This window comes from Lucilia sericata, unplaced genomic scaffold (assembly GCF_015586225.1).
Source record: "Lucilia sericata isolate MDLA Ls3-8-SP2 unplaced genomic scaffold, ASM1558622v1 Contig000110F_arrow, whole genome shotgun sequence".
In the NCBI taxonomy this organism is placed as follows: domain Eukaryota; kingdom Metazoa; phylum Arthropoda; class Insecta; order Diptera; family Calliphoridae; genus Lucilia; species Lucilia sericata.
Window position 1 is genome coordinate 95378 of NW_023994142.1, and position 126619 is coordinate 221996.

Genomic DNA, 126619 nt, shown 5'->3' on the forward strand with positions numbered 1-126619 from the left:
GTCGACTTTTCGACTTTTTCCGACTTTTCGAATTTTTTTCGACTTTTCGAATTTTTTCGACTTTTCGACTTTTTCCGACTTGTCGATTTTGTCGTCTTTTTGACTATTTTCGACTTCTTTCGACTTTTTTTCGACTATTTTTTTACTTTTTTCGAGTTTTTCCGACTATATTAGAGTTTTTTTTTACTTTTTTCTACTTTTTTAAAATTTTCGACTATTTTTGACTTTTTTCTACAATTTTCGAGTTTTCGACTTTTTCCGACTTTTCGACTTTTTACGACTTTTCGACTTTCTTCGACTTTATTCGACTTATCGACTTTTTACGACTTTTCGACTTTTATTAACAAAGTCGACTTTTCGACTTTTTTCACAGACGATAGTCGTGTTATCGACTTTTTTGGAACAAAATAGTCGACTTCGACTTTTTTCGACAAAAAGTCGATTGTTTGATTATTCGAAAGTCGATTTATAGAACCCTAGTACAGACTAGACTATACACTTGACTATACTAGACTAGGCTAGACTATAGACTTGATTTACAGTTTTTTTAGCTTCAGTGGTTGGCTGGATATTATATTATTTGGTTTTTTTATTCGGCAAATAAATATGTGAAATTCTAACATAACTGATCAATCAAAATTATTTGTTGTTTTTTTTTTTTTTCATTAAATGTTAAAATTATTCTTAAAACTCAGTTAATAAAAATGTAACAGAGTATTTTTTAATAAATAAATAAATAAATATAAATAATTATTAAAAAAGTTGATAAAAATTTATTATTTACAAATTAACAAATTAAAAATAAAAATGTTTAGACAAAACCATTAATTAAACAAAATTAATATGTATATACATTTTTGAAACAAAATAAAATTTTTAAAATATATTTACAATATAAAAAACACATCTTTAGTTTTATTAGTACGATAAAAAACAACCATGAAACGATTGAGCAGTTGTTTTCTTTGGTATTGAATACCGGAATAAATAGACAGTATTTAGTAACCATATACTCAGTAGTCAATATTTGTTCTGCAGTCAGTGAAAATTTTTTGTCCGTGTTTAATTTGTGTATTTTTTACTTATTAGAAATTTCCTGTAATTTTTCTTTTCTCTTAAAAAAGTAACTTATTGAAAGCAGGAATTGTAAGTAATGGAGTCAACAATAAAATAACTTATTAAGAAGTTTAAATAAAAATCTTTGAAAACGGTGCAAAAAAGAAAGTGCAAATTTTTTCAATATTTATTTTACAAGTAGTTTGCCGACGTTTTTTCTTTTGATTGCAACGAACAATGGCGGTGAAGGCTGCGCTGTTAAATTTGCTGCTGTCGCAACCTATGCCGCTAACTAAATATGAATGCAAAAAATAGAAAAACCATTGTGTGAAGATTTATTAAATTGAAAATGATTTTTTTATTTATAAGGGAAAAGGAAAAAATTGTGATGACGTTTTGTAGCCTTATGACTATTCATTTTAAAAATATGGTTGGGAAGACCAGCAACTACTACTTTGCGTACGTCGCCCTTTTCACGATGTGTATATATGTACACATATTTATATATATACATTTGCACATAAGTATTATATACATGTTGTATATACTTTTGAGTGCGTATGGTTGGATGTTGCTTTATTAACCCTTTAAATCTTAAGAAAAACAATTCGTAACGACAAGTTTCAAATAAAATTAAATAGTTATTTGTTTTGTCTGAATTTGAAAAAAGTTCAAGGATGTTGATTTTAAGTCAAAACTATAAATTTCAAGCATTTGTTTCTTTTTTATTTATTAGTTTTTTTTACTAAAGCATTTCTATGCCTAAAATTAAACTCATTATACTTATTTGTTGAAGAATAAACATTGTATTATAGTTATGTATCATGTACACTAGCAGCATACACTAGTTGTTTGTTCGACGACTATACTATGGGACGACATATCAACGTGGCAGACTCTTGCAAAAAGTATTTTCTTGTGTAAGTGCTACATAGTACACCATAAAAATATGATAAGTAAGTTTGTTGATGTCAGTCATTTTTCTTATAAGAAAATGAAAACAGAAAATAAAGGGAACAAAGGTACACACTACAAATAAAACATACTAAATGTATGTATGTATGTATGTACATATCGATCATTTACTTAAAAAGGGTCATAACTTCAAATTTGGAACTTTTTCTGTTATGCTAAAATCTTTCATGTAGATAGTTTTATGCTTGACTGTATAAAATTTAAAGACTACATTAATACAAAATTTTAATATTTTTTAAACAATAATTTAATGAAGCTACTTCGTAAGTACATTCATAAATATACATATATACTGAATATTTATCAATGACAAAATTAGTCATCAATTATTGAAAAAAAAAAAACAAATAGGTATGACACAATTGCAAAAATGCTGTCGGAAATGTATACATAATTAAGAAAAATTTAAGCAAACGTTTAATAAAGTTATCTTAAATTTTTCTTAATCATAATATTTGCTTTTTTATTAAAAGTACCTATAAAAAACTGTTTCCTAACAATTTATATTATGTACATAAATACATGTTAACAAAATTTTAAGTTGCCAAAAATAAAAAACCTGTATTCTTTAAACAAAGTAAGTGCAGATGACGAATGTATCTAAAAACAAGTTTCGAATGATATTTGCAGCTACTTTCTTTGTTTGGTTTTAAACAAACCACAAAAAATAAGAAAAATAGAATTCCAAATTTCCATTGTTTCTTCTTTTTTAGCACTAATACCATTTAAAAAATCACTTCTCTCTAAGCAAAATTAACAAATATTGTTTATATACAATTTTATTATTCATGGAGCAGGAGTTTGTATATACAAAATAGTTAATTTAATTGTAATTATTAATGCCGGCCGGCGTTTATTGCGCTCTCTTGAATATAAAATGAATTATATGCTGGTGGTGGTGTTATATTAAAATTCATTTATTTTTGTTGATAGCAAAAGGTTTATCATAAACAAATCATTATAGTATTAATTGTTTAGCAGTTGGATCATTGACAACAAAAATACTCGTACCACTGATTTGAATCTTTAAAACAAGAATAGGAGAGAGAGAGAGCGAGAGTAAAATAATATAGAATCTTAACACGTCATCACAATTGTGTATCGTATTATAACACGTATAATACTATAAAGTAACAAAAATTGTAAGTTTATACAATGCTTTTAATAATTCAATAAATTACAATAACTGTTTAAACGACATTTCAGTATTATAAAGAAAACAAGTTCGAATTGTGTGGGATAGATATTTGTAATTTAAAACTTAGATTAATCGTATTGTTTAAATTTTTGGTAACAAGTATATCGGCTTGGTATTATACTATATCGAATAAATATAATATATAAAACTTAGAGAGACAAACGCATTTTTATAAACGCTTAATAAAGTTGTTGATAGTTTATTGTAGGAATTTTGCATGGAAAATGTTCGTAATAAAGCTAAATTAAACGATTAATATATTTATGAGTACGGGGATAAATACATAATTATTTTCTTATGTATCGATTAGCTATAGACTATTTGTGTTTTTGAAATACTTATTTAAAATATTTTATTGTGATTTAATATTTATTATTATTGACTCCTATAGTCTTAAGGCTTTAATCACTGATATATAGAATGGATATATAGCATTTTTCCAAAGTTTATTATTAATTTTATATGCAAATTGAATCTACACAGCGACACTTTTTATACTTCATCGTAATAACTCAAATATAAAATATAGATTTAACACGTAATTTCTTAATTCGATAAGAAATTTAATTTTTGTGAATTTGTTGATAAGAAGTGCATTTCAAGTGAATTTATTACTTCTGCTAAAATGTAATTTATTATTTTGTTTCATACAATCAAACAATTTTATTATAGGTACATATTTAAAATTTTATATTAAATTTTATTTTTGGAATCTCTTCATATTACTTATCTATTGTGCTGTGTTTTGCAAGAAAATAATATAACATTGCTTTATCACTCTTTTAATTAAATTTCAATAAATTTCTTTCGCAAACCTCAGTATTAACCGAATTTAAAAGTATAATATATTGTTTTATTCATTTCAGATCACATTTGTTGAATTCTTATTAAAAAAAATTATGCAATAATGGATTTACACATTTTAATAGTAATTGCTTGTGTATTTTTGGCTTCTCTCGGCTCACTTCTGTTTATCAATAAGTTCTTACGTCGTAAAACTTTTGAAGAAATTGTGGCTGAAAAGAAGGCTATGACAGAAAAAATCTATGGCAAAGATAAGGCTTCATTTAAAAAACCAAAAAAGCAAGCATTGAAGAAGGAACTGAAGCGTGAGAAGAAGCAACGACAACGCGAACAAGTCACAACAACTGAACAGGAGGATTCGGATGTACATTCTGAACAAGCCTCGGTTGATGATGAGCCACATGGTTTGTCAAAAACTCATGTTGAGTTCGAACCTGATCCAGAAGTTGTAACCTATAACAATCAAACGACTTCGAGACGCTCTAGCAATGCTGAAAAGGAGAACATTAATAAACAGAATAAGGGCAAAAAGGATAAAAAAATCGCAGCAAAGTCCGGCATTTTAATTCATAAAAATGACCAGAATATTGTAAAAGAGACTGCTGCTGCTGAAGTAACTACTGCTCAACCATCTAATCACTTTGATGTGAAAGTTCCCAAGGATGCCGTGGAATTGAAGAAGGTTGAGAAAAAGGAAGAGAAGTCCCAGCAACAAAATAAGAAAGATAAAAATGGCAAAAAATCTGATAATCGCCAAGCAACCAACGTTGAAAACAATGCACAAGCTCCAACTGAAGTGGTTGCAGCTCCTGTTGTTATTAAAGAAGTGAAACAGTTGGATGAGAAGGTGCGTCAAAGTTCTCCAAAGAACACACAACAAAAGAACAAGCAGCAAAATAAAAACAAAAGGATTTAAAGGATGCTGTAGTTGGCCTTGAAAAACTATCGGAGTCGGACACTGTAGGTGTTTCACTTTTAATGAATTTGTTCCGTCGTGCTGAATTGAATCGCTCTGAAATTCAAATTCTGATCGATTACTTATTGAATCGCCAACAAGACATGCCATCTACACATTCTGAGTGGTCCGATGATATTTGCCAAAAGCTAAAACGTCAGCTAGAAGAAAAGGAAAAGGCATTGGCCGAAGAACAAGAAGCTTCCATAGGTATTCAGGCTAAGCTACGCGAGTTACGCAGTGAAATTAATACCGAGAGGGCAACCATGAATAGCACCATTAAGTCATATGTGGAAAAAATTCAGACTAAAGATCAAGACATCGCCCTGTTGGAACAGAAAATCAAAACTCTCAATGACAATTTGTCCCTAGAACGCCAACAATTCCAAGCTAAACTCATGCATGAGAAGCAATCAGGATCGCAGGAACTCTTGGCCAAGATACAAATGATGCAAAACGATAATGCCCTCAAAGAGAAATGTATTGCTGATCTCACTTGTATGGTGAATGCTTCTAGACAAGCTGTCGAAGAATCCCAACAGAAGAGCGAAATCATTCAAAATCAAGCTCAACAGATCCGTACTTTGGAACAACAGCGTGATGAATTGGAACAAGTCTCAAATAATCGTATTTTCGAGTTAGAGAAGGCCAAACAGTTAGAAAACGAACTTAACGATGCTCAGGTTGAAATTCGTAATTTGCAAAATGCTCTCGAATCGGTTAGATCAGATTTTAATCAAAAAAATATAGAATTTGAAACCATGAAAAATGAGTTGACTATGGTTCGTAACAAGGGTTTGATGGAAAAACAACAAGAAATTTCTGCTTTACAAGCTAAGAACGCCGAATTAACACAGCAACTTTTAAACATTGCAAACCAAACACAGGAGCAAAGTAAGGAGCACTCTGGCTTACAAACAACTATTGAGACACTAAAAAAACAATTGGCCGAAAAGGAGCAACAATTGCTCGAATCACAAACCACTAATTCTCAAATTCAACAACAGTTATCTTCGGTTGAGACTGCTTCTAAACAACAGGCTGCTGAACACGCTGAACTTCAAAAGATGGTCGAAATTCTCAAAAATGACGTTTCATCGAAAACTCAACAATTGCAAAGCACTGAAAAACAAGCCGAAACACAACAAGAACTTCAGAAATTGGTCGATTCTCTAAAAGCTGACGTACAGAAAAAAGAACAACAATTGCAGGAGAGTGTAAAACAAATGCAAAAACATGAAGACTTACAAAAACTCATAGACACTCTAAAGGCTGATGTTTCCAACAAAAATCAAAAACTCCAAGATGTTGAAAAAGAAACAGAGAAGTTAAACAATCGTGAAAAGGAATTATTACAACAATTGCAAGAACAAAAAGAAAAAATAATGTAAGTGCACATACTATTGACATGTATAAAAATAAGACAAATAACTAAGGTTCGACCAAAATATACTACCACCAATGTTCTAGTCTTTTGTTAACATTATTCGAAAATAAGTATTAAACCAAACTCTTCAGTTTTCATTGCTACACATTTTCTACACCTTTTTTTCCTCTTCTTTAACTACAACTAACTGAAATCTACTACTTCTCTACTATTTATTAACTTTTTCTGTTTGCTTTGAAACTAATATCTTGTTGTGTTTAATTTAGGATTTGCGCACTAAAAACTGGAAGTTGGTTGAGGCTTTGCAAAATGCAGAAGCTAAAGTTAGCAAACAAAGCCCTAATGCAATTTTAGTTGTAAGTGCATGATAATCAATTTACCTATAGTACTTAAGCTAAACAACACAAATATTTCAACTGTTTATTCTAAACAGAACGAGAAGTAAGCGAAATAACTAAGAATGCAGTGTTGACTATCCAACGATTAGACAGAGGAATTTAACAAAATGTAGTTCTCTTCTTAAATGCTTAATTATTTCGCTTTTTACACATTTACACTTCATAGTAGATCAAATTTCTAGTTGATTATGTATAAAACATTGCGTAAAATTATCTACTCTTTTAGCAACAGGAAAAGCTGTTGGCTGCATCCAGCAAACCTGCATTAAGTGGTGGTATTGCTGAAACGGGCAAGGATCAGAAACATATGCGGGATTTGTTACAACGATTGTGTCCAGAGGCAGTTAAAGCTTGTGCTGGCACAGCTCTATCAGTATCGTTTAACCAGTGGGTAGAAACAGGTTTTAACCACACACGTTAAACAACAACAGCAACAAATCAGTAGTAGTCACAAATCTACACAGTCCAACAGCTTACAAAGCCCTTCCGCTCCACAAAACTCTCACAATAATGCCAACTCGGCTAATGGCAGTCGGAGTAACAGTTCCAGCGTCAGTACTAGCCCAGGCGGAGAGAACACTGTGTCTAATAACACTGAGAAAAATGATTTACTCAAAGAAAATTCTATCCTGCGTATTCGTATCGACGAGCTCACCAAACTCGCTAGAAAAACTGTAAGTTTACCACTAACTATTACCAACAAATTTATTTATTTATTCTCATACATAATTTTTCAGGAAAATACACTGTCCGACCTGATGAAACAAGCTGAAGAACAAGATGAGCATTGGCGTAATATTATGCATTCAAAAGATGAACAAATAAGAGCGTTACAGCACTCAAATGGTCAGGGCGTAAGTATAAATACACCCCATTCTCAATTAAATTTGTTTTAATCACTTTTCTTCTGTGTATTTTTAGGATATTTAATGTCTGTCCCAATCTTATAATGCGGAACACATCGTATAAAAATTAAGCGCTAAAGTAGTATGCAATAAAGATACATTAATAATGCAATTATGATTATATTATAAAAATTAAACATAACCATAAAATTACAAAAAATGCGTTTGTTTCCTTTTAAAGTGGTGATATACTATTTTTATTTTCAGTAGGATTTTTTAGTTTTTAGATAACTGGCAGTTAGTTCATTTCTATTCATTATCTTAATACATTAGCCAAAAGAGAAATGTTTTAGAATTTTTGAGCTATACCCCTATATTACAATTATTTTTATTAAACGAAACGGAAAACCAATTAAAATATTATTATTGCTATATCTTAAAATAACATTTTAACAATCTAATTTCATTATATGTATGCAAGAGTATGTAATTTATTTTTATTCTATAACGTAATTAAATGCACTAAATTATATTATAAACTTATTAAAACGCAATTATTTTGTTGGCAATGACAGATTCTGTATCGGTATTATCATATTAAAGGGATATTTTAATAACTCGGCACATGATGGGCGCTGTTTTGGGTTGTGTTGCAAGCAATTTTTTCACCATCTATAAATGAGAAATAGAAAAAAAAATTATTTACTGTATTCTTGCACATAAAATATAGAATGTAATTGATAATGACATGAACCAGCATGGCAGGATAATACGGCGGAAGAGGGCCATATTCAATTGTTTGTGTTGGACTACAAATAGCAGATATTTGGTGTAAAGATTTTTTATATGTCCAAAGGGCGTCTTTTGATATAGAAGCAAATATAATATACAACCCAGTGACCAGACGTCAGACTTTGTAGAGATCTATAAAAATCAATATTAGAATATATTTTATAAAATAAAATGTACATATAAATAGGAATGTATACCTTTATCTTCGGTTGATTACTGCGCATAGGACTGCTGCCCGTGGATGTGTCCGTCAACGCTTCAGGACTTATATAATTAAATGTACCCGCTTGTGAAAATTTATTATGCCTAGTTGAATCAATGGCTATATTGCTGGCAATACCAAAATCGATTAGTTTTAAACGTCCATTGACCATTAAAAAGTTGGCCGGTTTTAGATCCGAATGTATCACACCATTTTGATGAATATAATTAACAGCCTGTAGCATTTGATATAGGAAGTTTGTAAGAACATATAAAGGCAAATTGGTGGTATAACTTTGTAAAATTTTATGCAAGTCGGAGTCTCCTTTTCCATCACTAGAAAAAGTTTTGATTCTTTTTGCAATAATTGACTACAACAAAATTATAAGAATTAAATAATTATTTTTTAGCCAAAATATATGAAAGGACACATACTACTCGTAGAGCGAAACTACGCATACATTTCCTTGAAGTTTAGCTAGCAATTTTGTTTTCGTTCAAATATCCTTCCACAACAGCAGGATCACCTTGTAGATCAACGACCTTTTTATAAAATTTTAGTGATTTTAATTTACAAACAAAAGATTTCAAGTCTTAATGTAGAAGTTACCTTTAATGCGCATTCTTTAGAGGTATCTTTCCTTTTAGCCAGATATACAGAACTGGAACCGCCACAGCCTAATTTTTGTATAATAATATAACTTGCGTTATTAATAGTTACCACAGTGGTTTTGTCTTTCGTTGTAATTGCAAGAGTTTTTAGACGTATCGTTACTCTTCTCATTTGTTCTTTGCTTGCTTCAAGGAAGGCACCTTCTAATGATTTCTTTGATCTATGCCGCTATCTTTAGTTTGTTTTTCATTTGTACACTGGGGAGTTTTTTTCTGCCGTTGATGGCGTTCCGCCTTCATTGATTGTATCACATAGAGAAAGCGATATACTATCGTTTGCATTATTGGAGCCCGTGATATGGCCATTGGCGTTTGAAATAACACTTTTTGTGTACGAAACTCATTGACAATAGCGGATTTATTTTTTGTGATTGCGTCGAACACAAATCACGAGGTCGTCTCTGAACTGAAAACGATCGGATCTGTGGAGTAGCAAATTGACTATCTATTGCGGTGGTATTATTTCTTGGTTTGCGATGCTGGAATATTTTTATCCACTGCTGCGTCTTTTTGGTTAACATTGTTACCATCCATTGAATCTTGTGATTGTTTAACAGGCTGTATCTTATCCTTTAAGGGACTCTTTAAGCCCATGTCATTAAAGCGGGACAATAACGAAATATCATTGCTTGTATTATTGGAATTGCTTTGATGGCAGACGATTCCTTAGAACTAGCATCTTCTCTATCGCTTTTCCCAGGGCTTACTAGAAATGAATCATTAAGTATAGCACAATTAAGATTGTCCTTCTTTGCTAAGTCTTCCTCCTCGGAATCTGATTCTAAAGTGGGAAGCTCGGCTCTTCTTTTGGGTCTGAAACCAATAGAAAATTATAAAATTTTATAAAGTGAAAATATCTGCATATAACCTACAGCATTCGTAAACTGTTGAACGAATTTGTTGACCCAGAATTGGCTTTATCAGCATTTTCTTTATTAGATTCATACGCCCTAAAAAGAAATTGTAAATTAATAGTTTTCCATTTTTTGTGCCCTAAGAATTTTAAGTTTTACTTTTCCTGTGCATCTTCATTGGTAATTTTTTTTTACAAGGTGTGTTGAACTCATCTTCAGAATCTAGTTCTAATTTGGGCAAGTCTTTAACACGTCGCGGAAAATGAAAAGACATTTATTTTCGTTTTAACTCAATATTTTATTGCAGAAAAACTAAATTTTTCGAAAAATTGCTTAAAAATTAAGATTTAAAAACAAAATCAAATTCCTCTGTACATTATAATGTGAAGTTAGATGCAGTTGTCATACTAGTATCAGCGTTGTATTTTAAGGTAATATTTTAATCACCAGTTTAAACTAATCCCATTTTTTAAAAACTTTTGTAGACGCGATTAAAATATTAATTTTTATTAATTGTTTTTTATTTATAAAATCCCTGTAGATAAATAATTTTAATGGCTAAAGCAATTTATTTCTATTTAATTATAGTTTTATTAGCCGGGATTTTAAATAACCGAAAAACGACTAAGGCAAATAAGGAAGGATTCGAATTTAAACCACAACCATACTATGTATGTCAAGACTGAAAAAATACATAATTAATCGATAAAAACTTTATTAATTAAATGTTTTTATATAAATTTCAAAATTGTGTTCGGTGTCATTTCTGAGAATCATATTCCTGATAAATAAAAACCCTTACTTATAACATCATGATAAAAACCATTGCCGTCATTTAGGCGCAAATGAAAAATTACAAAATCAAGCATTTGTTTCTATATTAGTATAAACAAAACAAACTACCACCACCCCATTAAGGAAGATACAAAATAAAACTATAATAATTTTTCCCTGAAAGAAAAGAACATTTTTATTTATATATCGAATACTTTTTATACAATAGCATACAATCAATATAATAAATCATTTTTATATTTGTAATATGTATAGTAATATAAACTTTTAAAAATAATACACAAAGGTTAACAATGTAATCCAAAAAGGAAGATTAACTAAAAAAAAACAAATTACAATTAGATAGTTATATGTTAAGTGCTGGCATTCAAATCTTATAGAAAACTGGGGCTGCATATTGATGCTGATTTTTTGCAATCCTAGTTTTACAAAAGATTTAACAAATAGGAGTTATAAAAAGAACGATATAAATTAGGCCAATAATGTGATTATTTTCATTTCATTTGTAGCAAAGAGAATTTCTCTACGGATCTATTTCCGTGTACCCATACACACACTCATCTGTATCTGAAGATATTTCACTGTTACGAGAATAGTTTTCGTTATTAAGTATATTTATCATTTACTTTATTTGGTATTTCCAATGTAATTCTTATTAGATGGAATGGTTAAAGAATTTGTGATCTTGTCTAATATTGCAAAAATCGTGCTGAAAACAAATACATTTTTATTAGAAATTTACGAATTCACGTGAATGTTCACATGATTGTTGTTTATACTTACATTTTCGCTTACGGCTAATAATTATAAGATGGGAGCATTTACTCCTTGTCACCCATTTTGACTTTAGAGGTCATATAGATGCCCACGATCAAGCCGAAGAGACCAATGGCTGATCCGAAAATCTCAACAATAAGAATTTTCACAAATAAGGCAGAATTGGCAGCATCAGCTAAAGCAGCACCAGAGCCCACTACACCAACCGCAATACCGCAGAACAAGTTGACTAAACCAACAGCTAAACCAGCACCGAACATAACATAACCGGCGGTCCAATTATTATTCATCACGGTTTGACTAGAAGTGCTGTCTCCATTTTGAAAGACTCTCAACAAACCGGAGAGGACGATAGCAGTGATAAGACCATAAATGGCGACGGCTTCGCAGAAAATAACAGAAATCAAGTTCTTAGTCTTGATACGGGGAGCCTTAACACCACCACCCACAATACTGGTTCCAGTAGTAGTGAATACCGAGGGCAGCACCTACGACGGACAAGGCCACGGCCAAAACCGATACCCAGACATGCCCACATGTAAGGCGAAGAAGCCGAGAGGAACCACCAACGCCTCACTCGTTCACCCTTTCCTGTGAAGACATGATAGAAGATGAGTACGGTGCTTACGGCAACAAAGAGCCAACCGAACGTTTTTCCAACAACGGTACGTAATTGGGTGGCCATTGTTTCAGCTCAGTTCGTGTGTGTGTAAAAGTTTTTCGAAGAAAATCTGCAAAATCGAGAATAACTACAATCAAAAATCACATTTCAACAAAAATCAACACAATGCAATAGATACAAGTATATATTTTTATTTTTTTTTCGGAAAATATTTATAAATTACGTTTGTAAAAATTAATAACTCACAAAAACTTTTCAGATTATTTTCAGTGACAGGTGACTGTTTTACGAAAAACTTTCTGCCCAATCACATGATCAAGTGCTGCACTCTAGCGTATGAAAATAATAATATTACTTTTTTCTCTACACAAAGAAATTCAGGGTTGTAATGAAAAGCAGTAAAACACTTGAAACATAGGGTTTACTAATGTTGTCAAAAAATACATTATTGAGTTCAATATCGACTTTTCAGATTTTGTTGACTTTTTCATTTCTTTTTCAATTGAATTTTCAATAATTTTTTAATATCGGCTTCGATTTTTTCGACAATTTTGTAAATAGAAGTCGAAATAAGTTGGACAAAGTCGATATAACAAATGTTGTTTTTTGGTCGACCCGTAAAAAATGCTAAAAGTCGGAAAGTCGACTTTTTGAATTTCATTATATGTAGAAATTAATAAAATTCACTAAAAAAAATTATATTATTCAGTTTTGGTATGAAAATCAGCCAAATTGGCCCACTATGTGACTTTACATGAATCATAATTTGAACAAAAAATCCGAAAAAAACTATTTTTTCTGCACTATTACAAAACTATTGCAAATGTGGTTTTCATATTTATTATTACATACATACATACAGTGTCTCTCATAAGTATTCGAATTTAATGTATTATGAAAACAGACATAATTTTATAATAGATTTTGTGGGAATAATAAATAAATAAATTTATTATGTTGTCCAGACAGTCCTTAAATTTTATATCACATTTTAAAAATTTAAAAAAAATAATTAACCTTAAACTAATTTAACTTTTTTAAAAAAAGTGCAAAAAATAGCTTCACAAAAATATTCGAATTTTTGTATATACTTACATAATCAATGGTTTGTGTAAAAGTCATTGAAGCGTCAAATATCGTTAAAGAATATAAAACCTGGCCTGTTCGGAAATACATCACTTCGCTGCATCTGATCGTTCGGAAATGCAGGGAGTAATAAATTTCGATATCATAATTAAGTGTAATGTTACTGCTTTGTACATACATGTACATACATACATACATACATACATACCATACATACATACATACATACATACAATACATACATACATACATACATACATACATACATACATACATACATACATACTACATACATACATACATACATACATACATACTACATACATACATACATACATACATACATACATACATACATACACCACACACACATTCGTAAAAATTCATGAATGTATTCAGATAAAACCAAAATAGCGTTGAAGTCTAAAGACTAAATATGTGAAAAAGGATATGTACTTCTTGAGGCAGACAGTTCCAATGCCGAGCATCCGTAGTCTGAAAATTCTAAAATAATTACCTCGCGGATACACTTCTGATCAAATTAAAAAAAACAAGTTAGAGTGCTATATTCGGCTGAGCCGAATCTTAATACCCTCCACCAGCAACTTTTGTATTAATACATTCTAATTAATAAAATATTTGTAGAAATAAGTTTTCACATGTCTTAAATAGAAAAATCCCAAGATTTAAACAGCTTAAATTCCAAGATTTATTGAACATTAGAAACGCCACTTTTATTTAAATTTTTATAGCGCCCTAAGATATGCTTTAGCGATATCTCGTATTGCATGTATGCATGTGTGTGAAAGATTTAAGGATTTTAAAAATACATACATATATATAATTTTGTTCTACACAAATTGATAGTGCAAATAGTTAAATACGGTTAGAGCGCTTTTAGGGGCAGACCTAGTATGAGAGATATGACCAAATATAGACCGATCGTGAAAATTTTTGAAATAACATTAATTGCTTTTTGCATTACAAAATAGTATTTATGAACAAAAATAGTATTTATTTATATCATTATTTGGTAATGAGTTATGTGCCTTTAATTGTTTTTCTGAAAGGGACCTTGTATGGGAGCTATGATCAATTATGGATCGATAGGAAAACAATTTCACAGTAATATTTCTCTGTATATGAGCAATATTTCTGCCAAACTTTATATGGATATCTTAATTTAGTAATGAGTTATGTGCGTTTAAGTATTTTCGGGAGGGGACCTTGTATGGGAGCTATGACCATTATGGACCGATCGGAAAAAAATTACAGTAATATTTCTGTGCATATGAGTAATATTTGTACCAAACCTTATATGGTATCTTAATTTAGTTATGCGCGTTTAAGTGATTTTCGGGAGGGGACCTTGTATGGGAGCTATGACCAATTATGGACCGATCGGAAAAAAATTTCACAGTAATATTTCTGTGCATATGGCAATACTTGTACCAAATTTTATATGGATATCTTAATTTAGTAATGAGTTATGCGCGTTTAAGTGATTTTCGGGAGGGGACCTTGTATGGGAGCTATGACCAATTATGGACCGATCGGAAAAAAATTTCACAGTAATATTTCTGTGCATATGAGTAATACTTGTACCAAATTTTATATGGATATCTTAATTTAGTATGAGTTAGCGCGTTTAAGTGATTTTCGGGAGGGGACCTTGTATGGGAGCTATGACCAATTATGGACCGATCGGAAAAAAATTTCACAGTATATTTCTATGCATATGGGCAATACTTGTACCAAATTTTATGGATATCTGAATTTAGTATGAGTTATGCGCGTTTAAGTGATTTTCGGGAGGGGACCTTGTATGGGAGCTATGACCAATTATGGACCGATCGGAAAAAACTTTCACAGTAATATTTCTATGCATATGGGCAATACTTATACCAAATTTTATATGGATATCTTAATTTAGTATGAGTTATGCGCGTTTAAGTGATTTTCGGGAGGGGACCTTGTATGGGAGCTATGTCCAATTATGGTCCGATCCATAAAATTTTCCTCTGAAAGAATTCTATTGACATAAGATTTTAATTTGTAAAATTTTGTGAAGATATCGACATTGTGGCAGAAGTTATTAACAAAAAACCCATTTTCCGGGAATATGTACTTTTGTATGGGAGGTATATGAAATTGTGGACCGATTCTGGCAATTTTCAGCAGGGATCAAGATCTTGTGCAGAAACGAAGGTATGGTGATTTCCATGGAATTATCTTGCATAGTTTTCGAGAAAATTACATCAGAATGTGTAAAAATGCTTATTTTTTTCCGAGGTGTTTTAAATTTTGATTCATAACTTTTCCCGGTGTGAACCGATTTGCCCATTTGCAATACCAAAACAACTTAGGAAAATGAAGAACATTTTGGGTGAATTTGGTTAAGCTCTATTGCTTCGTTTTATCGTGAGCGTGTTTTACACAGACAGACGGACAGACGGACATAGCTAAATCGACTCAGAATTTGATAAGGACCCAGAATATATATACTTTGTTGGGTCTCAGATGAATATTTCTTGGTGTTACACACGGAATGACAAAGTTATATATACCCTCTATCACCACTGATGGTGGTGGAGGGTATAAAAATTGGATTGCGATATTTCACAAAGTCACCGAAAATAAGCACAAGAAATTGATGAACATATGAGGATATCGTGACCCTATATTCAAAAGTGCGAACTCAATTTTGGGCAAAGTGAGTTTTTGATGCAAAGGATCACTCAATGCATGATCCACGTCTGGTATAAATTTGAAACCAAAAAAGTAATTTTTGCACTTTTAACAACAATTTTTGTTAATATGCTATCTCAAAGTTAAATTTTTATTGAAGAAAATAAGTGCTAACTTCCATACAAATTTTACAACATTTTTTAAAACTTCAAATTTATTTAAAATTTATTTTGTATATTAACAAGATGAACATGCTGAACACAAAACAATGTGTGAATGTATAGTTTTAAGATATGATCATTTATATATTTGTATATAAAGCCAGTTTTATACTTTAAATAATGTTTTTCCGAAAATTGTAAAGTTATTTCATTCTATGGTTCCAATTTAGAATTTTGATTATAAAAAAGTATTTAAATGTGCAAATTATGGAGTATTATTCAAAAATATTGGTACTTTTTATATTCAAAAACTTTTCATAATTTAAAATATTTGTACTGAGAATAAGGAATAGTAAACAAGCAGATATGCCATGAGTTTTTCTACTTAAATGGTGTAAATGCATCTTATTGGACTTACTGGTTTGACTTATATCCCTTTAAAAAAAAAAAAAAACATTTCATAAAATTATAAAATAACGCATATTATTAGAAGAAATTTTTGTTCTATTCTTTGAACAAAACATGCTAACTTAGAATAAATATTTGTTTTTTGTCGACCAAAAAGTGCTATCTTAATTAAGTCGCTAAAATGTGCAAAATATTAAAATTTTTTCATAGGTAAGAATTAGTAAGGATGTTAAAAACGTATTATGGAAGAAATATTTTCTTTTAGTGCAATATTTCACGAATTAAATAGTTTTTTTGCTTTCCTGAAAACTAGACATTATTGATTTAGCACTTTTTGAATATAGGGTATCGATATATAATCCCGACACTTTTTACCACAGAAGAACCAGACACAACCTCAAGATAGTAAATGATAATAAATAATCATGATCAACTTTTATTCTAATACAGAGAGTTAGATATGTATATGATCGTCAAAAGAAAGATGATCATTAAGAACTATACCCAAACTCCTGTGTCAAATAATATTTTCAATCTAAACATTTCTAATATCATTAGAATGGTATGAGTACCAAAAATAATTGCTTTATTTTTAGTAGGATTATAGCAAGATATTATTAACAACTGTTGACATCAATTGTAAAAGATTCAGATCAAGTAAGATCATCCTTAAATGGTAAAATAACATACACAAATCTTTCACAGGATGCAGAATAAAGTTTATTCACCTATAAATATATAAATAATACAAGGGACTAAATCGTAACCCAGGGGAACACCAGAATACAATTGATCAAATCATGTTATATAAAATATGTGATAAAATTAGTTTGAAATATCGGACCGGATTACAGTCAGGACCAATTAAACCAAACTTTACCTTACTCAAAACCTTATGAAAAACCAATTTATCCAAACAATGAAATGAAAAGGAATTGCCAAAATTATCAACAATATCAAGTTTAAATTCAACATTATTATTTGAATCGTAACCTCCTGCAAAAAATGCATTCAAACTATCAACATCTACACCTCATGTCATATTATCACCATTTCCAGCACAACCCTAATTTCGTTGAACCCTCCATAAGACAGGCGTATCTAGTCCACCAAAAAGTCGTGAAGATCTAGCAACAGATATATTGTGAAAATTCATCCAAGAGTCACAATTATTTCAGATACGCTTCTTTACGATCGAAACATAAGCAAAAGGATCACTAACAATATTGTAATAATAATAATAATAATAATAACACTTAACATTAACACATTAGAGTTAAGTAAAGAATAATAATTAAATTTTAATATCATAAAAATATTCCATTCCAATCTATGTTGTTATAGTCTCTATATATTTAAAATATTTTCTATGTGATGTATTAAAATTGATGGAAGTTTAGGGGACGAACCGATATCGATGAGCCCTGAACCTAGTGAGAAATGAGAACATCTAAAAGAATTCATTCCCTAATTAACAAATGAATTAATTCCTATAGGATGTTAAATTCCTTCTTAACGAATTAATTTTATTTGCAATCAATCTGTAACAAATTGAAGTAAAATAAATTTCAACAGTTCCTATTGTTCGAATATTACAAATTGAAATTTAAAAACTTTTCAAACACTCAACTTGAAATAGATTGAATGAAAGTTTTGTTTTATAGGTATATTTCAAAAGCATTCTGTAAAATTGTTTCTTTCATTCAATTTGTAATAGAAGGAATTAAAGAATATAAGGGAATTAAGTCCATATAGAATTAATTTTTTCCAAGCGTTGCTTTCGAAAATCTAGTTTAATTACTAACAATAGCTTTGCATAAAGAATTCATTAATAACCGGTTATATGAATCAAAATTTTTTCAAGCGATATTTTAATTAAAAAAAGACTACAACGGTATCGTAGTTAATAAAAGGTAACGATTGAAAGAGAAAATTCTTCAAACACGAACCTTAAGATTTAAATTCAACAAATAAATCTTTATATAGTTTAAATAATTCACTGATGAAGAATAATCATTTCCTACAAAAAACGAATCTTCTTGGGAATTAATTTTAAACCAAAGAAATAAAATTCTGAAATAAAAACTAAGGTGAATTCATTCCTTTTAAGCTCTGATAATGGGTGGTAGCTATAATCCGAGTATACAAATTATTTTAAATAGCAAGAATCGACAACTAGCATTTCTTAATTTATAAATAAATTTATCAATTTAAAATTTAACAAACGCAATCACCATAAATACACAATTTAAACTCATGTCAACAAATGAAGACGGCGATTATAAAAAAAATATAATAATAAGTTCTTTGAACACAATGATTTCTGTTTTTTAGCATCAAGTATCTACTCCAATATAGTTAAATAAAAACACATTAGGTTGTTTACCCTTAAATCACTTTAATACAAAAAAGTCTTGTAATTAACATGTCCATGTTAAAGGTAAAAAAGGAAATTTACGCATCATCACCCTTAGTGGCACGTGTGTAGATTACTTGTGAGGCATGTTGAACGACTTGTTTAATCAAACCTAAAAATAAACAAAAATTCAAATTAATAATTTAAAAAAGATAAATTATAAGTCTTTCTTACCCTTTTCGCGCAATTCAATCAAAGCACGCTTGGCCAAAGAGCCACGGATCTTCAAACGTTCGGAAACAACGGAAGGAGTGATCAATTTGTACTGAGGGACTTCTTTGTACAATTTTTCGTAGGTGGCTTTGTCGAAAAGCACTTGGTTGTTCAACTTGTCCCTAACTTTTCCTTTGGACCACTTCTTCTTCTTGGCTTTGCCGCCACCGCTACCTTCCTTCTTCTTTTGTGTTTTTTGGGGCTGTTTAGCCGAGGATTTTGAGTCCTTCTTGGGCGGCTAAAATAATAAATAAAAAAGTTATTGGTATATTTCTAGGTTATGTTTTTCACGATTTTTGTTTATTTTTTCACTAAATTCGGCAAATATTTATGGTTCACTTACTTTTTGCACTCTTGCATTGTTATCGTGGTATTTTCAATTGTTTATTATTTTTTTTTGTTAATTTTTCACTGATTTTTATGAAAAAACATTGGGCCACACAACTTACCATCTTGAAAACCTCAATGCAAAAAGATGGAGGACGGAAATTGTCAGTGCTACCAAACGATAAATGTTAAAAATTGACATGTTTTTAGGAAGTGTTTGTAAGAAAAAATGTAAGTGGAGACACAAACCAACAGAGTTGTATCTTTGTAACACACGAGAATTCTGTGGCAACGTTGGAAATTTGCTGAGCCTAATTTTTTTTAATATTTGTTGTTATCTCTAGAGCTATAGAGACATCGTGTACAACGTAGAAAGTCTATGTACGTACCCCCAAGACTATAGCCAATATTTGGACAATTTGTCAAAACTACTATTGAATTCTGCAAATAATACTATTGTCCAAAATATTGACAAGCCAGACAAGACTATAGACTAGGCTATATGCAAAACTATAGACTATAGTGAAGACTTTAGACAAGACTATAGTGAAGACATTAGACAAGACTATAGATTAGATTATAGTAAGGACTTTAGACAATACTATAGGCAAGACTATAGTGAAGACTTTAGGATAGACCATGATGTAATAAGTGCATCTTGGACTAGACTATAGTGAAGACATTATTTTTGTCAAAATTTGTCATTTAATAATTAATATTTGTTATGTTAGCAATAACACATTTATGTTAACTCCAGAGTGAAAATAATCTACAGTCTAAAAATAATTAAGACCGGGGTTTTGAGTTGGCAATCAAATGCCAATTAATAATCAGATTAGTTAATCTAAAAATAAATTTAATCCGATGTTAATCCCATTTGATGTTTTTGAGTACAAGATTAAACTTCCCAGTGTTGCCATACAAACAAAAGAAAACGTCACTGTTTGTTATCAAAACAATGCATGTTTTTTTTTAAGAAAGAAGACAATTTAAATTTAATATGAAAATTAATGAAAACTTAAATTCATAACAAAAAAATGTATTTTGAAGTGTCCGTAATTTATACTAATCAATAAATAGAAAATTTTAATGTTTTAAATTGTATTATTTTTTTTGTATTAGCTGTTTACACTTTTCCATTTCATGCTTAAGATTAAACCACCTCCATTGGGCGCTTAAACTTGCAAACAAAATTAACTAATTGAGTACTCAAAAACAACATTCGAGGTTTAATTTTAATTTAATCGCTAATCTTTCACCTAAAGATTGGCTCTAAATCTTTCTAATATCAAAAATATTAAGTATAAACAGTAAATAGAGATAAAGTTAAAAAACGTTGATATTTTGTAATTTTTTTTATTTATTTATTCAAATGTAATACATGTAGCCACTTGGCCAATAAAAATTATATTACAAGTATTCTTATTATCTATGAGAACATCCATTCCTCCTAACGACCCCTACAAATACATACTTATATAAAATATTAAAATAAGATAAACAATGTAATTATATCAGCCAAAATTGTTGGATTGAAACAGATCAAGAATTCTTAGCTTGAAGGTCATTACTGATAATGTAAAAGAACGTAAATTCCTGGGTAATAAATTCCAAATTTAAAGGTTATTAATTTAATGTAACTATTTGTAAATTGAGGGGAAGAAGGTGCATTCAATTTTCAAGTTCAATCAGCTGTTTTAATTTGTTTTTGTCTCAAAAAATGATATAACACGGGATTGTTTTGTTTATAATTAACAAAAATATTTAATTGTAATAAGTATTTAATTAGTGTTTATGTAGAATGTTTACAACGCAGCGATATAATTTAATAATACGTAAGATTTTGTCCACAAGAGCTGCTCAAAATTCAAACATATCTACGGGAAGTGCAACCTACAACGCTAATTATTATGAAGCCCTGGGTATTTCAAAGAACTCGACTCAGGGAGAAATAAAAGCAGCCTACTACAGGTTGTCCATGTTATATCATCCAGACAAAAATCAGGGTAGCGAGAGTGCAGCCATAAAGTTTCGTGAAATAACTCAGGCGTATGAAGTTCTAGGAAACTTTCGATTGCGCAGATTGTATGATAAAGGTATGTTGTTAGATTCGATTTTATAACTTAGACTACATATAATATATTTGTAGGTATAATACATACAGCGGGTTCACAATATGCTCAGGCAACTGAAGAAACCGTAAGAGAAGAACCAGAAGTCGAAGATGACCCATCAACAAAATTTTATAAATCTCGCTTTACGAAATCAAAGGTCTCCGATACTGAGGGCCGCACGCCTATTTACAATTTCGATGAGTGGTCAAAAGCTCACTATGGAAAATCATTTGAACGACGGAAAGCAGCTAAAGCAAAATACGAACGTACCGAGGCTCAAGCAAAGGAACATGCTTTAATAGCACAGAATGAAATTTTACTATTTGGCATTGCCTTCGTTTGTGTACTTGTATACCTCAAGTTTATGGTGGAATCATCCTATGATACTCCTAAGGCAAGAGCAATAAAGGCTGCTGAAGATAAACGAAAGGAAAAAGGAGAATCAGTTTAGCTTATGTATTAGTTTTACGTAGAAAATTGTAAATAATTTATTATTATTATTTGTTGTTGTAGAAGGAGAACCTGCTAATGATGTGCTATGTATTTTATTAACGTAAAGAACTAAATTTATTATAACAATAATAATAATATTGGTTATTAATTCAAAAGCGTCCACTACGCTTACGCCCCGTGTACTTGGTGTCTGGTCTGGTATCCAAACCTTGACGCCTTCTCCGTTCCTTTTTAGCCAAAATCCAATCACGAGATTTCTTCATGGGTTTACCGCGAGCTTCCTTGCACATTTCTCTCTTTTTAATATAACTTATACGCCTTTCGTCTTCCTCGTTGCCTAAAAAAAGTAACAGATTAATAATAGAAGACGTAAGAATTGTTATAATTTGTTTACCTAAAGCCTTTGGCATTGTAGCGGCACCGCCAGTCATTAATACAAGGAAGTACTTTTTCGCTTTGGTTGAGTTAGGATAATCGACGACGATACCCCCATAGAAACCTGCTTTCATGGCCTGTGAAGTTACCATTTCAATTTGGTCGGCATTTTCTGGATAAAACTGGAAAACAGCGCGGGCCGTTCTGGTAAGACAAGAAAACAGTGTGGAGAAAAATTTGTATAAACGTTTGTGTGGATTATGTGAGGTTTTATCTGCATTACACAGCCATTGCAGGGCTGATATCGAAATAGCACCATCGAAAGTACCCGGCTTGAAGGGCATACCTTGTCCCATATCGCCCAATATAACATCACCTGCTACTTCCCTTTCCACCGCAATATCCAGCATGGCTTTCGAAATATCAATACCCACCCAGATGTGATCGTTATCTTCCAACACACTTCCAGAGAGACCAGAACCGCAACCAATATCAAGTATCAAACACGGTTCATCCTCATTTAGTGTCAACAATTCCAGAGCTCGCTCTGCCATTTCCACTTGAATTTCTATAATTCTTGTGCTGAAATAACCGATAAAAATAGAGGTTACTTTGTAAAATATAAAATGTAATTATTACATACTTGTTGGAATATTTCTTGGCCTCATCATCGTTATAAAACTGGAAAATATTAAAACAATTAAAACTCGTCAAAAACTTAATAATTTTTAAATCCTTACAATTTCTGGTGGGGCTGAATGTTCTGGTCTTCTCGCCATGATTTATATTTGTTATTATTTTAGAAAATATAAAAAATAATTAAAATCCAAAATGTTTATGTTGCACGTGTGTTTTTTCGATTCTATTGTTTATATTTTTCTCTTTTGTGTTGCCAACTGTTATTAAAATAATGTAAGAATTTTAAATTCCATAAAGGCGAATTGTAGACACACTTCATGCGGAATTTTTTAAAACATTGAAATGTGATAAAAAGTGATTTTATATAATATTAATCTTATTTCTTTATTCAATACAGTAAAACATTTAAGCCCAAAATATATAAATGGGTATTACTTAAGCCCACTTCATACGAGCACACAAGTAATATGATCTGTCAGAATTTTGTGTAGAAGAGATCGGATGGGATCGTCTAAACGTAATATGTAATAAAACCATCACACATTGAGAGAAAAAACGGATGGAAAATTTGACAGTCGTATGACTCTGTTCATTTTTTGAAATGATTCAAAAAACAAGCAAGTCGCATTAGATCAGGGATGTATTTTTATGTAAACACACACAAAAAAAGTGAAACAACTGTTTCCATCTTACTTTGTTATAAATCATACGACTTTTATTCTCTTTTTTGTCATACGAATGGAATTTCATTTTACTTTTTCATTAGACTTGTCGTACGTAAAGTGTGATCGTTTGAAGGGCCCTTTAGTGATAGTTCTTATGAATGTGGTGTAGGGTATAACGAGTTGCCAATCACAGAAAAAAATTAACAAAACAAAAAACATATGTTTTCTACTTTTATTTTGATTCTCAATTCCAAATAAACTTGCAACTGATAATTGCGTAAAATAAAAAAATTGTGAAATTGTAGAAATTACAAGAAAAAGTTTATTAATTTAAAAAATGTCTTTTTTACGAAATATTCTCAGACCTTCTCGTCAGTGGTAATATTAGATACACATATGTAAATAAATAAAAATAACTTATCAATTCTTTTAGTTTTAGAATATTATCTCCGCAAAGAACTTTAATTACTTCAAGTTCTTTGAGATCTGAAAGCGTCGCAACTTCTAAAACGGAAAATAAACTATTAGTTAGTGATTCTTGCCTCAAAAGATTAAGAGAAATATGCCAGGATGGAAGTTTTTTGCGGATTACTGTAGAAGGTGGTGGCTGTTCGGGATTTCAATATAAATTCGATTTAGACAATAAAATGAATCCGGATGATTTGCAATTTGGTGAAGACAAAGCCAAAGTTGTTATAGATAATGTTTCCTTAGAATATTGCACCGGATCCACTGTCGACTATCACACAGAACTCATACGGTCAGGATTTCGAATGTTAGCTAATCCTTTGGCAGAACAGGGCTGTTCCTGTGGAGCTTCATTTGCTATTAAGTTAGACTAATTCATATACAGATGCATAAATATATTCGTATGTATATAAAAATTCCTGTTATGTAAATTATAGTTAAAAATTAATTTAAATTTGTTTTCATTATATAATTTATTTATGTTATATACAATTGAGGATTTTCTTTAAATAATTACATGTCGGTAACTATTAGGCTAAGCATAAAAGTAAGAATTCTTAAATAATAGAAACAAACATTTGAGTAGGCAATCCAGGCGAACTTTATTATTTTATTTGCTGGCAGCCAATTGTTCACTAAGACTAATGACCTGTTCGGTCAAAACACTAATTTGTTCATCATAATTAACGCGAGTTGTTGTCTATCGTTTGAAATGAGATGTTTATTTAGTATTGATGTAAAAATACGTTGAAAAATTTTTCTTACCAAGTCCTCTTCCAGTAAATGCAAAGCCTGATTAATGCTATCCAATTGTTCATCTTTACCCTTAAGTTCTTGCGTAGCATTTTCGAGACAATTTTGTAAATGGTCAACTTCTGTTACAAAACTAGCAAGTCGAGATTCTGCTAAAAGCTTTTCCTTCAATAGATCTTCGAACTTTTTCCCCAAATTATTAAATAGTAACAATTCTTTGGTGGTTGGTATAGTTTGCTCAGTTTTCGAATCGCGTGAGCTGTAATATTAAAAACCTGTAGCAATAGCTTTGTGAAAGCAAATATTAAGATTTTACCTTTTACCATCTGCAACTGACGGTATAGAAGTGAGGCCTGCAGCCGATGTTGTCGAACTGCAGTTGAATATATTTCCTGGTGATGTACTTGCATTCAATGGAACATTTGGCTCAATAATAGGTTTTGTGTGTAGAGTATCAGTATATAGTTTGGACAGTTCGAACTGTGAACGCCAATGTGCCACCTCTTTTTCCAAATTTGTTATGCGACACTCAGATGACATCATCTGTTGTGAACTATGTGGTATTTGGTTATTATTATGGTAGGGTGTGTAGTCACTGCCTGATGCACTCAATGCATCTTCACTACCCAACTAAAATGGTTTCAAATGTTAATTGATTATGTTATGATAAATAATATTGTCTAACGAACCATACTAGCGGCCTCCACGAGTTTGGTTTCCAATTCTTGATTACGACTTTGTAAGGTTTCCATTTCTTTGCGGAGTCGTTTTTCTACATCAGCATGTTCCAGGTTGTGTTTTTCTATCATTTGTTCCATACTTTTAATATGCTCCGAATGCATTTGCAAACTTCTCTCCTTATCATCAATCTGTTTTTATTAAAAAACGAAAAGGAAACAGTCAACAAAACAGTTTTATTATAATATATAAATAAAAAATACCAGTGAAGTTAATTCAGCATTTTCCATAATCTTCTTCTGCAGTTCTTCAAATATCAAAGAGTCTTGGGAAATGTCATCCTTATGTCCACTCATTAAATTAACTTGTTGCGCTTCAATTTTATCGTTGTTCCCTTTCTTTTTGGATTCTTTTTCTTTTTTTCTAGCTTCACTTGTAGCCAAATCATCTTGCAAAGAGGCCACGCGATGTTCCAGTTGTTTGTTTCGAAATCCCAAAGAATCGATCTCCTGTTCGGCTCGCCTTAGAGTAGTCTCCTTTTGTTTTAGTTGGTCTCTTAACGTTGAACTTTTGGCCTGCTCTTCTAATAAAGCTTTCCTTAGAACTGAAGCCTGTGCTCTAAGCTGTTGTATGGTTATTATTTTGACAAATTTTGCAAGATTTGTTGATTAATCATGGGCGTTTATAGTATTTATGCTATACAATTAAATTTTCGCTGCTTCAAAAAACCTACCTTGGCATATTCACTTGCTAATTTTTGATATTTGTCTTCGGGTACAAAACCGTCCATGATTTTGTTGAAATATTTAATTACAATAGGATTATTTGCATTTTATCACAGTATCACTTAAAATAAATAAAATAAATGGTAACAAAAATTTATTTATTCTTTTATGTGTGCAATAGAAACCCTACAAGAAATGTATGACCGAAACTAACACATACAAAATGATTTTACTAACACACTTACAACATTTTTCTTTAAAAATTGCTAAAAAAAATAGTTAATGGATAATTCCATCAATAATGACGGTCAAATGACCGATAAAATGACTGTGATGTACTCAATGTGTGATAAAGGGTTTCATTTGCATATGAAAGAGTGAAACAACTACATTTGACTGTTACTGTGTTTTCGTCGCATAAATTAATTATTTCAGTGAAAGCCAAAGATCAAAAAGCAAAAAATTAAAAAATTTAAGACTAAAATTATTAAAAATAAAGAGATTTATTGTAATTTAAAAACGGTGCAGGAAGTGGAGCTGAGAATATACACTTTGGAGTTTAATCTATCTGTGGTAATATGAATACATATTTACTTTTAATTTTTATATTTCAATATTTATATGCATTTCTTTACAGACAATTTATTTCCACAAATTAAAAGGAACATAGGAGGATTTTACATTCTGTGAGGTATGTAAAATGGTGAAGTGATAGTTAATTTATATATATGCTTACTATGTATATTAATAAAATTAAAAATATATATCTTAAAATGTTAATAAATTGTGTTTTATTATAAATTGGCATAGCCGTCAGATTTGACGGATAAATTCATCAAGTGTGATTGGTCAACTGTGATGGATATATCCATAAAGAATGATTAGTCAATCGTGACTAACATTTCCATCATCCTTGATTGGTAAAAAGCAAAGGAGTGACCAGCTCAAATATATGTTTTAAAATCGGTAGAATTCATAAGTGAAAGGGAGATGCAAGATCACATGTACACAAAAGTTTCCATCAAATTTTTCATATTGCCCTTAAGAACTTGATAGAAACTTTGTTCTACGCAGTGATCGATATTTCCTTCACTAGTGTCAGTCAAATGACCGGTCAAATGACTGTCACTGTTCTTGTAGGGAAATACAACAAAATTTTCTTCTCTTCTTCCTTTTGATTTTCTTTGAGTTTTGACAGTTGGGCCGCATTGCCAACCCATAAAGAAAAATCGAAGTGTCATTGAAAAGTGACAACAACAAATTATTTTTTGACAACTGTTGGAGAAAAAGCGGCGTTTTGTGATTTTTCTAGTAGTAAACAAAAATTTTATAAAAATTTTATTTATTAAACGAAATCATAATTAAATAATGTCAAGTAGTTCAGTAGATTTAAGTTCATACCGCGACCAGCATTTTAAGGTATTTTCCAATTGTTTTACACGAAATAGAAGAAAACTCATTCATGTTTTCTTTTAGGGGTCCCGGTCTGAACAAGAGCGCTCACTGCGAGACTCCAGCACATTGTATGTGGGAAACTTATCTTTTTATACAACCGAAGAACAGATTCATGAATTATTTTCAAGATGTGGTGAGGTTAGAAGAATAATCATGGGATTGGATAAATATAAGAAAACTCCCTGTGGTTTCTGTTTTGTAGAGTATTACCAGAGAAATGAGGCTGAAATAGCAATGAGGTTTGGTTTCATGTTAAGACAACATGCTTATATCTGAATATGATATTAATAATATTTGTATTGTTTATGCCAGGTACGTTAATGGAACACGTTTAGACGACCGTCTTATTCGTGTAGATTGGGATGCTGGCTTTATTGAGGGACGGCAATATGGACGTGGCAAAACAGGAGGACAAGTACGTGATGAATATCGTACAGATTATGATGCCGGCCGAGGTGGATATGGCAAATTATTATCTCAAAAATTAGCTCCAAATACCGATAATCGATGACTTAGTTGTAAATAAATTTATTTTTCTACATAATACATGCGTTAATATTATTCCGAGATTTGAATATTGTTTTTATTATTTTCGAATACTTCCAATTAAAACACTAAATAAGACATACATATGTATATTAACAGTTATTTACTACGTTTTTATTTTGTTCTTGTCTTATACATATGTGACAATTAAATACATTTATTTGCTGTTATATACCCAAATTACTTCTTGCCAATATTATTAGCCAAGGAGCAGCTTAGGCCAGTGCCATCTGGTTCAACATTCAATTCTTTAACTTCACCATTTTCTACTACCATAGAGAAACGCTTAGCACGTACTCCACCCAAGGGTGGCAAGTCAATGGTCAAATCTAAAGCTTTAGCAAAAGCTGCTGCTGGATCTGCCAACATACGAACTTTGCCACCAGCATTATGTTCCTTTCCCCAGGCAGACATTACAAATGGATCATTAACTGAGACGCATACAATGTCATCCACTTTTTGTTCGGATTTCAAGCTGTCAGCTGATGAAACATAACCAGGCAAATGAGTCTAGAAGTAATTTTTTTTATTAATTTCTTATAAAACAAATAATTTACATAAATGCGTGTATAATTGTACTTGCCTTTGAACAACCTGGAGTAAAAGCACCAGGAACACCGAAAATTATGACTTTTTTATTAGATGTCAAATCCCCAGTATTGATTTTGTTAGCTGGAGAATCTTCAAACAAATCTACAGAGGGAATTTTATCACCGACCTTAAATAAGAAACATATAAATTTATAAAAAAGCTAAATACTTTTTGCCAGCAATTAATATGTAATTTACAAAAATCATTTTCTTCAACTTGTTACTGCAATAAAATATTTTACTTATTCGGTCAAATAACTGCTTGCAATTGCAAAACAATATTGTTAAGTTGTATTGATTAAGCAATTTATTGCTAATACATTTGACGGCAAGTTTGCATAATTAATATGGGAACTAACAAAGTGTAATGTAAGTTAATTTTAGATACAATATTGACTTTGCAACAAAATACTATATTCGCATATTCTATAATTACACGTTATAGTTGAGTTTTTTGCATAACTTTAACGGTTATATCTTTTACAAATTTATTGGCCATTACATCGTCATGGACAACGTGCATTGTGGCATTATTTTCTAAATCGTATTTTTTAGTTTGTAATCAGATACTGTATTATAATATGGTTAAAATAAGTGGCAAAGAACTTGTTCAGGTTATTTATAGTTTTTGAATCTTTTTAATACTACGTAGTATCCCTGACCTTTTCTATGAATATGTTAATAATCAAGATAATAGGAAGTAAAATTACATAATTTCATAAAATTTCTATAAATTAAATGATTGACTATAATGGCAGAAACATTAAATTCTTAAACATACCTTTACAGGAGCCATGGCACTTATAGACGAGGATAATTGACGAATCGAATAGTTCTTCAATAAGGAATTTCCGAAAATGCTGCGGGTTATTTTTTGCATTTTTACACTTCTTCTGCTCACACTTTCAATTATCGTTGTTCGCAAAAAAAAACGTAAAAAGTAAACATCAAAAAATACGCGAATGAAAAATCAAAGGAAACACCTCGACAACGTCGTTTAAGTGTTGCCAAACACATTAATGCATCATCTTTACTAAATGCTTTTATATATTGTTTTTATTAAAAAAGGAACGAATTGGAAACATAATCTACACATTAAACTTTTAAATGCTATAGTATATTGTGAAAAATTCAAAGTACATTTTCTGCTAAGCGCTCGATGTCGTCCAGACTAAGATTTTTTAGTTTCTCCTCAAAATCAACCATAAATCTTCTGGTGAAAACTTCCGCTTGATTTTCACTGTAGTATTTGCGAAAAGAACGATAAATTACGTCCCTTAGTCCTTCCTGTTTCATTACAATTAGATTTAGTTTTGTGCCATCTTTAATGTTGGAATAGGCCGACAACATTTGTTCATCGTTTAAAGTGCGCCCAAAAAGTAAAAGTTTTTGCGACGCCTGTGGTATATTTAGAATTTGCTCAATTTCTTGTTTAATTTGGGAAATTGTCGTTGTAGGTGTAACCTGTGTTGGATTAAACAATAAACCATATTACTTCTTGGATATACGTGGATTATTCATATACTTGCATCTAAAGTACAATCCTGTCCTTTTAAAACTTTGATAATTATTTGCATTTTATATTGTTTATTTCTCAAAATTTCTTAACTGAATAAATAAATCACTTTCTTGGCAAAAAGAAATAGAAAAAGAATAAAAAAGAAGAAAACAGAAAAGAACATATGATTACAGATTGCCAAGTTAAATTTTAGTGGCAAGTCCTATTAGTTGATGGCAACGCATTACAGTATAAAAAATAAAAATTGTTGAGTAAAAATTTGAATTTTTTGTAAAATTTTGTGTTTTTAATAAAAATTTGAATTTTTATTAAAAATTATAATTTAAAAATTTACTATTATAGTAAAAATATTAATTTTAGTAATAATTAAAAAAATATTAGTTTTTAGTTAAGATTCTAAATTTTGTTGAAAATTTCAATTTTCGACAAAATTCACAATGCTAGCAACAATTTTGTTTTTTATCCATCCCTTTCTCGTTTATAGTTCCACAGATATTTTTCTTTCATTTTTAGTACAAAAATGTAACTAAAGTTCTGTGAAAAAGTTGAACATACTTGAACTTCAGTTTAACTTTGTATGAAAAATTTGTTGACGTTTATTTTATATTAATTTTAAAATCAAAAATTTTCAATGGAAATTTGTACAAATTATTTAAAAGACTATTGGAAAATTAATAAAAATGTATACAAGATCAAATCAAATAGTGTTATCGTGGCCGCAAGATAATCTCGAGTTTTGAAAATAATTGGTTGCTAGCATTGTGAACACCCTCTGAAAATGTTACATTGACCGACCATTTCATTAAAAATGCAACCCTAAATGATGGATTAGTTACTTTATATTCGATACTCGATAACCACTAAGTAATATTTTGTAAATAAACCTAGCCGCTAATAAATTTTAAATCTAATCGCCGACGAAAAAATTTAGATTAAGTTGGTTTGAAATTTTATGCAAGTTTTTGTACAATTATCTTAGTAATTTTTTTAAAATATTAAATTTATACAATATTAAGTTATATTTTTTGGAATTGTGCAACTTTTCTTTTGTTGAGAAACAAATGATATAGAACCGGCGTTAATATTCAGAAGACTCAACCGGCGGTATCGAGAATATTTGTCGGCGAAGGTCTCTATTTGGCTCGTTGCAACGTTGCGGTAGTTGTGCAAAAGAAAAACGAAAAAAGGAAATTTTCGCAAATTATTTTCTATAAAATTACCTAATTGCTTTAACTTTTATCAAAAAGTGTATTTAATATGTATATTTAAAAGGTGACACAATTTTACAATACATTATAGTAAAAATAATAAAGTTGAAAGATTTTTATTAGTTTTGCTTTGTCTTTCATTACACTTTCTAGGGTGATCGAAAAGTGTAAAAGAAAATAAAAATATTCGCAACAACCCGTCATTTTTTACTAATTATATTATAAAAAAATAAAAAAGTAAAAAGAGAATCTTTAAAAGCAAACTAAAATACATAAGTGTTAAAAAAGAAAGAAATAAGAGAAAACTTAAAAGGTTGACAAACGCGTTTATAAGTGCGTGTGTGTTTTTGAAACGCTGCGCGATCCCCCACCCTTGCAATTACAATTTTTGTTCTACTACACCTAGTCTTACAACTAGAATAATTTTCTGGTGCTGGTACATTAACTGCAGCTATTTGAGCTACATAATTACGAACAAAAAAACTATATTTTAATGTTTTCAAATTTAAATCGGGGCAAAGAAAAATTTAGTAAAATATTTCATCGTTTAGGGGTGCGTATAAAAATTTAATGTTCTTTTAGTATTAGTAATTATTTATATATGTACTATTTTATTTGGATAATTGTTTTTAGAAACGCAGTGTTTGTAAGCCTCTTAATTATACAAATGAATATACATATACCTACAAACATGTATCCACACATATAATTTTTTTTATAAAAACATCATCACAATTGTGATGATTTCTTCACATACATTGTATATATACAAACAAACATACCAATACATTCATATTTATACTTGTTGCCTACTTTACGTCCGCCATTTGTTTTGATGAAAATAACTCTACTCTCTCCTAATATTTTTACAGTGTTTTGAAGATATTAAAAAGCAAAGAAATACAAAGTATCTAGATCCTAGAAATTATATGTAAAATAAATACCTATATGATGTATATAACTAAAGGAAGAATAATAAACATTTATTTTTTTACATTAATAGCTCAAAATAGATACATATCAGTAGTATATCCATTGTGACAACGTAACGTTACATATTTTAATGGCGATTATTTGTTTTTATTTGTGTTAGGCAATTTTCTTTTTTTCTATTTTTTTGGTGAAAGAGCATTTAATTATCAAGTGAATTTCTTCTCTCTATAAATTTCAAGTGTGAAGGGTTACCATGTATTATTGCCTATACTACAGTGTGGGGTATATACATACATATGTATATATTGCGTTTGTGATGATGTTTGTAACATACAATAATATTGGTTCTGTACCCATTCTATATCAATCGGATTAGATTACTTTCTGTCCATGTAAACCTTGTAATCAAACTACCGGTCGCAATTTTTAAAATAATTCAATGAATTTTTTTTAATGATCTTTCTACTGTACCAGAGAAGAAACCTATTGAAAATGATTAAAATTGGTCCATTGTTACACCTATCTCTCATACAGCTGAACCCACCGAATAGGGCTTTTTGAGCTTATAATTAGCAGGCCTGTCACACATTTCGATCGGAATGGTTTCAACTCCGCATTATTATACCGATGGATTTTGTTTTAGCTCTTTCAAATTCCGAACTATGTATGTAGTTAGTTCACAAAAACATTAAAATTATATTCATTTTATTTAAAATTGATTCTGTTTAGCTTATCAAAACCAGAATTGTATTTTAGTAAAGGTTCTTGTTTTGAAACTTTAAGAAAAAAACAACATTATTTTATACTTGTAATGATCGGGCATCATTTGAACTTTATAAATGTAATCTGTAGACAATTACTTAAATGTCCAAATTCGCTTAAAAAGAAAATGTCATAATAAAATTTATCATAAATACGTTTTATGTAAACGTAAATCGGTCCACATTTCCGCCAGCCTCATATAATACCATTTTCAGAAAATTAGTTTTTCACCAATAAGTTGCTTAAATATGTAGTATATCGGAAGGCACGGTACAATTCACCTTGTAATCAAACTTCTGGTCCCATTATTTAAAAATATAATATTTTGAAATCGGTGTTTTATTTTCATAGCTCGGCGGAAACTAGTCATTTTAGCTTATAAATGTTGGGTAAATAAATTTTATCCCGAAACAATACTTTAAATTCTTTTTAAATCGGTCAATACCTATTTTCAAATATTTCCCATCTACAAGTATGTTATCACTTAAAATGTTGATATCCAGATACATTTTACAAAAGTGACTTTCTTATGTATAGAATATTGTGATAGTTCGACGATCATCGGAAAAATATTTAAGTAGTTATCAATAAGACAATACAAACAAGATTATTTAAAAAATAGTCTTTTATGAAAAGCTTTTAAGTATTATATAATTTTTTAACTTTTTCAGTTTTTTCTTAGTTTAAAAATTCAAATAAATTTGATTTTTCAATTTGCTTTGAAATTTTAATATCCGACAATTCTATTTTCTCAAATTCACAAACCACTTTTCAATTCAAAAACAGGGTGTTTATATTTAAAAATTATTTTTGTTAATATAATTTTAAAAATTCGAAAGAAATTTTGAAAATTTAAACATTATACGTATGTATATTCCAAGTTTCAGCATATTTGAGCTACAGGAAGTGGTTTAAAATTCAGTAAAAATTTTCGACAACATACCAAAATAGCTCCGAATTTTCGAACATAACATTGCATAGTCATTAGATGTCTTTACGTGTACCAAGTTTCAACCAAATCGTGCTAGGGGACCTCGGAAATTCAGTTACAAAATTTGTACAATTACAAACCAACAAACTAACCAAGCAAGTTAAATTAAAGCTTTTTTTGTTGGCGGTGTGTTTAAAACACTCAAAATGCCAGGTTATCCCACGTTGGTTCGGAGAGAGCCCTGCAATCGACCTATACCTTTATATAGGAAGTTGGAGCCCCGAACAATTAATTAATCAAAAGTATTATTTGGTCTCCACCAATTAAATCAAACAAACCTCAAAACGAGTAATACACTCAATTGGTGCGAGTGAGACGTAACTCTGTCAAAAGCTTGGCAACAAACACAAGCCTGATCGTCCTTAAGAAATAATGGCGATGACGCGAGAGTTGTTCCCCAACTCAGACTTGAATTGTGACTGAAAATAAAGCTTTTAATAAAAATATAATAATTTAAATTAGAATCCCTTAGTATTGTCTAAATAACTCTAGGCTAAGTGACACTATTACAACTGTACATTGCTACCACCGATCAAAAGAGTATTATGTAAATTTTTAACTCGTGCAATTTTTAGTAATATGTGACATGTTGATACTTTTTGACAAATGTTTTTCCGTTTTTTATTATTTTTGTTAATATGTATATGTTAATACATACATTTGACATGTAAACAAAATTACAAAACATTTTCGATACACTAAGACTAAAAGTAAATCCTACATTTTCATTTCTCATTGATTTTCTAGTTGGTTGATTTGTTTGCTTTATTGTTAAAGTCATCGAAAACTGTGTGTTGACTGACATTCGTTCGTTCTATGTTTTCAATCGATAACGATAAAATCAAGAACAACATACATATGTACTGTAAGTTTTAATATATTGTACGCAAAGAATATACGCGTAGAAATAAACTAAAAGAAAAAGAAAAGCAGAAATTAAGAAAAACGAGCAGTAAGCATCAGCATAGACAGCAGTAGAGGCTCCTTAACCCGTTATGGATAATAAGGCAGCATCAACGTTACAAACAGCACCAGCTTCTAAAACAGCAGAAGCAGTGTCCATTGTCAACAATAATAACAACAATAACATCAACACGAAAATAGCAACAACTAACGGCATAAAGGAGAATAATAGTAACAATATAACAACGGCTCAAACAACATCAACATCAATTGTGGTTACGAATACATCAACCGGCTTCGATAGCAGTGGTATACCATCATCTACACCATTATTAGGTGCAAATAAAAATTCGGAGGTAAGTTGAAGTTATCGTTTATTGTTTCATTTCATATAATATTTTTTTCAATGTTAATGTTTACTACAATCAATGTACTTCTTACACTAATTTAATGCCAACTCTAAATCAACACAAAACACACACTCTTAACTTAGAACAAAATGTCCAACATTTGCAGAAAAGACAAATAGAATAAAATTAATACTGCTACGATCAGCAGCCAAGTAATAAGTTCTAGAAAATAACAACAAGACCGACAAATACTATCTATGCAATCTAATCTTAAATAAACTAAACGCGATATTTTAAGTATTTACTATTTTACTATGGTCATTGATAAGTAGCTTGTTATAGAGTTATAATTCTCTTCTTAGAACCAATTGCTATAATACTTTAGCATTCATGTATGCTTACATAGTCATAACTTTGATATGACTAAGTAACAAAGTACTGATGTTAAATCTTAGATTTAAGTTTAAACACTTTGCAACCTTAATTTAATCCTTTTCATGCGGATAATTTAGGGGTTAAATTGACGGTCAAAAACAATTTATATAGACTTTGTTAGGTAGTCAAAATAAATACATACTACAAAGTACTAATTGATTTTTTTTTTTTTTTTTTTTCATATATTCACAGGCCAACAAGGAAAACAAAAGAACTCCCCCTCCTGTGTCTCCAATAACCAAAGGCTTAGACATAACTACAACACCTCTTGTGAAAAAAGAAAAACGTCAAAGCAGCTCACGTTACAATGTCTCAAAAAATTGTGAACTTACACCATTGCCTCCATTAAATGAGAGTAAGTAAATTATAAACAAATACATTTTATTTTCTAAGATATGTAACAACGCAATGAATAAATATGAAATTATTTGACTGGCTTATAATTTATTCTAATAACCAAATATTTTACAAATATTAGTAATTACATTAGATTTGTTGGTCCAAAACAGAACAAAAAACTTTCAGACTGATTAAAACTAAATTTGATGTTATAAGATTTCGTCTTTCGATGTTGAAAATGTTGCCTTCATGTGATAGTCGTATATTTGAATTATACGTCGAACAGCAGTCAAACTAGATTGGTTCATGAGAGATTGTAAATAATGTTTTAGTAATGTATTATTGTAAGGTGCCGAACCTGCAAAGTTATTAATTTTGTATAAATTTGAAATACATATATTTCCGGGATTTACTAGTTCATAAAGTACCAGACAACATTAATTTTGTTTGCAAATCTGGATTTTTTTACCCTTTCAATATAACACATTTTAAATCGAGTTTATTCGCTAAAACTGATTATTATAGAAATTTGTAAATAATCTTAATCTAAATATTGTATTTACAAATACCTTTGCCTAATAAATCCTATCAGCTGATTCGTTAATTATACTTGACATTAGATGGTTTCTTTCTTAAGGAAGACTGAAAGAGTGTTTTAAAATATTAACAAGAAAAACTTGTAATGTCAACCAACAAATGTCAAAATATATTCTTATTTCATGAAAACCATTTATTATTTAAAAATTTTATTATTAAAATATACATACATATGTATATTATTAAATTTGTTTAACTATAATTGTTTGTTGTTAAAATCATCTGTCTGCCATTATTTATTTACAATTATTAAAAAATGCAACTGCGCACTTACCAAAAAATTATCATCTCTTTTCCTAAACAACCAAGCACTTCTCTGTATATGAAAACTTAATCTCTTCAAAAAGAAACTCGGTTAAATTGTCAAACAGATATTGATTTTTCTATAATGACATATCTATACCTACGGTTGTATTCATTTCAAGTAATATTTTAGTATATAGCAAAGAAAAAAGTAGTATTAACTTTAAGATTCATAAATAATAGTTTTCTATTAGTAAAATAGATACTTTTTGTGTATAAATAAATATAACAATAAAAACCTGTAAAATGTAAATAAAATGTTAAAAAGAGTAAAGAAATACTATAAATATGTAGATGTTTATAAGTATTTTCATCCTTAAGGTAAGAAATAAAAGGACAAACCCACAATAAAACACCGGCTGAGATAAAAATCAATATATTTTTTATTAGTTAAACTAATATAAATAGAATTATTTTGTTTTTATTTATTTATATTCATTATTATCGTTTTGTTTTTTTTTGAGGCAATTTTAGTGTAAAATATTTTTCTTATAGTTAAAATTATATTTGTATACAATAATGCATGAAAAATATTTTAGGTGAAAATTTTTTTTGGTCTGTCTGCTATTGCGAACTAATTTTAGATACATATATGTATGTATATACATACATATATGTATTAATGCATGTACTTACATACATATATACAGACTTATGTACATGTAAACATCTTGAAATTTAATTTAAATTTGTTATTTATTGCAATAGTTGTTTTTTTTCATAATTTTTTTCCTTTATCCTTGTAATATAGTTGATTTTTTTATAAATTTATAGAAAATGTTCTTTAAAAATGAGAAATATACGTATATAGTTATGTATCGAATTTAGTTTAGATCTGGGATGAATTATTACAACAATGTTTTTAAATTTATTTTATAAAAAATATTTTTCTTATTTTTTTCATGTACAGTAATATAACAATACATCGTTAATGACTTTTGTTATTTAAACTTAGTTTACTTTATAAAAGTAGTACAACATTTGGCAAAATACCGGAAAATATTGTTTAAAATAATCTATACATTTTTTATTTCAAAATTATGAAAAATTCACTTGTATTTTTTATCAAATTAAAAAAATTAAATATACCACATTGTAAACAAAAGGGAATTATATCTGCCCTTTTACTATGTGGAATTGTATTTTAAGTTCAACGCAAAATTAACTCGAATTTGATAGAATTGTATAATAATAATAATATTTTAAAAATATTTAAATTATTTTAAAATTTCGCGTGTAGTTCACTAAGATCTTGAGAAATTTCTGCGGTTAAGTTTCGTGCCTGGAAAGGTTACTTTTAACTTATCGCTTTAACTTATTTATGCAATTCGATTTTGGAAAAGTTCATATTTTGCACTTCAATATCTTTAATATTAAATTTGAAATTGAAAATAAGAAAAATATAGATTAAATAATTTTTATAATTATTTTTGATTTAAACGTTTAGTTAATTATGTGTATTCATTGTTAAGTAATAATTTGGTTGTTGTTTTTTGTCTACGTAATTCTTTCTCCAATTATAACTAATTATTACACAAAATTAAATATTTTATAAATATTGCTTTGTTTTACAGATTTTTGCTTGCTTAAATTTAATTTACTTATAATAGTTAAGGTATAATTACAAAAATAAAAACAAAACAAAAAACAAGCACGTTTTAGAGACAGTAGATAATAAAAAAATGAAATACAAGAGCAGATAAAAAAGGTTATTTAAAAAATGTTTTAGTGAATTTGAAATCGGTTTGATTGAATAAATGTGACATGTAATGAAATGGTATTTAATGATATGTTATTTGAAAAGAGTACCAATGTTAACAATAATCCTGAACAAATTAATAAAAATACAAATACAAAAACGCAAGAAAATAAAAGTGAACATAGTAAACTAACTTCTTCATCCATTAGTTATTCGTCAACTTATTCCATTAATAGAGATTCAAACAATAGTTATAATAAAAAAGTAATAAGTGCCGCCAGTACTAAAGCTAATCTCCTCAATAACGAACCAATAAAAATTTTACCTAGCCATCAACCATCCGTGGGGAGTGGTTACTTTGGTTTAGGTATACCAAAATCCCCATCATTTCATAGCGGTCTTGATCTTTTGGCGGATGACTATGATGATCATGGTCACGATGTTGATAATGATAAAATTCTAATACAAACGACAGCGACGACTGAAGCGACTCAATCTGAGAATATTAGTTGTGGTGGAGGTGGCAGTGGTAGTGGCATTGGCAGTATTGGCTGTAAATTTAAATTTACAAATATTGAAGAAATTAAAGCAAAATTATCCAATAGTTCCTTTTCAACAATAAGTGCAGTTAAAAAAGTCTATAACAATAAAATGCCAGCATTACAACCACAACCTCAACCTAAAGAAGTTAATAATATCTCAAGCAATCATCAATCACTATCATCAAATTCATCAGCAATATCAGTAACATCATCTTCTTCATCCTTATCACAGCAGCAGCAAGTGACATCTTTATCTGTAGTTAATACTAGCAACAATAGTATATCATTAAATGCGACAACAGCATCCATGTCAATGGCGGCCTCTTCTTCGAATACCGGAGGAGTGGGATCTTCTTCCTCGGCAACAACAAATCCCATTTCAGCAACCACATCATCCATTGTCTCAACACTGGCTCAACATTTTAATGCAGCTACATCAGCTACACAACTTTTAACAACTGCCTCATCAACGCTTGGTTCAAATAACAAGGTTTGATTTAATCTTCTAATCCACTCATCAATTATAAATTAGAAAATCATAGAATGTAAATTTGTATAATTTAAATCGAGAAAAAAATATAATTTTATGTAAAGTACATACCAAAGTATACTTTGGTACATACTATGATGGAGTTTTATACTTCTTCCTAAGGGAAGAGATTATACTGAGCTATAAAATTGGCCCTATTAATTCGGCCGAGCTGAATTTTATCCCACAAAATTTCGATTAAACAAAAATTATATTTATTTTATCGATTTTAATTTATGCAACATATTAGCTTTTTATTAGTTGTATTATAAGCAAAACTTAGAAAATTCATTTAAACGTATTCTTCATTATTGTGTCCAATTTCTTTTATTCCATTTTTTTAATTTTACAAATTATATATAACAATTTTGACCATACTCAAATACGAATGGCTTAACGTTAATAATGCAGTCTCCAGTGAGCGCAGCTACAGCAATTAAAAATATACTTAATGCTACAAAAAATGTGGGCAGTGGTGGTGCTGCTTCTAATAATACGGCCTCAAATAGCAGCTATAACACAAATAATGTCAGTGGTACTGGACAAGGACAGTATAATGCAGTGTTGTCTACAACAACGACGACACAAGCATCAACTTCTGCCCCATTGGCGTCACAGTCGGCAGCAGCAACTGCATCAACTAATTCAAGTTCCGTTACCCAATCCATTGTCAGTGGCATTAGCATTTCCTTGGGTATAGGAAATGCTGCAAACAATACTAATAAAATAACACGAAACAATGGTTCCAGCACTGCACAAATAAAATTGCAAAATAATGCCAGTCTTGTAGGCGGACCAGCTACTAACGTACAGTATCAAAATGGAAATGAAAGTAACGATGATAATCCAGACAATTCAGATTGCCAGAATATAAATAATCCGGATGGAAGTGGTTCAAATGGTTCGGGGGGACCCTTTGTAACTCAAACAACTTTGCAGCAAATTTCTGGCAGTCCTGGACGAGCAAGGGACAGAAATGTTTTTCATACACCTACATCATCAGCAACAGCAGTACAGTTACCGCTACTACGAGGTTTTTCAAAATCAATTCATTTTTCATAATTTCTCGTTATATAATTAATTATGTGTTTTCATTATATATATTTTTTTAATTTGTAGTCGATTTTTTATACTTTTCTTTTTTGTTTTTTGTTAATTGTTATACATTTATGGTTTTGTTTACACGGTTAAGGTTGTTAGAGAGAAAAATTTAACCATAAATTAACGACATTTTTTAAGATTCTCTAAATTCATTGCAATATAAAACATTTCAAACTTTTTGATGCATGTATAAAATATATATTTTCCATTTCAGATGTTAGAAAAAAGATCAAACTGAAATTTATACATCAAGCTTAAATTCATTTGCATTTTACATATTCGATTAAAAAATACGTTAAATTTATAATGAGACACTTGACCAATATGTTTGGGCACATTTTAGAATAACATAGCGCATTGCATTTAATGGCTAAATATCGAAATTATTCAAAATAATATGCATCTTATATACAAAGAAAAATATTCTAGTGTAAACATTATTATCAACTCTTTTCTTGTTTGCTCTCAATTTCTCACTTTTTTAGAATTGTGAGCAAATTATGATGTTATTTGTTTACAAAATAATCTATGTTTTTATTTATTTGGGAAATTGATAATCTGCCAAGAGTCCCAAGTAGGTGCAAATAATTTGCAAACAAAATCAAAACAAACAAGATATAAAAATACAACAACAACAGCTAAAAATGTTATTTCTGACTTTGACGAAAGAACGAATAGAAAAACCACATACATAAACTTTGTATTGTACAATGTACATACTATTATACTAACGTTCTTCGTGCAGTGATTCACAAGACCATGTTATGATTAGATACATTACATGCTTACATACATACATATATGTACATATAAGTATTATACATATATACTTGCCTAGCAAAGGAGTGGTGAAAATTATTATTGATTTTATAATTATTGATTTCCTATTTTTCTGTATTATTATAGATTAATACGTATGCACTAAAAGTTTAATCTACTGTGTATTATTTGTATAATTCACTGGCTGAAATGATTAACTTATTTTAAAATTTTGTTCAATAGATCGAGATTGGCAATATATTCCATTATTAATACAAATACCTTTAGAGTTAGAAATACCAGACAGTGGTATTATCATTAAATTTAGCTAATGATTAGTACGATATACCGATAAATATTAAAGTATATACATATACCGAATTGATATACATAACTTAGTTGTATGGACGTATTGTTGTTTTTGAATTGTTTTTATCATACAATTCAAAGATTCTATTCAACATGTTTTCAAAAATATTGATAATTGAAATCAGCGAAAACAGTCCATAAACAACGGATTTATGATCAAATCCATATTTTTCCAGAATTTTTACTATATTTTGGATATTCATGTTCATTATGTATAGGTTTAAAATATATGTTTAAAATATACCTACATATATTAAAATAAAAATATTCGAAAGACCTTTAATTGATGTTCAATAGGTCTAGAAAAGAATTATATGTTCAAAATATATCAGATTTAGGATTCTTCTCTTATCTTAACATTTTTTTTTTGGAAAAAAAATTTAAATTTTTCAAAAAAAAAAAAAAAAAATATTTGAAAAGAAATTAAAAATTAAAAAAATATATTTTTTTTTTACTTTAAGAAGAAATATGAAAATATACTATGGTGAAGGTTATAAAAGATTTGACATTGCCGAATTGAGCACTTTTGCTTTATCAAAATGTGGTTTAACGATTTGGCAATTAAGAGTATCCAATTATCTACAAAGATATATTATTTTTTCTTAGTAAGTATACAAGTCCTTCCTTTATTCGAATAAAAATCTTTTAGATATTATTTGAAATAAACGAAAAATATGCTACCTCTAATAGACTTCTCATATTATTATCCCTTTATTTACGCCTTATTTGAATAAGTTTAAACAAAATGAAAAAACGTGAATAAATTTCTATAAAACTAAATATATTGACCAAATTTAATTCTGCATTAAATGATGGGGAAAAATAAATTGCGACAAATATGACTGGTACTTAACTATAGTTACAATTTTATTAAAGATTTATAATTTAAGAGATATTCTATTTTTTTTTTTAATTTTGTTTAATTAATATTTTTTTCATTTCTGTAATTTTAAAGAATAACTAATATGCTGACAACTTAAATATCACAATTTTTTCTACTTCTTAAGAAAAAATTTACACATATTTTGTCGTAAATAGTAAATAAAAATATATTAAAATAAAAGTAAAAATAATTTGGTGTTAATAAATCATCAAATCAGTCAAATAATAAGTATTTTGTCATTGTTGTAATAGAAAAACGTGCTATTTATGTTGTTATTTTATTTTTCTAAATATTTCCAACAACAAAAACCTATAAGTTTTTATAATTCATTTGCAAATTGTTTCACATTTCGCACAGAAACACCAGCCAATGAACGAGAAGAACTGTTTGTTCAGAAAATAAGGCAATGCTGTACACTGTTCGATTTTTCCGAGCCATTAAGCGACCTAAAATGGAAGGAGGTGAAAAGGGCGGCTTTACACGAAATGGTTGAATATTTGTCTAATCAAAATAATGTTATTACAGAAGCCATTTATCCAGAAGCAATAAATATGGTATGAAAACTCGTTTTAACTCTCATGCAAATGTATTGATTATGTTATAATTTTCGTCTGCTTATAAATAGTTTGCTGTAAATTTATTTCGTACTTTGCCTCCTTCTTCAAATCCTAATGGTGCTGAATTTGATCCGGAAGAAGATGAACCGACATTGGAGTCCTCTTGGCCCCACTTGCAGTTTGTTTACGAATTGTTTTTGCGTTTTTTAGAATCGCCCGATTTTCAACCAAACATTGCCAAACGCTACATAGATCATCAGTTTGTTTTGCAATTGTTGGATTTATTTGACTCAGAGGATCCACGTGAACGTGATTTCTTAAAGACTGTTTTACATCGTATATATGGAAAGTTTTTGGGCTTGAGAGCATTTATACGCAAACAAATCAATAATGTCTTTTACAGGTAAGAAGTGCAAAATTAATGTATATTTTAAAATTTTAATTTGATTTAACTCTTAGGTTTATCTATGAAACTGAGCACCACAATGGCATTGCTGAATTGTTGGAAATTTTGGGTAGTATAATAAATGGGTTTGCTCTACCTCTTAAGGAGGAGCATAAACAGTTTTTGCTTAAAGTTTTATTGCCTTTGCATAAAGCGAAAAGTCTTTCTGTTTATCATCCACAATTGACCTATTGTGTGGTGCAATTCTTAGAAAAGGATCCCAGTCTAGCTGAACCGGTTATAAAGTAGGTGAATTTCATAGAATTTAGTGGCGTTTTTTAAACAATATTCTTTTTATATTTATACTTTCAAAGGAGTCTTTTGAAATTCTGGCCAAAAACCCATAGTCCGAAGGAGGTTATGTTTCTTAATGAACTTGAAGAACTGTTAGATGTCATAGAACCAGCCGAGTTTCAAAAAGTAATGGTACCATTGTTCCGGCAAATCGCTAAATGCGTTTCATCACCACATTTTCAAGTGGCCGAACGTGCGCTGTACTATTGGAATAACGAGTATATAATGTCATTGATATCAGACAACTCCCAAGTCATTTTACCAATAATGTTTCCTGCCTTAAATCGTAACTCGAAAACTCACTGGAATAAAACTATACATGGTCTCATATATAATGCATTAAAATTATTTATGGAGATGAATCAACGTTTATTTGATGAATGTAGCAAAAATTACCGGCAGGAGAAGCAGTTGTAAGTTGCAATTTCTTTTACTAACTCATTACAAAAGTTTTAATATTGTTTTTTTTTTTTTTTTCGTTTTTATCAAAGAGAGCGTGAAAAATTTGCCCAGCGTGAAGGTCTTTGGCAACAGGTTGAGAATATGGCCAAAACAAATCCAGATTGGACAAAAATTGTTGGCCAAATGGATAGTTTGAGTATTTCTAGTAGTCAAAATGAATTTGATCAGGACAATGACAATTGCGATTTAACTTATGACAAGTTGGATTATGATGACAGACAACAACAACAGCAGCAGCAACATCAATCATCACAACTACATAGTTCTGTCCAAGAAAATCGCGAGGTATGTTTTTCCAAAAAGAATATACAAATACCTTAAGCATGTAATATAAATGGCGTCATTCATGTTCATGTAATACTCTTTTAGTAAATATTTTACTCAACATATATGTAATATATTGTTGTTGCTTTAACACTTTTAAAACGATTTTGAATTAAAACACAAAATTTTCTTATGCATTCCAAATAAACTATAAATTTTCTTTAACAAATTTTGTATTCAATTTATTCTGTAACAGCTGACAACATACTTTATTCATAAATACTACTTTCTACAAACATACTTTTATTTCGATCTTTTGAAAATTCTTTTGTCATTTGTAGTGTGTTGTGTCTGTAGATTAGCTTATTATTAGCTGGTGTCTTTTCAAAATCAAACGTATGTAATTTAGAAATACCTACATATATTTATAACATTACTAACTCAAACAGGCTTAAAAATATATACTCATACATTGAAAAACTTATGAAATATTATAACACAGATACGATGATTGTGACAATTTTAATTTGGATATTTAATTAAAGTTTTGGTGTCACCATGTCACCTTTAAAATTGTGAAAATATTAACCTACGGGATTATAAATAAATTTTAACAAACATCATTATTAAACACAACCAAAGAAAAACGTATCTGTGTAACTACTTTTATTTAAGTTAACATTAACAAAAAAAAAAAAAAAAAAAACGATTATGTATGTGTATATTTATATATATGTATGTAAATATTAGTATTTTGTATTAATTTACTAATAAAATATATTTGCTATTTGGTGTGTAAATTCTCAATTCTCAGAAATCGCCACGTAACAAGGATAAACCGTTGCTTAGACGAAAATCTGATTTGCCAGCTGACAGCGGCACAGTTCGTGCCCTAATTGAGCACAAAAGACCCGATGAATATTTAAAAACACCACCAGATGCAAACATGTATTAAATAAAAATAAAACAATTAAATAAAATATTAAGAGGGCTGCATAATACAAACAAAATGAATAAACATGCACACTACACAAAAACAAAACAACAACATGTTACTTAAGACCAGCACAACGCGGGCGTTAAATCTATAAAAATATACAAGTAGTTTTTTTTTTCTATTTACATAAAAATATACACAAATAAATAGCAGTATGTACTACATACTACATTTTAGTGGTCAGCCAAGCAGCCAGAGCTACTTGTTGAAAATAATTATAATTACAACAAAATTATTTTTCATACACACACAAAATATTAATAATTTTGAATATTTTTCTAACTATACACAAATCTACTTATCTACTTTATCTATAAATATGTATACATAATAAATTGCATACAAAATATATTTTTTTTTTAAATCAAGACCATCGTTATATGTATGTGAACATCTATTTAAACATCTAATTGGTAATCATTTTATATTTACTACAATTTTTGGAAAAACAAAGTTTGTTATTTGCAAGTTAGCAATTTTTGAATAATTTCTTTTCTTTTTCTAAAAGCCCCCTGTTCTACCCTAACAAAATTGCAAACTTTTCTTTTGTCACACATTTTAAATTTCAGTTGGTTATATAAATTGTATGCAAAAATATCGTATATATTATTTAATTTAAGCTTTATTTCTCTTTTTTAAAACAAGACTAATTCTTTTTTTATAATAAAAAATCTGCACAGTAGCTCAACAAAGAAATTACATAAGAAAAAACATAGTTTCAAATGTTTGTCCATTTAAATCAGGGGCCATATTCGGTTTACGTAGCAGAAACACATTTCCATATCGAAATTAAGTGTCAATTTACTAAATCACGTAGGCGATAATTCGGTCCCAATTTTTATACGTTTGATTCTTTTAAGAATAAAATGGAAGATAATTAACTATTGTTCGATATTTTAAAAATTTTGTTTGTGAAATTTAAAGTATTCGCATAAATATTGAAATTGTTCAACATTTTAGTGGAAAATTGTTTACACATAAGTCTATTTGTTTTTGTTTTTCTTTGTTGAGGTACTGTTTACACAATATTAATACATAATATGCATGTCTGAAACATGTTAAAAATAAAAACTATACTACTTTTATATTTTTGTAATTGGTATAATATTTTAAAAAATAAACAATTATGCAATTCACAACCTATTCTAAGAGTTGTAAGTAAATGATGAATGAGTATTCGTTTAAAAATAAATATTTTACAAAAACGACATACAACTCTCACAATACGTTGGGATTTTAGTAAATATTTCTCTATTTATGTAAGTTGTAAGAAGGACACTCTTTTTGTGTTGATTTTATTTTCATTTCAGTATCAATATTTAAAATAAATGTTAAGGCATGAATTTTTAATATTTCTTTTTGTAAAATTGTTTGCATGAAAACAAAAACCCCCAAAATCCTCAAATATTTGATGTTTTGTACAAGAGCAGTCAGCGCAATTAAAAAGGTTCTAATTGAAAAGAAAACGTATATAAATATTTCAGCTATTCAACGTCCATCACAAAAAGTATTTACGTTAACTGCTTAAAATAATTGTTTTTAAGATAATAAGCAGTTTTTTTTTGTTTGTTGTTTTAATTCGTTTATAATATAGTCGAATAAAAAAAAAAATATTTTGATTACACAGAAACACATATAGTGTGAAAAAAGCTTAAAATGTTAATCTAAAGAAACATTTTTCTCTTTAAAGTTTAAACAGAACTAAATTTCATGGAAATTTTTTAAAATTAAACAATTTGTGTTTGTGGTCGTTGCAGTGGTGCAATATTTAAACATAAAAAGAAATGATAATGTTATTAACATACCATTTTCATAATTATGTATGTACATCCTAGAACATCGATCAAATAATATATTATTTTTTTCTTTCTTCTTTTACAGTGAAACAATAGTAGGAGTACACACATATTTTAATTTAATTATAAGGATTTATAGCTATGAAAATAGTTTATTTATTTGTTAAAGAGTGTAATCCATATTTACTATACATACATAAATACAGACATACACACAAACAAACAAACATACATACATATACATAGAACAAATAAATAATTAAATAATAAAAATACCAACTAAATACACAAAGATTAATAACGGAAATAAATGAAAAGAAGAAACCTTATTATATACTATATACATAAATATACATACATAAATATATATAAAAAACAATATCTACTAAAACTAAGAAATATTTTTATGTATATGTATCTGTAAAAGGACAAACAAAAATATAATAAATAATTTAAAAAACTAAAGAAAGAATGAAACAAATAATTATTAATAATTAAGCTAAAAGCAAATGATTTAAACTAATGCTACAAAAATAAAATATACATAAAAATATATTTTAATAATTACAATAAAAAATCAACCAGTCTTAAGAAAAGTTAAATTTGAGATGAAAAATAAAACAAACACAAATTATATGTCAACATTGTTGTAAATGCTTTTTTATAAAATTGTATTGATAAAAAAATAAATTTATAATAAAATATATATATATATTATTATTATTAAACAAATACATACATACGTATAAAGATATAATTTTCTCTTGTACCTAATTGTCTTTTATTTAAAACTAGCTGAGAACTGTCCTCTTTACTGGACCTAAATTTTGTTATTATGAATCTAAATATTCGTCAAATTAAAAAAAAAAAAAAAACAGTTTAGGTGTAACTGGCTAAATTTAAAAACGGGACACTGCACAGTGAGACATTTGGTACTTTTAGAACGACAAAAATAAAAAATTAAACGCTTTCCAATTGTCTTGCTTGTTATTATAGTTAACAGTAAACATTTCATATACTATAGAAAAATAACTAAAAATATTGCAGAGTTCCTTTAACCCGAAATATAGGTGCTCAAAGTTGCTACTTTAAAAATAAAATAATTTTCTTGTAATATTTCTGAAGCGGCATATTAATTTTGAATGCTTATATCTTGGTAAATATTTCAGATATTTATATAGTTTCTTCAGTGTATTATTATTATTAGTACTTCAAGATTATTCTGCAATGATTTTTTAGACAAAAGCTCAATTTTAAAGGTTTTATTTTTAACTCTAAGAAAAAATAATATTAATAATAAAAAGATATTTAAAAATTATATTTTTAATGGAATAGATCTAATGACTGCAGCCAATTGTAGTTATCTAATTATAACCCTTGCATAGGAAATTTTCTATAGAAACATATATATGAAAATTGGCTGCGATCTTTTGCGATCTTCAGAGATATTCAAAAAAATCAGAGTGTCCTATAGAATTTAATATGTTTTTTTTTTCAATTAAGTGTAAACTCACGTTAGGGGTATACATAAATTTTGGCCTTGGCACCATGTATTAGCCCACAATTAGTGCTCTTAAAAAAAATTACTTAAGCCAATCAGGTGTCATAACTTTAATTAAAAAGTAAAATTTTCTGTTTATTTCCAGGTTTAAATTCATAGATTATAAATTTATTTTGTTCTTTGTAAAAACGGCGGAATTTATATTTTATTTTAAATTTTAATTAGAGTATAAATTGTTTGTTAATGTTGCATTCAATTATTTGCAAATATTTGTACAATTTGATAAAAATGTCTAAGAGTGACAACCCTAATATTCATTAGGGTGGTTATATAAAGCATGTTTTTAAAAATTATAGAAGAGCATGCACTAAACTGTAATGCAGAGCATTTGAGACAAATCGGATAATACTAACCCGTTTAAAACAGTATCTAAACGGTGAAAATGTGTTTAAATAGGAAAATGGGTTTTATTAACTTTTTGCAGAGACTGTGCTACAAATATTTATATTTTGCATTTTCTTATAAATAAATAACAATCTGTATAAAATTGTCTTTCTAAAAATATATAAAAATTCAAAATCGATTGCAAAAGTTTTGTGATATATGCGACCAAAAATTTAATTTTTATTCAATGTATACTTGTAAAAAATGGGCGTGGCAGCAGTCTTATCGTGCTGATTATTATGTGGAGCGTTTGGCCAATTGTTTGCTAACTGTAACTAAAATTAGAACTCAATATCACTAAGATTTGATTAATGTCGTTCTAAAAGTGCCAAATGTCTCACTGTGCACTGGTAATAATAATATTATAATTTTTGTCCCATTAAGTGCAGTTTTACTCTTTAATTAAAAAATAAAATAGAAAGATAGATAGATAGATAGATAGATAGATAGATAGATAGATAGATAGATAGATAGATAGATAGATAGATAGATAGAAAGATAGATATATAGGTAGATAGTTAGGTTTTAAAGTACATACTAAACTAATTTTCAGCTCGAATAGAAAGACAGACTATAGACTGGACAATAGACCACGCAATTCTATAGACTAGACTATAAACGAGACTATAGACCAGACTACATATCGTCACCTGAAACGCAAACGGCCATAACTAACCAAAAATCTAAAATCGATTTTATTGCAGATTCTAATGTATTGCATCAAAACAAATGTCCACAAAATAAATTAGACTCCTCCGACCAAAATTAGCTATTTTATTGACAAAAAACAAAAGGCCCTATCTACAAAAACATTTAAATATTAAAGGTAAAAGATCCAATTTATCCATTTTTATGTACGCCAATGTCGACTGTCATAACAAATAATACGTTTCACCATTAAACAATTTGTTTATTTTATAAAAATAAATCGCGCTGATAGAAACAAACTTTTCAATTTAAATAGTTTTTTGCTTCTCCTGTAAAATTTTAAAAATGTTAGATAGGGCCGTTTGCGTTTTATATATACTATAAGACTAGATTATACACTAGAGTATTTACTATACTACAGACTATGGATTAGACTATAGACTAGACTATTGATTAGACTTTGGACTATAGAATAGACGGGGTAAAGTTAATATTTTCGATTTTTTTGTAAATAATTAACGTGATTGTTACAGAATCGAGTTTTTGTTGAAATCGGTTCTTTTGTGAAAATTAGGAGACAAATACATATGTTATTAACAATTCGCTACTCAATAAAACATTTAATTTAATTTTTTTTTTTTTGACAGAATAAAACATTTAAGTGTTTATTTTGTTGTTGCTTTTGTTTAAATCTTAATATTTGACACATTCATTGATGATGATAATTAGGGGGTCGGGGGTTATAGTGTTTAATGCATTTTAAAATATTTTATATAATTTGACACTTAATTTATACTTTTAATAAATTATAACATACACATAAAATTATTTATCACATTTTTTAGAAGCTACACATATTTAAATAAAAATCGCAGATCATTTTTATACGAGTACATAATTGTTGTTTGTTCTTTGATGTGAAAGTAAATGATTTTTGAAAATTTCGCTTTAAAGTATATATGTATGTGTAATTATATATGTATGTTAGTATATACTCATACATGATTTTATATATATATATATATATATATATATATATATATATATATATATATATATATATATATATATATATATGTGTGTGTGTGTGTACAGCGAATAAGCAAAAATATAAAATTTTGCATCTACATATTTAAATTACAATTACGTTTGTTTGTCATTTATTTATAACCACAAATGGTATAGTAGTGTATAATAATATGGATATTTTTCATAAATAGAAAAAGTGTAGAAGAAATAAACAATAAAAACAGTTCTACTTAATATTAACATAGTAAATAATTGTAGAAATTTCGATTTGATCTTGTTTTCTCATATTATTTATTGAAATTTATCCGTTAGACCTCTGGCTTTTATGGCGAATTCTGTAAGGTGCTGTTGCAGCAAACGCTTGTTAACCTTTTCCCTATAAAATAAATGAGAAACGTTTTCTTAATATTGAAAAGTTTATATATTATACACCGTTAACTTACCTTAGTATTTGTGTTACAAATTTCGATTTTTCCGAGTCGTCTACTAAAGGAGTTGGAAAATTCGTTACGTGTATAATGTTTTTAAGCCATACCGCCATTTCTGCCGGATATTTTTTGTTAATAGCCAGAAAAATATCCGCAAATTTTTCCACTTGTTGTCGTGGAGTAACACATGCTACACAAACAATTGCCGTGCGTAGAATTTCTTCACCAGCTGCCAAGACGGCTTGTGTCATTTGTGCATAGTTACGTGATTGCATGACGAAATGTGATAGGAACTGCACACTGGTGCGTATGGGACCATTCTCGGGTAATGTCATGGCCTTTAAAGCATAAAATATTAAACGATCGTATGCTATGGCCTTGTCATCTAACGATTGAGGTATTTTCTTAATTATTTGCATAAGACAGGCGTAAAACATTTCGATTGTTTCGGCAATATTTGAAAAACCATTTTCAGGAGTTGACTATAAATGAAAATAAATTACATTACAAATATTTAAATTATATTCTAAAATTGAATTTTGTAATTTTCTTAACAGAATAAAAATTATAAATTACCTCAAATAATTTAAAACTATGCATAACGAATTCCACAAGTAGTTGTTGCATTAATGATTTACAATCAGCATCCTTATAAAATATAACAATGGCCTAAAAGAAAAGCAGAATAATATTCAGTTGCCAGTATAACAATTTTAGAATATTTGAATGCTTACGGTTTTGGAAATTTCCAAAGTAGGTGCACAACATCGAGTTTGGAAAATGGCAACAATAAAATAACATAAATCTTGCAGCATTGGCTTAAAACTTGATTTTAGATTTACTATAGCATGTTTAAGTGCTGTACAAGCAGTCTGAAAACAAATGATTTCATTCACTATTGCATGTAAACTTGAAGTTTTAAAGTCTTACCTCCAATACATCTAATTCTTCCACCCATAGTTCAGCTATTTGCCGAAATATGGGCATAGTCTTTTGCATTACAATTAAAACTGGCTGGACATTTTGAAGATCTTCAATAGTCTCGTCATCATCGAGATCAGTGTTGAGCGAAGAGAATAGTGTCGATACCATATTTAAACGGAATATTGTGCGTATACGCGCTTGAGGAGTTTTCTGCGAAAAAGAGTAATAGAAATATTATTGAAATACTTGAAAAGAATACAACTTTCTTACAGCTTCATTTTGACATATATTCGATAATTCTTCGAAACAAGGACTAACTATAATATCCAAATAGTTGGGAATTTTATCCGGTGTCAAGAGACTCATCAGTTTACCAATACTAAACATTAAACGAACGCAGTCCGAGTTTTTCATTTGACCCGAAGTCAAGCTAACTTGGCAGGCATTTAAAAGAGGCTCCGCATAAGGTTTCATTTGCAACTGACAGTCACGACACAGTTCTTTCAGACCCAATGTTGCTTGGGCCGACATGCTAGAGTTGAGACCTCGTACTAACAGTTCTATAGCCGATGGTATATAGGCTGGATTATCCTTAAGCCATTGACAATAGGAACCCACAGTTTCCAAGGCAGTGCCTAATAGTTTTTCGTTCATTTTCTCATAGGGTATTTCGTTAAGCATACGCATTAATTTCGGTATTTGTTTTGTTTCTTCGCCATCAAAGTGTTCGGCCACGGATTGAAAGGAATAAATACAAGCCTCTAGTTTCGTCCACTGGGTAGGATTTGTCTGTAGTTGGGCGATAGTTTCATCTAGCACAGCAGAGAGTATGTCAAGAATGTGATCATGTAAAACATCATAGCAATACATCTATAAAAATAAAAATATTTAAAAATAATTTTTAGATTAAGATCAATGTACCCGAAGAAATTATACTTACAAATGTATCTGATATATCCTGACGATAACAACGAAAACTTTCCAGGTCATCTGAAGTCCATTTATCTATAGACTTTTCATCGGGTTGTTCCGATTTGCGCACCAAAATCCTTGTCAAATGAGCATATAATGGTTTAATATATTCCCAACATTTAAGACGTTCTTCTTCATTATTCATGGCAAAAACTTCATCCTGAAGAAGATACCAAAAACCTAATGCCATACTACTGCAAGATTCTTCAACGGGATAAATGCCAGGTTTATCGGTACACTGAAGTATTTCATGTACCAAACGACTATATAAATTAGACAGTTCTGGGTCTGTTGTCGTTATGCCATTTAGCAAAAGTTGAGAGTGACGTTCAACTGCCGACACAAATAGTGTGTATATATAGGATACAATGTCTTCGTTATTGTTGTCAGGTTTCCATTCCATTTTCGTTATGTCACATAATGAATCAAGAAACATTTTTATAAGAACAAATGCCGTTTTGGGATAAAGATGACAATCGGGTTGAATAATTATGTTCACTAAAGTCTTGAGACACGTTTCGGCTAAATCATTTTCATCAGCTGACATGCAACCATCGCCTTCGGGATCTTGTGTACATGGCCAATAACATTTATTGACCATTTTCAATAGGATACTTGTTATATTTACACAGTTTTCAATCGAAAATCCAATATTTCTAAAAAATATATTTAACACATTTTTAAAATTATATATATATTCAAAACTTTTGATTCTAATAGGTCTACTTATTCTATATAATAGTTATGCATACTGTTAATCCATTGAATTCCTTAAAAAATGTTAAGTTAACAGCTGTACAACTTTTAACATAAGATATTCTTTAACTGTTAGTAAATTTAAATAGAATCATGCTATCATGTTAACAGAACAATTGCATTGTACACTTAACATTTTATGTTTTCCTTAACTATTTATAAAAAATGTAAAATTATACACATTAATTGAATACTGAAAACTTACTTAACCCATGTGCCTACACATTTTACAGCCCTGGTCATATTATTAAATGCTTCAACATCCCATTGTCTATCCAATTGCATTTGTAAGTATTTTTCAGTAGTTTCAATAACTAGTGGCGCCCTTTTAGCCACCTCAGCACGTAGAGTTGTTCTTTTTACGGATGAATAAATAGCCTGCATCTAGAAAATTTTATATAAAAACGATCTAGACCTTATAAGGATTATCTGCTTAATTGAACTACACTTACTTCTTCCGGTATGGCCTGTAGTACTTCTAGCATTATCCATAATTGAGTTTCATTGGTAACATTTGGTATTTGTTGGTTTTGAAATGTGTTGATTACATCTTCGATAGCACTAGGCCATTCTCCCAACATGTGGACAATATAAGCACTTAACTGTAGGTTATTGTTTCAACAAATATACAACATGTTTACAAAAGTTATTTGAGTTATATGAGGGCAACGTACCGCTATACATAGACGATTTAATACCAATTTTGGACCACCAGCAAATTGTATTATTTTCTCCAAAATCTTTTGCTTTAGTTCATCCCGATTTTCCGGTGGCACTTCATGCCAAAATTTCATTAGTTTAGAGTGCAAAGTAACGGCACCGAAAAATTGCACTTCTTGGCTCTGGAAAGTATTATGAATGAATAAGTGTGTTAATAAATCGATTCGGCGTGTCAACTCCATAAAACTCATTATTACCTTTCCTAATTGCATAAGTTGCCAGGAAAATTGCCACGCCTGTGTGCTCGCCTGGGCCTTTGTAAGCCATTCATGCAATTGAGCTTGTTCCTGAGATGTCGACCGATAAAATACAACAACTGCCTCCTCCAGACGGGCAATATCAATAGGTTCCATTATAACTAATATTTTTATGTTATTACTTTTAATAACACAACTTTATAATCTTATTATTATGTTTACAACTTAATATTTGTCTTATAGATACATATATTAGAATTCTTCTAAATTTTCTAAAGTTCTTCGTTTGCAAAAAAACACAGATAATCGAAGAAAAAATAATAACACTCAGCGTTGCCAACTCTTTTAAGAACACCAGCACCATGAGTAGCTTAAAAGCGGGTAAAAAGGGGCAAAAAATATAAAAAAGTAGTGTCTCAATAATTTTAAATATTTTATAAAAATTCCTAAACCTGGATCTAAAAAAATATATTCTGAGGGATATGTGAGGTAATATACTGTTATTGGTAAGCCGTCCTTATAACTTAAATACTTTTTCAGCCCTTCTAGCAATCTTTTCATTATTTAAAGACGTTATATTTTATATACAAAATCTAATTACTTCTCAATAAATGAATGTAATAATTAAAATAATGAAAAAAAATGTATTACAAATAAATGGAATAAATAAATAAATGGAAATAATTACTCCCTGAATACAGTATAATACGTTTATACGGTTAAGGGTTAAATTATGCAACTCTGAATTATCTGCTATCCAAAAAATGCTTATATCTGTTTCTTTCTGGCATATTACTGCCGGCTGTGAAAGAAAATGTCAAAAAAGAGACGCGTTTAATTATAAATGAAAACTTGAGCGAAAAAAATTCTTGTGTTAATTATCTCCATTGCTAGCTGAAAAAAGTCAATAATTCAAAGAAAATTTACTTTATTTACAATAAAATATTACAAATTTGAACGAGAAATAACAGGATAATCATGTAAGACTTTTATTATAAGTGATTTTACATGCTAAAATAAAAATGTATTTTGTTCTATAGGGCCCGGGATCTTTCGCCCTCTACGGAGACGACAGAAAAGAATAAAGATGTTAAAGACAGCAAGGAAGGTATAAAAGGCAGTAACAACAAGGTGAGTTCATCCTCGAATTCTAATCGTGGAAGAGAACGGGATCGCAGAAGACGAGGAAGTGCTTCTTCAAGCAGTGAATCGAGTGACAGGTAAGTGAAATGAAGATTCTTGAGTAATACATACAAGTTTACATACATGCATATGTATTGTATGTAGTAGCGCATGCTTTGCAACCAAACTAATTAACAAAACAGTTTTACATTAAACAAAGAAAAAATATTCCGTATGATTTAAAAAAGCTTTTGCGAAGAAGGCATTGCTTTTCGAACTTACCTATTTTTGATCCTTCCTTCATATAACTAGTGAAGCATTAAATATATGTATTTTGATTTTATTTTAAAAATAGCTCTTCAGATAGCAGCTCATCACGTAGCAGTTCAGGATCGCGATCAAGTTCATCTAGTTCAAGCAGTTCATCATCTTCATCATCGTCATCTTCGACACGTAAGAGTGGCTCGCATTCTCGTTCTCGCAGTCCACCACCTAAACGTCGCGAACGTTCTCGTAGTCCGCCACCAAAGCGTCGTGAACGCTCACGTAGTCCAGCTCTTAAGCCCAGGGAGCGTTCTCGCTCACGGTCTCGTAGTCCCCCACCCAAAACCCGTGATCGCACACGTTCTCGGTCACGATCACCACCACCGAAACGCCGTGAACGATCCCGCAGTCCAACAACAAAAACTCGTGAGCGAACACGTTCAAGGTCCCGCAGTCCATTAGGCAAGGCCAGAGAACGTTCACCAACACCAAAGCCCACACGTATACATATTGGCCGATTAACACGCAACGTTACCAAGGAACATGTTGTTGAGATATTTAGCTGCTTCGGAGATGTGAAAAATGTTGAATTTCCCACAGACCGTTTTCATCCAAATTTCGGACGAGGCATTGCCTATGTGGAATATGCAACACACGAGGAATGTGAAAATGCCATAAAACAAATGGACGGTGGACAAATTGATGGACAGGAAGTGAATGTTTCGCCCGTTCTAAATCCAAAGATGAGACAACCGCTACGTCGCCCATCGCCAATAAATCGCAGACCAAATGAACGTTGGCGTTCTCCACCACGATTCAATCGCTTTAATCGTAATAATCGAAATCGTTCACCACTTCGAGGAGGTCGTCGTTCTCCACGCAGACGTTCTCGTTCACCCATTCGCAGACGTCGACGCAGCAATAGTTCAGACAGTTCTCGTTAAGATTTTCATCACTTTGAGAGAATTCAAACCGATGAACCAACCTACAAAAAAACAAAAAAATCGTTTTTTTTTTTTTTAAGAAATTGACTTTGTGGTTGCAAATCTTAAACACAGAATTGTGTCTTTCAATAATTTTACTACAATTTTTTTCTGAATTATGCTTATGTAAAAATATACAAGAAATATTTAAACTTGTAATAAATATCAATAAATTTTAATTAAATTTTGTATTTGTAATAAAACAAACAATAACATTCATATTGTCAATGGATTAAAAACAAAAATGTCTTAATGCACAAATGTGCATTCATCATCTGCTAAAGGGCAGCCTTGCGGATGGTGTAGCTTAAAGAAACAGGCTCTCTTTTTTACAGTTTGAGGTTTATTTGTATTGTCGGTCTGCCGTTGTGGTTTGCGTATTAAAACAAAATCTGGTTGTTGAAATTGGAAAATCTCATGTTTATTGCGTAGTAAGGTTTTCAAACCACCACATTCGGATTTAATTTGTTTCAGATTTTCTTTATCTAAACTTCTAGCTATTTGTGACATTGTCAAACGACCCCCCGTTTGCCATTCATCAATAGGAATTGTCTTCTCTTTATTAGAACTTTCTTCTAATAATAAAAGGAAAATTTGTTTGACCAAATTTTCAATAATAGATTTTTCGATTTGTGTGCAGTTTCTGACTGCTTCCGCCTTTTCTCTCAATTTAATTTCTTCTAATGACGAATTCGAATGTTGTTGCTGCTCATTCTTTACAAACGCTTTAATATGTTCCATTCTAGCCATATGGTCGTTGCGCGAAAGACCAATCAAAGCAATGCGTTTAGTGCTGGGTATTTTTAAGCGGTCTTTTTCAGTTTTAAATCCACAAGTATTAGATATTAGTTCAGCATAATCACAAAAATCTTTATAACCAGAAATCGATGAATTTCGACGTTGAAATTTATTGCCTGAAAATTCGAATGCACAGCAGGGTAATAAGAAGTAGCTGATATTTTTATGACAGGTGGCTGCCAGAACTGGTAACCAGGGAGACAATTCATCTGAATGGTTGCCTATAAGCCAATCAACTTCGGGAGGTAGATTAAATTTAAATGGCTCTACGGCTTGTTCATATAAACTTGAAGTAACCTGAACTGGATAAAGAGACCAAAGTTTTCGAGCACGCACATCGTAACCATAACCCTGATAACCTTCTTGAATGAGTATGTATACTAACAGACCATTGCCACAACCCAAATCGGCAAACGCTGTAGGAGGTTTATTTACTATATCACTTTGCCACAGAGTTATCAAATATGCAGCTATGGCTAAGTCTTCGTATATGAACTTTAAGGGGTCGGTAGATTCTTTGGCATCATTCCATAACTAAAAAAATATAGATAGAATTAAGCTGATATTAATACAATTGGTCTATTGCAGTACATACTACTTCGATTTACTGTTTTTTGAGTATTAGCAAATATTTATGTAGTTGTAATATTTCTGATGTTACATTCTTACCTTCATTGCACTTTCACTGTATTTTTGTTTAAACTCATTATATAGCCGATTATACTTTTCGATATCGATTAAACGTAATGAATCATTGTTCTTTTCGCACTTCAGTTTATCATCATTTTGGCACCATTTGTAAAATTTAGGTTTCAGTACAAATTCGGACCATCTTAAGCTCGTTTCGACGTCAAATCCTGACTTTTCATTAAGCATATTAACAACCAATTCTCCGTTCAGTTTAATTTCGAAATCGGTCATCGAATCGTTTTCAAATGTCATTCTAAAGGAAGTATTTAAAAGATCTTCAAAAACAAAATTAAATACATAGATGTACAAAATTTAAATATTTATGTAGGATATCCTAGCATATGTGATCTATGTAAACCATTCTTAAATATTTTAATTACAAATATATTTTAAACCAATTTCCGTTATAAAATTTATAGCAATTTTACTCCCCACTGATATTTTATTCCATACCTAAGATTCCTACGGCTTGAATACTATTACCGCCTTTCTTGGGTATGCATTTAAAATGCACAACAAATCCTTCGATATTGTTTTCAATAATGTCGTCATTATTTATTTCCAACAATTGTGATATTAGTAGAGATTTGTCAATGTTTTCCTTGATAAGCTCTTCATGTTGACCATTTAAGTTTAACGTTAGCTGGTGCAAACCCTTAACAATTTTTTGCACTTCGATGATGGAGCAGGCAAATAATTTACGATTGATTGCATGATAGTTGTTCAATAAAATGGAAATACCTTTCCAAAATTGTTGTTTACACAGATTCATGTTTTAATTCTATACTTTTAAACGTGTCTAAAAAACATCTTGTTTACATTTTGTTGTATTTGACAGCTGTATGATGTGTGAAATACAAATGGTTGGCCACACTTTCAATTGTGTTGTAAAATATTTATATTGCAGCAAAGAGTTGTAAATAAAATTAAATTATCGCTTTATTACGTATTGAAATATTTGAAAATTATGGTAAAGCACTAAAATATACATTTTTAAATAAAAACATTCCATTATTTTTTTAATACCCTGAATAATGTTAGTGTTGCCAATCAAAGGTATCAAATGCTGTCAAAATTATGTAATTTTTTTTGCAGTTGTGTTCGAGGTGGATAGAAACACGATCAAATTTTTAGTTTCTATAAAATTTGCAAAGAAATTCTAAATTTACCCTAATATATCCCTTTGTAAAACTATCCAATATGTCCTTCTTGCGCCAAACTTCCAATTTATTAAAATCAGTTGCACGTTCTTCGAAAATCCAAGCCCAAATTAAGGTAAGAACAATGTCAAATTGGAAATCAACAAGTAGGTACATCTGATAAGCACTTGTATATTGTTTTTTTTTGTTTTATAGAATGTGGCTGCTGCATCACAATTGCGTTACTATAGCAGCGAAAATGCTGAAGATGCTTCCAACTTTCCAGGTGCTAAGGCCCCGTTCGTAACACAACCTAGTTTTACTATGCCTTCAGATTATTCTCCCATACCCATTTATAGGGTAATGGATCGTGAGGGTAATATTAAGGATGAATCACAAGATCCTAAATTAGGTAAAGATGTCGTTCAGAAAATGTTCCGTGACATGGTTTTGCTAAATACAATGGACAAAATTTTATATGAATCGCAACGTCAGGGTCGTATATCCTTCTATATGACTAACTTTGGCGAAGAAGCCAGTCATATTGGTAGCGCTGCTGCCTTGAACATGAGCGATTTGATATACGGTCAATATCGTGAAGCTGGTGTTTTGGTGTGGAGAGGTTTTACGATCGAACAATTCATAAATCAATGTTATGGCAATGATCTTGATTTGGGTAGAGGCAAACAGATGCCTGTTCATTATGGCTCCAAGGAATTGAATTTTGTCACAATTTCTAGTCCACTGTGTAAGTTTTTCTTTTAATCTATTGGTTTAATTCTACAATGTAATAATTTGTTATTGTAATTTAAAGCCACACAAATGCCTCAAGCCGTTGGTGCTGCCTATGCCATGAAACGCCGTGATAATAACGATAGCTGTGTTGTTTGCTACTTTGGTGAAGGTGCTGCATCTGAGGGCGATGCTCATGCTGCTTTCAATTTTGCTGCCACCTTAGATTGTCCTGTTATTATGTTCTGGTAAGGTAGCTGTATATCTGAGTCTTGATTTTCTGTTATTAATATTTGTTTGCTTTTTAGTCGCAACAATGGTTTTGCCATATCAACACCATCTCATGAACAATATAAAGGTGATGGTATAGCCGCCCGCGGTCCCGCTTATGGCATTGCAACAATCCGTGTAGATGGTACTGATGTCTTTGCTGTTTACAATGCCATGAAAATGGCTCGTGAATACACTTTACGTGAAAATAAACCAGTTATTTTTGAAGCTATGGCTTATCGGTATGTTCAATGATTGCCTAGTTTGATTCAATTTTTTTTTAATTATACTCTTTTTTTGTTCTTTTGTAGTGTTGGCCATCATTCCACCTCAGATGACTCAACTGCATACCGTTCGGCAGAGGAAATTGAAATTTGGAATTCCACAGAACATCCCATTTCCAAGCTTAAGAACTATATGATTAAACAGGGTTGGTTCAATGAAGAGGAAGAAAACGCTTTTGTTAAAGATGTACGCAAACAGGTTTTGAAACAGATTTCTGTATCTGAAAAGAAATTGAAACCCAGCTACAAAGAAATGTTTGAAGGTGTTTATGCTGAAATGCCCCAACACTTGAAAGAACAATTGAAGGAATTGGAAGAACATGTAGCAGCTCATAAAGATTACTATCCCGTTAAAAACTTCAAAGCTTAAACGAAATAGAACAATTCTATAGCATTTTCTCAAATGAACGGACCCAACAAAGAGACTAGTTTAAAGTGCATTTATTAGTTTATTTAAGTAGTACAAGTTATATAAATACATATATGTAAATAATTTTAAAGCAATTACTATTTTTGTTTGAGGGTATATTTTTAAAAACCAAATAATGTAATGTTGTTAGTTAATTGGACAAAAGTGTATGTTGTATTTCCTTCCGAAAATATATATTTTTTATATTTTGTGTTTTAGCCGTTTACTGAAAATATACAGAGCAGTCAAATATAAATAAAAACAAAGTCTTTTTATTTTCTTCATTAAAACTTTAATACATGTACACGAAATAATCAAAAGAATACCTATGCAAATTCTCAATTATTTAAAGAATTTAATACGGAATGAATTTTGTTTTTTTTTCTTAATGAAATATTTGAATAAAATCTTACAATGTAATAAAAAACAGAAAAATAAACCTTGCAAAATAGTGTTAATAAATCATAAACTACAAATATATTTTAAAGAAGAAACATCAAGGCATTAATTATTCCATTAAAAGCAACTATTAATTAGTGCGTAGCTGGTAGTCTCCGTTCTGAGTGATGTAGCGCACCCAAGGTAGAGCCTGATAACCACTCTTCTCAATGATTTTCAAATAACGCACTTGTATGCCAGAAGTTGTAAAATAGGGAATTTCAAAACGCACTTGAATCGGTGGCTTGCCCTCTAAGCTATCTTCACTCTTAACACTGGGCAGTCCGAAATGAGCACGCATTAAATATTCCTTGCCACCAGGAAACGATTTAATGGTCCAAATTACAGCATTCTGTTCGGGTGCATATTTGCAACTACCAATGGTGGTCTTGAATTTCGGTGAGTCTGCATCGGCTGGTACGGGAATAATAATTTCTACATTGTTTGCAGTCGAACGACGTTTAAATTGTGATTTGGCCTTGATCATATACTCGACACGAGAGTGTTCATGACGCTCAATAACTGATTCTATCCATATTAAGGGTTTTACCTAAGTCAAAAGAAACGTATAAATATATACCTATCCGTTTGCATATTATATTGGTTGTAAATATTTACTTACATGTGTGTTCAATCTGTAAGACATTAATTCAAATTCTCCATCAGGTGGTATAAAAGAAATTGTACGATCATTTTCAAATCTAGACAAACGAACGCACTGATGAAATTTTACGTCTTCCAATTCGACAGACTTGGATTTACCACGTCCAGTACTTTCGAACAGAACCTTGTCATTCAAACCCAATCTTAATTCGGGCATACCAGACAGATAGACGCGCATTTTAATGGCACCCACAATTTCACTGCGCAATACATTTCCATTGGCATTAGCCAGTAGGTTGACCGACTCTATAACATCCAAAAATACCTCATTCTTGCGATATTTAATACCCTCTGAGCGCCATGAAACCGCATTTGTAACGGCCAAAGGAATACGTGGTTGTATTTCTAATTTATGACCCTCCTGCGTAATGTATTCCTGCAAAATCTTCGAATCTGTTGTTTGGGGGTAGCCAAAATCTAAGAGTTCATCCAGAAGCTCGTATATTATGACAAAATTATCCCGTATGGACTCTTCCTCCAACTCCTTAAAGTATTCAATAAACACTTGAGCTATCTTGTGTAGAAATACAAACACCAACGCAATATTGACATTCTTATTGCGCGGCGTAGTGGATACAATATACAAGTTGTTGGTTTTTATGTAGGCAAAAGTACATTCGGCCGTCTGCAATATGGGTGTGATCATGCCCTCCTCTTCCTTTTCCATTAGCAACGGCATGAATTTGTCTATTACGGCCAAATCCATGTTATCGCCACGGTAATTGCGCGATATTAGCACTTTTCCCTTCACATCCAAAACATATATCGCCGAAGAAGACATCTTTGCGTCTACAATTCGGTTAAAAATATAATTGTGGCAACAAAATTGTCTATTTTTTAGACCAGTCAATACAGAAAAAAAGTGAGTCAGTAGTTAAAGTAGCTATAGCTGCAGACTTCTTAAAATGATTACTTCTTTTGATGATTTTTAAATTCTAGAATAAATGTATATGATCGGATACACATTAGTTATATTTTTACATAATTTAAATAGCTTTTTATACACTAATCCTCAATTTTTCCATAAATTTTCACAAAAAAAACTAAAGAAATCCAACAAAAAATCTTACGTCGACTTGTCAGTGGTAAAATGACAGGTGTGCAATAAAAGTGATGCCAGACTAAACGTATGTTGTAATCTGAATGTTTTTTAGGGGTTGCAGATTGTATTATTTTTTAAGTAAAATTTAAACTACAAGTTCCTGTTAGCACAAAAAAAAGTTTTTGGAAAAGTTTTAACACCACTAACGACATTTTGTAGAAAATAGTCGAAAAGTCGAAATTGGCTAACAATGTCGATAAATCAACTAAATTGAAGGAAATATTTAATAATCTATGTTAAATATAAGTAAGATTTATATAATGTATGTATGATAACCTACATTAGCTGCATGTTAAAAATGTGGATAATATTTCATTATAAAACAATTTGTTGATAAAAAAGAGATTTTATAAAAAATGTTTTATATGGGGACAGGGGTTAAATATGAGTCGATACCATACTGATACTAGTGTTTATAAGTGAATTATTGACTTACAAGTCAATTTCGGAAAATTAAACATATATACATATGTAAAAAATAAAAAAATCGATTATTAAACAATTTTTAAAAATAATATTTAATAAATTTAATAATGACTAAAAGTTGACTTTTTCTCTCAACTATAGTAATACTAAACGTAACCTAACGGGTTTTTTTTATTAAAAGAGAGGCTTAAGAAATCATACAAGGTGAAGTCAACAGTACATAAATATTCATTTAATATTGTCAAATTCTGTACATAATTAAAAACGGTTGCTGTCAAACTTCATATACAAAAGAATAAATAAATTTAGTGAACTTCATCTTATATAGATTCATCACTTGGGAGATAAGTATTTAAAGAAAGAATTTAAAAAATAAATTAATTAATTAAATGATGTTTATTAAAATTAAATTAGAACCTCAGAATTTAAAGGCTCTTTCCGCACTTAAGGTATTTTTTTTAATTTAAATATTTCTGTTTTATTGATTATTATTTATTAAAATGATCATTACTTGGCCCTTACTTTCATTTAGAATATTTCGTATTTTTCTATTGATGATGATGCAACCATTAGTGATTTAAAAATGAAAATTGAGGAATTTGTTGATGTTCCAGCCGAACATCAAGAATTGCGTACGTTGACAAAAGTTTTCCAAAATAATTGGAATGTAAAGGATGTGTGCGATGTACGGGGATCGGCGATAATGCTATATGCCTATGATGAATACTATGAGTATGAGGATCCTCAATTTGTATGTTTCCTACAAGTTTATACTAATGAATTGGCTGCTCAGCAGCAGGAACTTGAACAGCGTTCTAAAGTGGTGACACCTTCAAGTTCCACATCATCCATTACACTGATTGCCGATTCGGATACAGAGCAAGATTCTGAGGGAACGAATAGTGAAACGGATTCATGTAAATTGAGTGATTCAGATAGTGAAGGCAGTAGTAGTACGGATTCATCTTGCGGCAAAAAACGCAGTAAACATGAAAGGAAAAATATTGTTATACAAAATAAAAAGTAGGTATTTTCGCTTCTTTTATAAGTTTGCAATTACTATTTTTTATTTTCTACAGATTAAAGGTTACAGTCCCTTCTTCGGAAACTGTATGCCAATTTTTAGATGAATTTCCAAAAAGTACAACCAAAGAAATTGCTGCACTAGCACCTAATAAACCTTTAAAGGAAACTTCTACAGAGTCTTCGAATAAGGAGAATTTTTCAAAATATTCAACTTTGGATATTGCAATGCCAACTTCTGGTCAAACATTAAAGCCAACATCCATTGATCCCTCGAAGGAAATCCTTTCGGCAGAAAATAACAAAATCGACTCTAAGTTCGAAAATAAGGAATATAAAGATAAACCTCAAGATACTACCGCTAATAACAACCAATTATTAATAGAAACCAATTCTTCTAATTTAAACAAAATCCAATCGAATATAATTACAACCACAAACAACAATTCCCATAAGAACACTATACATCCTTGTTATTCCATTAGTCCTGAAATAAGAGATTACTTGGCCATAATATCTTCCAGCGATATGAATACCGTTATCAGTAGTATTGAGTGTGAAGAGGTGTTGGTTTGGTTTTTTGATCGATTTCGTGCATGTGATTCATCAAGTCAACTACAGTTTGATAACAAAACAGCCATATCACTATTTGAGGGCAAGCTATGGATAGCCTGCATGAATAGCGCTACTTATCAATGGATATGTGCAAATATAACAAAATATTCCCAAAAATCTTATAAGATTTTAACTTTAAAAGATTCTAAACATTTGTGTGAGGTGGTGGTGCCAGTGGTCTCGAATAGTAAAAATGTTTTGGATATTTTTGATTTGTTGGAAAAACAAAATAAGAATATCTCAACTTTAAAATGGTCGCTACAAAGTCGTCGGATCTTATTAGATTCGGATAAAGATTTTAAAGAAAAGTCCATATCAACATTTTGTACCAATGAAATATTTCTCATTTTTATGGATACGCAAAGTAAAGAATGTTTAGAAAAATTAGGTTTTAAATTAAAATACTGTTTCTGGCAAATAGTATTTAAATTTAGCTAAATATTTAATATATTTGTGTATAAAAATAAACAATAAATGAAAAATCTTAAAATTTGTTACACATTTAGTATGAAATAAATGAATTTATTAAAATAAGATTGTAATGAGTTTAATTTAGTTGTTTTAAGCAAATGTTTTTATGAAACTCTTTTTAGTATTACCAAATCATTCCATAAACGTATTTCTTGTACCCATCTACTATTTGAAACTTCAATTTTTGATCAACATTCGTTAATAGCAGATACAAATACTAACAACTAATAAAAACACTATACGAATCGGATCAATCAAACATTTTATTTTTTTTTTATACAATATACGAACAAAAAGAGTGTTTGAATTTAATTTTACTCATAAATTACTCATGAATATCAGTCGAATCTTTACTATCGTGCCGTTAAGAACGTTGCTTTTTATTTTGTTAATAGAAATTTTTATTAAAAATTTATTATAAAGTGTTTAAAAAGTAATACATATTATTTTACACAATCGAAAAAATCTCTTTTTCTTTCTATGTGAATTTGTTTATTTTTCTTTAGAGTACATTTATTATTAAAAAACTGTATGCACATATAATAAACGTGTGAAGGAAATTTGTATTAATATTTTGTTTAATAGTTAATATGTGGTTTAAATAGTTTATAACAAACTAGTGATAATAATGATGAAAAAAAGTTTTTATGTATTTGCTAATTGTTGTTTTATACTGGTATGAGTGTTTTAATAAGCAATTTTCAAGAATCAGTGAACCGTTAAGAAATTTTGGAAACCAATGCTAATGTTTTTCAAAATTGTTTACAAAATATTGAATCGACTTTGATTTTGTAATACATATAAATATTTTAAATAATATGGGACTTAACATAACATTTGTTTATGACTCTATTCTAGTATTTTTAAGCCAGTTATGAAGGTGAAAGTTATTTTCTAAAGAGGACCTAATGGGTGCCTAGGATCCATGTTTGTTTCGAATTTCATCGCTATCCTGGTATTTTTATGGCAGTTATTAATGTTAATGAAAGGACCCTATATTGGACCGATACACATAGAATTTAGTACAGACATTTCTGTTCCTATAACACCGTTTTTCATTCTTATACTGGTATTTTTAAGGGAGTTACAGCTGCGTTCAAAAAAATAGGAGTGAAACTTAAAAATAATTGTGCAGCTTAATTTAAAAAAGAAAGATTTACAGAAATCAAATATTTTTTCACGATATTTATTTGTTAAGTGTTTAAAATACAAAACAAATGAAATTTTGTAAATAGGTTCATTAGTTTTTTTGGTATTCACTTTTTTCGAAATCCATATCCGATTACGACTGTTCAAAAAAATAGGAGTACCGTATATTATCCAACCTAAGTTAGATTAATTTCCTTTATTCGTAGTAAATATTAAAAATATCATATAAAACTGTTATATTTAGATGATTTTGAGCTCAGTTCACAATTATTTAATTTAAAATCCTAAAAGAAAATGTCAGAATTAACGAAAATGAAATCTGTTCAAATATCCTAAAAATTATAAAAATATCGCGAACAAAATATGAAAATTCTCATGGTAATTTCATTAAAAGACTTTTTGAATACTTTAGGAAGTCAAATATTTTAAAATCTCTCATAAAAAATAAACATTTCATTCAAAAATTATAAGAGTTTCCCATAAGCGCTTATCATTTGTTTAAAATTAATCCCATTAGGGTGCCCCAAATTAGTGAAATTGTAGTAATTAACCATCGTGATTAATATTCAGTTAGTTCAGATTAATTTTTAAACAAATCTTTTTTAAAAAAAATTGAATTTCAGACCATAAAGCATATAGTGAAATCCATAAAGTTTGCCAAGTAGAGGTGGTTTCATAAATGGATGAAATTTTAATGCATGAATACGACAACAAATTATATTTTTATTTCTAACTGAATTCAGAAAATATATTGGAAGTCCATTAATCGAAAAATATTAAGCTCTAACCAACTTTCAAGGAAGTTGTATAATAGGAATGATTCATGATGGGTCTTGACAAAAAGGGTATGGTCTAATAAATTGTAAAATGGTATCGTACCCCAAATGTTGTAGGTACAAATATTAGCCCAAGATATGCTCTCATATTTTAAAGAAACAAATTTGATAAAATGACGGTGTTGTCGTATGACAACATTATTGATTCTAAATTGGTGGAAGCTCGTTCCATAGGAAGTAGGCCATTACATGGTTGTCGACTTACTGATTCTAAAGCAAAACGTTAAAAGACCTTGGGTATAACATCTTTTAAGGCCTTCTGAATAAATTACTGCATATTTGTTGGTAATCGGCCACGACATGTGTCATCAAGCCCCTCAAAACCGTTGTCGGAAAGACATTAAGTTCCGGAGGCTCATACACCCTAATTTATATAAATTTCTTCAATATTTAAAATAACGATTATAAAAATTAGAGAACAAGTTAAATAAATAAATTATAAAAATATTTAATTAAAAATCTAAATCTTTCACAAAAAAAATTATATTCAAAATTTTTCAAATTTTCACTCCTATTATTTTGAACGCAACTGTATATGTTTAGGAAAAGAACTACGTTTTCAAGATACGTATAAAAAATATAAAAAATAAAAGTTTGTCTCAATATTTCTCTTCGACTTCGACAATTGTGTGTTAAATCAAGAAATTAAACACAAGTCATTATTTTATTGCCTCTGATAACTAATTTCTTTTATTTGCTTTTCAGCTGATAAACTATTATCATTATCAATTTTTTTCGAATGTACGTAAAATGTACTTAAAGCGTAATGTTTATCTTCTATATATGTAGATATTTACATAAACAAGTACTGTTTGATATGTTTTTATTTCATTAATCGGATAGATAGTTTTAGCTGTAAAGCCGAATACATCTTTTATTAAACATATTTATTTAGAACAATAAAAAAACAAGTAAGAAAGTATAGTCGGGCGTGGCCGACCATATGATACCCTACACCAGTTATAAATATTAAATGTGATTTATTTTTCATAATATCGCATTTATCTTCAATATTCCCTTGTTCCGATACATTTAAGCAATTTATGGATGAAAAACCAATTTTCTGAAAGAGGCTTTATATGGGGACTAGGGGCAAATATGGACCAAGCCCGATAAAATTTTGTGAATATATTTATATTTACATAATATTTAATTGTGCTGAATTTCATCGCGATATTTGTGTTTATAAGTTAATTTGGGACATTCAAGTAATTTTCTGAAGGGGACTTTGTATGGGAGCTAGGGTCAACTGGGGCCCGATCTTTATGAAATTTGGCAGGGTTATCAAGACTTCTATAAAACTTAGTGGTGCCGTATTTTATCGATATATCTGTATATTTAACATAATTATGAGCTCAGAAGCCCTTTTCGGGGGGTTCTGTTCTATGGGGGCTAGGTGAAATAATGGACCGATTTTAACCATTTTCAATAGGCTTCGTCCTTGGGTCAAATAAAACGTGCGTGCCAAATTTCATCCAATTATCTAGAAAATTGCGACCTGTAGCTTGCACACAAGGTTTACATGGACAGCCAGCCAGCCAGACGGACGGACGGACGGACATAGCTTAATCGACTCAGAAAACGATTCTAAGCCGATTGGTATACTTTAAGGTGGGTCTAGGACGAATATTTTTATATGTTACAAACATCAGCACAAATCCAATATACCCTCCCCACTAAAGTGGTGTAGGGTATAATAAAATTAATACATAATTTTGGGTCAAATGTATACTCTACGTAATGTAGTCGAGTGACCATTTGGTGAAAATATTCTATTGTCTGTTCAAAAGGGGTCAAGTTTGATTGTTAAATGGAAAAAAAAATTATATACACATTTAGTCATACATAAATAATACTAATTGAATATAATAACTTGAGCTATCAATGTACAATGAAAGTTTCTATATACATACATACAATATTTGTATATTAGGGTAGCTTTTTATGTAGCACAATAGGAAAATTTCAACAGATCATTTGCTTTTGAATATATATATATAAACTGTTTAATAAGTTTAATTAAACTTTTATTTCTTTTATTTATATGAATGAATGCTCAAATTTAACGGTACATTAAAATATTTTAATTAATATATTTTTATTTTATTTTAGCAAATAATCTTATCTATACATTTGAAATTTATTTATACTTAACACAATTTCTTATCAACACCTACATAATTAATTATAGATTTAAAACTAACAAATAACAACAATACTAAAGGTACAAAACCTTAAGCTTAAAAACTAGAACAACACGGAAAGAAAAAAATGGATGATTCACAACAGCCTACTTGTTCTTCCTCGAAAGAGCCTTCATGGCTAGACAAGGAGTATGTAAAGAAAATTATACAACATTATTGCAACAATGATAATGTTATTATTAAAAATTTTACCAAAAATCCTGCCACCACAAAAGGCGAAAACTATTTTAGTGCCTTGTATCTGTTGACAGTGGATTATTGCCTGGAAACGAACGAGGAAGTGTCGAAAAATGATTGTTTCATTTTGAAAACACGTATAGAAAATGATTTAATGTCACAATTAGAGGAAGATTTTGATGTATTTGCGCGAGAGACTCAGTACTATACGGTTATAAGTGAAGAAACACAAAAACTTTTAGATGACATCAAGGATACTACTGTATTTGGACCCAAGTAAGTATATTTTTTTTATAAAATGAATAAAATTTTTGTAAAAAAAAAAAATCTATTTTAGAGCTATTTATGTGGATGATCGTATAATTGTTATGGAAAACTTAAAACTGAAGGGCTTTTGTTTGAATGAAGTCAAGCAGGGCTTTAATTTGAATCAATGCCATTTAGTTTTGCAAAAATTGGCAAAATTTCATGCTGTCAGTATGGTTTTGTATAAAAAGGTAAAATTAATTTTTTGTCAAAAAAAGCTCCGTAATGAACAATACCATGTTTCAGAATCCCGATATGTTTCGTTATCACTTACCCGGTAATATCTCCGAACATCCCTCACCAATACATGAAATGTATTCGAAAGCTATAAAATCGACCATAGAATATTGTAATAGCCAAGAGGAATTGAAGAAATATGTTGAAAAATTAGAAAATTTTAGTACCACCATTATAGCAAAAATGATAAATGTTTATAGTCGTAATTTATCGGATCGTTTTCATGTTCTCAATCATGGTGATATGTGGGTGAATAATTTGATGTTTAACAACGAAGAGGAAGTATTATTTGTAAGTATAAAAACACACATTTTTTTAAATGATATTTTAAAATTTCATTTAATTTCAGATTGATTTTCAAGAAGGTTTTTATGGTTCGCCTGGTATTGATTGGAATTATTTATTATTTACCTCATGGCAGGCAGATGTTTTTCAAAATCATTTGGATGATTTAATTATGGTTTATCATGAATCACTCTCTGATATTTTGCATAAACTGAACTATCAACAACGTATTCCTACGGTAGATGATGTTAAAAAGGAAATTATTAATAAAGGCTTTCATGGTTAGTAAATGAATAATTAATATATTAAATATTATTAAGCTATATATTATATATTTGAATTTAGGTTTAGCTACAGCTACTTGTTTACTGCCCATTCTAATTAACGAACATCCCGAATTGGCTGATCCGGAAAATTTCGTTTTAGAAACTGAGGAGGCTATGAAAAATAGACGCATTATTTTCCATAATCCCAAATTCGCCGAAAGACTAAAAGTGTTTTTAAAGTATTTTGAAGATATAAAAATATTGTAAAATTTAAAAATTTGTGAACAAAAGTTTCATTTTTGTTAAAATACAACAGTATTAATATAATTTTTTTTTTTGAAATGCTGTTAGCAGTAAGAAAATGTTAATTTTTTGTATAGAAATATTTAAAAATAAATTATTATTTAATATAATTTAATATCATAATAAGATATTGGCATATTTTTTAACTAGAGATTTAAAATAGTTAGAACATATGCCTAACATTGTTGTTCAGTGGTGAAAATAAAGTTTTTGGGGGAAATTTGAGTTTTGGTTGAAGTTGCGGATTTGTGGTGAAATTTTATTTTTAAGCTGATAATATAGTGTTTGGTGAAGAATCAAATTTCCGATTTTGGACACAAAAATTATAAAAAAAGTCTAGATTAAATTGAAAATATTATTTTATGTATGCATTTTTGCAGAAAAATTTTGAAAATATATAAATAATGTGTTTTATTATAAAATTTTAATAATAACTCTTTAAATTACCAAAAATGTAATACCTGTTTACACTGGTAAATATAAAATGTCGTTATTTTCTCCAAACAAATCGAAACACTTTAAACATTCCATACTTAATTTCCGTTTCTCTTATCAAATACAACCCTGTCCGTAACCTGTCATTTCATATAAATATCTAATTCACAATAGAGCCACACACTAAAGTGTGGTGAATTAGTGGAATATAATATACTAAATTTTCTACGTATCTGTCAGACGTTTTTGGGACTCAGGTGTGTTAAGAAGGTAACCGCAGCGTAATTTTTCGTTTTTTCTATTTTCTATCCACAAAATCATTAAAAAAAGTAAATACATATATAATTACATATAAATATATGCAGTAGTAAATGTGCAAGAAAAATAAACAAAACAAATGAAAAATTATAAATAATATTTACTAAACGTTCATTCTATAACTCGTTTGTGTGAATTAATAAGAAAAAAAATAATAAAAACAGCGACGAAATGAAATCATCCAAATCAACATTGTAAAGTTTTTTTTTAATTTTTTTGTTCATGAATATACAAAAAAAAAAACTCACAATAAAATACGAAAAAAAAGAGTGTATAAGTGTGTGTATATAAATTATGTAAAGAATAACTCTGTGTATTGGTAAACGGGCTGTATAATAAGAAAAAATATTAATAAAAAAATAAATATACATAGTAGATGTCCGTATGTATATCAGAAAATCTTTATATATCTAGAACGAAAAAAAGTTAATAACAACTCAATATCAAAAGTATAATAACGACATAAATATAAAAGAAATGTAAAAAATCAATTAAAAAAGTTTTGGAAGAGAATTAAAAGTTAAAAATCTCATAAAATTGTGTACTATACATGTTTACATACATACATACATACATATATACATATAGATGTACCTAACTAAGTACAATGTATTAATATACATACATGTATGTATGTAAGTATGTAACTTATAAAAGAAATATATAAACTTACATACATATATGAATGTATGTATGTATGTAATATATTTGGATGTATTAAAGGAAGTGAAGTGTTGTGTATTTGCTTGAATACTCCAACTACTCTATACTCTGTATAAAAATCTTAGTTAAATATCAATGTAGATGTATGTATGTACGTCCCCCCAATATAGCATACTATATCAGATATTTACAATAATGTATTCTTTGCTTAGAAACCTCTACTAGTTACGTCTTCTATATACATATATCGCTCATTTCCTACAAAACTTCAATACTAAAACTCTGGTTTTCACCTTTATTTCACAAGTAAAAATTTAGTTAAGAATCAAATAAGAACTTATTAAACTTTAATATTTAAATTTAGGTTAACTTTCCAAATTCCTTGATTTGTTTCAAGGGTTTTTACGAAAGAGTAAAATGTTATAACTTAATGTAAATGGGCGATATGATTATATTAAAGCAGCGAAATGCAATGAGCACTCAAGGTTCGTTCGATAGCCTGTTGTTATGGTGTCAGCATTCTGAGGCGTTTGTAACACATCGAAATATTGTCAAGGGACCCCTTAAAAGTCTGTGAAAAGCACGATAGAGTTCGAACGGAAGGTGCTAGGTTATATTAGATTAGTCTTTAGAGACAGTCATCGTGATGCTGACTCACTTGGATTCCATTGTGATATCCGAATGGATTAAAACCACGACCTAACGAATTGAGATTTACATACATATGTGTCTATGGTAGGTTACCAACCTGTGGCACGAATGAAGGGATCTAGCACGGCACGGCAGGAAACAGACACAAAAAGTGTTCCGTCTCCTCATCATCCTCATTATTGCAACATCTGGAAGATTCAATCTCCTAGCATGCAAACCAATGATCAGACATCACGGCTGTCAGTAATCGCACACGTGAAAGTCATATCAATGACAACCAACTAAGGTTATATTAGTGTGGCCAAGCCTGCCTTGTTGTTGTTGACTATCTGATCTGGGAAGACTTGTATAGTTTCTGCCGAATAAATGTATTACAGCGAGATACCGGGACACCCATTAGAGTATCAATGTACCATTCATCGTGACGGTATCCACTTTTGATATTTACACGTATATCCTATAGTAGCTCATCCAGTTTAGAGAGAGTGCTAGAGAGTTGACATTTTACACAAATATTCTTTATTGATAAGGTTTGTTTAGTATTAAAAAATTGCAATATCGGTTCATTGTTTCAACTAGTCAAGTGAACCCCCGGAAACACTTTTAACAGTCATAATTGGCTTAAAAATATAAACAAGTTTTAAATTTGACACAAACTAGATTTATGGGAATGAATTAAACCTTTCAAGTTTTTGTGGATCTGTCTGTGATGGATCATACTGCTCATATAATCACTCTTACAGAATATCAGGTTATATAAAAATATACAAATTCATCACTCCTTTAAATTCGGAAAATATTTTTCCATAATTGATCTAAGCCCTCATTAAAGACTCTATTCCGAAAATATTTCTGATGTTCATATAACAAATGAGTAATTCGTTGTAGCCAATAATAAAATAATCGATTCAACTATCTTTTTAAAATATCATGAAAGTAGATTTACTTACTATTTGCTACTTAAATATTTTTCAAAAAAATTGAACAGTTCTTAGGTGGTAATGAAGAATTCCTTCTTTGTGGGGCTGCATTGTAGTATATATACATGTTTGGGGTTTGTTTTTTTGTTTGTGTTGTTGTTTTTTGGTTAGTGTGAGGGCGCTTTAGTCAATATACGGGTGCGGCGGTGGTTATATAGTGATGAAAAATTTTCATTTTCAGTTTTTTGTATTATTTTTTTATAATTTTCATTAACTCTTCAAAGAATATGCATTTATAAGATAATAAATTGAAGATTTCGGTTCAGTCATAAAATTTATAGAAATTTGTATAAATGTAGATTCTGTATAAACGTCCCTTAAAATTTATTTATACAATTTTACGAAGAAATCATATTATTGCATGTTTTTGTGTATATTTTTACTTAAAGAGTAAGGAAAGGGGGATTATTTGCATTAATTAAAACAAACTCACCACGGCACAGTGGCACAACAATATGACGAAACAAATAGATAGTTTAAAATAGTTATTTTAAAGGCGAACATTGTTATGTTAAGATAATAATTTTTAATGTATTTTTCTTTTTTGTAACTTAATTATTATTTATTTTGTTTATTTATCTCTTAGTTTTTATTTCTACTTAAACTTACCACTATGTCATTTATAAAATAATCATTCACAATAGCACCACTATTCATTCTCTGCTGTTTTGCTGTCTCTGGCTCATTCATACGAATTGTTGACATTTTATAAAGACAACAGACATTTGACAATTCACCACATTGTGTTTTTATTTTTCTTCGTGAGTGGTTCGCTTAAAAATAAACAACGTAGAACTTGTTTTATCATATAATTATTTCTTCACTTTAGCTTGTGTTGTGTTAATCTTTTTGTTTATTTTTTTTATATACATATAAGTGAATATTAAAAAATATATATGTATACAAACACAAGAAAATTAAAATCAAAAAATAAACAAAAGATAACAGTGTTATTTGCACATATACATATAAACAAACATATACTACATACATACGTGTTTATAAAAGGCCAAAAGCACAAAAAAAAAACAGCAACAAAACAATGAACAAAGTCTTCTATAGAAAGAGAGAGCAAGATAGGCAGACGAAGCACAAAATTGACTGACAGTAACAAATGAAAACAATAGAAGAAAAATAAAACAAAACGGAAGTAAAGTGTATTAATAAAAAAAGTTATAATATTCTACACAAAAAAGTTACAATAAAATAAATTAAAAATTGTGGCTTTTAAATAAAATCAAACAAAGAGCCTTATGCAGAATAATAAATCTAAATGTTTATAAAAAAAAAAATTGCTTCAAATAAAATTATACGCTAAATAAAAACAGTGGCAAAAAATTAAAATTTCATTATAATTTAGTTAAGTGTTAGTGAAAATTATTTTATCATCAAAACTTACTCTACTACACTTCCGTTTTTAGAAAACCTTAAAAAAAGATTTTTTTTTTAAATATAAAGTTTTTTATATTTTTTGCAAACATTAATGACAACAGGAAATCAAAACAACAACAACAACAATAAACCAACAAACAACAGCCCCAACTGTAACAATAATAAATTTTGAAAAGAGAAATTATCATAAAGGTGGGAAATTTTCCTTCATATTTTTACAATATTTTGTTTATTTTCTATTTTTTTACATGGGTTTCTTGGCATTTAATCAACTTTTGTTTGTTTTTGTTATAAAATGTATTAACTTTCATATAATTTAGTATTTTTTTTTAATAAATGTATATTACTACTGGGTAGTTTTTTTTTTTTTACTTTTTGTAATAATGCTTACATTTCATAATTCAGCTTTATTTCGTTTCAAATTTTATTTACAACTTTAAGTGTAATTAACGCTAGAAACTAAAAAAAATTAAAAAACAGCTTTTGTTTATTTTACAGCCAGTACTTAAATGTTTTATTCATTACTATTTTCTTAAACTTATTTTTAAACTACGTATACATTTTCCGTTTCAAATGAAAGTTGAAAATAAAATACATAAATTTGTAATAAAAACTATTCGTGGTTATTTGATAACAAATATGTATTTGAAACGTGTTGATTTTATTGAATATTTCTTTTAAAATTTATGCATTTTTATTCAATATTATATTGTTATTTACATTTGTATAATGCATATTATAACAACAAAACAAAGATATGCAAATATATTTTTATAACTTAAGAGTTATGCCATTTTTATTTAATTTCAAAATTTGTTTGTTTGAATACGAAATTAGTTGGTTTAAGTTTAGATATTTAATGAAATCTGCAAGTTAGTTAAATTAATTTCAAAATTGGAAATATATTTGAAAGTGTCAATTTAAGAAAAAATTTAACTAAAATTCCATTCCCCCTTAACAAATGTACATACAAATGTATGTAGTTTAGAATTCAATTTTACTTTCTTTATTTTTACATTACTTTAAGTCTATTTTCCATTATTTTATCTTCTTTTTTTATAAATACACTCCATGTTTTTACAGTACCTAAAAACGATTATATAATTTTGTATATAAGACAAAATTTGAACAAAATTTTTTTTGCCTAAAAATATATATTCGTTTTTTTTTCATATAATTATATATTTCTGGGTAATTCTGTTGAAAATAAATATGTGTAAGTAAAGTAAATCCTTTGTTTAAAAAGAAACCATTACTTACTTTTTCTTACCCTTTTTTTGGTTTTATGTTTGCCTCTTTTTATTCTTATTAACACTGAGGCAAATTACATTAGACTAGCGCAGAGAAAATCCTTTACAATACCTGTTCAGTGTTCAGTTAAAAGCAGGCTATTTGATATTGTTGCTTGGTTATTTGATATTTGAACTACTTTCTTTGCTAGAATCTGTTTAATTTCTTGGACCTAGTTCCACCAAAAAGACATTTTATTGTGCTATTTTCAAAATTATTGCACTTAAAACATTTTATGTATTTTTATAATTTAAAATGAATTTTTTGCATGAAACATATTAGCGTATGAGCAATATCGATCAATCGTAAAACGTATACTCAGAAATGAAAAAAGAGAAAATGGAAATTTCAACATTTGATTGAAATGTCGAAATTTCTACACCAGAGAAAGGATAATTTCTCTTTATAGAATTATATATTCACAACCGCTCCAGGAAGTTATTTTTGTAATAGCTTTTAAAAAGTTGTAGGACTAGTTCTTTTTCAGCAAAAAAAACCCCTTCCCTTATTTTTACTTTTGAACATTTAACCTAAAATTATCCTTCTAGTCGACATTTTTTTCATTACATATTTTGACAGCAGTCTAATGTACATACAAGTATTTACAATATGTACATATTTATTTACATTTTTTTTCTCTCTTGTTTATTTTTTTTTTTGTCAATCTCTTATTACAACATACAACAAACAATAACGAATTGTGGCTCTTGGCACCATCAATTGAGTGCTGAAAGCTTCCAAAAAAAAACCGTATTGAGTAAATTCGTAACAAAGCAAAAAGTAACAAAAGAAAACTTAAACCAATTGCGAGCAAAAAAAAAATTGAATTGTTTTATGTTTACAAAACGTACTTGTACACTATGGATAATATGTGGTTATAAGCAATAACCAACTAAGTTGATTTAAGAACGAATGGAATGTTTTTTTTCTAATTCTCTAACAGAGGATAAAAGCCAGTACAAATATCTATTATATGTGAAGAAATCATATTATAGGATTTCCTAATAATCTGATCCATAAAATGCTATAGCTCAGTTAGGGTAAAGGTCAAACATGTTAATATCTTTTTAGTTATTTTAAACAGTTCCCGAAAGTTGATTTAAGATTTAGGTTATAATTGCTTATAAGCACAGATACTTACATACATGTATATAGTTATATACTCTTATGTATTTTACATTAACTCCTTTCTTGATGTTTACATAGATACTTAAATTTGTCCACATTGAAATTATCAATAGCAACATTGTATTGTTTACTGAGTCTTTGGACAGATCCTTTAAGTTTGCTTTTAAGTTCGAAACTTGATAAAAATATTAAGAGGTTAAGCGATTTGAACAAAACTCGGTTTAAGTAATGAAAAACCATGTATTTATTTCTTAATATATGCTCGAAAAACATGTCTCTCAAAATCCTGTTAAAAAACTTGTAAAGTTTTTAAAACGCGCTGCAGACTGCAATTAATAATTTATAACTTTATATATTGTAAATTTAAAGAAAAGTAATTTACTCTTAAAAAGTTCTGAACGAACTTACAAAAGTATTTTCCATTTTATTTGTATTGTTGACAACACTTAAAGAAATTTGTTGCTCCCTTGGCATTAAACGTTTTAGAGAATACTTAAGTTACGTTCAGATTAATAAAATATTTGAATAATATATAATATGTTATATTTCGTCAAATATTTTATTAATCTGAACTTACTTTTAAAGCATTAAACCTTTAAACAATAATATTTTCTTATTTTAATATAAAACATAAATGAAATATGTATTTGTGAATAAAAATCAAACCTATTTTAGCATGCGTGTAAAAGGGGTAGACTTAAAGGCAGACGTTAAAAGCGACCATTAAGAATTGGAGGCAAAAGGCAGTATGAGTTTATTTATTGTGACTAACTGTATGGAGACACGCAGTCATGTTTATTCTTATTTTTTTTTTTGGTAGACGCAGTAAATAACAGGAGTTATTTGTAGACCCAGTAATCGTTCGTTGTCCTTCCAATCAATGTTTACAGTGTATATGTACATACATATGTATTGTAACGTATGTGTAAGTTCGCCTAGCAGCTGGTGTTTTTGTTTTTTTTAATTTATTTTGCATATGGGCACATATTTACACTTATATACTTACATATGTATGTAAGTACTATACATAGATTTTTATATACCCGTTTACTTTGTTGTATATTTTCATTTGTATAAGTTTGTTTTGCGTTTTCAACGTTGTGACTCTGGGAGTTTTTTTTTTGGAATTGGATGGAGGTCTCTTTTATTGTTTGTTTCATTTTCTGTTTCCTACTCTTGTTAACCATAAACTCCTTTGTAGTTTATTGTGTTTTTTTTCTATAATACAGGGGGATTGTGTTAAGTTTACTCTGTCGTATAATTTGTATATTAAATACAAAACTTAAATTTATCTTAAAGTTAAGCAAATACAACTGCTAGACATAAATGTAAACATAACGTTAGCTGAAATGTAAATAGCTGCAACATAAATTAATTAAGGGAAAATATTCGAGTTATTATTGACATATGAACAAATTTAATATTTAATTTATTTATTTGTTACTTACTAATTCTTATCTGCTAGCATTTTATCTTTTTATTTTGTAGCAAAAAAAGCCTAAAGTGTTTTTGTTTACAACACCACCAAACAAAAGTTTTTCTTGTTTATTTTGGCTGTTGAAACTTATAACTTGGATTAAGTCCAACTGTGAGTGGGTTATGGTAAAAAAACAAAGGTACTATAGTTAATTTATTTGCCAAATAGTGCACTAATCTATATATTTGTTTTCTCCTCTTTTTCTAAATAATAAAACTATTCGAAAGTAACTGCCAAAATTATGCATCCTTAAATATTGCCAGAAAATATTTATTTTTTTTTTATTATTTTATTTTATAAATTTAAAGTTAAACAAATAATCCTACTTCATTTATGAATCCCGTTTAGTTGGATGTTAGTTTTATTTTGAAATTTTTTATTATAATATTTTCTTGTTTACTTTATAAACATTTGCTTTTGCAAAGATAGAAAAATTTCGTGTTTGGCTGCCAAATATATGTTTTTTTTACATAATTTTAAAAATTAATATATAAACGTGTTTAGCCAAAGCCAATAAATTTTTAAAATATTTCTTATATAAATATTGTAATATTTTATTAACATTAGATATTGTTTTGCAGTAATTATAATCTATATTCACAGTTGTTTTTATGCATAAACAAATGCGATTTGCCAGAACAGGTTTATAGGAACATATTTTTAATTAATTATTTGCAATTACGCAATTGGGCTAGTAAATAGACTACTCAACGAACTAGTCCCTAGAGTACTTAGTAGACAAGTCCATAGAGTAGTTTTTGGCTAGTAAATGTACTATTATCTACACCAGTTAATAGACTAGTACATAGCTCTGTAACATACTAGTCACGAAACTAGTCCGTAGACTTGTAAAGAGACAAGTCCTTAGAGTAGTCTAATAGTTTGTCTAGTGACTTGAATAGTCTAGGCTAATCCCTACACTTATCAATAAATTAGAGTCTAGACTAGGCCATAGATTAGTCCCTAGTCCAATTCATAGACTGATCTCTTGATTTATCAATAGACAAGTCCTTAAAGTAGTCAATATACTAGTCCCTAGACTAAGCCATGGACTAATACATAGATTAATCCCTAGACTAGTTAATAAACTAGTTCCTAGACTAGTCCCTATGCTGGTTCATAGTCTGATCTCTAGTTTAGTAAATATACTGGTCCCTTGACTAATCAATAGATAAGATACTGTCCCTAGATTGGTCTCTTGTCTTATCCCTTGACTATGTTGTCCATAGACTAGTCCTTAAGCTAGTTTATAGTAGACTAATACAAATTAGACTAGTCAATAAACTTATCCATAGACAAGCCCTTAGTTTATAGACTATAGTCAATAGAAAAGTCCTTAGAGTAGTCATAGATTAGGCCATAGACTAAGTAGTCCCTAGACTAGTTCATGTACTGATCTCTGGACTAGTAAATATACTTGTACTATACTATGACTAGTAAAAAGATTAGTGCCTAGAATACTTTTAAGCATAAAAAAGTACTATTTTTGGCAAAAATTAGTACTATGTATTTCAAAATTAAAGCATAAAAGTACCGCAGTACAAAGGAATCGGATCAGTTGAGTCAGAGACAAACGAGTTTATATTTACTAAGAATTTTTAACCCTCTAACAGCCGAGCTCAGCAGTACAAAGGAATCGAATCAGTGGAATCAGAGACAAACGAGTTTATATTTACTAAGAATTTTTAACCCTCTAACAGCCGAGCTCAAAACGCTGGAATATTTGTAATTATTAAAAATAATATTTTTCTTCTTTTCTTTGTTTTACAAATCATTTTTTTCTTTAAATTTTATCAACATGAATAATTTTTTTTGTGTAATCTTATCACTTTTTAAAGCTTCACAATATACAAACACATCGGTTTCAATTTTCTGATAATGCAAAAGGGTATTGTGCTTTAATTACATGGTAATGTCAGTGACATTTTTTTTATCTTTTGAATATTACTAAAACATATCTTGTAAATTCATTCCAATATTCCAACATGCAGACAATTTAGTGATAAGTTACTAATTTTATTATTTGTTTTCGATAAATTATTTAGATTACCAACAAATACTATCAAATACTTAAATATTTTTTTTACTATTTGTAAATATAAATAGTAAATATGTATGTATTATATAGATTATTAAGTAAATAAACTATGGAATTACTAGTGTTTATCAATGTTTTGTAATATTGACTTTATATTTAGTTCAAATAAATAAATATATTTACAATAATTGTTATCACATTTATACATTTAAATGTCGCATATAACACGTAATTCTTTAATGACTTAAAAATTTCGTTTTGTGTATTTTTTAGATAAAAAAACTATATTTGTTTGGTATAGATATGATAGTATTTCGATAACGGGGGGATTAGATTTTATTAATAAAAAAAATATACATTTTTAAAGAGCTAAATGTTTAAATATTAAAAAAAAAATTATTAAAAACTTTTTCACTTGTTTAAAATATTTAGAGAATTAATTGTCATTTAATTCTCAAAAGTCAACAGGTTATTTTTTGTTATGTCATTTTTGATTTGATGTTTTCATCGCTAGTGTCAAAATTAAAAATGTTTTTTTTTCGATGTATACATATAGATTTTCTTTTGGCAAATTGTATAAAAAAATTTCTTAATTGTTTTTTAAAAGTTTTTCTTTTACGTATGTTGAAATGTATTGTTTCCTTTATATTTATATAAATATTTCAAAAAATCGGGTTCTCAAACGTGTCACTATATACACGTGTAGTGTTTTTAATACATATTTCAATTTCAAACATATTTAAGTTTTATATGTATATATGTACATATGTGTTTTTATATGTATAATACACATACATACATAGATATGTATGTATATTTTCGTTGGTTGGACTGTTATTTGGTATTTAAAATGCGTGTGGTTCTGCTTTGTTAGTGTGATATGTTGTTGGTCACGCTATGGTGGTGATTGACTATTTAATGTAAAAGTTGGTTATAAAATTATTGCCAAGATGTTACCATAGCAATCGTAACAATAACAAAACCTTTTTTTTACACTCACAGAAAATGGTATTTAAACTGATATAACATGCAAACAATTTCTCTTTTAATATGAAATTGAATCCTTAAAAATAACAAAATACTTTTGCTAACACCATTGTTAACAGCTATTTGCTATTATGCAAATTTAAAACTGTTAGTAATTTAAATAGTTTATAAGGAATTAGTTATTTGATGGAACTTTTTTAAAAGCTTTAATTAATCAATCTTTTTATAACGATGTATAAAATAATTTTCACTGAAGTGTAAAAATTGCAAATTATCACAAATTTAACTAATTGTGTTAAAATTCAAATTTCGAACTTCAAACTTTTCGTTTTACAAAAGTTTTTTGCAGAATTTCACAATTTAATAAATTTTTTAAGAAAATATATTTCCAATATTTTTTATAGTTTCATTTGGGTTTTTATTTCAAAAAATTTGTATGCCAAAAGATTTAAATTTTGTCATAAAAAAACTATTAAAAATTAGCCTTTATTTTAGTATTTTTTTTTATAAAATTTGTATATTTGTGTATGTAAAATTGTAATACATAATGTAAATTACTTTATAATGCGGACCAAAATGCGAGGGTGTTCGATCAATGCTAAAAAAATTGGCTGAGATTTTTATTATAAAAATCTTAAACATAGTTTTTTTTATACAAATATACCCGCTATACATAGCCGTGTATTTGCTATGTATAGCAAAAAACTGAAATTAACATTGGCATGTGTAAGTTTTTTTTCACAGTGTTTGCGACATGTTCTCTTCATGTTGATCACTGATCTTCACTATCGTAAACACTTTTGTTTACTCTTTCTTTCGAAGTGTATTGACCCCACAACTTATCATTCTTTACTATGTGTGAAATATTATATTCATATGTGCATTTTACTATATACATATACTTATTTATATCCTTTACAATTTATCCCTTTTTCTTTGTTCTGAAAAGGCCATATAGTATTCGTACTACAACTTAATAACAACAGGGGGTCCTGTTTCAATAGTTATACAGTGCATTACACTTTCAATATTGGTTATAGTATAGAAGTAGAAAAGGAAAACGAAAAACAGATGTTTAGCTGTATAATTTTACTTCTTAGTAAAGAGTCATTCGTCCTACATAAAGTTACAACTATAAGCAGATGCTTAAATTTAAATTAAGGATACAAAATGTTAAAGTATTTAAATAATTTGCTGCATGTGGAAGAGAATATAAAGCAGCAATGGGTATTTTCATAAAATCCTATGAGTGTATTGTCAGTTTTTATATAAAACTTAAGATTTAGGCCAAAGCCAAACCAATCAGTTGATATACGGAATTTAAGGATCTTTTGATTAAAACACTGCTAATGCTGCATAATATGAGCGTTAATGTTGCCCATCGCTGATATAATGTATATTGAAATTTAACTATACTTATGTACAAATATTAAGCCTCTGAATTCTAACATATTTATCCCTGGAAGTTAGCAATGGAGTGGGATGTCAATTTATTCCCGATATACAGATTCATCAGCGTTATCGGACATGAATGAGAGACTTGATTGTACTCCTCCTTCTATTAGCAGAATATGTATTTAAAATGATCTAACTCAACATTATTTATAAAAAGTGTTAACTGATATTTATAGGCTTCAAAATAAAGGTTCAACCTCTGTTATAGCTTGGTCCTTCTATGAGATATCTTAATCTAAAGTTTGAAACTGCATTTTTTAGTAAACTTTTTTAATTAAACTTTGATTTTTAATAAATATAATGGTCAATTTAGTTTCAAATTCATGTACTTATTATATAAAATCCATTGTTATTAAACAAATAAATTTTAGTAATTCTGCTATTGAAGAACGACCTTCAAGTACACAATCCAGTCATACATAATTTAACAAATATTTTTTGTAATAATATTGATCAAATGTACAATCATATATAAATTTGTTAATTTGTTAATTATGACTTTATATTAAATCTTTTTGAGCAAAAAAACAAGTAAGAAATTATAGTCGGGCGAGGCCGACCATATAATACCCTACACCTGTTACAAAAATAAAATGTGATTTAGTTTTCATAATAAAGCATTTAAGTTGACTTGTGTCAGATACATATACTTAAGCCATTTATTGTTGAATAAAATTGTTGACATTTAAGTAAAATTTTGAAGGGGGATTTGTATAGGGGCTATGGTCAAATGAGACCCTATAATTATAAAATTCATGCGAGTCATCAAGGCTAGTATAGAACTTGGTTTTGCAGCTTTTTGTCGAGATACGAGTATATTAAACATAATTATAAACTTAAAATCCCTATTCGTCGTTTTCAGTTGTATGGGGTCTAGGTGAAATAATGGACCGATGTTAACCATTTTCAATAAGCTTCGTCTCCGGTACCATAGAAGATCATGTGCCAAATTTCATTGAATTATCTTCAAAATTGCGACCTGTAGTTTAATTACAAGGTTTACAAGCAATATTCGGGGGTTCAGTTGTATGGGGGCTAGATGAGAAAATGGACCGATGTTAACCATTTTCAATAGGCTTCGTCTCTGGGACAATAGAAGATCATGTGCCAAATTTCATTGAATTATCTTCAAAATTGAGACCTGTAGTTTGATTACAAGGTTTACATGGACGGACAGACGGACGGACATAGCTAAATCGACTCAGAAAATGATTCTAAGCCGATTGGTATAGGACCAATATTATTGTGCGTTACAAACATCAGCACAAATCCAATATACCCTCCTCCCCACTAAAGTGGTGTAGGGTATAAAAAATAAAAAAGTTTGTTAGTTTTTGCAATTAAAGCCAAAGTAATTTACAAAGTAATTAAGTCTTACGAGAGTATTTGCGAATAAACATTTGAAAAACTGTTTTTTTTTTTTCAACGTGTTTTTATTTGCTTTTGTATATATATTTTTTTAATATTCTAAATATATTTCTATGATGACATTGTTTTCTATTTTTATATAAATATACATACTGTTAAATTAACAGATTTTTAAACAACGGGTTTGTGTCATCGTTTTTATAATCAACATTATCAACATCATTATAATCATAATAATGATAATCCTCAGTTAAATGTTAACCAGGTTTTAAATGTTTTAGAAATTAAAAATGTTGAAAAAAAAACACAATTCAAACAAGCCATTATAAATTAAGTTTTAATGATAATAATGACAATAATATTGTTGTTCATATGAAATGCAAATATTGAACAAATGAATTAAATAAAAAAAACAACAAAAAAATAAATTGACATAAGTATTTATGTGCCTGGTTGCGACCCTGAATAAGCTTTAAGTACATAGTACTTGGTATTAGGTGTGAATTTTGCAAATTACTTTTCAATATTTATTAAGATATTTAGTTACAAATCTAGCAAATCTACAGCTTCATTTACTTAAAAGGTGTTGATTTTAGTTAGTTACTTTTACTACACTTTTTTTACTTGATTGACGTTGATTTCTTGTAGTGTATAGTGTTGATTTCCATCACTAAAACCAAATTTCACTTTCATTTCAATATGATTTTGTTTAACAGCCAACTTTAGTAAATCTTTGTTTTTAAACTACTTAAAATGCTATTAGCCAAACTGAAAACAAAATAACAAAAAAAACCCCACTGAAATACACAAAATCAAGTTAATTTCACAGAGAAAAAAGGCCAAAAAATAAACTAAAACTGAAACAAAATGAAAAAAGTTCAAAATTCAAGTTATTCTTGAAGTGTTTACACCCATAAAACGTTTAAAACAGATGAAGAAAACAAAAAAAAACTTTCGCTTGTTAACTCAAAAAATAGTATGTATTTTTAATTTGGTTACCTATCTATGGGCGCTGATTCTTTGTTTTAAACTTCTTCAAAATTGAATTTTTAGTGGCTCAACTAACCCATAATTTTTTTCCTCCATCATTTTGCTTGACCTTAAATTTTTTTGGAAAATATTAACGGAAAATTAAATATTTGTTACGCTTTTGATTTAAGTTTTTTTTACTGTGTTGTTAGACTTGCTGCTATATTTAAATATTATGTTTTAAATTTAGAATTTATACACGTTTTATGGTAAATTAAGCGCTTACATGAATTGTAAATGATATAATCAATATAACTCAACAAAAAGTTTTGTTATATTTCCCATAACTTATGTCTGGGCTGTTGCTTTTGAGGAGAAAATTGTAATCAAGTTTTTGATTGGTCATCCAGTGTGGCCTATGGAGCGGTTTTATTTCATTAAGTTGCTTTTTTCTAAAACACGTGTTTCAATAAAATATGATTTTCAACATTATGTTGACAAAATAGTTGATTGCTTTTTTGGTATATAACTTTACCTTGATTACATCTGCCTAAGGAGAATGGATTATAAGATGAAATCATAGAAACAGCTGAGGGATTTTTAGTTCATTTCGTTCTTTCCCGTGGTAGTCAAACTCCATTTTAAGCAGAATTCTCTCACAACCGACAATTTAAAACTTAAAGAAATATATCGTCACATTTTTCTTAATGCGCTACTGACTTCACCTTGTATAGATTCGCCTTACATCTATCTGGCATTGATACCATCAAGGCGCATTCATACAAAGTGAAGTCATTTTCAAAATTATTCATGTCAGATTCCACATATAATAAAACTCTCTCACAATCGTTAAACGACCTAGCCGAATTGATTATAAAGTGAAAGAAAACTTATCAGGAAGTTATTATAGAAATTATTACGAACTTATAAAACTTGAATTCTCCAGTGAACTCATCTTGTGTAGATTTGCCTTCAACACGACCTTAAATGCCTTATTGTCAACTTTTATCAAACATTTCGATATTTTTATAAAGAATAGTGACTGAAATCTGCTTTCATGTTGAAAAGATTGGATTAAAGTTATTTTAAATAGGCAGAAGTATGATCTCAATAGACTAGAAGGTAGACATTCCAATTAAGGAACAGATTATGTATTGCTGTAGTTTTTATAGGACTTAACAGATAAGAATACGGAAATAGGTCTCCATCTTTACGATTACAAAATGAAGTCAGCACTGAAATGAAAAGGGATGACTAAGTTTAAAATCTTTATCTTTTGGGAAGATATGATTTCACTTTACTACATAAACAACGTAAATAAGATTCGGGAGGAACTGAATTGGACACTAGACTAAAATGAATGACTCTGCTTTAAACCTTGCGCTACGAAATGACGCGAGAGCAGTCTATTCTAAAACTAAGTAAAGTTTACTCGCTGCATGTTCCGAGTTGAATTTATATGGGATGGTTATAGATCGGATGTGTAATTAACTTATACGCGATGAGCAAATTCCTCAGCGGTATCGGACATGAATGATCTTTCCACATAAAAGAACCATGACTCAGAACAATTTTTTCTAGGGTACAAAAGTCTTTATCTGATTTCGTTCGATTATGGATTCTCCTGATTTTAGAATATTTTATTTCGGATTAATCTATTAAATATAAATATTTATCAATTTGTATGGATTTCATTTATTGATAAATTAATTAGGCTAAATAGAAACATAAATAATATGAAGTTTTATTGGTTTAAAAACATTTTGCATTTATAAACTATTAATTTAAAAGTTAAAATTTTGAAATAAAATTAGCAAATCTTTTAATACAATTTTAAACTTAAAATGTGTATAAAACATCAATGCATACAACTAACTCATGTTGTATTGTTTTAAACCTCGATTAAGGTTAATTTTTAAGTGTCAAATTAATAACGCTTGACATTTAAACTTGTGTATTTCAAGTTTTTAATGCACTTTGTTTTGAATTAATTTGACCAGTAGTTGAAAACATTTTGACATTTGATATCTCAACTATATTTCAAACATACAAATTCAATGCTACTTATTTGTATGAAAATAATCTAAAACTTTTAATAATTGTTGAGTGTAATTTAAATACGTAAGGCTAAGGAATTGCAACTGTTTTGTGCAAAAAAAAAAAAAAAAAAAAAAAAAAACTGTCAGATAGTTGTCAACATAAGACAAGTTTTAGTTTGGGTCATTGTTTTGTGCGAAAGAAAAAAAAAACGTGTAAACTATTATTTAATATTTTTCTAATACACGTTATTTTTAAATTATTATCATAAATTTGTAAAAAAAACGAGTTTTTAGTTTTATATGTAAATATAAAACAGTCTTGTATAATGCTTTTAATAATTTTAGAGTTTATAATAGCTATTATTATTACAAATTATTAAGTTATTTTTATAAATTTACCCACCGAGCATGAAATTTTGTCAGCATGTGTCTAGTTGGCTAAAATAAATTATTATATTTATATATATTTTTATTATCATAAAAATAAATAACAAACAATATAGATAAATTAATATTAGCAAACGACCCTGAGATGAGTTTTCAAAGTCTAGATGATATTTGTATATTTCTTTATTGTATTTTTACTACACGATATATTGAGAATTTCTATCATAACCCCAACAAACAGTTAAATATTTTCATATTGAAATTCTCATATAAAATTTGTTTATTCTTGATTGTTGCGCACAAAACAGAAATAACACAAAACAAAAAAATAGTTCATTAAACTTGACACAAGTTTGTTCATATATAAAAAAAAATGTTTTAATTAAAATAAAAAATCAGAAAAAATATACACTTAAAGAAATATGAAGGTTTAAATTTATTCAAAATATTACAATGACCCTTGATTTAATTTTAAAGCAGTGATCTGCACTTATTATTAATCGAGGCCGTGAAAAATTTGCAGGTTTTTGTAAACTTTTCGAAATGCCTCCAAGATTTATAAATACAAGCAAAATACAAATATAACAATGACTGGACTTTTACGCTTGTATTTATAAAAAAATCTTATTTTGCTTTTAATGCACTCAATAGTTAAAGCACACTTTAGCCTTAAAAACCATTAATAAAACTATGATATTCATAAACAAATAATAAACGTATATTAACTATTGTGCTGATTTATGTTTAAGTTGGCAGCACTGTACAATATGGCTGTCATTTTATGTGTTAGTGTTGCGTACAATTAGGATAAAATATTCGTTGATTCGGTTTTCTTAATTTCATATTTTTGTTTATAATAGAATTTGGACAATAAAAACAAACTTTTAAGAAAAATAAATATATATATGGCTTTAATAAATGTCTATTTAGTTCAGATGTATAAATATAACATATAATTTCTAATTATTATTAAAAGTATCCGAATAACGGATATTTTGCGACAAAATATACATCACTATGACACATTTTCTTATTTTTACTTATTTTCCTTGTAATTTTTGATAAATTTTTGCAAATATTGATAAATTTCTTTGATATTTGACTAATTTTAATGCCGGCGAATATATTTTGCATTAGTATAACACTAATCAATATAATTTACATGGTTAATTACTTTATGGCATTATATTTAACCAACAAACTTTGAAAAAGCCAAAACAAATGATTTTGTTCATCATTTGGTTGACAGACGGGCATTTCCAAATTGCCTAAAAATAGTGCTGGACAATTGGAATATTGTCAAATATTCATGCATTAATCCAATAATGCCTAGATTTGAGTTTTTTCCTCAAAATATAATCGTTTAAAAATTTTCTGGAATTTTATTTACAAATTTGTAAACGTTAAAATTAGAATTTTTAGATTTTATTTTAAAAGAAACCATAATTACTTTTCGCAATCAACCTAAAATTACCGGAAAATCTTTATCTGAGAAAAAAATTGTTAAAAATCAAGTTATTGTTGGCTTAAAGAAGGGTCGAGCCTACAATAAAATTCTTCTAATTGTCAATGGTTTATTGAAGGTGTTTTAAGCTATTTCACGTTTATAAATACGATTTTCCTGAATTTTGCCTAAAATTGTTTAATAAACCTAAAATAAGTTTTTATAAATACAGCCGTTAGTTTTTAAAAGTTGTTTTTATATGTTCTCCTTATATGTTCTCCCTGTAACGACCACTGCTTATAATAATAAAACTTTGCTCAGTGTACTTCGATTTATGATTTTTTCAACTAAACCAAGTTAAAATTGAAAAACTTGTTTTCGGGGAAGACTTTAACAGCTGAAGTATGAAGTAATATTGTTTATTTCGTATTCAATAAAATTAACAATAATAATAAAAATTTTGTTTAAAAGTGATTATAATTAAAACAAATACACTCAAAAAATTACAAAACATAAACAATTCTTAATTAATTCTATGCAAACGAGTTATACTAAATTGAAAAAAAAAAAACAATATTTCAACATTATTTTAATCACACACATACATATGCATATGTATTCATAAAGGTAAATTTTAAAATATCACTGTTTAACGTTTATTTTTCTTGTACAAAATAATATTGCTTTTTATGTCTTCATTTGAAATTAATAAAATTTGAATTATTTACTATTAATTAATCAATGTTTTATATTAGCATCATCAATTCTTGTTTTTGTCTTTCTTTCCTTCTACTTTTTTTATTTATTTTTATCTAATTTTAGATTGTTCTTTTTTTTTTGTTATATATTTTAGTTGGTGGTTTTGGTAAATGTTTTCTTTTGCAACGTGCAGCATATAATCTCTAATCTTTAAGTATTTTGCATTTTAATTAAAAAAAAAACGAAACAAAAATTAAACAAACATTTTGAAACAAAGCCAATCTAATGTTGTATTTTATAAATGTCTGCTCTATTAAAAAATAGTAAAACAAAAACAAATATTACATACTACTTATGTGTTCTGTACTTAAACAAAAAAATAACAAATTACAGTCAGCGAAATTCGTTTCAGGGCTTAAGTTATCAAATTTATTAGAATCTAATAAAAACTGAATTTTTGTGATACATATATAATCTTTAATTCGCCTGTAAATATTCTCTAAAATTTCCCGATATTGTGTTTAGTAAACAAAATTTCAAAAACGTGGAAATCGAATAGCCAAAGTATACATTTCTACAGGATTTTTACCATTACATCAGGTTTTCGAGATTTGCATTAAAAATTTTGGAAAAAATCCAATTTTTACCACATTTAAGACGTTATAACAGCGCGAAGATATGTTTATTTATTAAGATTTTAATATCATCTGAAAGTCCAATCCGATGACTTTAAAATAAAAGTTTAACCTCTGCTCTATCTACTCGCTTCTTCGAAATATGTTAACCTAAGTATAAATGTAGTTCTAAGGTTAAGATATCTCAAAAAAGGATGAAAATATAATAGAAGTTAAACTTTAATTTTAAAGTTGACAGATTGGACCTTCAGATGGCATAACATATTTGGTAAATAAACATTTCTTTGCGCTGTTATAACGACTCAAATATCGCCAAACAAAGTTGTTTTATTAATCTGTAGAACACCATATCTCGATAACCTATCCTGAGAGATTCAACGCAGCTCCATACTTCAGCCTCTGGGTTAAACTATTGGTTGGAATTGTTATCAAGTCTCGGTTACGACTTAAATATGAGATAGTTTAGGTTGTTTGAGCTTTGCTTCACTGGGACACACTTGGGTCCATTAAAACTTTTCTCTTTATTATAAGTGAAATTACCAAATTCTTTTGATTCCAAGGACCTTTACATCAGCACCCTGGGTATATAAAAATTCTTTACAAAAAAGCTTTATTCGAACTAAGAAACCTATTTTGAAAGTAATAACCAAAGAGAGAATTTAACGATGTTTATATTTATAAAGAAATTCTTTAAAATAACGAATTTATCGAAAATATTTTATAAACACAACTAATTTTTAATAAATTTGAAGAGAATTTAAAAAATTCCCGAGAAATTTAGATGAATCTTGTTCCTATTAAAAAGTTCCGAGTGGAGAGTATTAAAAAATAGGGAAATTAGTTAGGAACGAAAACTGTTTTTTAGTTTTTTACCGTTATCGAACTTTTGCTGACTGTTAATTTGTTATTAATTATTTATACACCCCAAATATTAAAAAAAAAAACCAAACGATATTTTATTAATATGTTGTTATAAATTCCATATTGATAATAAAGCATAAACAAAATATATACATATATATAGATATTCGTATAAATATACTACAATCACCCATTTATATTGCATCTCATAATAAAATATTTAAAAATATTGAAATAAAAAAAAAAATATTGTAAAATGTTTTATTTATTATTCATATGTTTACGAATTAAAATGAGCTCCTATTATCACTACTACAGCTATAACTACTACTACTACTTGTAATTGTATTTGTACTACTACTACATACACCACCCACCACTACTACTACTACCACCACCACCACTACAACCACCTGTAGTAAACTACATACCTAAACTTATACTTAAAAATAATAATTCTAATATTTATTAAAAAAAAAATCAATTAATAATCCAATGAAAACCGGCTGTTTTACCTTATTTGTATAAAAAGCATACATTTATTATTTTTTTTTCAATAATTAACCATATATTAAATTTTCTTTAATAAAAAAAAAAAGAAAACCAAGTAGTATTTAAGCATTTTATTGTATAAAGAAACAACAAAAATCAATTAATTCAAATAATTTTAATTACATTTTTTTACTTCTTTTGAAAATTGTTATTTCTTTTACATACAAATAACATTAACGTATAATTAAAAAAAAAAAACAAAGTCAACTTTTTTTGTATACTTTTTGTCTAATGGCTCATTAAATAATATCTCGCACATTTTTATTTTAAAAATTTTTTCGTTTTTATTTTCTTGATTTAGTGGTTTGACATTTGAAATAGATTGTTTGTTTGCGTTTACACTGAAAGAAAATATAGACATTGAACTAAATTTGGAATTAAGTGTGTTTGTGTCAAGGAAAAATTGCGTTGTGCAGTTGTTACATTAAGAGATTTAAATGTATTATATTAACGATTAACAAATGAGGGGTTGAGATGTTTTTTAGCAATATTGTAAGAGGTTTTCGAAGAGTTCCGAAGTAATAAGTAATTCTTTTCAGTTCAAATAGAAGTAAACCATCTTTACAACGTAAAGTTAAATAAAGAATGCCTGCCGGGTATTGACGCCCCAAATTCCCGAATTCCATCTCTTAACATCTTTACAAATATCGGTCATAAACCCATTAGAGTGTATACATTCAGGGTCCTTATTAGATTCTAAGAAGATCTAACTGCGTTCCATTTTTACAACGTAAAGTTAAATAAAGAATGCCTGTCGGGTATTGACCCCCCAATTCCATCTCTTAACATCTTTACAAATATCGGTCATAAATCCATTAGAGTTTATACATTCAGGAACCTTATTAGATTCTAAGAATATCTATCCACGTCCGTATGTCTGTTGAAAACAGACATATTCTAATAAGGACATTCAGGGTCCTTATTAGATTCTAAGAAAATCTAGCGATAGTGTTCCAATGGGAGAAGTTAGAGTTCTTGGTATTGGTTAATATCGGTCCCTATTTTGCTGAGAGATGAGGGTTATATTGATTTTATCATTTCGTTTGTAATATATACAAATATCGCTTATAGACCCACAAGAGTTTTATATTGGGGACCATTAATAAATTCTAAGAAGATATAGCCACGTCTGTCTGTTGAAAACTCGATAGGATCTAAGAGGGAAGAGCTGAAGAACTGAAATTTTCCAGAAATATTTTCTATTAATAAAGTTTGGTTGGTATTGTTTAATATCGGTTCATATTTGACCCTAGCCCCCATATAACGTCTCCTTATGAAAATAATTTTAAGGTTTAGAGAAAATTAAGGTATTAAGAGAATTTCTACAAAAGTGATTATTTATTGGAAATTAATCACATTTACAAATTCTAAAGATTCAGATATCTTAAAGAAATAAGAACTAATAACAGAGATTAAACTATTATTTTAAAGTCGACAGATTGGACTTTCAGATGATATAATAAATTAAATAAATAAAGTTGTCGTCACGCTGTTATAACGTCTCAAATGTGGTCAAACTTTAGAACAAGATATTTCGGAAATTTGATGTGATTTCGACTTAGTGCTTTAATAAAGTATACTTTAGTCTCTATTCGACTTTATTCAATTTGTCTTTCTTTTCTATCAGTGTAAGCCTTTTTCTATTAGCACTTTTTGTCACTGTGTAAAATTGATAATTTGTATTTAATTGTTCATAATCTAAAGCAGAAATTAACATACATTAAAAAATAATAAAAAATAACTATTTAGTTTTCATTAAAAACAAAATTAACAATAAATTATTTTTGTACATTTTCATCATTGGCTGCCTAACCATCATATTTACATAATAAATAATACTACACCAAAAAAAAAAAAATAATAATAAATGTTTATTTTACCAAACTAAACAAAAACTTAATAATTATTAAATAAAATCAAAAAAACAATTAAGAGAAAACAAACTAATTAATTATATTGTAATATTACATAATACATTTTACTATTTATTTATTTACATATTTTTGTTCATAACTCTGCTGTTTTTGTAGAAAATTAATTTGAAAAATAAATTGTAGTTGTATCAAAGAATAAAACTAATTTAGTTTTTAGTATAAAACAAAATGGGGTTCTTTTGTTATAAAATTACTTACTTAACTACTATGTTTATATTATTTCTTATAATTTAGCTTTTATTAAATAACAATTTAATTAATTAAAACTGTGATTTAGTTAAAAAATTTAATTAAAACAACTATACAAACGCTTTACATGATAAAATCATAAATCGAAAAAAAACCAGTATTAAAACACTCATATTAATTAATTAATAATATATAATATTTATATATAAACTTCCGTACCCATACTACATATACATACACACTTTTTATATTAAAAAAAAATAATTACAAAAAAAATAAAACACTAAAAAAATCAGTACTTTCAATTAAATCACATTCTTTCTCTCTCTGTGTGTGTTTTTTAAAGAAATTTATTATTTATTTACTTAATATTTTCCCTTGTTTTGTTTACTGTTAACAAAATTGTGTTGGGTCAATCAAACTAATATTGCTTAAAAGGAGAGAACAATTTAAAGTACTCTTTTTTTGTGAGTGTTTTTTACTCTTTTTTTTACATATTTAAATATCTTATTACATACTTATTAATAATATTTATAGCAAATTGTACTTTTTTGTATTTGTTTGTATTTTTACCATTTATTATTACCATTTTACTACATTTATATTTATTAAGCTTAATGTTAAAAAAAAAAAAAACAAAAAAAAAATTAAGAAATCTTTATGGTTGAAATAAATTATTAATAAATTTTTTACAAATAAAAACCATAAATTTTTTGGTTGTTTTACTTTTCTTTTACGAATGTTGTTGCTACTTTCTCTCTATATAAATGTGTGTTTGTGTCAAATTTGCTCCTTTTTTTCCTATTTTTACTCTACACAACTACTACCACTACATATACATACATAAATATTTACCTGTATGCCTCTCTAACCAAAATGATTAACTCCATTTTTTGGAACTTAGTAAATATAATTCCCTTAATATAACTTAATATTTTATATATTTATTAAATTATAATTATTTTTGAACAAATTTCATTATTGGAGTTAACCATTTTGTTAAATGAGTCATTTCACTTAAAGGTCATTTGTCATTTTATTCGTTATCCTTAAAAATTTTTCTTATTTTCCATTATTATTTTTCCATTTAAAAAAAATTTATAGAAATTTTTTGCAGTTTTTATTTACGTTTGTTTTCTTTCTTTTTTTCTATTGTATTTCTTTTCGTCCTGGTGGTTAAATTTAAACATAAAAAAGTATATTTTTTATTTTGGTTTCTTTTTATATATTAAACTTGCACGCAATTCATTACAAATTTCATTAGTTGTGTTCCTTATTTTTTTGGAAAATAGTTTTATGATTTAAATAAAAAAGCAACTTTAACAAATGTAAATGTAAGTATAAATTGTAATTGTGATGATTATTTGCTTATAATTTGCATGTTCATTTTATGAAAAAAAAAAAAACACCCAAAATGTGTTGGTTGGAAACATTTTTACTGGTATTCTTAGTCGTACATTAAAAAAATACTTTAAGGGATGTAAATATAAAATAGAATTATGTATTTCGAGCCAAAATTTTGTTTCCTTAAGTTCCATTTTTCTGTTTGTATTCCATAATATGCTTGGCACAAAAGGCTGCTTGCTTAATGTAATAAATAGAAATAAGCCTGAAAAAATATATCGAATATTTTTTTTGGCAAATGTTATACCAAGAGAAACCAAACCTCCCACTGCCTTAAGTAATCAAGTATAAGAGGGTGTTTTTTTCGCATTTTGAGGTATTCAACAACGAAAGAGATTAAGTAAATGTTAACCCCTGTCGACTTATCCGGTTATAAAAAATGTTGGAAAATGTTTCACTAATTTAAGAAAATTTTGCAATACAAGACTTCTAGTACTTTTGTACTTTTTTCAGTACCTTTAAATATCAAAAAATATTGCCCAATTCGTTACTTTCGGTACTTTTTCTAACATAAACACTTGATAAGATGTCCACATATTAGTTGATAGACTAGTACGCTCATATATACTTTGTGTAGTCTAGTCTATAGTCTTGTCTATAGTCTAGTCTATAGTCTAGTCTATAGTCTAGTCTATAGTCTAGTCTATAGTCTAGTCTATAGTCTAGTCTATAGTCTAGTCTATAGTCTAGTCTATAGTCTAGTCTATAGTCTAGTCTATAGTCTAGTCTATAGTCTAGTCTATAGTCTAGTCTATAGTCTAGTCTATAGTCTAGTCTATAGTCTAGTCTATAGTCTAGTCTATAGTCTAGTCTATAGTCTAGTCTATAGTCTAGTCTATAGTCTAGTCTATAGTCTAGTCTATAGTCTAGTCTATAGTCTAGTCTATAGTCTAGTCTATAGTCTAGTCTATAGTCTAGTCTATAGTCTAGTCTATAGTCTAGTCTATAGTCTAGTCTATAGTCTAGTCTAGTAGTCTATAGTCTAGTCTATAGTCTAGTCTATAGTCTAGTCTATAGTCTAGTCTATAGTCTAGTCTATAGTCTAGTCTATAGTCTAGTCTATAGTCTAGTCTATAGTCTAGTCTATAGTCTAGTCTATAGTCTAGTCTATAGTCTAGTCTATAGTCTAGTCTATAGTCTAGTCTATAGTCTAGTCTAGTCTATAGTCTAATCTATAGTCTAGTCTAAAAAAACAATATAGTACGATTACAAGAAAAACTGTTCCTTGGAAAACTTTTTAAAAGCTCTTGAACAGGTTCCAATTGTAATATCAATATCACCAGTTCCATGGTCGCTTTTAAAGAACTAGAAGTCGTTCGGATTCAATTAATTTTTTTGTAATTTTTCAAGTTTTAAAAATTTTGTTAATAAAAATTATAGAACTTTAGAATTCATCAGGATTTAATTAAAGATATATGGGAAAGATGAAATCTACAACTCTTTGGTTCTCTCATAGAAGCTTAAAATATATTTAAAACTAACTTAAAATCTCGACTTTCTAGTATGTATATAACAGATATCTATAAAGAGCTCTCTTGCTTTCACACATACATGTATATGTATGTAAGCTAACACATGTATAAATAATAAACAAAATCAGAAAGCTAATTTTCCACTCAGCCCTGGAGCAAAATACAGTATTTAATGGAAGTATTAGATGTATTAAACGGAAATGGAAATATTGTCCAAGATTTAGCTTGAAATGCATAATTTTAATTTGTATCGAATGCTCTCTCACTATTTGCTCAGTTTTATTTAAAAAAAGCTTCTTATTGGTTGAAATGGGTTTTCATAGTTCTCTGTTAAATAGTCCTTATAGTAAATGTAATTTTCTGTAAAACAATACTCACTTTACAAAGACAATTACTTCTGAATTAAACTTCTGCCAGTTATAACAATGAAATATACTTTTTTTCTATTGATATTACAGTTTTATACACTCCCAAAAACTTACCTCAACTAAGATTACAAAAAATAAAAGTAAAAATAAAAAACAATAAACAGAAAAATTAAGTGAAAAAAGATCAATTAAAGGAAACTTTGTTATTTTTTCAACAAAACTAAATAATCCCGAAAAAGAAGCAACAAAAATAAAAACAATTTGCCAAAATAAAGTCCAGACAAGAACAATAATAACAACAACATCATGATAAATTCAAATCATACGGGTACCACCCGTAGACCTTTTTCGCGCAATGGGCCTTCTTCATCTAGAAATCATAGAGGACGTATGCTTTTCTCTCCCCATCAGTCTCATTCATATCAGCAGCAGCAACAACAATTGCAACAACAACAGCAGCAACATAACAACAACAATAATTTACGCTCAAATCATGGGAACAATGGCAATTTGAATAATTCGAATGGCAATAATTCCGGTGCTCCTTGGTACAATAACAAGGACAATAACAATACGAATGCCAATAATAACAATATGGATTCTTGGAATTCACTTGGGTAAGATATTTATATTTCCATTTACAATTAAAACATTTAGCTATTTTATCTATTTATTATATATTATTTTTATAATATAATTAAGTATTTATACATTCTTACTTATAAAATAAGTAATAAAATCCATAAAATAAATCCTTTCAAATCCTCCTTAAATCCCTCAAAATATCCCAAATGAAAAAACTACCATGTATCTCTTTCAAATTAATCCACGCTTTAGGTTAAAGGGTGAATTTTGTAATAAAAATCAAAAATAATTAAAAACCAAAACAAAAAACATCTTTAACATTATAATTGTTTCAAATGAATTGAATGTTGTTGTAAAGCTGCTACTTAAAAAAAACTACACCATTTCCAATTATAAAATTTTGTTTTTGTACCTTAAAAAAATAACACCTGCAAATTATCAATTGTATAAAAGTTTTCTTTAGCACTAATGTCAATGTTAATTTAAAATTATTCTGATTTAATAATAGTTTTTTTTTTTTTGTGTAAATTGAATTCAATTAAAGTTTTTTTTAATTCCACGTTGATTTTAGATTGTGTGAAAAAAGTGCTTCTTAAATGCCATAATGTAAGGTTGTTAAAGATCGGCTGTGAGCAAGAGAATATATCAATGCATTGGGGTACCTCCGAAGGTTAGTTGAAAGGCTAAACTATAGACTAGAAGGTTAGCTGAAAGACTAACTAATAGACTACACTATAGGCTAGACTATAAACTAGACTATAGACTAGACTATAGACTAGACTATAGACTATAGACTAGACTATAGACTAGACTATAGACTAGACTATAGACTAGACTATAGACTAGACTATAGACTAGACTATAGACTAGACTAGACTATAGACTAGACTAGACTAGACTAGACTAGACTAGACTATAGACTAGACTAGACTAGACTATAGACTAGACTAGACTAGACTATAGACTAGACTATAGACTAGACTATAGACTAGACTATAGACTAGACTAGACTAGACTATAGACTAGACTATAGACTAGACTATAGACTAGACTATAGACTAGACTATAGACTAGACTATAGACTAGACTATAGACTAGACTAGACTAAGACTAGACTATAGACTAGACTATAGATAGACTTAGCTATAGACTAGACTTAGACTAGACTATTAGACTAGACTTATAGACTAGACTGATATAGACTAGACTATAGACTAGACTGACTGATAGATATAACTAGACTAAGACTAGACTAGACTAGACTATATATAGACACTAGACTATAGACTAGACTATAGACTACTACTAGACTAGACTGACTATAGACTAGACTATAGACAGACTAGACTATAGACTAGAACTATAGACTAGACTATAGACTAGACTATAGACTAGACATAGACTAGACTTAGACTAGACTATAGACTATAGACTAACTGATAGATAGACTAGACTAGATAGACTGACTAGACTATAGACTAGACTATAGACTAGACTATAGACAGACTATAGACTAGACTAGACTATAACTGACGATAGACTAGACGATAGACTTAGACTATAGACTAGAACTATAGAAACTAGACTATAGACTAGACTATAGACGTAGACTATAGACTAGACTATAGACTAGACTATAGACTAGACTAGACTAGACTAGACTAGACTAGACTAGACTATAGACTAGACTATAGACTAGACTAGACTATAGACTAGACTATTGACTAGACTATAGACTAGACTATAGACTAGAATATAGACTAGACTATAGACTAGACTATAGACTAGACTATAGACTAGACTATAGACTAGACTATAGACTAGACTATAGACTAGATTATAGACTAGTCTATAGTCTAGTCTATTTTTAGTAATAAAATTACAATCGTTCTGCATGGACTAGTCTATTGTATTTGTCGCTTTCTTCAAGCAAGAGGAAGACTGAACGCTATTCTCAGCCTTCCACTTGTTCTCAATTTACTTAGGTGCTTCTCTCAGTGTTTTTCTCTTCTTGCTTAAGTGTTAGTTTTCTCGCTGACTACCTTACACTACTGCATTTAAGAATGGGTTGCTATAAAAATAACGTAAGATTTAAATTCAGAATTTCTCTCAGAATACTGCTACAAATCCTTAAAATTATATGTGTATATATGGCGAAATAAAAGTTGGAAATGGTGTTGCTATCGTCGTAGCTTTAGTAGTAGTTGAAATATGGAAATGAAAATTAAACATAAATAATAATAATATTAAAAAACTCAATCATTTATTACTAATTTTGTTGATGTATATTTGCTTCATTTCCACAAACAAACAAAAATTAAAAACAAAAACTTCTCACAAAAATCTCATTGCAAATATTCACCACTTCAGTTGTTTACTTTCTTAACACATTAATTAATTTATTTTTTTATTTAATTAAATTTTTTTGTTGTTTACAATTTTAAATACTTAACATTAAATCTTTATGTTTTGTTGTTGTTTTCATAAAATTGGCATCTAAAATACTTGTATTATACGTTTTTAAATTATTAATAAAAAAATTCTAATTAAATACTATTTAAAATAAAACCTCATTTTTTTATTGTTGTACACCTTGAAACTGAAATGATTAAATATTAATAATCTTTAAAGCGAAAAAAAAAACAATTATTAATAAAAAAATAAACCATTATTAATTTTGTAGAATTTCTAAACAATACTTGTCATAGTTTTAATTAAAATACAAAAAAAAAAAAGAAATTGTGAATTAAAAAAAAGAATTTGCATGAAAAGCACAAAACAAATATTTTTTCCTACTATTTCATTTTTCGTTTCTCTGTAGTAAATATTATGTTTTCTTGAAAATATTTATACATAATTTTAAATGAAAACCAAGCAAAATAAAAATCCTTAATATTATTTATATACATAAGTAATTCAAGTTAAAAAAATACTAACTAAATAAATCTTTTATTTTACAAATCAATGTTTTAATTTTCTTTATAAATTAGAAAGAATTTAACAAATGTTTTACATTACTTTTTTAAATGCAACATTACAATTTACATTATGTAAAATTACACTTGTTGTGTAAGTTTCTTTTTTTTTTTTTCTTTAAACGATCGCTTTCAATATAAAGCATGTTAATAAGGTTTTTATCCATTTTTAAGTAATATTTTCATTATTTTTTCTTTTTGATTTCGGACAAATATTTCTAATTTTTTAATTTTTTACAAATCTAAATAATAGTGCGTTAATTTCAACTAAATAAATACTTAATTTGATTCTAAAGTCGATGGCTTAAAGTTTGAAAATTATTCCAGATTTGTATCGGACTTTTATTCGGAAATTCGGACTAATTTTATAAAAAAAATAACTACAAGACTTAAATTATAAAAAAGTATAAATTGTACTATTGATCAAAATTGGTCAAGTTTGAACATGATTTTTTGTGTTAATTTGGTAAACTTAAATATTTGTGAAATTTAAAATTTTTGTTAAAATTTACATTTAGGTGAAAGTTTTAATTATTTAAGCGAAAAATTCATATTTTAGTAAAAATTCTAATTTTAGGTGAAATTTTTTGTGAAATTTCTTTTTTTTTTTTGTTAAATTTTGAAATTGTAGTGAAATTTAGAATTTTAATAAAATTTCGGATTTTTAGAAAAATTTCATAATTTTGTGCTAATTTGAAGTTTTGGTAAATTTTTTGGAATTTAACGTGAAATTTCAAATTTTTAGTGTAGTTTCGAATTTTAAAAAAGATTTTTCGAATTTCAAATGACATTTTTTAGGAAAAGTTTTGGATAAATTTAAATTTTTTAGTGAAAATTTTAATTTTTAATAAATTTTAGAAATTCAGTGAAATTTCGAATATTCAGTAAAATTTAGAAATTTTAGTCAAATAAAGAAGTTTTAATAAAATTTCAGATTTTTAGTGAAACTTCAAATTTTTAATGAAATTTTCAATTTATATTGAAAAAAAGGATTTAGTGAATTTTAAGTGATATTTTAAAAAAAAAGTCGATTTTTTAGTGAAATTTTAAATTTTTATTGTACAAAAATTTTAAATTTTTCCTAAAATTTTTCAATGAAAACTCGGATTGAAATATTTAGAAAATTAGTATTCGAATTCTACATAGCTCTAATTGAAATAAACGCACAATTTAAGTTTTTACGATTCACAATAACAACAATTTCATAAATTTTTTGACAGAAAACTTGATCATATGATCTTATAAAACTAAACAGTGCTTTTCTTGCATATTTTTTTTCGTTAAGTTATAAAAAATTTCTTTTTTTAATTTTTAAACTATTAAATGAAATTATATTGAAAAAGTAATTTCAAATTTGTATTGTTTTGAAAACAAAGCTTAATTAAACAAACGTAGTATTAAAAATTAAAGCAACTGCTTAAAAGATTTATAAACTTTAAAATCAAAAGTTATTTGCTTTAATTTTTAAAACTCGCCTTTAACATACTTTTATCATTTTCTTTTTCGTTAATATTCGTATTATAATACAAACAATTTGTGTTGTCCTTTTTTTCATTTTCTTTTTTTTTGTTGTAATTTTTATTTTCGTATTTTAACATTTTTTAAGGAGCCTAATTTGTGTGTGCTTAATTTATTTATAGAATTTGAATTGAATTAAATTGATATGTATGGGTTCTCTACTAATACAATAATAATAGTAATAATAATAATAATAATTTGATTGTTTATTGTGTCAGAGGATGTTTCTATTGTCCGCTTTTTATTTTTCATTACAAATTACAAAATAATAATACTACTTAATATACATACATATACTATTACTACTACTATTAATATTTAATAAACAAATTTGCAAAATACAAACAAATAACCATAATAATTTAGTTAATATGTTTCTAATATGTAGTTTCTTTTTTCTAATAATAATTAAACATACTTTGGGGATACTCACGTTTATATGTTATAAAGTTATGACATAAAGGGACCAACTGTAAGTAACTAATTTTAAACTATGGGGGCTAGGCGAAATAATGGACTGATTTTAACCATTTTCAATAGGCTTCGTCTCTGGATCAAAAAAGAGTATGTGCCAAATCTCGAAAATTGCGACCTGTAGCGTGCGTACAAGGTTTACATGGACACGGACGGACATAGCTTAATCGACTCAGAAAGTGATTCTGAGCCGATTGGTATACTTTAATATTTGTCGGTGTTACTAACATCAACACAATCACATAATACCCTCCTCACTATAGTGGTGTAGGTTATAATAATAGAGAAGAATCCGGCTGTAGTTATTAAGTTGAATATCTCTGGTAAAGCAAAGATTTTAACTTTTGATCCGTTTAGAATTTAAACTTTTTTACTCCAAAAAACAAGGCAATCGTCATTTAAGTGTTCCTAAGTAATCTAAATCTGTGGATGTATCCTATAAAGTATGGAATTTATACATTTAACCCAGCAGAATTAATCTATTACAGAAGGAGTAACCCCTATTTAGGTTTAGTAAGCATCGAACTTTAAAGAATTTGAGAATACTAAAAGAGATCTTCCAAAGTTCACTTATATTAAGGAAATTACTAGATCAAGTATCTACTCCAAAATAATCAGTCAAGTGATTAGTTCCGATTTAAATTTGTTAATTGATAGAAACATAATTTTATGAAATTTTTTTTGTTTCAGTATTTTAATAGCTAAAATCGGAACTGTTAGTCTTCGATGTGTTAGGGGTTAGTGCTTTAGTCTGTTAGACTGGAGATCGTGGGTTCGATTCCCACCAGAGACATTGGTAAAGGAGCGCACAACAAGACCGCTGGAGACCTAGGCGTATTTCTTTAGATTTGATGTAACATTCATAATCCTTGCAAACTTACCAGCTAACTAAATCAGAACTAGCTTGGTTAAACCCAGATCCAGTTCCAGTTGAGGTTATACCAGATTTTTCAAAAGGTATAAATTCTCTTCTCCTAGGACAACACTATGCTAAAACTACAAGTTTTCTTATATTAAAACTAGTTCCATAAAATCATTCACGGGACTAGTTCTGTTTTAGATCCTGGCGGAAAAGCGGTAAATTACTTTGCCAAGATCAACGTAATGTTAAGATAATAAGTTCTCTTCTATTAAGTAACTAGATCCAGTCTCTACTGTAAAAGCATTAGTCAAGCTCTGATTTAGATACTTGCAGGAAAGGTGCTTAAACCTTAAGAACAGCTTAGAATAGTTCTGATCCTTATCCCTGAGGTTATTTAAAGGTGTGTATTTTCCCCTTCTATATCAACTCTATTTTAAAGTTACAGATTTCCTTTATATTAAGTATTTGACTTGGAACCGGTTTCCTTTCCTTTAAAATGTTACCTAAGGTTTGTATAAGTAAAACCTGTCACACAATAATCAAATTGTCTTAATTACCCCATTCCTGATCAACTTTAACAGATTTTCTTTATATAAATTACTAAGTAGATTTTCACCGATTTCGGGCATTCGTATACAACGGTACATAAATGCTGGTAAAATAATCAAAATCTTGAGAAAGTGAATTATTTATTACTTTGGTCATAAACGTACTTTAAAGTTTAAACAAGGTTTATTGATCAATATACATATTCCCCTAAAATTTTAAACTAATCGTACTAGTAGTAGACGTTTTGTATTTATTATTTAACAGACTGTGAGTATCCCTACGTATTATAGTTATTATGTATTGTAAATTTCTTTTTGTCATAAATACTAGTAAATATTTAGTGTTACCACTCATTTAAACACAATGTTTAATAGCCATTGTGTGTTTTTGCACATAACCAATGCTGCCTGACTGTATTTTTTTCATAAGAACTTGGCTTACTTAATACTAAATACATTCAATACAATTAAATACATTAAACAATATCTACAATAAACGCAAAATCAATTAACCATGAACTACATTTCTATTTTTTACTAATGTACATCACTTCCTTATGATTTATATATAAAAAACGGAAATTAAAAAAAGAATAAAACCAAATTTGAAATAATGGTGGGTAAAGCGAAAAGTAAATAAACAAACATGCATATATATAAGAAGGGTTTGAAATAGTTTCCTTGGTTTTGAAATAAATAGATGAAGTTGTAAACTGAAAATAAATGTTAAATTCAGCATTGATATATTTATAATTTACAATGCTGGTGTTAACATTTTGTATTAGGCCATACATATTAAAGCTCCCTAACAAATGTTATTTGAATATTTATTTTATTTTATTTGAATATTTTTTAATTTGCTCACTTTAATGCGCATTTCAACTTGAACTATTAAATGAAAAAAAAAAAAAAATAATAACTTTACTGTATTGTGGTTAATTTTATCAAAGAATAATTTGAAAACTATAACAATAAAACTATTTACAAAATTTTCTCTTTATCCAGATATAGATTTTATATTTTAAATAAATTTGAATATTAATAATGTATAATTTTTAGATGTATTTTAAACAAATAAAATATTAAGTACAAATACAAACATACAATTAAAATTTTTAAATACCAAAAAGAATATTTAAAAGTGAAATAGACGATTTTTCTTTTACTATTTTTAATGTGTAATATAAGGATTTGGCCATTTACATATAAACGTATGAGTAATGTCACTTATAATTAATATTACTCATACGTTGGTGTACTAAGAACGAGAGAACGAAATTTAGATTATGACTGAAGATATTTATGAAGAAAACAACATTCAATTCGTTAATTACTTAAAAAACTTTGCAAATTTAATTTCAACGTATTAGTAATATAAATAATAATTGAAATCACTCATTCGTTGATCTAATTTGTTTTTAATATTAGAGAGCTCTATGGCATCGAATTTGTTAGTGCACTATAACTTCATATTTCTTCAGCGTATGACTTATATTACTTATACTCATATGAATATTTACTACAAGTTTCTCATCTTTGATTTGAAGAAATTTTCAAATTTTAATCTTTCACTTTTAAATGTTCTCACACACGCTTGTAGTTTCCTTTACTACTTTCATTGCTAATTCCCAGATTCTTTTTAAATAATCTCTTTAAAAAACGTACCATTTCAAAATAGTTGTATTTGTGTTTAAAAACTGTATTTTATAAGATACTGTGATCACATGGATGTTTGTTTTTTCTTTCTCTTCTATATAAATAATTTATTTTAAATAAAAATTTTAGTTTTATGTAACAGAAATGTGATCATATTGTTCTTTAGCTCAGCTTTATTTTAGTTTGTTTTTTTTTAATTATATTTCAATATTTTTTTTGCATTTTTTGCACACTGCGTCTTACTTTAGAATTATTTTTAAATTACCAATGTGAATGTTTTAATAAAATGATAAATAATTAAAAAAAAATAAATAACAATATTAATATTAACAATACCAGTAATGACAGAAAAAATAAAAGTAAATACTACATTTGTAAAACTGTGTGTATATACATTAACATTAAATAATTTACTTCCTATATAATCGTTAATACTACTTACATATTTATATATTTCTAATTGTAAGAGCATTGTTTTTTTTTCAAATTAATTAGTTACTATTATTAATTTTTTGTTAAAATTCTATGTATTTTTCACTGCGTTCTGTTTTTTGTGAATTAATGTTTGCTAATTTATATATTTTGCTGTTTAAAACTTTTAATTACAAACAAAATTGTGGTTAAATTTTTGCGGAGAATAAAAACTATTTTAAAGTGAATAAGTAATCAGATATTGCTTGTTACTTATTTTTTCATAGGTATTTAAACAGGAGCAGATTCACAACCTTAAAGAACCGTATCAGGTTCCTCTTATAGCTAGTTATTTAGATCAGCATGACTTAAAATGGTTCAGTTCTAGTTCAGTTCTAGTTCAGTTCTAGTTCAGATCTAGTTCAGTTCTAGTTCAGTTCTAGTTCAGTTCTAGTTCAGTTCTAGTTCAGTTCTAGTTCAGTTCTAGTTCAGTTCTAGTTCAGATCTAGTTCAGTTCTAGTTCAGTTCTAGTTCAGTTCTAGTTCAGTTCTAGTTCATTTCTAGTTCAGTTCTAGTTCAGTTCTAGTTCAGTTCTAGTTCAGTTCTAGTTCAGTTCTAGTTCAGTTCTAGTTCAGTTCTAGTTCAGTTCTAGTTCAGTTCTAGTCCAGTTCTAGTTCAGTTCTAGTTCAGTTCTAGTTCAGTTCTAGTTCAGTTCTAGTTCAATTCTAGTTCAGTTCTAGTTCAGTTCTAGTTCAGTTCTAGTCCAGTTCTAGTTCAGTTCTAGTTCAGTTCTAGTTCAGTTCTAGTTCAGTTCTAGTTCAGTTCTAGTTCAGTTCTAGTTCAGTTCTAGTTCAGTTCTAGTTCAGTTCTAGTTCAGTTCTAGTTCAGTTCTAGTTCAGTTCTAGTTCAGTTCTAGTTCAGTTCTAGTTCAGTTCTAGTTCAGATCTAGTTCTAGTTCAGTTCTAGTTCAGTTCTAGTTCAGTTCTAGTTCAGTTCTAGTTCAGTTCTAGTTCAGATCTAGTTCAGTTCTAGTTCAGTTCTAGTTCAGTTCTAGTTCAGTTCTAGTTCATTTCTAGTTCAGTTCTAGTTCAGTTCTAGTTCAGTTCTAGTTCAGTTCTAGTTCAGTTCTAGTTCAGTTCTAGTTCAGTTCTAGTTCAGTTCTAGTTCAGTTCTAGTTCAGTTCTAGTCCAGTTCTAGTTCTAGTTCAGTTCTAGTTCAGTTCTAGTTCAGTTCTAGTTCAATTCTAGTTCAGTTCTAGTTCAGTTCTAGTTCAGTTCTAGTTCAGTTCTAGTCCAGTTCTAGTTCAGTTCTAGTTCAGTTCTAGTTCAGTTCTAGTTCAGTTCTAGTTCAGTTCTAGTTCAGTTCTAGTTCAGTTCTAGTTCAGTTCTAGTTCAGTTCTAGTTCAGTTCTAGTTCAGTTCTAGTTCAGTTCTAGTTCAGTTCTAGTTCAGTTCTAGTTCAGTTCTAGTTCAGTTCTAGTTCAGTTCTAGTTCAGTTCTAGTTCAGTTCTAGTTCAGTTCTAGTTCAGTTCTAGTTCAGTTCTAGTTCAGTTCTAGTTCAGTTCTAGTTCAGTTCTAGTTCAGTTCTAGTTCAGTTCTAGTTCAGTTCTAGTTCAGTTCTAGTTCAGTTCTAGTTCAGTTCTAGTTCAGTTCTAGTTAAGTTCTAGTTCAGTTCTAGTTCAGTTCTAGTTCAGTTCTAGTTCAGTTCTAGTTCAGTTCTAGTTCAGTTCTAGTTCAGTTCTAGTTCAGTTCTAGTTCAGTTCTAGTTCAGTTCTAGTTCAGTTCTAGTTCAGTTCTAGTTCAGTTCTAGTTCAGTTCTAGTTCAGTTCTAGTTCAGTTCTAGTTCAGTTCTAGTTCAGTTCTAGTTCAGTTCTAGTTCAGTTCTAGTTCAGTTCTAGTCCAGTTCTAGTTCAGTTCTAGTTCAGTTCTAGTTCAGTTCTAGTTAAGTTCTAGTTCAGTTCTAGTTCAGTTCTAGTTCAGTTCTAGTTCAGTTCTAGTTCTAGTTCAGTTCTAGTTCAGTTTTAGTTCAGTTCTAGTTCAGTTCTAGTTCAGTTCTAGTTCAGTTCTAGTTCAGTTCTAGTTCAGTTCTAGTTCAGTTATAGTTCAGTTCTAGTTCAGTTCTAGTTCAGTTCTAGTTCAGTTCTAGTTCAGTTCTAGTCCAGTTCTAGTTCAGTTCTAGTTCAGTTCTAGTTCAGTTCTAATAATTTCAGTTCAGTTCTATTAATTTTGAATCGGAAAAGAAATTTCTAGAACGAAAATAATTATTATTGTTCTTTTATATATTTTAATTTTCACCTTTCTATGTTTGCATTACAAAATATAATTTTGATTTAAATTATTGTTATTTTCTCTTGGTTTAAAAAATCTTTACATTGTAATTCGTAGTGTGCAGTTAATGCAAAAAATTATATTGATTATAATTTCGATATAAATAATTTTTTAAAGTACCTAAATGATTAAATAGAAAAATGAAAAAACACATGAAGTATTGATTAAATTGTATTTGTAATTTGTAACTGTTTAATTGTATGTGTGTATATAATAAATACTATATAAACGTATTAATTAATTAAATATTATAAACTAATTTTAATATTGCATTTTGGCATTTATATTACATATTATTTTCTTTTTTCGTTTTTTCTTTCTTCTTCATATATTTATTGAATCAAAAAACCAAAAAACAAAAAAAAAAAAATGAAACAAATATTTATTCTATATGTATGTGTGGCAAAAACTAAAAAAAATCTAAAATTATATATATACATATACTACATACGTATATATACTACATATATGTATTACTGTAAATGTTAATGCATAATCAAATAAAAAATAACTATTATTGGGTTGTGTTTGTTTATATATACTTTTTTTCAACTACAATACTACCACCCACTCTACCACTGCATTAAATTAAAAAATAAAAACTTAACTAATTTAAATCATAAAAAATATATAATTTGAATTTTTGACTTAAATTGATAAAAACTTAAACAAAAATCCCAATATATATATATAAATCAAACTACCAGCGATGTACAGACAAGTAATAATGGAAGTTGTTCTACTAGTAGCAAAGAAAATCACTACAATAACAACAACAATAATAATTCCCATTTAAATCATGCTAATAATAATAATCAACAACATCATCACTATCACCACTACCATCAAAACAATTACCACCATCACCACCACCACCTCCATCAAAATAGTATTAATAGTGACAGTGGCGGTGATTTCCAACCTCACTGTTCAGCACACACAGATCTCCCGCAACACAATCAGTATTCTTCGTCAACTACTTCTTCGGCGGTGTTGACATCACTACATAATTCTTCTGATTCATTGCACTGTTCTAGTCCTTTAGTTCACCATCAATCCCAACAATCGCCCCTTTCACCATTAAGAAATTTGTCAAACATAACAAATTTACAACCCACCTCAATTAGTACGATTGTCAATGCAAATAAAACGAATAGTTTAAAGATTTCTAACCTATTATCCTCTCCGGATTTGCGTTTAACTTTAAGAGCTCTATCGCCGAATAGTGCAAGAAATACCAACACAAATCATATCATAATGTCCCCACGTCTTAGTCAAACAAATGCCCAAAATATACCACCACCCTCTACCAATACCCAGTCTCACACACAGCCCCGGCAACACCTCCGCATCAGTAGTTCTTATGCTAATACTAACAATAATAGTAGTAATAGTCCTTATACACAACAACAACAACATACAAGTATTTCCTCTTCCTCCTCTACCCCAAATAATCGACAACTACATCCGCCAACACAATACAATAATATACAACTACATCATTCTCATCCTCCAACTCACCACCACAATTCTTATACTCACCACCATTATCACAATGTCCAATTGTCAAAACAAACATCACCTTCACCACCAACTAATCACCAATCCCCCCTTCCGCTAACAAATTCAACAACAACTTCAAACTTACATACAACAACAAATAGTAACTGTACTGATGATGTGAATGTAAATTCTTGTAATGACATGATTCCTCAACATGCACAACAACAACGCCATCTCCAACAACGTCTCCACCACCATCAACGATCTCGCCAACAATCTCAACAATGTAATACGATGTCTTCCTTATCAACAACAACGATGATGTCTTCTCCACCAACTCATATCGATGATGATAACATTGATGTTGCTGATTCTAATGCCTCCGATAACCATCCAACAACCAATTGTGAAAATGTACAAACATCTACAACAAAAAATAAACAAACAAATCCATCCAAAACGACAACGAATATAAAATCAACAAACTCACGACACCACCAACATCATCACTCGGTAACAACTGCTAATTCCAACAATAACCACAACAGCAATCACCATCAGCAGCAACAACAGCTATCGGGTGGCTCAAGTTCCCAGTCATTGCAACAACAACAACAACATTTCCATGGACCAAATTATTATAACGGTCGCAGGGGAATAAATCTACAGGCCAGTAGTGATTTTAACAGTTTTCGACGCAACAATCTTAATAATAACAACAACAATATGGCGATGACACACCGCAGTGGTGATTTTCATCAATTTGGTGACCGTTACAATCACAATCGAAATTATAATGGTAGCAACATAAGCAACAACAATAATGCCTCAAACTCAGGACTATGTGATCGAAATGGTCACAGCAACGGTGTTAACAATTTGGTGAGTTCAAGATTATAGTTTGTAGTAGTTCTATCTCGGATTTTACTACAATATTTCAATCTAGTTCATTTCTATTATAGTTATTTGTGCGAAAAGTGTTTATTTTTATGAATCTGAAATTTTGCAATTTTTTATTAATCGAATGCCAAATTTCATATGTATTTCACAGCACATGGATGGTTATAATATGGCCGGTAGCAGCGGTTCTCGTATTTCGGATAGCGATAGCAATTCGAATTTTTCTATGGGGAACAACAATCGTAATGGCGGCGGTACCAATAATTCATACAATCGTTCGCAATATTATCACAACCATGGAAATCAATTTAATAATGGACCATCAACGTCTGCTTCAGCATTAGCTGGGGCATCATCGCTATTAGATGGACCATCTGGATCCGGAGGTGGTATATCAGGTTCTACTAACTCTTTAAATGGTACGAATGTCTTGAAATCGGACAGTCCTTCAAGAAAACGAAGACGTATTTCGGGACGTATGCCCAGTCAATCACCACCTGCTATATGGGAGCAAAGACGTTCTCCGCGTATATTGGTAAGTTGTTAGATAAATATATATATTTACATACATACATACATTCATATATTGTATATCAATAATAATTTTAGTTACAACAGGGAAGCCCACCTATACGACGACCACGCCTCAGGGACTCTAGTTCGGTTGCACAAAATTCAAATTATTTCAATAATGGTTATCATCATCCCCACCAACAGCAACAGCATAATCATAATCAACAATTACAACAGCAGCAACAACAGCAGCAGCAGCAACAACAAGCGCAGCAGACAAATCATGTCAACCAACATTATATACAGCAACAGCCTGTCCAACATCGTTCCACTTGGGAATTAACTGCTGCAGCGGCCAATGCGAATGCTGGTCCCTCGGTTGCTCTAATTCATACTCCACCACCCGCCCATCATCAACAAGCACAAAGTCCAGCTGGTTTGCCACCACCACCGCCACCTCTTATGGTTGATATAAATCAAGTTCCCGTTAGTTTGTCACTACGTCATGCCGAACCCATATGGGCCTCGATTTGCACGTATCCTGCTCAACCACCACAACCTCGTCTAGCTCCTTGTCATCTACACAGTATATATACACAGCCCTTCACTGCTCAAGCTGCCTGCAATTCACACCCCCATGCCCAGTTTGCATCGAATGCTACCGGCTTCACAACAGCCACCAGTGCTCCCCTGCAAGTCGCTCAAGCTCCACAACATTTGGCTGCCGCAACGGCAGCAGCAGCCCAACAACAGCATCAGTCACAACAAGCAGCCGCTTTAGTAGCAGCTGCTACAGTAGCTGCAGCTAATTATCAAAATACTACCCATCTAACGCAACAACAGCGTTCGGATGCTGCTGCAGCAGCCGTTGCTAGTTTATCGTTAGATCCAGCTGGCGGACATCATCATCACCATGCCCAGGGTGTGGCTACTGTGCCTCAATTACAAGCCACTCCCATACATTTGACTTCTATGTCGGCTGCAGCAGCGGCCCATCATTCACATTCCATAGTAGCAGCCGCCGCTGCTGCTGCTCAGGTCTCACAGCTTTCGGCTGCACCACAACAAATTATTATCTCTACAGAAGTAAGTAAATATTACATTGACTTTTGAATGTATGTTTTCATAATTGAAATCTTTACAGAGACGTACATTCCCTCCACATCGCCGCATTACACGCTTCTGGCCCGCCAATCATCCACATGGTCCTCACCGGCATGTCTTGCCACCTCAAGCTTTGGGTCCACATCAAGCTACCCCAGTTCAGATACAAACAACTGGCATTATAAATCCAGGATTTTTGCTTAATTTCTTGTAAGGAATTGTTACATTTGTTTTCGAAATTTTTATTTATACATTTTTTTATTTTAGGGCCATGTTCCCCTTGTCACCGTATAATCAACATGAGCTTAGCTCCACCGATTCCAATGAAACCGAAAATTATGAAGCTTTGCTAAGTTTAGCCGAACGTTTGGGTGAAGCTAAACCTCGTGGATTGGCTCGTAATGAAATTGAACAGTTACCAAGTTATAAATTTAATCCGGAATCACATAATGGTAAGAGGGGAAGACAATTGACATGTTTTAAATATAGTGTATATTACAAATTTCTAAATATTTTGTTATAGGCGACCAGACATCTTGTGTAGTTTGTATGTGTGATTTTGAATTATGCCAAATACTACGTGTTCTACCATGTTCTCATGAGTTCCATGCCAAATGCGTTGACAAATGGTTAAGGGTAAGTGTTTAAGTTTGTGTATATGCAATCAAAAAATTAAATCTAAAATTTATTATTTTAATAACTGCAGTCAAACCGAACTTGTCCCATATGCCGTGGCAATGCCTCGGATTATTTTGATAATCCAGAACGTCAACAACAAACAAATCAAACAGCAGCAGTAAACAGCAATAATAACAACAACAACAACAACAATACCACAACAAATAATAACAACAATAACATAACAAATAATAACAACAACACCAATAATGCTACAACTGCTGCTACAACAACACCAACAGTCCCAGCAAACAGTCAAACAACACAAGCCCATTGAGCACTGTCCCAACAAATACAAACAGACAGACCGATGTTTAAACCAACACAACGAAATTTGGTGTTTCCTTTAATTTAGTAAACTTTTGATCCCGCTTTTTTTGTAAAGTTGTAGACACACCTCCTTCCTTTTTGCTAATTCTGAATAATAAAAAACTAGAGACGAGTATAAAAATAAATTTTTAAAAAATAATAATAAAAAAACATATTATGCCACCAAGTTTTCTAATTATATTAGGAAAACCAAGTTAATTATTGTGCCCTTTCTTCACTATACAATTAGAATTAAAATATAAATTTTAAACAAAAAATCGAAAAAAAAATAATATTGCATAATAAAAATGTGTATTAAATATTAAAAAAAAGCAACAAAAAATATATTTTTTTCTTAATTGCTCTTCTAAATATTTAATTTTACTTTTCTCTAATATATATGAGATAATAATTTAAACAAAACTGAAGTTTTTAAAACAAATTAACGCTCTGTCTTTAATATAAATTTATATTATATAATCCTAATAATAAAAAGTGTTCAAATTGTTCAAAATGTCCACTTTGTATTTATGTAGTCCACTTACAATACCACCAAACTATGCAACTATTATAATAATATTATTAGTCTTTTTTAATGTTTTATTCTTTTTTGTTTGTTTTTTACATATATTTTTTTTTTAACAAATATCACAAAATAATTATAAATATTTAAATTCGATTAGTTGTGAAAGCTTTATTTTTTTAACATTAATAGATTTTGCTTAAAAAAACCAACAACAACAACTTATTAAAACATATATACGAAATATATTTTATGTACTAAATACAATATTATACAAACATACATATGCATACACTATTATATACTATATTTTTTTTAGCTTAAATTGTGAAAATTTTAAATAAAATTATAAATTTTAATTGAAATATTAAGATTTTTTTTTTTTTTTTGATTTTTCCAAAGAAATTTTTGTAACTATTTTGTGTTTACAGACTAACCGCCATTTTGTCATTACCAAAACGATTTATAGACAGTTTTCATAAAATTTTTTTTAACTGGCATAATATTTGCCGTTTAAACGATAACCGGATATTGAGATTATGGCGCTAAGTTTATTCCAAAAATATTTTTTAATAGAAAAATATTTTTAAAAACTTAAGTTCTAATTTAGATTTGATTTGCAACAATATTTCAAATTTATGAAAATTTTACATTTTTTAACATAGAGACCAACGTATGCTTCTCTAAAAAAGAAAGAGCTGCGTTGAATCCGAATCCGTCTTCAGAATTCCTCCATTACAACAAGTTTTTAAGAGATATCGTGTCCTTAAAATAGAAAAAAAAAACTTTTTTTTTCCATCTTTATGACACGATATCTGGAAAACATGATCTGATAAAGAAATTCTGATTGAGCTCTGCTTAGTTATTTAGAAAAGTGCGACTTGATCGATTGATTCGATTAAAACTTTTCCAATAAAACATCAATAACATTATTGATTCTTTATGAATAAAGGGTTATAGTTTTTTTAATAGCTTTTAAAATTTGTTGAACATACCTTCGGATTTTCGAACATGTAGAATTTTATATACATAGAACATTGAAACCAAATGAAATTGATACTTCTTTTAAAGAATCCGTTTTCTTCTACTTAAAAAAAATTCGAATCTGTACGTATAATTCGATTTGAATTACTGAATAACTGCAGTTGGTATTGTGTAAAAATTATTGATTACGTACGAGTCTTAAATGACACTTTTGTAGAGAGAAAATTTTCTCCTATGTGATATTTTACTAAAACACTATTTTCCTGCTTCTTCCAAAATGTGTATGGAATAGAATATAGAATCATGTATTACCTCTATTAATGAAAATCATGTAGGAGTCACTTTTTAAGGGTGATATTTTTCGATATAAAACAAAATCTTCATTCAAAGTCTTTACAGATTTCAATCACCCCTATTCTGTATTTCAATTCGAATCGAAATTTTGTCCGTATAGCATTGAAATAAAATGGAATTGTTTCTTCTTTTCCTTACGATTCCGTTTTTTGTTGGAATACCTATTTTCGATCGTGGAATAGGGGTGAATATCGTAATACGAATCCGGATTAATCAGTTTCAGCAGTCTAAGCAGTTTCAGTTACTTGCCAAACAATCTTGCAAATCCTTTAAATGCTACTATGATTTCAATCGATATCAAAAGTCTTAATTTGCGCCTTAACTAGAATCCTTTATTTTATTCGAAATCATGTGGTCGGTCGTATTCTTTAATGGGAATAAGCACTGAAATTCATATGTTTAAATACAAAATATTTGTGGTGTGACTTTGTTTAAACAAATTAAGAAGATTAAAAAAAGAAAATCCTAAAAATATAGCAACACTTTAACATTTATAAAAGGTGATTTATAGAGTTTCATTTTTTGAATTTAAAACTAATATTAAAAAATTAAAAAAAAAAAACAATAAAAATTAGTAAACATAAAAGCAATCTCTTTTCCCCTCCCCCTCAAAAAAGTGAATTTTAGATTTATAAAAATATCCAAAATTTAAAAGAAAAATATATAATAATTTTTTTACTAAACCAAATGGCTTTTTTAAAACAGACTTAAATTTTGAAAGGAAAAATAAACCTAAGTAGCAAAAGCAAACAGAATTTAGGCCAACTATAACAAATTAATAAAATATAATTAATAACTACATATTGCATTAAAATCTAAATTTAATTTTTATATTAAAAAACAAAAAGAAAGCACTTAAAAAATTTTAAAAGAAAACAAACTGTTCTCAGTATAAAATAACAAAATATATTAAAAACAAAATATATATCAGACATATTTATTGGTATTTTTTTAATAGTTCTTAAAAATATAAACAAAAAATAAACAAAATAAAATAAAATTATATATTTTTCCCCTATTTTGAAATTTATATAAATTATTTATGGATTGATTTATTTATTAAAAAAAAATAAAATTTAAAACAATACAAAATAAAACAAATAACATGTGACTTGTGTGTATTAGAGTAGAAAGTTTATTATTAAACAAAATAAATAATAAAAAAAAACTAAAAGATTTTAATGTTAGCAACTTAATACCAAAACAATAACGAAAATTAAAAAAGAAATATTAATAATTTAAAATTAATTATACTATGACAAAATATATAACAAGCAAAAGAATATTAAAAAAACTAATATTAAATATAAAACAACAACAAATAATTATGAAAATGATTCCTGCCCTCCATTTGCAACTAGTATTTATTTATGTAAAAGTCTTATTATATACTATATTTAAATGTATGTAAAATTTAACAAAAAAAAAATACAAACAAAAAAAAACTAATGCAAATTTTCAATATTAAAAGAAACAAAATAAACAGTAATTATTAATATTATAAAATATTTAAGACAAAATTTGAACTTAAACATGTTTGCTTTTTTGTGCTAAAAAAAATAATTAACAAAGAAAAAACAAAACTACAAACAAATACGTTTAATAATACTTGAATTAAAACATAATTGTAACCTATAGACTAAAGTAAACCTTACGAAATCAACGATTTGATCTTAATCTTAATCATAGTTTTTGAAATCACTTAAAACAAACTCCCTTTTTATTATTATTACTGATTAACTTAGTAACTTTCTTTTCATCTTAAAAAAAAAAACTATCACAAAAAAAAAAACACTAAATTATAATACAACTCGGGGTTCCTTTTAAAACAAATATAAGAACCATTTTAATTCAGCTTTTTGAGGGTTTTCACATTCATAAAATTATACAAATCTTTTAATTTTATGAATACATGTCTCTAAATGGGCCTCGACATGTTAAATAGCTTTTAATATAAAGTTGTTGAAATAGAAACGGTTCCTACCAGGAACCAGTCACGGACCTTCCCTCTTTTAATATTTAATTTAGTTCAGTTCTAGTTCAGTTCTAGTTCAGTTCTAGTTCAGTTCTAGTCAGTTCTAGTTCTAGTTCAGTTCTAGTTCAGTTCTAGTTCAGTTCTAGTTCAGTTCTAGTTCAGTTCTAGTTCAGTTCTAGTTCAGTTCTAGTTCAGTTCTAGTTCAGTTCTAGTCCAGTTCTAGTCCAGTTCTAATTCAGTTCTAGTTCAGTTCTACTTCAGTTCTAGTTCAGTTCTAGTTCAGTTCTAGTTCAGTTCTAGTTCAGTTCTAGTTCAGTTCTAGTTCAGTTCAGTTCTAGTTCAGTTCTAGTTCAGTTCTAGTTCAGTTCTAGTTCAGTTCTAGTTCAGTTCTAGTTCAGTTCTAGTTCAGTTCTAGTTCAGTTCTAGTTCAGTTCTAGTTCAGTTCTAGTTCAGTTCTAGTTCAGTTCTAGTTCAGTTCTAGTTCAGTTCTAGTTCACTAGTTCAGTTCAAGTTCAGTTCTAGTTCAGTTCTAGTTCAGTTCTAGTTCAGTTCTAGTTCAGTTCTAGTTCAGTTCTAGTTCAGTTCTAGTTCAGTTCTAGTTCAGTTCTAGTTCAGTTCTAGTTCAGTTCTAGTTCAGTTCTAGTTCAGTTCTAGTTCAGTTCTAGTTCAGTTCTAGTTCAGTTCTAGTTCAGTTCTAGTTCAGTTCTAGTTCAGTTCTAGTTCAGTTCTAGTCCAGTTCTAGTCCAGTTCTAATTCAGTTCTAGTTCAGTTCTACTTCAGTTCTAGTTCAGTTCTAGTTCAGTTCTAGTTCAGTTCTAGTTCAGTTCTAGTTCAGTTCTAGTTCAGTTCTAGTTCAGTTCTAGTTCAGTTCTAGTTCAGTTCTAGTTCAGTTCTAGTTCAGTTCTAGTTCAGTTCTAGTTCAGTTCTAGTTCAGTTCTAGTTCAGTTCTAGTTCAGTTCTAGTTCAGTTCTAGTTCAGTTCTAGTTCAGTTCTAGTTCAGTTCTAGTTCAGTTCTAGTTCAGTTCTAGTTCAGTTCTAGTTCAGTTCTAGTTCAGTTCTAGTTCAGTTCTAGTTCAGTTCTAGTCCAGTTCTAGTTCAGTTTCTAGTTCACTAGTTCAGTTCAAGTTCAGTTCTAGTTCAGTTCTAGTTCAGTTCTAGTTCACTAGTTCAGTTCTAGTTCAGTTCTAGTTCAGTTCTAGTTCAGTTCTAGTTCAGTTCTAGTTCAGTTCTAGTTCAGTTCTAGTTCAGTTCTAGTCCAGTTCTAGTCCAGTTCTAATTCAGTCTATTCAGTTCTAGTTCAGTTCTAGTTCAGTTCTAGTTCAGTTCTAGTTCAGTTCTAGTTCAGTTCTAGTTCAGTTCTAGTTCAGTTCTAGTTCAGTTCTAGTTCAGTTCTAGTTCAGTTCTAGTTCAGTTCTAGTTCAGTTCTAGTTCAGTTCTAGTTCAGTTCTAGTTCAGTTCTAGTTCAGTTCTAGTTCAGTTCTAGTTCAGTTCTAGTTCAGTTCTAGTTCAGTTCTAGTTCAGTTCTAGTTCAGTTCTAGTTCAGTCTAGTTCAGTTCTAGTTCAGTTCTAGTTCAGTTCTAGTTCAGTTCTAGTTCAGTTCTAGTTCAGTTCTAGTTCAGTTCTAGTTCAGTTCTAGTTCAGTTCTAGTTCAGTTCTAGTTCAGTTCTAGTTCAGTTCTAGTTCACTAGTTCAGTTCAAGTTCAGTTCTAGTTCAGTTCTAGTTCAGTTCTAGTTCAGTTCTAGTTCAGTTCTAGTTCAGTTCTAGTTCGGTTCTAGTTTAGTTCTAGTTCAGTTCTAGTTCAGTTCTAGTTCAGTTCTAGTTCAGTTCTAGTTCAGTTCTAGTTCAGTTCTAGTCAGTTCTAGTTCAGTTCTAGTTCAGTTCTAGTTTCAGTTCTAGTTCAGTTCTAGTTCAGTTCTAGTTCAGTTCTAGTTCAGTTCTAGTTCAGTTCTAGTTCAGTTCTAGTTCAGTTCTAGTTCAGTTCTAGTTCAGTTCGAGTTCAGTTCTAGTTCAGTTCTAGTTCAGTTCTAGTTCAGTTCTAGTTCAGTTCTAGTTCAGTTCTAGTTCAGTTAGTTCAGTTCTAGTTCAGTTCTAGTTCAGTTCTAGTTCAGTTCTAGTTCAGTTCTAGTTCAGTTCTAGTTCAGTTCTAGTTCAGTTCTAGTTCAGTTCTAGTTCAGTTCTAGTTCAGTTCTAGTTCAGTTCTAGTTCAGTTCTAGTTCAGTTCTAGTTCAGTTCTAGTTCAGTTCTAGTTCAGTTCTAGTTCAGTTCTAGTTCAGTTCTAGTCCAGTTCTAGTTCAGTTCTAGTTCAGTTCTAGTTCAGTTCTAGTTCAGTTCTAGTTCAGTTCTAGTTGAGTTCTAGTTGAGTTCTAGTTCAGTTCTAGTTCAGTTCTAGTTCAGTTCTAGTTCAGTTCTAGTTCAGTTCTAGTTCAGATCTAATTCATGTTAGTTCAGTACGACAAAAACCACATATTTTAAATCAACATACAATTAATTTCCACAAATAATTCCTTACTAAACTACCGCATTTTCAAATTTCGAAATGTTTCCAATTACCAAAATTTTTAAATCTTGACAAAATTTCACATTTTTGCCTAAATGCTTAACATTTAAAAAAAAAACTTAAACCAAAACGAGTTAGTATTCAAATAAATAATATATTCAAAACAAAATTTATAAAAAATAAACAAACTACTCACATAAAAAATTAAAAAAAAAACTTAATAATAAACTAGATTAAATGGTGTTTCCAAAAGACCATTTGTAAACGTGTTGTGCTTTTTCTAGATTTTAACAATTATAAAAAAACAAACATTAAAATATATAAATATATTTAAAAATTAATCAAAATATTCAAACTTTCAAATAAATGGTATTGTTTTACGAAAAATTAAAAAAAAAAATTATATATACATAAAAAACAAAAAAAGGTAATTTTTATACGTGCACTAATAATTATTTACATGTATTTAGATTTATATATGTATAAATTTAAAAAAAAATATTAACAAAAAAATAATATGCAATTATAAAGTATGTATTTTATAGAAAACTTATGAAAACAGAATAAAACTACTATTTTAATTAAATTTTCAAAAACCCTAAAAGTAGTTTGTGTTTTTTAATACCAATTATTAAAATTATTATAATTTAAGCAATATTTTTAGTAAGTTTTAGTATTATTTTAGAACTTTTTCATTTTATGTTGAATATTATTTTTTATTACATTTAACTACTTAACAAATTTTTGTATTTTAAAACTTCCCTTTTGTCACACTTAACGCTCTTTTTAGAACTTAAATTAATAAATTAAAAAAAAAATATAATAAAAAAACAATATATAAATTTTTGCTGTGATGTATGTTAAATTGACAAAAAATATTAAAAAAAATAATAACAAATTATATTGTAATAATTGATACACTTGAACAAAAAAAATTAAAAAAAAATGTTTTTCAAAAATTTGATATTTGAAATAGTACACTCACTCACAATTCTTTCTTCCTTTTTAAATAAATGCATGTTTTAAATACCAAAAAAAGAAAAAATAATAATAAATGCATATTTAATGAAAAAATAAAATTGATTTATGTTGTTTTTCTAATATTTTTAAATCTAATAGAAATAAAGAAGTTATAGGAGAATCAAACTAATAAGGTAAAATAGATTTAATGGACTTTTCTCAGACAGACATTTCATATACTCTCCTCCAATGCATATTACTACATGGGTGATACACAAATCTGCTGCTTTCTTGAATGCACTTTGTATTTCTTAAATATTTTCAAAATGTTACCTGTGTTATCATTATGAACACACATGAGTTTAAAAATATGATTAGACGAAAACACTGAATAGTTTTGTAATCAGCTAAATGTACCTCGTTTAGGGAAATTTATTCATAATTTCAGCTGCTGTTAAGACATTTCCGTAGCTACTTAAAAATCAATTTTCTACAGAATTTTACAAATGTTTTCAACATCTGTGTCTCTAAAGGGCGACTTATGTAAATCTCCATAAAGTAGGTACGTATTAACAGACAAGTTCCATATTGTAATCGCTAATAAGAATTCTTAGAGTAATAACTTCTACGAAAGATTTCTCAGTTTCATTTTGTTTTTAAAATGAAATCCAAATTTATTTCAATAATATAAAATTAAAATGTTTTTTGAGACATTCTATTCTAAACACTGAAACCCCTTTTTGGCCATATTTGAGAACATATAAAAGCGCGAAGACATCTTCATTTATAAAATCCATTCTGTCGCCTGAAAGTCCAATCTGTCGTGTTTAAAATAAAGGTATTAACCTCTGTAATATATTCATCCTACCTCGAGATATCTTAACTTAAAGCTTGAAACAACTATAAATCCCCAAAGAATATATTTGCCTTTATTTTATGGCAAAGCGTCATCGGACGATATCCTTCGCAAGAACAATGGAATTGTGACTTTTAACCCCTCAATTAGGTCCCCAAGACGAAGCCCTATACTCATTAAGTTATTTAAAATTTCCTAAATAGAAATTGAAATGTTTAAAAATGAAATATAAAACAAGAAAACAGCAAAAATAGTTAATTGTTAGTAATTAACAACTTTCTTCATAAAATCCCGATTTTACCATAAAAATCATAAAGAAATAAAAAAATTTCCAATGAAAATTTCCAAATTTTTTTGAACAAATACAGTGGTAGACATTCGTTTGTACGCAATATATTTTTTTAACTTTTGAAAGAAAGTAAAAAGTGTTTTAAGAAAAAAGGTTTGCGAAATAGTTTGATACTATCTTCGTTACAAAATTATAATATAAAATTGTAATATTATTTGCTCTATTAGCAATTCCAGAGAAAAAAATCAAATTTGTCTGAGACATTCGTTTGTACGCACTTTACATAATTTATAATAACCATACAAATGATTTGTACATTTCTCTTTTTCTTATCATAACATTTAGTAGGACCTCCATAATTGTTACTGACATAATAGATTTCATTAGATTTTGGATAGGTCAATTTTTAAAGCGCTTCAAAAAGAATTTCCGAAGGTCATGCTTAAAAAATTTTTTATGTTATTTAAATGCTAAAAAAGTATGTTTTTTTAGTTTATAAATCTTTTCAGCTATGATTTTAAGAATGATTTTGATTGGTTGTGTCTTAAAATTCCGCCTGGTTAAGGAAGAGAATTAAAATATTTGTCGGAAAATCAATCCAAACCCTTGTCAAATACCCATTTTTGGATAGAAATTGAATCTCGAGTCGCAATTTTTCATTATTTTTTCAGCTAAACAGTCTTTTAATGAATCAAAGAATATTCCAAATCTAATTTTGGGTGAAAAAATTCCGATGGAAATCTGAAATTTGTATAAGAAACATGTCTAATGCACCACAATTTCCCAATAGAAATGTAATTTGTACTTCTAGCGGCGTTTTGGTTCAATTCGCACAATACGTTATTGTAACGACTTAGATAATATAAGTTTAACTTATTTTCACTTGAAAATATTAACTTTTAGAAATTATTCATATCCGATATCGGGCCGTATGGAGAGTGCAGTTTTCTCTCCTTATGAATCTTAATAAATCTTGGTTTACAAGCAATTCTTAACACAGTAATGACTAAATCAAGGATAAAGGAATGATAATAGATCTTTTATTGCAAGGAGTATAATTTTTGTCTTTATTTCATTAAGAAAATAGGGATTTTGTGTCATAATTTTTAGTTTTTTTGTAACATTACTCTTGTAAAATCGAGTAAGGAAGCCATTTTTTAACAGTTTTTCATAGTTTTATGCTATTTTTAATACAGCATGAGTATCTATTACGAAATATTAAAAAATCTTGTTCAAAATAATTCAAAAATTTGACATTTTGATAAAATATTTCCTAATTTAGCTTCGACAGCGATCAAATCGCAATTTCTACAAATAATATATCTTTATAAAGATTTTTATAATTCGTATGGCTATAAAATATATTAATTTTATATCTAAACCCCCAATACTCGCTCAAAAGAATTCAATTATTCTCGTAAAAGTAATAATTACATGACTGCGTACAAACGAATGTCTCAACGAAAATAAATTTTTTGTCTGATATTTTTATTAGAGAAAAATATTTTATAATATTTTTCTTCAATATTTATAAAAATACAATTAAATTGAAAACCCAAATTAATTATAGCAAATATGAATTATTCTTCATTTTATTTCACTTTAAGGCACTTTTTAAATCTTTACTTTATGAAATTATTCTTTTTCTGTTTTATCCTACTTTATAATTGGACATTCACATGAGAATGATAGTTTGACATTGAATACGAAATAAATTAACATATGAAAAACAAACGTAAAGTTT

The 126619-nt window shown here is 28.8% G+C and overlaps 20 protein-coding genes across 34 annotated transcripts; 10 read left to right on the forward strand and 10 right to left on the reverse strand.

The window, feature by feature from the left end:
• Positions 1-988: 988 nt before the first annotated feature.
• Positions 989-7835, forward strand: LOC119600325 (ribosome-binding protein 1). Its single transcript, XM_037950486.1, is given in 8 exon segments — positions 989-1146; positions 4096-4929; positions 4932-6379; positions 6642-6731; positions 7000-7170; positions 7172-7447; positions 7511-7627; positions 7695-7835. Coding segments are annotated over 7 exon segments (2904 nt in total). The 5' UTR covers positions 989-1146; positions 4096-4136; the 3' UTR covers positions 7704-7835.
• Positions 7836-7837: 2 nt separating this feature from the next.
• Positions 7838-10539, reverse strand: LOC119600326 (dual specificity protein kinase TTK). Its single transcript, XM_037950487.1, is given in 14 exon segments — positions 7838-8285; positions 8363-8452; positions 8455-8542; positions 8608-8942; positions 8945-8982; positions 9047-9102; positions 9104-9154; positions 9222-9565; positions 9568-9645; positions 9648-9744; positions 9746-9936; positions 9939-10096; positions 10156-10271; positions 10316-10539. Coding segments are annotated over 14 exon segments (1851 nt in total). The 5' UTR covers positions 10412-10539; the 3' UTR covers positions 7838-8172.
• A 542-nt stretch (positions 10540-11081) lies between these two features.
• On the reverse strand, positions 11082-12440 carry LOC119600327 (V-type proton ATPase 21 kDa proteolipid subunit). The gene is given in 4 exon segments (XM_037950488.1): positions 11082-11641; positions 11716-12176; positions 12178-12222; positions 12224-12440. Coding segments are annotated over 3 exon segments (639 nt in total). The 5' UTR covers positions 12395-12440; the 3' UTR covers positions 11082-11641; positions 11716-11753.
• A 6612-nt stretch (positions 12441-19052) lies between these two features.
• LOC119600337 (40S ribosomal protein S25) lies at positions 19053-19830 on the reverse strand. The gene is made up of 3 exons (XM_037950496.1): positions 19753-19830; positions 19265-19541; positions 19053-19202 (listed from the first exon to the last, which is right to left on the reverse strand). The coding sequence occupies exons 1-3, from the start codon at positions 19753-19755 to the stop codon at positions 19129-19131; spliced, it is 354 nt and encodes a 117-aa protein (XP_037806424.1). The 5' UTR covers positions 19756-19830; the 3' UTR covers positions 19053-19128.
• Positions 19831-21290: 1460 nt separating this feature from the next.
• LOC119600331 (dnaJ homolog subfamily C member 30, mitochondrial-like) lies at positions 21291-22329 on the forward strand. The gene is made up of 2 exons (XM_037950491.1): positions 21291-21726; positions 21780-22329. Exons 1-2 carry the CDS (start codon positions 21432-21434, stop codon positions 22193-22195), a joined length of 711 nt encoding a protein of 236 aa, XP_037806419.1. The 5' UTR covers positions 21291-21431; the 3' UTR covers positions 22196-22329.
• On the reverse strand, positions 22274-23565 carry LOC119600330 (probable 18S rRNA (guanine-N(7))-methyltransferase). The gene is made up of 4 exons (XM_037950490.1): positions 23313-23565; positions 23216-23253; positions 22592-23154; positions 22274-22534 (listed from the first exon to the last, which is right to left on the reverse strand). Exons 1-4 carry the CDS (start codon positions 23349-23351, stop codon positions 22347-22349), a joined length of 828 nt encoding a protein of 275 aa, XP_037806418.1. The 5' UTR covers positions 23352-23565; the 3' UTR covers positions 22274-22346.
• A 521-nt stretch (positions 23566-24086) lies between these two features.
• Positions 24087-24883, forward strand: LOC119600334 (iron-sulfur cluster assembly 2 homolog, mitochondrial). Its single transcript, XM_037950494.1, has 2 exons — positions 24087-24254; positions 24310-24883. The coding sequence occupies exons 1-2, from the start codon at positions 24214-24216 to the stop codon at positions 24716-24718; spliced, it is 450 nt and encodes a 149-aa protein (XP_037806422.1). The 5' UTR covers positions 24087-24213; the 3' UTR covers positions 24719-24883.
• Positions 24884-24921: 38 nt separating this feature from the next.
• LOC119600328 (protein phosphatase 1 regulatory subunit 21) lies at positions 24922-26705 on the reverse strand. The gene is made up of 6 exons (XM_037950489.1): positions 26509-26705; positions 26039-26398; positions 25787-25966; positions 25414-25727; positions 25110-25356; positions 24922-25044 (listed from the first exon to the last, which is right to left on the reverse strand). The coding sequence occupies exons 1-6, from the start codon at positions 26563-26565 to the stop codon at positions 24955-24957; spliced, it is 1248 nt and encodes a 415-aa protein (XP_037806417.1). The 5' UTR covers positions 26566-26705; the 3' UTR covers positions 24922-24954.
• Positions 26706-27742: 1037 nt separating this feature from the next.
• LOC119600333 (nuclear cap-binding protein subunit 2) lies at positions 27743-28524 on the forward strand. The gene is made up of 3 exons (XM_037950493.1): positions 27743-27919; positions 27977-28194; positions 28268-28524. The coding sequence occupies exons 1-3, from the start codon at positions 27869-27871 to the stop codon at positions 28464-28466; spliced, it is 468 nt and encodes a 155-aa protein (XP_037806421.1). The 5' UTR covers positions 27743-27868; the 3' UTR covers positions 28467-28524.
• A 57-nt stretch (positions 28525-28581) lies between these two features.
• On the reverse strand, positions 28582-30137 carry LOC119600332 (peroxiredoxin-5, mitochondrial). Its single transcript, XM_037950492.1, has 3 exons — positions 29873-30137; positions 29085-29219; positions 28582-29011 (listed from the first exon to the last, which is right to left on the reverse strand). The coding sequence occupies exons 1-3, from the start codon at positions 29969-29971 to the stop codon at positions 28682-28684; spliced, it is 564 nt and encodes a 187-aa protein (XP_037806420.1). The 5' UTR covers positions 29972-30137; the 3' UTR covers positions 28582-28681.
• Positions 30126-30799, reverse strand: LOC119600335 (ubiquitin-like protein 4A-B). Its single transcript, XM_037950495.1, has 2 exons — positions 30621-30799; positions 30126-30555 (listed from the first exon to the last, which is right to left on the reverse strand). The coding sequence occupies exons 1-2, from the start codon at positions 30666-30668 to the stop codon at positions 30223-30225; spliced, it is 381 nt and encodes a 126-aa protein (XP_037806423.1). The 5' UTR covers positions 30669-30799; the 3' UTR covers positions 30126-30222.
• An 818-nt stretch (positions 30800-31617) lies between these two features.
• Positions 31618-48325, forward strand: LOC119600338 (serine/threonine-protein phosphatase 2A 56 kDa regulatory subunit gamma isoform). Of its 9 annotated transcripts, XM_037950505.1 has the most exons (11): positions 31618-32371; positions 35252-35763; positions 36385-36547; positions 39933-40162; positions 40613-41234; positions 43671-43867; positions 43939-44273; positions 44330-44560; positions 44630-45022; positions 45101-45356; positions 46150-48184. In XM_037950505.1, exons 2-11 carry the CDS (start codon positions 35500-35502, stop codon positions 46288-46290), a joined length of 2832 nt encoding a protein of 943 aa, XP_037806433.1. In that variant the 5' UTR covers positions 31618-32371; positions 35252-35499; the 3' UTR covers positions 46291-48184. The 9 variants fall into 9 exon arrangements, with proteins under 9 accessions (XP_037806433.1, XP_037806430.1, XP_037806428.1 ...); XM_037950502.1 differs by lacking the exons at positions 39933-40162; positions 40613-41234 and having other exon boundaries at positions 31702-31882; positions 31972-32371; positions 46150-48175; XM_037950500.1 differs by lacking the exons at positions 39933-40162; positions 40613-41234 and having other exon boundaries at positions 31702-32371; positions 46150-48175.
• Positions 48326-51837: 3512 nt separating this feature from the next.
• On the reverse strand, positions 51838-56087 carry LOC119600340 (importin-13). The gene is made up of 11 exons (XM_037950506.1): positions 55748-56087; positions 55505-55672; positions 55283-55432; positions 55036-55214; positions 54043-54730; positions 53373-53972; positions 53109-53312; positions 52913-53050; positions 52755-52847; positions 52194-52660; positions 51838-52126 (listed from the first exon to the last, which is right to left on the reverse strand). Exons 1-11 carry the CDS (start codon positions 55901-55903, stop codon positions 52042-52044), a joined length of 2928 nt encoding a protein of 975 aa, XP_037806434.1. The 5' UTR covers positions 55904-56087; the 3' UTR covers positions 51838-52041.
• A 434-nt stretch (positions 56088-56521) lies between these two features.
• Positions 56522-58295, forward strand: LOC119600344 (RNA-binding protein with serine-rich domain 1). Its single transcript, XM_037950512.1, has 3 exons — positions 56522-56727; positions 56788-56967; positions 57225-58295. Coding segments are annotated over exons 1-3 (1035 nt in total). The 5' UTR covers positions 56522-56725; the 3' UTR covers positions 58078-58295.
• On the reverse strand, positions 58263-60395 carry LOC119600341 (probable tRNA (uracil-O(2)-)-methyltransferase). Its single transcript, XM_037950507.1, has 3 exons — positions 60058-60395; positions 59584-59879; positions 58263-59448 (listed from the first exon to the last, which is right to left on the reverse strand). Exons 1-3 carry the CDS (start codon positions 60374-60376, stop codon positions 58366-58368), a joined length of 1698 nt encoding a protein of 565 aa, XP_037806435.1. The 5' UTR covers positions 60377-60395; the 3' UTR covers positions 58263-58365.
• A 70-nt stretch (positions 60396-60465) lies between these two features.
• LOC119600342 (2-oxoisovalerate dehydrogenase subunit alpha, mitochondrial) lies at positions 60466-62675 on the forward strand. Its single transcript, XM_037950508.1, has 5 exons — positions 60466-60879; positions 60960-61491; positions 61558-61723; positions 61784-61987; positions 62057-62675. The coding sequence occupies exons 1-5, from the start codon at positions 60805-60807 to the stop codon at positions 62397-62399; spliced, it is 1320 nt and encodes a 439-aa protein (XP_037806436.1). The 5' UTR covers positions 60466-60804; the 3' UTR covers positions 62400-62675.
• A 13-nt stretch (positions 62676-62688) lies between these two features.
• On the reverse strand, positions 62689-64667 carry LOC119600343 (AP-1 complex subunit mu-1). 3 transcript variants are annotated; one of them, XM_037950510.1, is made up of 3 exons: positions 64610-64667; positions 63499-64474; positions 62689-63426 (listed from the first exon to the last, which is right to left on the reverse strand). In XM_037950510.1, the coding sequence occupies exons 2-3, from the start codon at positions 64318-64320 to the stop codon at positions 62968-62970; spliced, it is 1281 nt and encodes a 426-aa protein (XP_037806438.1). In that variant the 5' UTR covers positions 64321-64474; positions 64610-64667; the 3' UTR covers positions 62689-62967. The 3 variants fall into 3 exon arrangements, with proteins under 3 accessions (XP_037806438.1, XP_037806439.1, XP_037806437.1); XM_037950511.1 differs by having other exon boundaries at positions 64544-64618; XM_037950509.1 differs by having other exon boundaries at positions 63499-64637.
• A 694-nt stretch (positions 64668-65361) lies between these two features.
• Positions 65362-67215, forward strand: LOC119600346. The gene is made up of 3 exons (XM_037950513.1): positions 65362-65516; positions 65600-66090; positions 66147-67215. Exons 1-3 carry the CDS (start codon positions 65457-65459, stop codon positions 67141-67143), a joined length of 1548 nt encoding a protein of 515 aa, XP_037806441.1. The 5' UTR covers positions 65362-65456; the 3' UTR covers positions 67144-67215.
• A 301-nt stretch (positions 67216-67516) lies between these two features.
• LOC119600347 lies at positions 67517-73050 on the forward strand. 2 transcript variants are annotated; one of them, XM_037950514.1, is made up of 6 exons: positions 67517-67609; positions 71353-71818; positions 71880-72039; positions 72095-72376; positions 72435-72651; positions 72716-73050. In XM_037950514.1, the coding sequence occupies exons 2-6, from the start codon at positions 71433-71435 to the stop codon at positions 72901-72903; spliced, it is 1233 nt and encodes a 410-aa protein (XP_037806442.1). In that variant the 5' UTR covers positions 67517-67609; positions 71353-71432; the 3' UTR covers positions 72904-73050. The 2 variants fall into 2 exon arrangements, with proteins under 2 accessions (XP_037806442.1, XP_037806443.1); XM_037950515.1 differs by lacking the exon at positions 67517-67609 and adding an exon at positions 67837-67852 and having other exon boundaries at positions 72716-72903.
• A 562-nt stretch (positions 73051-73612) lies between these two features.
• Positions 73613-117315, forward strand: LOC119600348 (GATA zinc finger domain-containing protein 14). 4 transcript variants are annotated; one of them, XM_037950519.1, is made up of 9 exons: positions 73613-73644; positions 100165-100691; positions 113481-113814; positions 113984-114367; positions 114442-115431; positions 115490-115659; positions 115717-115901; positions 115973-116085; positions 116156-117315. In XM_037950519.1, exons 2-9 carry the CDS (start codon positions 100381-100383, stop codon positions 116402-116404), a joined length of 2736 nt encoding a protein of 911 aa, XP_037806447.1. In that variant the 5' UTR covers positions 73613-73644; positions 100165-100380; the 3' UTR covers positions 116405-117315. The 4 variants fall into 4 exon arrangements, with proteins under 4 accessions (XP_037806447.1, XP_037806444.1, XP_037806445.1 ...); XM_037950516.1 differs by having other exon boundaries at positions 112137-113814; positions 116156-117118; XM_037950517.1 differs by lacking the exon at positions 73613-73644 and adding an exon at positions 76722-77570 and having other exon boundaries at positions 112137-113814; positions 116156-117118.
• The last annotated feature ends 9304 nt before the right edge of the window (positions 117316-126619 follow it).

Bases quoted from the DNA above. Each gene is read 5' to 3' on its own strand.
- LOC119600328 (XM_037950489.1), bottom strand. From the start codon at position 26,565: ATGGACGGTTTTGTACCCGAAGACAAATATCAAAAATTAGCAAGTGAA. The intron at 26,399-26,508 runs GTAGGTTTTTTG...ACCATACAACAG, and splicing joins TAGCAAGTGAATATGCCAAG to CTTAGAGCACAGGCTTCAGT. The intron at 25,728-25,786 runs GTTCGTTAGACA...AAACCATTTTAG, and splicing joins TCGTGGAGGCCGCTAGTATG to TTGGGTAGTGAAGATGCATT.
- LOC119600347 (XM_037950514.1), top strand. From the start codon at position 71,433: ATGGATGATTCACAACAGCCTACTTGTTCTTCCTCGAAAGAGCCTTCA. The intron at 72,040-72,094 runs GTAAAATTAATT...ACCATGTTTCAG, and splicing joins GTATGGTTTTGTATAAAAAG to AATCCCGATATGTTTCGTTA. The intron at 72,377-72,434 runs GTAAGTATAAAA...ATTTAATTTCAG, and splicing joins ACGAAGAGGAAGTATTATTT to ATTGATTTTCAAGAAGGTTT.
- LOC119600340 (XM_037950506.1), bottom strand. From the start codon at position 55,903: ATGGAACCTATTGATATTGCCCGTCTGGAGGAGGCAGTTGTTGTATTT. The intron at 53,313-53,372 runs GTAAGAAAGTTG...TCTTTTTCGCAG, and splicing joins ATATATGTCAAAATGAAGCT to AAAACTCCTCAAGCGCGTAT. The intron at 52,661-52,754 runs GTAATTTATAAT...TTTCATTTATAG, and splicing joins ATAGTTTTAAATTATTTGAG to TCAACTCCTGAAAATGGTTT.
- LOC119600330 (XM_037950490.1), bottom strand. From the start codon at position 23,351: ATGGCGAGAAGACCAGAACATTCAGCCCCACCAGAAATT. The intron at 23,155-23,215 runs GTATGTAATAAT...CGGTTATTTCAG, and splicing joins GCCAAGAAATATTCCAACAA to CACAAGAATTATAGAAATTC. The intron at 22,535-22,591 runs GTAAACAAATTA...TACTTTTTTTAG, and splicing joins TACAATGCCAAAGGCTTTAG to GCAACGAGGAAGACGAAAGG.
- LOC119600343 (XM_037950510.1), bottom strand. From the start codon at position 64,320: ATGTCTTCTTCGGCGATATATGTTTTGGATGTGAAGGGAAAAGTGCTA. The intron at 63,427-63,498 runs GTAAGTAAATAT...CTTTTGACTTAG, and splicing joins CTTACAGATTGAACACACAT to GTAAAACCCTTAATATGGAT.
- LOC119600348 (XM_037950516.1), top strand. From the start codon at position 100,381: ATGATAAATTCAAATCATACGGGTACCACCCGTAGACCTTTTTCGCGC. The intron at 115,902-115,972 runs GTAAGAGGGGAA...ATTTTGTTATAG, and splicing joins TAATCCGGAATCACATAATG to GCGACCAGACATCTTGTGTA. The intron at 116,086-116,155 runs GTAAGTGTTTAA...TAATAACTGCAG, and splicing joins GCGTTGACAAATGGTTAAGG to TCAAACCGAACTTGTCCCAT.
- LOC119600341 (XM_037950507.1), bottom strand. From the start codon at position 60,376: ATGAATCTGTGTAAACAACAATTTTGGAAAGGTATTTCCATTTTATTG. The intron at 59,880-60,057 runs GTATGGAATAAA...TTGTTTTTGAAG, and splicing joins TCAAGCCGTAGGAATCTTAG to ATCTTTTAAATACTTCCTTT. The intron at 59,449-59,583 runs GTAAGAATGTAA...ATATTTTTTTAG, and splicing joins ACAGTGAAAGTGCAATGAAG to TTATGGAATGATGCCAAAGA.
- LOC119600331 (XM_037950491.1), top strand. From the start codon at position 21,432: ATGTTTACAACGCAGCGATATAATTTAATAATACGTAAGATTTTGTCC. The intron at 21,727-21,779 runs GTATGTTGTTAG...ATATATTTGTAG, and splicing joins GCGCAGATTGTATGATAAAG to GTATAATACATACAGCGGGT.
- LOC119600335 (XM_037950495.1), bottom strand. From the start codon at position 30,668: ATGCAAATAATTATCAAAGTTTTAAAAGGACAGGATTGTACTTTAGAT. The intron at 30,556-30,620 runs GCAAGTATATGA...AATCCAACACAG, and splicing joins GACAGGATTGTACTTTAGAT to GTTACACCTACAACGACAAT.
- LOC119600334 (XM_037950494.1), top strand. From the start codon at position 24,214: ATGTCTTTTTTACGAAATATTCTCAGACCTTCTCGTCAGTG. The intron at 24,255-24,309 runs GTAATATTAGAT...CAATTCTTTTAG, and splicing joins CTCAGACCTTCTCGTCAGTG to TTTTAGAATATTATCTCCGC.
- LOC119600338 (XM_037950497.1), top strand. From the start codon at position 39,206: ATGGTATTTAATGATATGTTATTTGAAAAGAGTACCAATGTTAACAAT. The intron at 43,868-43,938 runs GTATGAAAACTC...GCTTATAAATAG, and splicing joins ATCCAGAAGCAATAAATATG to TTTGCTGTAAATTTATTTCG. The intron at 44,274-44,329 runs GTAAGAAGTGCA...TTTAACTCTTAG, and splicing joins ATCAATAATGTCTTTTACAG to GTTTATCTATGAAACTGAGC.
- LOC119600332 (XM_037950492.1), bottom strand. From the start codon at position 29,971: ATGCAAAAAATAACCCGCAGCATTTTCGGAAATTCCTTATTGAAGAAC. The intron at 29,220-29,872 runs GTATGTTTAAGA...TTCTTATTTAAG, and splicing joins GTGCCATGGCTCCTGTAAAG to GTCGGTGATAAAATTCCCTC. The intron at 29,012-29,084 runs GCAAGTACAATT...AATTACTTCTAG, and splicing joins TTACTCCAGGTTGTTCAAAG to ACTCATTTGCCTGGTTATGT.
- LOC119600337 (XM_037950496.1), bottom strand. The intron at 19,203-19,264 runs GTAAGAAAGACT...GTTTATTTTTAG, and splicing joins GATTGAATTGCGCGAAAAGG to GTTTGATTAAACAAGTCGTT.
- LOC119600342 (XM_037950508.1), top strand. From the start codon at position 60,805: ATGTCCTTCTTGCGCCAAACTTCCAATTTATTAAAATCAGTTGCACGT. The intron at 60,880-60,959 runs GTAAGAACAATG...TTTGTTTTATAG, and splicing joins AAATCCAAGCCCAAATTAAG to AATGTGGCTGCTGCATCACA. The intron at 61,492-61,557 runs GTAAGTTTTTCT...TGTAATTTAAAG, and splicing joins CACAATTTCTAGTCCACTGT to CCACACAAATGCCTCAAGCC.
- LOC119600344 (XM_037950512.1), top strand. The intron at 56,968-57,224 runs GTAAGTGAAATG...TTTTAAAAATAG, and splicing joins AGCAGTGAATCGAGTGACAG to CTCTTCAGATAGCAGCTCAT.
- LOC119600333 (XM_037950493.1), top strand. From the start codon at position 27,869: ATGTCAAGTAGTTCAGTAGATTTAAGTTCATACCGCGACCAGCATTTT. The intron at 27,920-27,976 runs GTATTTTCCAAT...GTTTTCTTTTAG, and splicing joins ACCGCGACCAGCATTTTAAG to GGGTCCCGGTCTGAACAAGA. The intron at 28,195-28,267 runs GTTTGGTTTCAT...TGTTTATGCCAG, and splicing joins GAGGCTGAAATAGCAATGAG to GTACGTTAATGGAACACGTT.
- LOC119600346 (XM_037950513.1), top strand. From the start codon at position 65,457: ATGATGTTTATTAAAATTAAATTAGAACCTCAGAATTTAAAGGCTCTT. The intron at 65,517-65,599 runs GTATTTTTTTTA...ACTTTCATTTAG, and splicing joins AGGCTCTTTCCGCACTTAAG to AATATTTCGTATTTTTCTAT. The intron at 66,091-66,146 runs GTAGGTATTTTC...TATTTTCTACAG, and splicing joins ATTGTTATACAAAATAAAAA to ATTAAAGGTTACAGTCCCTT.